This window comes from Anarhichas minor, unplaced genomic scaffold (genome assembly GCF_050575085.1).
Source record: "Anarhichas minor isolate MPS153535 unplaced genomic scaffold, ASM5057508v1 ptg000054l, whole genome shotgun sequence".
Lineage (NCBI taxonomy): Eukaryota > Metazoa > Chordata > Actinopteri > Perciformes > Anarhichadidae > Anarhichas > Anarhichas minor.
The window spans coordinates 1,697,394-1,824,122 of record NW_027466500.1 but is presented as its reverse complement, the minus strand read 5'-3'; the positions used below and the strand labels follow the sequence as shown (position 1 = coordinate 1,824,122).

Sequence of the window (126,729 nt, the reverse complement as noted above, 5' to 3'; positions counted from 1 at the left end):
TGTGTAGGGTCAATACTAATGCTGTCTTTATCCGATTCAAACTGTGACTGTGCTGGTAAAGCAGACAATTAGCTGACAGTTTCTGTTAGGGAATAATACTTTCTCTGAAATGTATCAGAAGTTTAAGCACACACACAGAGGACTGTTCCTACAATTACGCTGATCAGAAAACTATCTGGGTGTTGGTGTTATTGAATTAAATGCCAGATTGAGAATTAAATACCAACATTGAATTCAATTCCAGCATTGCAGCCTTGTAGCGGATAGTAATATGGAGGATGACACTTCTCAGAGATCACCTGATTGGATGATGTGTGGGTAATTAAAACATGCAGCTTGAAATGTCTTTCTGGCCATCCTTCTTTGGGCATGTAATACATTTTTTACCATCTGGGCGACTGAAGTAGGGCACAAGGGGAACTCTAGAGACGCTTCAGTAGCCAGTTGCTCATCGGGATGCCTAAAACTTCATGTCTTACATACAGGGATGATAAGTGTTATAGCAACAATCCCACAGGCTCACCGCATGTCACACTCTGCGAGATGGGTCGAATGGTGTTGATCTGTGTCACACCGTACGATATTGAATGTGAGGCAGCTGGTGCAATTAATGCCTATTGAATCATTTCACTATGTTGTAAATGGAAATGAAATCGGATGCAAGCAGAGCACTTGTAATACATTTGTGTCATCTATGTTCGCCTCTCTTGTGATTTGAAAATGAAGCAGAACATGAATGTCAAATCCGCAAACTGAGCTTGAGGTAAGTATGTTTTTAGCATTACACCGGCTCTCCAGTGTGTTCTGCATCATTTCATGCTGTACTCTGATGGGGCGGTAAATTGTGGGTCATAAGACCAAGAGTCCTCATGGTCAAAAAGTGTGATTTCTTTTTAATTCAGTTATTTCAGAGACAGTGTTGATGGAGCTTTTACCTGCAAACAAAAGGTGATCTTCTTCCAAATCCTAGTGAGCATGCTGCACATGCTTGCCATCTGGCTGACTAAACTGCAGGAAATCACACCAAAACACACCTTTGTTTATCAGCCCAAATACTACATTAGGTATTCTATGCCGAATAATCAACACCGTCTGCAAACAATAATTTGCAAGCACAAAACTGCAACATATATACACTGAATATAATATTGTGGAAAGAAACAGAAGGCTTCATGTTTCTGACATGTCCGAAGTACTAAATATCAATATCTACAGCACATTATGTGTAAATAAAGTGTCTTGAAGTAGGATATTTGGACAAAGATGGCTGGGAAAGACACACCACAGACATTTACACTAGAACAGAAGTAGTATTAGAGGTACTAGAGAGATTTGTGTCTACGCTAATGCACTTTGTCTTTGGCTTGAAAAACTCTACACAGAAGAATGACAACATTAGATTGTTGATCTCTGGTCCCTGATCAATAGACAATCATACAGTATGTCCTGGGTTTCATGTTTTTGTGAACTATTAGTGACTGATGCATAGAAAAACACATCTCTCAGTAGTTCTTTGTACTATTGTACTTTCTGCCTCTGCTGTTGTTTTACATGCCTCCGTAATAAAGACACATGCAGACACACACACACACGCACACACACACGCAAGCCACGACGAATAGCGTTATCAATCACAGCCACAGTGAAACATAGGTCTTTCCAGAAACGCTCAATCCCTCTCCGTCCTGGCCAGCGAGGAGGATGTCTCCATTGTTTAATGACACTGAGGGAGGAAATGGTTTCTCTTTGTTCCCTTACAACTCCATTACTGTCTCTACGGGTGTGCAGTACTGTACTGAGCTGACAAGACTAGATCATTTAGTAATTTTGACTCAATTTTAGTTTTTGGCACCGAGTTCCTCTTCCCACTCGCTTTTATATAACACCCTCCTCTGCGACTGTTTTGAAGAGGGCAGCGATTTTTAGACGGGCATTTTATGTTGAATGTTAGAGGATTCAGGTGCGTGTACATACATACAGTATTTTGGGTATTCCTTCTTTTCTGTTGTTCATTCAGGTAATATTCAGTACCGGGGATGTCCACATTGTTAAACACCCCCCTGCGTACCTTATAAGTGGTTGACTTCACTTGTGCTGGGTAATTGATGACGGGTGAAGCAATCAGAAAGAGTCCCCAGCTGGTAAATCACGACTTTGCTTATTCTCTGGCGGTAAACTAGGCCATCTGGGATGAGCTATAACTATGAAAGCATACTGGTCCATGCTGGGCTAGACAGCCAGGAGATCTCGGCAGTGATTTATTCATGACACATGTGGGTGAAGACTTAGCCTTCCTCTCTTCTCCCTCAGCTCCCCCTTTCCCCAGCTACCTCCTAGACGCCATCACATCATCCTCACATCCTCGCTGCTCTATCCCACCATACTGCCCACATGACAGCTCCCTGCCTTCATTTTCTACCTACTCATATTAATCACATCAAATCACCCAGGGTAATTCTTTTTCACTCCCCCCTACACGTACTGAATGTGTATGAATAGACATTTTAACTGCATGATGATGCAATATTGTTGGATTTTAAAAGTAGATGTATTTAAATGAATTAATCACAAACGGGTAGTAAAATCTGCCTACAAGCACAGTAAAGCTTTCTCGTTAACAGTCTGTATCTCAATGGTTTAGTCTCTACAAAATCAAAATACTAAAACGATAAGTAAAGTAAAGGCGTTTTTTTCCTGCAGTTTCCGCTGTTGGTAGATATTTTTACCTTTGGGCAGACTAGTCGGTTCCCCTTCCTTCTTTATGATAAATTACGCTAGCAAAAATATTTAGGGGACATAAAAACGAACAGGCCTATTTCCCAAAAGATTTAACTATTCCTTGAACTGACATGCAATAAACTCTGAAATAAAATAGGAAGCAAGGCCCTGTTTAAATGAATTAATAGCACAATAATGATGTTTGGTATGGCAGCTGATGACAGAATGGTCTCTGTATCATCTCTTGTAAAGTGTCCAGGTTGTTCTATTAAAACACACACACACACACACACACACACACACACACACACACACAAATACACCAGAGGGTATCTAATTAGCCGACTCACACCCTCACAGCTGGAGGTTGTCACATTGTGTGTGTACCGCCAGTGACCACAGGGCAGGAGAAACCCTGTGACCGTAAAGAGAAACGAACCGACACACCAGCTTTCTGCAGATACGCCGGAGCGATCCACAACATGCAAAACTCAATGGTGACATGCATAGTATAAAAATATATACACTGCCGCTTAAAAGTTTGAAATCACCTGTTATGTTCATATCTTTTATTACTACTTACTACTATCTTAGGCGAGACGAAACTCAGACACCCAATGCATTATTTACTTTTGAACTAGTTTTGGCCCCAAAAGAAGAAGAATTAAATGATTAAAACGTATGTTTTGTCGATGTCCCCAAAATGTTACATACCAGGAGGGCATACTGTTATAACTGAATTCCCCCCAAATACCATTCAATACTGAATTTGTTTTCAAGAACACAAAAGCACAAGTGAACCTAGATCATTATTGAACCACAGCAGTGCTTGGATTTGGGCTCTAAATATTTTTCTCTAAGCCCTCTGCCATCTACAGTGGTAAGATTGAATAAGTTTAAACTGTGATATATATATATATATATATATATATATATATATATATATATATGCTGAGAACATCACCATGCTGTCCCTGCACAACTCCCACATACCTCATCTAAGCCTATGGCAATGCTACTTTAACACTTCAGTTTACTGCAAGCTCAGTAAACACAGTTCAGACACAGAGTGTGTGTGTGCGTGTGTGTGTGTGTGTGTACAACGATGACAACTGTGGCTAGAAGGCATTATGCACAAGGGCCATGATCAATGATCAATTTAGAAATCCATAATTCCTCTCTGTTTCAGGTAACCACCCCTAATGAACAGGTGCTTTCAATGCAGAAAATACTGCGCATGTAGTTTGGATGGAGAAAGAGCTTTGCAGAAACGCCGATATGATTGTCAACCTTCACAGACAAAGTTGAGCACTCCCACGCAGCAGCTGTGATTTGAAGCCAACTTCCTGTCAAGGTTCTCAACACAGCTGCTCAGGAATTACTGTTTGCCGGTTAGCAGGAAGCATTTATCACCTCCAATCAAATCACGATCTAATGCTCATGCTGACGCCCGACAAAGATACAAAATATAAGAAAGACGACACCTTTATTGCATGTCCGACCTTATTGAGACACAAAGAATCCTCGGGAATCTGAAACACAATAGTGGAAGCTGGCCCAATGGGATGCAGCGTTTTCATTTAATGGACCATTACATCACTGTTGTTTGTACAGTGGACCTTGGTCGTACAGCAATAACATCTTTGGATGGGTGTTGCTGAGCAAAGCAGGTGATGGAGCACATATAACCACTGATCATTAAAGTCAATGATGTGGGGAATGTATGGTGTGTTGGAGAGAGGAGAGGAAGAGGAGCCCCGAAGGTTTTCAACATGGTAACAAAGATTGACCTTTTCTGGCCAATAATAATTAAAGTTTGCTGGTAGTAGCTGGCTCAGTGAAAGTCCAAACTGTCTCCGGCAAAGATAAATAGCAAGCAGACGGGCCTCCATCCCGGAGGAGCATGGCATGCCATCAAATCAAACGCACATTGGTCTGTCTGCAACAGAAATTGAGTTATCAATATCAATATCAAGCAAACCCCATCAGTCTGGCTCCTCTGCTCTGTAGCTGAGAGAGTAAAAGGAGAGATGAAGGCACCGAGTGTTACAGAAGAGATGAGGTGAACGGTTGTGTTCTTACACTGAAACCTGACAAATGGCACAGTTTTCACGACAGCAGCAGGGAGAAGATTTCCTGAGTTTCGTAATAATGTGACAGTGGAAACTGTACCGGTACCTTCGCTGTCACCGAAGCCCCTGGGAATGTGGATCTCATGCCTTCGGGGGATTATTTTAGGAGTGTTCACATGTGAGCATTCACTTGCTTATGTTCTTATACTCAATCCACCTCTCCTTCAAGTCGTCTCCTCCCACTTTTTGCTTCGCTTTACATCTCAAAGTCCCCTGTGGCTTTGCCTGTCGTGAATTTCTACACTTTGCTCTCTAGTAAAGATGTGATTCTCCCGGTCTATCTCTCATCCGTCATCATCCTCAGCCTTGCCTTCTCCTTACCTACTCGTTCCTTTCAACCCCCTTGCCCAATGCTACTGTACCATCTGGCTCAGGTGATGTTGCCTCGGGGCTCGCATTACGCTGCTGTCAAACCTGAACTGAAGTCTAAAAAGGGGCCCATTTAACATGGTCCTCCCAGTCGGCAAACCGCCCTCCACCCCCGCACTCCTTCTGTGTGCCGCTTCAAGAGCCCCCGCTATTGGGGCTGGGCCTTGTAGAAAGCCTCCAGACAGCCTGGGAAAAACCATAAAACCATGAATAAGGGAAGTGAAGCACTGTGGAACACCTGCTGACGGAAATCCCACTGTTCGACTTTGTCAACGTAATGACGAAATGCATAATGTTGATACTGAACGTATCAGTAAAATGGGACATGTCGGCTTGTATAGCTGTGTATTGTATTATTATATTGTTTATATGTTCAGCACTCGCTTAATGTTAGGGAAAGATGGTCTGGGCTTAGTATTGAAAAAGTCAACAGCGACTTGAAGCACGAGGCACATGATCTATCGACCAAAACCATGACCTGTCCTTAGCCTGAACCAAAGTGCTTGTTTTGTCTCCCGTTTTTTATAAAATCCAGGCAGCAACTATGTGTCCGCCAAAATGTAAACGGTAAAGCAAATTAGCAGTGTGTAAAAGTAATTACTAAGAGGCAGCGTCGGTCTGAAACATGCAAATATAGACACTAACACTACGACTGTGAAAACCATCAATGTATTATTACATTGATAAAATATTCCTTCGTGGAGCACGTCTCCAGGATGTCTCCCTCAACCTGGTTTTCCGGCAACAGTTTGACATGAATGGTGCTAAATTTGGCGATCTGCTCTCCATTTCAAAACACAGCCTCAGCTCTGTGGCGATCTATCAGACAATTTCAATTTCGGAGGAAGCCAGGTCCTGCTGTTAAGTGCATCGTCAAGATGAGAGCCAGCAGAAGGGTCTAAACACATGGCCTTTTTTGGGAGAGGCTGCAGCTAAGCTCCTCTGCCTGTGATTACACACTTCATCTTTCATTTAGTTTACCTGTTTTATTCACCAGCAAGCTTTTCATTCCTCATGCAGGCGTGAGCCATCTGGCTTGGCTCCACTGTGGATGTATCCCCGATCTCACAATACATCATCTGATTCATACACACAACACCTGAGGACAAAAGGGACAGTGACGGACGCAGACCCCCCCCCCCCTTCCCCCCTTTTCAATTAATAAACTGTAATTTAAGTTAATTTAATTGAAAACGACATCGGGCTTTCTGTCACTGATAGAGCCACAGCTCTAGACTGTTTCACCCACTACAGCTTGCTGCACGCATTTATTGTGAATAAACACAATCAGCCTGCACATCAAACACGAAAAACTGGAATTTACATCACGTGATAAAATGTCTTTTGCCTGATGCTCTACTGTGGGAACTAGTGTGGGAATAGTGTGATCTTTGTCATTCCTCACACAATAGCTATAGTGTTATAGCCTTATTAGCACCTCACACATCCATTTCTGAGGTACTAATTTTGCGGGGAGAACAATTAACAGCCAGTGCATCTGTGACTCATGTTAATTTAGTATGGCCTAAAAATAAACCAGCGATCTTTAACTGTTTGCATTCGGTGTTTCTGTCGGTTTTCAGACTTGATTTTAAGCCGCAGTAAAAACCCACTGGTGTTGTATAATTGAGAAAATCAGGTGAGACAAATGCTGCGGTCACAACAAGGTCGGCAGACAACACGGCGAGCGTAAACCACAGTTATTGCTTTTGGTACAGAAGAACAAAAGCTTTTGATATCCTGCTCCTGTTGCATTTAACAGTTGCCATGGCGACGCCGAGAGCCAGGAGAGGCATAAGGAGGATCCCAAAACTCGATAACAAGGGTTTTCTAAATCAGACAGTGGAACTCTCCATTTCTCGCTCATTTTCAATTACTGACTCGCACTGCGGAGTCTTTTTGAAGAGAAGGGGAAAAAAAGGAGTCAAAGAAGAGGGATGGAAAGAGCACAACGGAGCGAGATGTAAAGAGCCTTCCAGACGGAGCGGTGGGAAACGGAAGGCTGCCGGGGTTCAGGCTGCCAGCAGGGAAAAACACCACCAGTGTGGATATGAAGGCGCACATTGTTACATCGCACACGTCACAAAGCAACAGCAGTCCGAGTCACCAAGCAGCCCGGGCTGGAAGTCTTGGGCCTTTTTGCATTCAAATTTGAGGGGTGATTCAGCGATTTCATTCATATGGAATGGCTGTTTTTTTTTTTTTTGCTGTATTTTGATTAAAAGCTCACCCAAAATATTATTCAGCAAACCGGAAATTTAGGTAAACTTGGGTTACATTTTTTTTTTTAGAAATAACAAAAATAAAATATGGAGCCAAGGGAGTTATTACAAGAAAAAACTCTGAATTTCTAAGATTAAAGTCACACATTTATTTATTTTCATAATTATAAAGTAAGAAAAACTTTTTTTTCTGTGGTGTGATGAGGTTGATCCAACATGCAAAGTGAAGCGATGTGGATCCTGAACAACAACAAAAACATTACTTTTATGAGTGTTGATCTTGTAAATTTGTGACTTTATAATCTGAAGTATTTTTCTTTTAAATTCAGAGGTTTTTTGTGGGATTATTACTCCCTAGCTCTGTCATTATTATTCTTTTTTGGCCTACAATGGCCCTAATACGATTTTTTCAGACTGAGGCCTGACCTCGCCTTAATTAAAAATAGTTTTTTTATCACATGTGTTTAATAGACAGGAGTCTTGTACCAGATAACAGCCCAACACTGTGGCTGTTTCTTACAGGGAGAGAGAGACTCAACTTAAATTGCGCTGAACTCTCACCGGTATTGATTCATTCTCGACGACAGGACATAAAAAAAACTCCCCATGGCATTTCTTCAAATTGCTTGCTTTTGTTGATGGACGGGGCGAGTGTGGAGGGAGGTTTGTGGCGGGACAGAGCGAAGAGTGGCGAGCCCTTGTTGATTAGGTCTGGTTCAACAGCCTTGTTAGTTGGCCATGGCTTCTCTATTTCCATCTTGCGTGTTTCTGTTTGTATGTACTGTATGATTGTATTCATACTGACGCCTGCTCGGGCATATAAACTCATGTCTTTGTCTTGACAACAAAAGCTGCTTAAGTTTGTTTCCAGAAAGCTGACTTGTAATTAAACCAGCGAGCGATTAGTCAAGTCAGTCAAATCACCGGTCAGTAAACAAGGTAACCAGTCATTCATGCAGGATTTATAAAAGGCCGGATTATGCTTGAGAACTTTGTAGGACGTGTCGCCCGACCGCATCAGAAGGCCAAAACACACACCTGGCCAACCGATGCATAACTTATTGTCAGAATGTCGTTCTTTTTAAGAAAGCCCTCCCGATTGCGACATTGAGAGAGGGGGTTTCTGTAGCAGCACCCCTGATGAAGCATACTGGCCCCGCAATCCTCCCCTACAACCGTTTGGGAGGGAGAGCTCCAGAGTGACGGAGAAAGAAACACTCCTTCACACTTCCTTTTCCATCTACTCCTCTGCCACTCTCCGGCTCACACCTCGCTCGCACTTCGGCCTTTTCGGCCTTCTCTATTTCACCACCTCCTCTCCATATTCCTCTCCCCTGGCTCTTTTTCTTCTTTTTTCACCTCATCCCTTTCTCCCTCCCTCAGTGGAAAGGGAGGAGCAGAGGCAGTTAATCTGAGAGCGATGGAGCTCTGACAGGCCGATTCCCTCTGCCCTCTCCCCAGGGCGTGCAGCTGTGCCCGGGCTCCGCGGACGCCTACCTCCCTCAAACACACATCCACGCAGAAACGGCAGGAATACAGCCACCTACACACACGCATGCGTACATTTATAGAGGTTTCCGAAGGGAGCACGCATGTGCACTTACTCACACCTCCACACTCTGATACAGCACGTGTGCATGTGTGTGCGTGTGTGTGTGTGCGTGTGTGTGGCTTTATATAAGGCATCAAATTTCTATGCTGCAGAAACAGAGAATGTCAAGGAGGTGATGTGATGAGGAATCACAGGTTACAGGATTATTTTGGCCTGATACGGACATCAATATTCAAGTTCAATAGAATTTTCTGGTGTTTTATGTGTGTGTGCGACTGCAAAAAGTTGTGGAACAAGTTTGGCGTGACACCCAAAACAAGTTTAATGTAATTCGACATTTGAAAAGCTTTTTTTATGTGTAATTTCCACATTTTACCACGTTTCAATCTAATGTGTATTCACAAACAGATTAAGCCTTCATTAAGCGCTAGTTCTGCAAATAATCCTTATTTTCATCATTGATTAATATGCCGAATATATTCTCGACTAAGATTGTAAATAATGTCCGTCACAGTTTCCCCGAGTCCAAGGTGTGACACTTCTTAAAAGATCTTATTTTATCCGACCAAAAGTACAAAAAAGATATTCAATTCACAATTATACTAAACACAGAAAAGCTGAAACTGGGGAATTTTTGGGATTTTTGCTTGCAGATGACAAACGATGAATGAGTCATCAAAAAATTTGTGGATTCTATTTTGGTTGACCAACTAATCGATGAAGTTTTTCAGCTCTCTTTAGCAGAATACTGTATTTACTGTATCTCCCCCTTAAGCACACCCATTCTCTCCCCGTACTCTCAGCCCATGAAGTATTACCTATACCCTCTTAAGGATTTGATCTGTGCCAAATCCATTAGCCTAATCTGGAAAAACAAAAGCAGCACTTAGTTTGCTCTCGCTCTCTTAGTCTCTCTCCACACACACACACACACACGCACACACACTTCACATCTTCCATCAGCACATCCACCAGTGCCCTGCTGTTATCTGGGGGATGTGATGTGCCGTTTCTCTTTGAAGGCACTGTCACAGAACGGCTTATTCCACCAGTCCTCCAGACGCGGGGCTCTCTGTTTCTGGCAGGGTTTTTCCATCCGAGACAAAGAGCAGAGCTGCCCGAGTCTGGCTGCCTGGCTGTCTCATTAGGAACAAGACAACACAAAAGAGACATGTTTTACAGTCCTGTGTAAAGTGCAAGGATGAGGAAAATGAGCTGAAGTCATCTGTCCTTTTTTTTTATTTCTTCATTTCATTTTTACTGCAGATCTATCCGTAGTGCCGTAAAAAAAGCATTTACCATTAAAAGGTCAGTTGGTGAGAAGCTGCCGTATAAAAGCTTCTGTGTCACTTATAGCAAATATATAGCAACACGTAGATGAACTCTCCGTATCGCTTTCAGCTGTTTTTTGTCAGTGTGAAATATACTGTGAGGAGTGGCAGCAGAATAAACTGACTGTGGAGGAATATGATCAGCAGCAGTGGCTTGTTTGTGGCAGAATTTCGACGTTTCAGTGATACCACATTTCTCATCTGTCTCCCTCCATCAGTGTGTTTGACAAGAAAAACACGAAAACAGTGTAAAGCTACAGCACATCGTGCAGTTGAGGGAAGCTTATTTTTGGAAGCCAGAAACCTGGGGAAACGATGGTGTTTCTAAAGCACTGGTTGGTGTGTGAGCGTCTCTTATATAACCATACGTTTACTTTGCTGAGATTTATTTTGGAAAAGGCATTGAAGTGGGCGAGCTGTACCGTTATCCTGAGCTCTACTTTCTCTGTCCGTCATCGAAGTTTTAATTTCAATTCACAAACTCACACCAGATGCATCATGATGAACAACCTTCTTCTTCTCAGTTTACTCATTGGATATAGGCTAATGTACATACACGGTTATGCAGGTCTGTGATAATATGAGCATTTTGTCTCTTCTTTTAGTCATGCAGAGGAATTCTGTTGAGCTCAGTTATAGTTATCAGGGTTGTGGAAGTGAGATCCTTCTATATGAAGTCCCCTGGGGTCATTCATCTCGCGGGCACATTGCTCTCTCTTATTTCTTTCTGCTTTTGTGCAGAGAAAACTGTTCCATGTCCAATTTAACTACACTGAAACCCAACAGGGCACAGCTAACCAGATGTCCAGAGACAAGAGTGTACTTCATGCACGGACAAACCCACACACACGCGTACGAATATTCAATAAAAGGGTTTCGCTTGACCCGAACGGAAGCTTGTGTGTGGTGGGACTATATGCAACCAAATTCCTGTTAATACTGTGTGTGTGTGTGTGTCTGTGTGTGTGTGTGTGTGTGTGTGTGTGTGTGAGTGTGTGTGTGTGTGTGTGTGTGTTATGCAATCCTCATTATCTCTATCACTACAAATTCTTATCATTAAGCCTCTCTGAGATCATAGAGCATTTGGAGAAACATCAAAAGTGCTAAGCAAACTCACAATCAAACACTTACAAACGTACACACACACGCTAGACCTAAACACACACACACACACACACACACACACACACACACACACTGATGAGCACAAACACCCACTAACAGGCAGACACAGTATGGTGTTTAGTGATGATTTACGAGCCGCGTCATAATCGCGATAAGTCTGGGACCTTCAGAAAAAAGATGTTTGATTGTATCCTTGAGCTTTCCCCATCACAGCAGCTGCCTCATGAAAAATATATTTCTGTTCTGGCCACCAAGTTCACCAGTCCACCCCCTCCTCTCTCTCTCTCTGTCTCCCTCTCTCTCTCTCTCTCTCTCTCTCTCTCTCGCTCACCCTCGACATCCTTCGCTCAGAGCAGGAACTAGTTGCCATGGCTACAATCATTAACACATCTGGCGTGCACATGCGCATCAGATGTGCACATCTGGCGTGAAGCGCAGACACACACATTGTACACGCGACAAACAAACGACATACATTATGCGTAGACGCATTCATATGCACGGTTTGGCTGGCTGCAGTCTGGAGCTCGTGTGGGAGAGATAACGAGACGTGTCGGGGAAAATATATGAACGGAGAACTTTTGGTCTGTGTGATAATCCCATTAGTGAGTTCAACCCAACCTCCTTCATCTTAATCTGTTGGGGGACGGAGTTGATGTTGAGAAGAAGGTTTTTTTAACATGTAAATACTAAATCACTGTCAAATATAAATATGAGCACGCTGCATATACTGTTTGTACTGTCACATCCAGCTACTTCGTGTATATAAAGCAATCTGTTACATAAATCATCCCGTATTTATTCAAGCACCCTTCCCACTCTGCACCATTGCACTATCGTCTAACTGTCTACAAATGTTTTTGCACTTTTTTTGATATATATTTATATCTGCGCATAGTTAAATGTTAATATTTCACCTTTGCCCAGCTTTGTTGATCTTGTTTTAGCAGTTTGACTATGTCTGTGTATGCACATTGAGAGCAACAAAATAAAAGTAAATAAAATGCTTGTATTGACATATATTAGTGTAGAAATCAACTTGTGAGTTCTCTCTGGTGAACAAAGTATGGAGACACAGTTTCTGTATTATATATATTCAAACTAATAGATCATTTTTCTGTAGTGCTTTTTTGTTGTTAATAATCTGCAGACGTTTAGATGGATTGATAGAAGATACTTCATTCACCCCCTTGGGGTAACTGTCACACAATCTGTTTCTAGGACAGTCATATATATAATAAATGAAAAGGTGCCAGTAAAAAGTACCACGTTTATGCTGATATCGGAAATTATAATATATATATATTTAAAAGGCTTTTACATATTTTGGTTCCGTAAGGTCAAAGAAACGACCATCATGAATATATCATATCCCCTAAAGATACATTTCCACGAACATAATCTTCTATATTTGCATTTCTTTCTGGACAATTTGCATTTCATTCATACGGTTCAACTATTATTTTGTATCAGTTTGTCTTGAGGTAAAAGAAAAGGTTCACTTTGCTCACATGCAGCCCTTACACCACCAACTGTGTGACAGTCCTTTGAGTCAACATTTCATAAAGGAAGTCAACACTTCATCTCTCAGCCCGTCACTGAGGAACCGAGCTGACAGCTTCACCACTGAGGGTGGCACATAACACAGCAGCTATAAATTATTTAATGGGAAACAGTGAATATTTTTTTTCTCCTCAATAACAGAGTCACTGAGCCTTGTTAAACGTCCAGTGGCCATCTGCTGTAGCTGGGCTTTCTCTGCTCTGCTTTGGTTTTTCCCTGTCCAGCAAATCCCTCGTCTCAAGGGCCGCCTCCGATGTAGCTTTAACCCTGTCCAAGCTCAAATGGTCTGGAAAATACTCGGTGTGTGTGTGTGTGTGCAAACGGGTGTATTTTGTGACACTGTGCATGATCAGTGGCTTTCGGCACACAAACACATTTATCTTTAGCCACACTGACACAACAGCATGGGAGGCACAGGAGCAGACGTGCTCATTCCACGAATTCACATTCTGAAAGTGTGAACCACCGACCTATAAGTACACACGTGTGAGCACATGCACACGCACGCACATTCCACTCCATAAGTCAAAACATGTTTCTGTGGTTTCAAACACCTTCAATTAAAAGCCATAATAACAACTGCTGAGGAAAACAAGAAGACAGCTATGCATACGTTACATAGAGTGCGTGTGTCTCAGATGTACACACACACACGCACACACACACACACACACAGGTGTGGAGGAGTTTGACAGCACAACAGATACCTGTGCGATGCGTGCGTTCAGCTGCCCCCACCCTAACCCCGAGGACACCCCTCTGCCTCCGATAATAAACATATCACTGCTCCCCCTGCACATCACCCACAGCAAGACAACCGGACCGACCAGTCGCTGTGGCAGTAATAACTGGTGGGTGACACACGACGGCTTTTCAATTGGCGGTGGAAGAATTCCAGGTGAGGCTAAACAAACATTTCTTTCTCGTGTCAGAGCCACAAAGAGGCGTAAACACACTTGACAGTAAAAATTCACAGAAATACAACCGGGGTGTACAGGCCGTACTTTAAATAAATCGTCTCTCAAATAATACAAACCCCCCCCCCCCCCCCCACCCCCCCTCGACCATACACATCTGAAATGTGCGGAGAAATCAAGACTTGATCATAATGAATGATCAAACCCCCAAAAAATCTGTGAAAAACCAGTAACAACATGGTCAAACATGCCTTCCGTCACTTTATAAACCTCAACCTCACCCATTTATCGCACCTCACCCAACAACCTCTTACTTTCCATACAAACGCACGAAACACACATTTTGCTGATATTAAGCAACAACTGAGCAAAAGGAAGCACACCAAGACAAAGACAGCTCTTTGCTCTCTCATACCTTTTTGCCTTTCTTCTTGCGATGTGCTGCTTTCCCGCCGCCTGCTTTCTCCTTAGCTTCCTCACTCATGTTCAGAGATCTCCCCCTGTTCCTCTCCTCTCCTCACTTTTTTTTTGTTTTTAATCCAGCATGTAGGAGCTTGTGGAGTGGAGCGGCAAGCAGCTGCTGTCTTCACGGGCGAAATGTTGCCACAGAAATGTCCATCTAGAAGCAGTGAGGGAAGGATTGTTCCATGCAGAGTGGGAGTGCGCGTGAAGAGAGAGGAGAGACTGGGAGGACTGTGCTGATGCTCTCTGCCTCCTCTTCCTCCTCCTCCTCCTCTCCTCTTCCTCTCCACGTTCACAGACACACACACACACTCGCAAACACACTTGCAAGCACGCTCGCCGAGGTCCACTCCCACTCGCTGCCTTCACCGTGCGCAATTGGCGACTCTCTCCAGCGCACTCGGAGGCAGGGTGTGGAGGCAGGAGGAGAGTAGAGAGATAGAGGCGTCGGAGAAGGATGAGGAGGTGGTTGATGTGTGTGATGAAGGAAGGAAGGAAGAAAAAAAAACAGAGAGAGGTAGACTGAAGGAGTGTGTTCCTGGATGTTGTGCTGCCTACCTGAGCTTGGAGACTGGAGACACTCTTCCAAAAGAGATGAAAGACACACACAAAAAATGGGAGGAGAGACACAAACAAAGAGAGACAGAGTGAGAAAAAGACAGGAAGAAAGAAAATGAGGGGAAAAAGAGTGTGAAATGGTGTTACTGGTGTTAGTGAAAAGAGAGAACAGCGTTAGGCTGAGACAGAAGAGGGGGGCGTGATCAACACAGTCTCTTCACTGTGCCGGCTGGAGGATTTCTGCTGTTGCTCCCTGCTCAGACGTTGTGATGTGATATGAAATGAAACTCTCCAGTAGAGAGACGTAGAGAGAGAGAGAGAGAGAGAGAGAGAGAGAGAGAGAGAGAGAGAGAGAGAGAGAGAGAGAGAGAGAGAGAGAGGATCATTAACACGATGCATCAGGTCCTTCCAGAAAAGGAAGTCTCCCCACTAGCCTCTGCCAGCAAGATCAGCTTACTGGAAACTGGAACAGAACTGCACCCGGCACTGGCTGACTGGTGTGTGTGTGTGTGTGTGTGTGTGTGTGTGTGTGTGTGCGTGTGCGTGTGCGTGTGTGTGTGACAGGCAGACGTACGGGTGAAGAAGAAAAGGAGAAGTGCACGCAAAGGTTGATAATATCCAAACAATATCCAACCAACAGCCAGAGAGAGAGAGTCCAAAAAGGCAGAAAAAGACCACGCCTTCCCAGATTCAACAAGCTGTAGCTCTACACCGATGAAACATCTCGCTAATGAGGCAGGACGACAGCGATCAGCGATCAGGGAGAAGGGGAGGAAATGGGAACAAAAAGCCCTGGGTCACACAGAGGGAGAGATCGGAAGGAGGGGTGAGAGACCGACAGGAGAGAGAAAATGACAGTGGGAGATGGGGAGGAGTGAGGTAGGGAGGGCGAGAAAACAATGTGATATCAGTGAAACAGACAAACCAGGGAGGCATGGAGAGGATGAAAGAACAAATGAGGAGCAGACAGAGGCAGAGAGTGGCAGGGTTTGTTGTGATTTCCCTCTAAACAACAGGTTCTTTATTCTGGGGGTTTATTGCCATTAACCATCCCTCCCTCCCTCCCTCCCTCTCTCCCTCTCTCCATCCCTCCCTCCCTCCCTCTCTCCATCCCTCCCTCCCTCCCTCCTGCTCCTGACAAGCTGTATGCCATCCCCAGCATGCCGTTTGGTGTCAATTAGGCCTTGGCCTCAAAACAGAGAGACGGAGGCCAGTATCTTTAGAAAAACATGTCTCCAATGGAAAGGAACAAGTGGACAAAAACAGATGCAAAGATGCATCAACTTGAAAATGCTCCAACTAAAAAGGTGCAAAATCCGAAATCCAGAGCATATCTATTGCTCTCTTTAATAACAATACTGAAGAGCTGGCAGAGCAGTTTCAGAATGAAATCAAATTAGATACAGTATGTTACCAAACCCCCTTCATAATGCCACGATTTACTTGATGAAATATTTATCAATCCATTCCCTACTTTAATAAGTTAGATCCACTGAGAGATTCAACAGAAACACTGGCCAAGAGACACGACCAGAAACAACAACTGTGATAATGGGACTACTGATGACGGGTAAATGTTTGTCATCTCATCTCATTAGAGAAGGAAGATGGAGGGAGTTATGAATTTACTTTCCCATCACCACCGGCTTTTCTGCTGTTTGCGTAGTACAGAAACACTGCTCTGCTTCAGTCTCTGCAGTCTTTCTGGCACATGCATCACTGAACGAAAACAGACTGAGCGATTACATAATAAATAAATCAAACTAATGCATCAATCAATGTAGTTTAACTGGTGTTATTGAGGTTTTGTTTATGATAATTAGCGGCTTAATGCAGTTCAGACAATCAGGCATTTACATGGAAATTACCATATTGGGGTGTTGCCAAAATTGTATTATAATAGAACTATTAGAGTATATGTGACTGCACCAGGCAGCAGCCTCCGGGTCGGAAAAGTGAAGCCAGTGCGGAAGTCTCTTAAACTTGAATTCTTTCCTCTGATTGCAAAAAGCAGATTGTATGGAAGTCTATGAGAAGTTGACCCTGATTTTCACTTGATTTATTACCTTAATAAACATTGCAAACATGAGTTTATGGCCTCAATCGCTAGTTTCAAGTCCTCTTCAATACAGCATGATGTTAATTTTGTTAATCATGTTCATGTTAGAGTGAAATAGATGATAAAGGAGGGTATGCTTTAGGGCAAGGCAATGTTATAGGAAAGAAACTTAGATTTGGGAGATTCACAAAGTCCTTTAGGTGATATATTAGCACAGATTAAATTAAAAAAATATTATACCGAAATTGTCAAAGCTTTCAATCTACTTGACTCCAGGATTTACCTTCAATAACGGTTTCCTAACCCCAACGCTGTGCTCTACCTAAGTGAAAGCTCACGACAGATTACCAGCTGTACCACCAGTGACATGATGTCCTCCAGTCGAGACCATCATCCTCCACTCTGTCATCTTCTCTTCCCTCCACCTTCCTCCATCTACAACACTCAGAGTGAGAGGAGAGGAGGATTACACACTGCTTCACACATTAATCTGCAGCTTCACTCCATTTTGTGTGAAAGTAAATGTGCATGCACGGTATAACTGATGTATACTGTGCACATTTGTGTGTGTGTGTGTGTGTGCGTGTGTGTTTCAGGGTGTGGTTTCTCTGGCTTGGTGCCAGCAGCGGTTAGCATTGATTGTGCCAGGAGGCAGCCATCAGCCAGTCGCTTACTGTGATATATAAGCCTCACACCTCACATAAAGAAACACCACGAAGTCATACAGAAAGGGACAGTTCCCCCCCAAAATCCCAAATACTTGTTTTTCCTCTCTCCTGTAGTGTTATTTATCAATCTGGATTGTTTTGGTGTGAGTTACTTCATTTTGGAGATATCGGCCGTAGAGATGTCCGCCGTCCCTTGAATATAATGGGACTAAATGGCACTCGGCTTGTGGTGCTCAAAGCCCAAAAAAATACATTTGAAAAACTCAACAGCAATGAAACAGAAATAATGACCCGGTTACTCAAGATAATCCACAGACCGGGTTGTGAGCAGCTTCATGTAGGAACTATTTTCTTTCTACTGAACTCTACTAACCGTATCACAGCGCAGAAGGAAGAATCGACTCATGGACGAGTAGATGTATGTGATGCCACCGTCAATAAATCTGCTTAATTTCTCATTATAAGACGATACTAAAAAAATATTATTGCTATTGTGCTATGATGAGACACGTTAGTCATCATAACATGAAAAGATGATGTGTTATGACTAGACAGCACCTTAGGCTATATGAAGAAAAAGATCTTATTTCACACAATTTTGAGAAAATGTTCACATTCATACAAAGAATGGCTGCAAGACCGTCAACCATCTAAATATCTAAAGCTGTTACAATGGATGCATAATAACAATAATAATGTAGGTTCAGCATTTACATTTTTTGCTTATTCAATCCATTGCTTTTTTGTGTGCAAAATGTCAGCGATTACATTACTATTGTTAAGAGTCTGCATGCTGCTTTAGCCACTAAATAATATCACTTTGGACACACTTGGCCCGGATAACATGGTGAATACAGCTGCTGACCTAACGTATAAACATGTGCACACACTATTCCTGCTATATTCTTTAGAGGGGGAGTCATATTTGGTGGGGATGTTGGATTTCCATATCAAAAGGCGTATTTCTCTAGTTGCAGTAATCCGCTAAAGAAGCAGAGCGTAGCTTCCCCCAAATCAGCTGTTACGTCCCGGATAATATAGCGTGAGGACAGAGAGGCAGAGATACGGATAGTAATCTGACTGACTGAACAGAATGAAAGAGACGAAGACATACAGTCCAATGTGGTGTCATCTTTTCTGCACTATTTCTGCTCTGGTTTAGATAATCACCAAACACTCTACTGAACCATTTTTGAATTTAGCCCACACTGTTATCGGTTTACAGTTACCATGTCATTTGTAATTACTTGGAGAAGCCCTAGTAAACTGAATATACAGATAATAGTACAGATAGTACGGATAAGCATACCAATATTATTACGATATACTGTAGTGAAGAATATACAGACTGATTATAAGAGGAAGAATTTGACAAAATGTGGTATAACTTATGAGATATTCATGCAGGATGTGGCCATTTAATGACTATGGTTCTAACAATAATGACGGAGGTAGACATTAAGCAACTGTACAGTCTCCGGATCATTAATATAGGAGTCTTGTCCTTGTGGCAAGGACCAGACAATGCCATGGGATCAGGCTGTGATCTTTTGGCTGCAGTTCGCCATTTGCCATTAGTGTGTCCATGCAAACTCATCGCATCGCCTTCAGATCTCCAAGACCGGAGATGGAAGCTGTCGGCACAGCGTTGAAGGTATTCACATTTTATAGGCAATGAAAAGAGAAGTAGACGTACAAAAAAGTAAAGATATAGTAGTAAACTCTGTCTTTGGGGAAACAATGTGGTCGGCCATACGGAAATGTGATGTAATAAAATCTGATCCGGCCTCCATTTCTGAAATTATTTTCCTCAATTTCTACTGGCCACTAATTTTTTACATCCACGTTTAGAATTGTGAACACTGAGTTAGACTGACTATTTTTAGCTTAACAATTGTTTTTTAAAGTAATATGTCTACATCTGCCATGGGGGCAGGTGACCTGAAATCTTTACCTTTATCTTTGCCTTCATCCTGCGTTTGGCAGGTGCTAATTGCATTCCCTGCAGTAGAGGTAAAGTCAGGAGATCCCTAACGTCACTAAGACCCATCCCATCATCTTGGGATGATGGATGTCAGCTCAAAATTCCACAGCAATCTATCCAATAGTTGTCGAGATATTTCAGTGATGTATTCAGTTTCTGCCGTTCATAGATCCGGGCCGTCAGCATGACAACACATTTTGAAAGGTACATTGATTTTGCAGATTGCATGTGTCCTTTCAGGATGACAGTGCAGATGTCCCTGGTCTACATTAATCCAAAAAGCTACACTAATAGAAAACCTCGACTGAAATGCGGGAAGGATTCTCTGCCACAACTGTTACTCAGACATGTCAGCTACCCTAGACTGCGACTAAAGCCACCCTGCAACCCTCCACAGTGAAGTGTCTTCTCACATCCATCATGCTCGGGATCGAACGTCTCTGATCAATGTGCTGTATGCAGAGGCCAGATAGGGCCTGACAGACGGCTCTACAGGGGGTTCCCATGCCAGGCTCGCGATGAGAAGTGCTCCATACAAATCAAGCGCCCCCTTTCACTAGAAATCAATCATCACATAAGATGAATGCCGCTCCCGCCATGAAAACAACCCTCCGGTGAATCACGCAAAGCTAAGCACCTATTCCGTGACGGCCTCAGTGCACAGAATAACAGCGGAGGCGACTTCTCTCCTTTCGATTCACATTTTGAAATCGACTCAACTGTAATCCACGACTGCTAGCGAGGTCGTTATTACCCCAATCAGTTTGTCTACGACGGCAGCTCTTGTTTTATTGCAATAATCTATAGATGCCTTTGCTCTCAAGTCCAAGCCCTGCAAGCAAATGTGTAAAACTGTAAAATGGTCAATTAAAGATCAATACGTTTGGTCATAGCGGCATGGATGCATAGATGATTCAACAAAGATCGACTACAGTACTTGGGGGAAAAGCTTAGACACACCTAAAAGTACATTTGCCTTGTACTTCTATCCTTATGAGGACCCGACAATAACTCCAGCCAAGTCCTGAGCCACAAATGGCCCAGGAGAGAACTGAGCACGGATCAAAATGGCCAATTAAATTCTCAAAACTGCACACATGCCAAATCTCTGAAAGAGAGGAAGTACAGGACCACAGACATACACATGCCCATCCTTTTTTAAAGTGCACCCAGCCTAAAGAGTGAGTGGCTCATTTTCAGCTGTGTCCTTTCATGTGTGACAACAATGAAGGTTCAAATTCAGACCTACTTTCCTCCGTAATCAGGTCAGGTCCGGACAGGTGCTCTCTGACTGATAAAGAGCTGTGAGGAAGGAGGGCTCCATTTTTTATTCTCAGGGTTTTATTCTAACGTTCGGGGAGTCATTTGTATTACTGACCAATATTAGCACACAAATGAGCATAACAAGCGACCTGATTCTCTTCAGCAGCGCTACAAAACACTGAACCTGTTATTAAGCTTTGATCTATTAGGATGTATTTAGATTTGGGGAGAGGAGAGGAGAGGAGAGGAAACCCTAATGTTAGTCGTGTTTCTTTTTAAAAGAGATGATATTAATTGAAACTATCTTTTCTAAAAGAGTGAGCAAACCAGAAACTGGAAACTTCTTCTTTGTCTTCTTTAGATGTGCAAACCTTGTACAAATATAAATTATAAAATACTTTATGCTGCACAACGAATGAAAGCCAACAAGTGCATTTTTGGACTTCTTCATTTAAGGTCAGGAAACAGCCATGGTCATAGTTAAAGAAACCGATGTTGGTTAGAATCGTAAACAAACACGAGTCTCGAGTGTCAAAGTATCACATTGAGCCATCTATCCACCTCGACCTCCTCCCTACATGGACTTTGTGGCTCTAAAATAACGCCAACCAACTTCCTCCTTTGCTTCCAATGGACAAGAATCATTATTCCCACAGCTGTTTGTGATATATGTCCCCTCAACGTAAAAAAATAAATAAATAAATGTTTTCCGGGATTAGCTGAAACGACAAAATCAAGAAACCCACTGAAGTGCACAAAAATGCATCTCTATCTATCAACATATTAATATTCAGCTTGTAAAATCTGTATCCCCTCACAAAATGATTTTTGCTAGTTTCCCCATCTCAGTGAATGTATCACATTGAATCGCTCCATCACGGTAGGTTAATCCGCTCTGCAAATATCGTAACGCCCGTTCAAACACATCATCCTCGAGCAAATAAACATGACGTTTTTTAATTGGCATCGGCGCAACCTGCTTTCAAGCGTGCAGTGCTCTAAAAATCAATACTGTTGTATTGTATTATTCAGTGTTCTGTTCCTGGTACCATGCACTCCCATCGCTGCTGGCTGCTTGTTGTGAAAATGGATGCAGCCTTCTATGCAAACATGACAAAGAGCCGACTATTGATTTTTGTATTTTGATTTTCCTCCTGAGGCGTCTTATGGTTGGGCTTCTAGTGCAGAGCCTTTACTCACGTCTTCTGCATGCATGTAGAGTGCATGCACTTATATGCAAATATATGTACTCACCTTTCTGTGTGTGTGTGCGTGTGTGTGTGTGTGTGAGTGGGAGACAGATGTGTGTTTTTCTTAATATTGGCCTGTAGCTATAGTGAGCACAGCGTGAATGGTAGATGTGCTGAAGAGTCTTGCACTTGCCTTGCTGTTGCTGACACTGCAATGTCCAGAGGCCGCCTGATCTCTCCAGACAATCCAGTCTCACTGTGCTGGAGCTGCCAGGGGAAGCAGAGGAAGGGAGTTAACTTTAAGCACAAGACCAGGCAGACAGCACACTTCCTCGGCCGGGATTGGTGCACCAGAAACTGTCCTTTCTAATTACCTTTATTCCGTGAAATAACTACTTTTACGATAAAGTGGCCACTCCCAAAGCAAGGTGATAACAGCACGGTGATGATATTCATCCTCAAATTTACAGTAAACAGAAAGTGTAAGCAGGTGAGGTGCCGTGCCTTTAAATTCAAATGGAGAGAAAGGTTTTTGTGTGATGACAAATGTCTGAAAAAAGAAAGACAAAATCTACCAGAAAATATTGTTCGGACATAAACAAATTCCTGTGATTTCAGCTTCCTCACACAGGTTTTGTCAGGTTTCAAACCTTTGCTCCACGTCAGGATTCACCTCAAAACCACCAAAGATCATTGCAATATTAAGTGCAGCTGGAGGGCTTTGACAAGAAACAAGTTGTGATCAGTCTGTGCTGCCTCATGATTGATGGCTTCAGTCAGAAATCTACTGAGGCTTCAGGTTCATTTCAGTCTAAAAATGTTGACTTACATGACTGCGTGTTAATGTAACTGCTCACTTTTTAACCTCCCTGTGAAGGGAAGGTTGTTGCAGCTGCAGGTTTTTTAAATCTAGCTAAAATTCAAACTGGATGTGATCTCTCCTCTTCTTCAGACTGAAATCATCTTTGTCTCGTCTTACAGCTCCAGTAGGTAAGCCAAAGATACATACAATAATGGCAGAAATAATAGGTTTAAGTGCAGACTGATATTAATGATATTAAAAAAATTAATCATTGGGTGTATTATTGTTAACCTAAAGTGCTCCATGGTCCGCTGTGTAACAGCTCTCGTGTCATACGAATACTCAACATGCTGGTTGTAAACAAAGCTGACAATCAGTGCTGTTTTGTTTGTTCTTGTTGAGTCACGGAATGACTGAACGCGATAGCATCTGGACGTCAGTCTATCCTGGGAATTAGATGATAAGTTAATTATAGTGACTCAGCACACAGCACCATTACCTGCCATTACAGCGTGACATAACTTAGTTTGGAACAGCATTACATTACATTTACCTACCTAAATGGGCCATTAATGTCGAGATGGCATTCCCAGAAGATGGAGAGCTGGCATGAGAGAGCTCTTTTATATTCTTCTAAGGAGGGCAGAGAGAGTGAAACCAAAGGCAGCACTAATGAGTGAGGTGTTGAGAGGAACAACGAGAGGTGGGCCTGGTCATGTGGGACCAAAATTGGCAGAATACAGAGTGATTAAACAAAACTAAGATTCAATAGGTAGATTTTTTTTTTATTGCAAAGGATAACCAGCATGTTGCTTTTAATGCAAATACAATTATTAACCCATATCCCTCTGATTGACTCCTGTTTTGATAGTCTAAATATTAGACTTATTACACTCATTAAAGTGTCATTTGTTTTCCCCCCAGAGGCAACTACAACGCTGTGTCCTCACGTTGAAGTGACGTGTTGAGAAATCTGATTACGCTAGTAGTCTGTATCCCCTCCAGCTCTAAACCTCACTCGTTGTTGTCTTGGTTAATATCATCATAATGTATTCTGCTATGTTATCTCCCGAGCAGCCCTTTGGCACAGGAGTTGTTTTGCTGTGCTAAGCCCTCTACACATGCTCACTGTGGCAAACAGGGAGTTGAGTGCACGACAGAATCAAAGTCACTGCTTTTGTAAGAAAAATAATCACTTCAGGTACATTTTCGAAGATGATGTTCAAACATGACTTTAGTTTTAAAAGTAAAATCAATGCATAGTTCACAGTCTATTGATGCACTCTGAATTGCAAAGGCAACAGACACATTAATGATACATTGTGTTTCCTGGAGCTGCCTCGCCATCATCCCTTCATTGTTTTAATGTTTTACAGCTTTCAATCGCTCCTCTCATTTTTTTTGCTTTTGTAATATTAGACATTTCTTCACATTTTGAATTGTCAAAGCATGAAAAGCACATGTGTGAAAAATGACATTAATGAGAGCTGTAATCACACCTGGGGTTTCAGGCTTTACTTTTTTAAATGTAAACAGGGCATTTGTTATTGTCTGTATTAACTTTTGCAGTGTGAACACACTAACTACAAACTTGTTAAGAATTAGCGCTACTAGAATACTATAGATTTGGGACACAGCTGAACACGTGTAGCAATGAACATTTATCTTGACAGCAGAGTCACAGAAGCAAAAAAAAACTGGAACCAAAAAATGAGCATTCTCACAGTGGGACCAGGACTTGCATATGGATCACAGGAGACACCTTAGGCGGATTGAAACTGATACCTGGCTCGCTGCTTTTGTTGTCTGGTTGTTGTCCATCAACAACACGTGTCCCTTGGTGGCAGCAAACATGAAACATTGGTCCAAAGTTGTCCGTGCACCTCCACCTGAGCCCTCTTCCTTTGGATAACAGACACACTGGAGTGAGGCTAGCACTGTCAGCTAATAGGTTAGCGAGCCTAGCCTGTCTGTTCTCTTTTTGTTGTCAGTAGCTCTGTCAGGTACAGTCTTCAGCTGGGGACCTTTGCTGCATCTATATTGCCCTCTCCTTTACTCCTGTCTGATATCAATATCAAATGCAGGCAAAAAATGCTGTAAAAATATAAAAAATAAACCTAAAACTGTGTTAATCTAGTTGTTGAGTTGTTATTTGATTTGCATCCACACCTTGGGGTCACATTGGGAATGCAACTAGTTAACTTGTTCTGTTTTTTGTTTGTTTTTCTGTTTTCACAAATATGAAACAGAGTTTTAAGGAGCCTGGAGTTAAGTAGTAGGTTTGACAAGTCTTTCTTTTCTTTATTTTTAAACTAACCTGGCCTAATGTTGTCTGGAAAGAGACGACAGTGAAATCACTCTTTCTTTCAAATAGAATAAAGGATAATTAAGGCTTTGATCATGATGAATAACAATGATTTTCCACAAATATAAATTCCCCTTAACTTTCCCTTAACCTCTGAATGTTAAGCTGCAATTTGGAGTCCAACCTGAGTGTCTTTCATTAGTCTACGAAGGAAATTGCATCACCTTCGGGCTGAAGTAGACGTGATGCAAAAAAACAATGTACTCTGTATTGGAAACCAGTATTTTGCCACAACATCTTGCCAACAACCCATCACTCATATCTCATAAACACACACACACACACACACACACACCTCGTGCTAAACAATGACTAACCGATCCTCCCCCCCATTTCCACCTCCACCGCCTCTAAAATTGCTATTAACACCTCTCCATCACCATGGCATCCACAGCTTTGAGTTTAATTTTAGTGAGGTGGGTCACAGACGGTCAACAAAACAAAGTGGCAGATACAAAAGCTGTCCTTTTCGACTCAACAGCTGCATTGAATCACATCATCATCATCATCATCATCATCATCATCATCATCATCATCACCGTCGACTCGGCACTGCAACTGCAAATTCGTGGCATTTTGATATTCACAGTAATTAGTGGTTTAGAGGTTTGTTATGAAAATGACTGTGACCAGGGGCCATACTGTCAAATACAAATACAAACTACAAATACAAAACTACTGTCAGGTTTCCACTTGAGTTGTGAATCAAATCCAATGCATCTTCATCGTAACTGTTTCCTGATATTCCAGTTCTGTAGATGTGTAGTCTGTCTGGGTAAGGTATTTAAGTTGCTCATACCAACATAGCTATTAACTGTCAAAGCAGATTACTCCTAATGACATGTTGCCAAATGGTTTAGTTGTTACGTTCCTCTAAAGTCAGGCCCTGTGAAGAATTCATCAGTGGAACCCGTCAGACTCCACCAATACACCCCATTTAAACTGAACGTTCAAAGGAGATGACGAATGGGGCCAAGCCTCTGTATTGACATTTCAGCTTGAGTTGTCATATGTTGCCTTGTTGTTCTGTGTTGCTATCTACAATCTAAATATGGGAGAATGTGCGTGTCACAAGAATTTGCTTGCACTTTCTGTTTGACGAAACCTGTACCATCAATCAATGCTGAGCATGGCGTAACTCGTCAATACAAGCTGGTTTGTTTTTCCTCCTCAGATCTGACAAGTCACGTAGTCACCCTCTGACAGGATAAAAGCTACGTTGCGTGCAATGCTAGACAACCAAATTGCCCCTCTTTTTTAGATGGAGAATATCATCTCCCTCTCGCTCTCTCTCTCTCTGTTTGTCTTCTGTATACCCACACATCCACACACACACACACACACACACACACACACACACACACACACACACGCACACACACTGAAACACATGGTTGATTCAGGACTGCTGTTCTGCCAGCAACATCATCACTCTCCTTCCCACCCTTGTCTCCATGGAGACAAGCTTCCAGAGCTGGCTGGATCCAGACCGTTGTGAATCAGCACAGACTAAAAAAGGGGAAGGGGAGGGGGAAGAGGGGGTCTCTTTGTGTTTAAACATGACTAAAAGAACACTGTGAGCTCTGTGTTGCCTTCGTCCCAACGCTGAGGTGACCAAACTGTCCGACCGTTCATGCGTGCAGGTGTGAAAAGGAACCGGGAATATTCTGATAAAGATGTCTGTGTTAGAGGTTTGTGTTGTCGTCCGTGTGTTTCACAATAGTTCGACCTCTTCTTCGGCTAACACGACGCCATTCATTCACCCATTACTAAAGGACGTCATTTTGATCTGGTGGTTGTTCATTTTTTTAGGCACATTAAATATAATTTCCCCTTCATCTCATTCGCTTAAACAGACGAGACAACATCATGAAACGCAAAGAGGGAACGTTGTTTTATTGGCATGGTTGGCCTCTAGTACAGCATATTGCATGTCTTTACTCACAGGATCTCTGCCTTTTACCTATTTTACAACCAAATAAACTTATTTTTGTTTTTTTGTTTATTTTTGTTTGTAATATTTGATTGTAGTACAAATGTTTTGTTGTCTGGTTGAATGTTTTGTTATGTTTTGTTTTCATGCATGTGACAATGTAGCTGTCACTGTTCATATAGCATTTCATAATGCTCACCTCAACTCCAGCATCCACCTGGAGGGGGTGAGTCTATGTTTTCCATTATTATCATTATTGGCGATAATATATTGTTATCATCACTCCCACGTCCCTGTCCACGGTGAGCTTAGTCCTTGTGGGGAGTGACGAGGTCTGAGCCTATACGACAAATATCTACAATCAAATACTAATCTTTTCCATGTGAGTTAGCTGATTGAAATTAGTTTCACCAACTGATTTTAGACCCTAGTCTTTTACCTGTGGCATTCTTACACCTGTACTCCCCATAACATAATACAACAACCATTTCAATAGTATTCTAAGAAGAACAAAAGGCATTATGACTCCATGCGTAGACCTGCTGACTGCTGAAGGAGCTGATGGGCTCAGAGGCTGCAATGACTGGAAACAGGATGCCCAATGAGCACTACTTAGAAAGACTGATTGAGCACAAAAACAGGTTGGGTAAGGTCTAGAGTGTAGAAAGAAGATGGGTCTGCCTCTCTCCCAGTCAAGAAAACATCCTCCTGCTGTGTGTCAGCGGAGTAGACAGACAACCAGAATCAGCCCCATGCCTCTATGATAAATGCACTAACAGCTGGACGCTTCCACAGTCAGGACGATGTCGGAAGCGTTTAGTGAAGTCGGTTTTAGACCGGATGTAATGGATCTGCTGGAGCGTGTGCATGTATGAGTAAAGTTTACCTAGCGGAGCAACGGAAGAGAAAGCTTTCATCAGCTTAACACCTTCACCTTATCTACAAGTCTGAATGGGTACTCTGCGTCCATCACATTTATAGACACGCATACATAAGCATGCATAAAAATAAACAGCCGCGCTCGAAGCGTGCGTTCATGCCATACCGTGTGTGTGTACAGTTACAGAGGAAGTCATTCCCCTATTAAAGGTCAGAGGACACAGAGGTTATTGGGAGTGTACTGAGTGCTATACAGGGGAGCAGAAAGAGCAACGTAGAGTTTATGGAGGAGGGAGAGAGCAAATAAGGCTGTTTCCACTCCTGGCAACATTCTGCACATTTTCCTGCGAGTGTCTGTGGAGTATCAGAGCAGGAAATGGAGTGAAAAGGAGGGATGGCGAGAGAGCGTAAAGGCCACATTAGCTCATCATTTTTAAGTGTTCAAATCTCACATAATGGTGGTCCCTGTCTTTATCTAGGTGGTAATCAGATCTTTGCCACAACAGCCAAATGCTGTTTGTGTGATCCCGATGAAGGACAACTGTGTCCAAAGCACATCATTTGTAGGCACAAAGACGGGCATATGCTCGGGGTCAGTGCTGGGTGATGGTCAAGAGCGATGGCTGCTTACCTCACAGTAATGCTGATTAAAGAGTTGGAGCAGAGAGTGCCGGGGTTGCTAATAACTTGCTTGCGCATGTCTTGTGGGATTGTGGGTTTCTTATAATTGGCCTCGAGCAGGTCCATTCGCAGATCTAGCAAGGGACGTCAAACAAACAAACAAAAGGAAAGAGGGGAAAAAAGGAGAAACAAGTTGTCCATTCGCAAGCTTTCATCATTGTTGGAGGATGAAAAACAAGTTGAACAAACCCACAAATCCTAAAGTGAGCCCAGCCAAGCCCTGATGATTAAAGATGATTGCTCTCCTTTTGACGTAACCGAAGCAAGCACAGACTAAACAGACCGCAAGTGGCATACAGGAGCCGGCACACAATGGAAGTGAAATGCCAAACTCCTGAACGACCTAAGGTCAGGTACATTGTTGTGCCCCATTAACTATGAAGTTCCTTTGAAAATAACTCAGTGGAGGAAAACATCAGTGGCCTTTGCCGCTCGCTCTCTGCCCTGAGAAACATCCACACATGTGCTGCATAGTGCACTCACGCACATACAAGTGGACACATGTGGGCAGACACACACACACACACACACACACAGTCTAAAACAAAGACGCATGGACAGGCTGTAACTGTTAGGAAGGAATCAAGCAAACAAATGATGTCATTATCTCAAAGCACACTAGCTTGAATAGCATTACCATATCAGTGGGAGGCATTAGGCATTCTCGCCTTTCACGGTTTCGGGCTCACAAGTGAGAGAGAAAATAGAGACGGCGTTGTTCTGATTTACACTCATACATGCGACATTTTCCCATGTCAAACATGCTATGTCACGGTGAGAAAGTCATGCAGCTGTTTTGGTATTTCTGTCATCTCTCAGAAGGCAATCCCTGAGGGCGCTCCCCTGCTGCTGCTGCTGCTGCTGCTGTTTTCTTTTCTTTTTTTTTAGGTATTAGCATACAGGAGGCATACAAATGTTCATGAAACATGATGAGAGCACGATGAAGGCTGTAATACGCAGGTCCCCATGGCAACAACACAAAAACGGCATGCACTCTCCATGGCAACAGGGCTGGCGAGGGAATATAGCGGAGACGGGGTTGGAGCTGGTTCTGGCCTCTGGCTGTTTGAAGTGATACACGGACGCCAGCAGCACAGCATCAGCAAGTAGTTCACTCACACTGAAATGTCTGACATGTTACTTCTGTGAGTAGATAGTGGTACTGACATGATAGAAGCGTTTTATAGTTCATCATTTTTATGTTAATAATGGATTCCCATGACTCAAAACCACAAAAGACTAACACCCACCTTTGCAGGTCACCTTTAAGTTCTCAGGGGTAGGTGGGACAGAGCTAAAGGGGGAGTGAATATTGGACTTGCATTTGCCAGTGTGTCAGAAACTCAAATGAATGATAATGTTGCTCCATGACACTTTTTAGTGACATGTTACATCTGCGCCACTGTTGCTTTAAGCTCTTTTTTACCCCCACACCAAGCCAATTAATTGTGGAATAGTTTTATATTTTGCGACAGGAGGCCTCATGCCTTTCTGGCGGAGACTTCGATGAGAAGATCGATACCATTCTCAGTCTGCAGCTGGTTAGCTTAGCATAAAGACAGGAGGAAACAGTTAGCCTGGCTTTGCCCTTCTAAAGCCTACAAGCAGCATGTCATATCTTGTAAAATCACAGTGAGTTATGTGCTGAACTATTTCTTGGCTGGGAACAGTTTCCAGCTGACTTCAGGAGCCAAAAGCCCCAATAAAATACCAACTGTTGTTTTTGCATATACAGGATTTTTCTGCTGATTAGATATGACGTGTTAGTGAGTTTAGAGGTGCTGGTAGGTGGATTTTGTTACCTTCCAACAGAGCCGGGCTAACTGTTTCCCCCTTAGTCTCTGTGCTAAGCTAAGCTAAGTCTTAAAAAAGGTGAAGCGTCCTTTAGATATTACCTCTACATTCTTCTCCTCTCCTAACCTGAACCTAACACTTAATTTAACCTTTGCCCAGAAGCTTATTATACTTGAATAAAATAAAAGACTCAAACTTTTTCTCTCCATGATAGAAGGGCAGGAGCAGAAACACTCACAGGCATCCCTCTATATACAGTAGAGGTCACGACCGGTACAGTAGGCCTTGGTTAATAGAGCCACAGACGGCTGACTTGAAATGACAAATAGCTCGACACAACTGCTGATGCTTCAAGGCCACAGCCGGCTGTACTGTAAACGATAATGGTTTCCCAGCCAGACAAGGAGAAACCCCCCGAACATACATCATCACCCTGTAGCTGATGCTTAACACAGGGATATGCAACTCGATTTTATAAAGACATGTTTGCTCACACATACAGTCCAAATAAACTCACTTATTGACACCCATCAAGATACATAATTTAATAAAAAAATTACTAATACGACCTCCCAAAGCTCCAAATCAAAATCAAAATCGTCACCCCTAAACGAGACATAATTAATGCCGCACATTAAGTGGGCATTTCACAAAAGAATCTCCCTAATGAGGTTGGTTGTCGGGAAAGTATTTTTTTCTTTCATCAGTGCCTTTAATTAAACACTGAAACACAAAGAGACACACAGATATTAATCACTTTGGTTTAAGCTGCTTTTCATTTCAGCAGCCATTAAAAGTTGCACCGCTCGACTGCGTTCGACGTCAACTGAGGCTGAATGGAACTGTGTCACTGTGAACTCAGGAGACCTTCTAGTAAAAATTAAAAAAAAAAAAAAAAAGATAAAAGACACGTGTTTCCTGCGAGAAGAAAAGCAAGGGGTCGCTCAAAGTATCATTTTGTGCTCAGTGTTTCGGGGAATATTTGGCAAACCATATGCGTTTGAAATTCTTTGACTTGAAGATGTGCATAATTTCCCTACATTGATATTCAGCCACCCTGGAGCGAGACTGTCTGCTGGAGCCGTCTGCTCCGTGGAATAATGGGAGCGGGTGGGTGTGGCAGAGGGCTTCTGGCAACAACAACACCGGAGACCTACCTCCACTCAATGTCTCCATCTAGTGACCATAACATAACATGTGGAATATTCCTTTTTCACAGTAACAGGGCAATCATAGTCGTTTCCAAAATGTTTTATTACACCTTGGACTTTTAAGAAATATATTTTATTGTCTAATTTCAGTAGCTTTCCACTGGGACTATGCAACCCTTTAAAACACACACACACCTCTGGTCAATTTGCTCAATATTCTTATTATTTTTTCTAATATCTACTACATTTTCCTGAAATACACACAGTACTATGCTAAATATCACAGTGTGCACGTTGTCTTTAACCCCGGGAGGGGTTGTATAACATATATTGTTCCATTTTTTACTTCAATAATAATAATAATAATGAGCATCTGAGCATCACAGAGTACATATGAAAAAGAAAAGATCTGGCCCAGAGGAACAACCGCTATTAAATGCATCTGATATAAACCTGACTGGTTTTTAATACTGGGATTTAATATCAAAATGTATCTGATTCTGAGGATGTAGATACAATAAAGCGAAACTTTTTTTTTGTCATAGCATTTACATAGATTGCACTATTAGAAACCCTTTTTTTTATTGTCATATACATATACACATACACGAAATTTGACTTCTGCATTTGACCCATCCCTGTATATAGGGAGCAGTGGGCTGCCAATGAAAGGCGCCCGGGGAGCCGGGGGTTCAGTGTCTTGCTCAGGGACACTTCGACACGTGACACGTCCCAGTCGAGGATCGAACTGTTGACCCTGCGGTTACCAGACAACCCTCTTAAGCCAGTGAGCCACAGTCACCCCACGCCCCCCCCAACTGGCTATTAAAAAAGCCAGTCTAAATGATAATCTCACTGTTCATTTCCCGTACATTGCTCATGTGTGCTGTGATTAAACATTTTAATCTCGATACAGATGAACTCACGTCTTATCTTATCACAACAGTGCCATCATGTGTTGAAAACTAGTACCACAAGGACAGAGGGCTTCCCTGCAAACTGATAATCATATTGAAGCTTTTAGAGAATGTTACTGAAATTCTATATTTGTATTTTCTAAAAGTTAATCAACACATTTGGCTTTGACTGCATGGGAAATGTTGTAGAGAATTCTCTTCCAGCCCAACAGATGTTTGCGTTGCATTCTCAAATTAAAATGAGAAATGGCGGATGGTGGTAGCAGATAAAAGTAATACTCAGCAAACTCAGCAATAGCATGCATTAGAGTGTGATTACTGATACAGAAAACACTGTAGACTGTTATTTACAAACATGTCATTGTCATGATGCAAACCTATTAATGAGCCAAACATAACTCAGTCTGCAGGTTGATTTATTCCACAGATAAAATATGATTCATCAGAAAGTTGGTGCAACAACTCCCTCATCACACCCATATACTATTATACCACTCTAAAAAAAATACACACACACGACTGACTCAGCGGTCATATCTCATCAACATTATTATTATGCACAAAATATAAAACTAGCATCTGTCTTTGACATCAATACATAGTGGCTGCAATGTTGCTTCTGCACGTTTATATACACAAAGTAGTTTCTATGCAGTGCATAGTCTCCACAAATCTCTCCTCGTCTTGATATTGCATAATAAATATCAATATGATTCAGACGTGTGTTGGCAGAGAAAAGACTCAAAATCAGTTAAGACAGAATAAATAAAACCTTTGAGCGAGCATGAAAAGATGACGGTCGAGGCTGTGAAACACGACCTCCTCCTCGAAGGGCTACTGTGCATGTGTGTGTGCGGGCACTCGTGTCTGTAAATGTGATTATGTCATTCACAGAAGGAGTCGCCTCATAGATCCTGAGATAGCCGTCTGTCACCAGCAATGTCCTTGTGGAGTTACGAATGGAAGAAATGTGGCTCACCAGCAGGCTAACCGCCTTTGATAACACATCTCAAGCAGGAGAGGGTGGAGCCCACGAAGCACTGCCGACACAGAGAAATAACAACTGTGCATTCAAATCATGGTAAAGTAGGTTATATTCTTCATGGATTCCTAATTTTGAAGCTTTAAACGTGACCTCTGCACCTCCTTGTGGAGTCAAAACAAACTTCTAGCAGCTGCTGCATTGCCGTTTTCACTAAGAGTGGAAGGCCTGAAATGCTAAACGAAAGGTCTTGTACTTTATCCAAACGTTCTCTGATCTATTGTCTCAAAGACATGGTGCACCTTTATGTTCTCCATGTAATACTGATCTCCTCTAACCAGTCATCAGGGTATAAGATGCTGGTTGCACAGTAGACGGAGGAAGCAGAGTGGCAGTGCATGACAGTGAGTTATGAAAAACTATTACTGGAAGTTGGATCTCAGCTGATTTGCGTGCTTCAGCATCAGTTGATTTAAAGAAATAACGCGCTTTGTATTCCCTCCACTGCACTGAAGACTCCTGCTTCCTTCCTTTGTGTTTTTCATTGGGAACCCCTCACAGTTAGAGGTCTAACTCGCCCGCCTTGAGCAATGGCGCCTGTTTCACACCACGACGGCCGTCAGAAAGCTATGACGCAAATGTCTTTCACTTTGTGCTTCACACCTCTTCAATAAGCGGCGTGCTACCGGGCTTGGTTCAGGTTGACTCAGCCTGACGACTGCTGCAGCGAGCAGGGACACAGGCTTCAGATTATCTGTACAAAATTGTCCATCATTCACGGTATTTCCTTCTCTCCGGTTTGCTTTGTGCTCCTCGTCCTGTTTTCTCTCTCTGTCCACGTTTGATTCTGGGTTTCTGAGCTCTCTCTTTCTCTCAGTGTTGCAAGAGGAAGTTAGTTGCCATGTTGATGTCGTTGTTTGAAGCTCTAAGGGCTTCAAGGGCATCGGTCCGGGAAAAGCCCATTTCCACTAACAGAGCAACCTGAGGGACAAAAAGAAAAAAGCATCAGCGAAGACGGCAGCGGCAGACAAATCATCACATGGGAATAAATAACAAGGGTGCACAAAGTAAAGTGTAGGAGGGCCAGGGAATCAAGTGTTGTTGAACAAGAAGATTTTGAGTCATGCAGGACACAGAATATGTAAATGAATATCCAGACATAACAGCAATACAACCAGTGAAAAAAGCCTTGAAAAGGACCCCTAATAATAAAAGAGATGTACACAGAAACACACAGGCGAACACTCACTTGCTCCTCTACGACAGCAGAGTTGTCCAATAGAGGGGACTGTGTGGATGGATGTGTCTCAGCCTGGGGAGGGGGCTGTACTGGGGGACGATTCTGTCCTCTTTGTCTCAGCGAGGGGAACAACATCCTGGTCCACTGCAACAACCCAGACTACACACACACACACACACACACATATATATATATATATTCTGTGTTTTATCTGTGCATCAGTGCTACAATATGTGTCCGTCTACCTGTGGCTGTGGTCTGTTGTTGCTCGTGGACTCGTTGTATTGAGCCAGCAGCAGCTGCTGGTCGAGCACGTCCATCCTTTGCTGCCTCTGGATGTCCAGAGTGGCCCCCATACCCAGCGGAGTCTCACTGCTCGGCTGGGAGCCTAGATAACCACAGACACAGACATAATAGGCATGAGGCAGACTAAAACACGTAAAAGAGGAGTACATTAATCATCAAAGTGTAACAGGGTGACAAAGACACATTCTGGTTTTACTTTTCATTAAATGAAGGAGAATGAATAGCATCAATTTCACAATTTAGCATGTGTTCAAATTCCTAAACTGTACAAATATTATTATTCCTCAATTAGACAGAGACGGCCAACAACTCCATGTCAAGCCCTGCAACACTGGTCACTGTGTAAAGGCTTTGCACAGGATCTGTGTCTGTGATCACTAACGGTTGGACTCACTTGAGAAGATGGGCTCCAGAATATACCGTCCAATAAAAGAGACCCAGGCAGGAACAAAGAGGAGCTTCTGTAACCAGAGAACGTTGGAGTGGTACAGTCCACCGGAGAGCTAAAAGAAGACAAATATGTTTTTAGTACTGAAGTCACAAGCCAAACCTGTATTAAGAAATATTACAATGAATGAAATTACTTATGAGAAAAGATGCTTTACAGCAGACAGCAAATTAACAGCAAACTGCATCTTTGCGACACATTTTAGCCCCTTTAAGCTCATTGTTTTGATAATCTGGCCCATAAATCACATATTGCAGTTTTAAACAGCACGACACTTCCTAAATACACATTAAATAACAAGAAGAATGTGCTTACTCACCAGTCCACTGAGAGCGAGGAGCCACATGAAGGGACTGGAAGTCAACAGCTGCACCACAGAAGAAGAGAGGAAGACAGAAACAATCAGGATCAGACAAGATGGAAAGTGAGTAGAGCGAGAAAGCAAAATAGATACATACATTCCCACACTAGTAGAACATGGGCTTACCTGCAGGCCGACTATGTAGACCAGAGACTTGTTGGTGATGGGGATGTGGCCCAGGACCTGGGTGACTGGCACCCTGGGGATCAAGCGGTAGAAAGGCACAAACAGAGAGAAGACTGGAGCGAGCCTGTGAGAGGAGAAAGGGAAAAGTCAAGAGGATGCGGACGACAGGAAAAGATAGTGTTTCAGGCAATCTGGGAGAGACAATGTTAGGCTTTTGGAACAATTCACTTAAATATCTTTTTGTTTGTCAAACCAATTGTTTTTGTAGAGTTGGGTTAAATGCTGCTGTCGCAGTCCACCACAATCTAAACTCTGTATACTGAAATATAATGCAGGCAGGGGATGAAGACATTTAAAAATGGATACTGCCCAAAGCTTAGCTATAAGGGGGAAAATTAAGATTTTCTACTTAAGTGACACATGGTTTGAACATCATAAACTAAATGCCAAGCTATTCATATCCTCAGTGTCCATGAAAGTGAAAGGCTGATCTCTTTTCACAAATGCATTACTGAAGTTCAGCATGAACTGTGGCTGCTGAAGTGACCCAGATACTCACAGACCGGCAGGCAGTTCCTCCACCTCGTAGTCAAACAGAAACTGGAACGCCTGAGCCAGCAGGAAGTCCATCAGCGCAGAGAGACACCAAGTGGCCAACAAGAAGGACTAGAATGAAGACGAGCACCACATGTGATGATTAGAACAACACATAACAAAAATAAATCACTGTCAAATGTTGGTGTGAGAACTGCTTTGTGCCAGATGAGGAAGTTGTGTCCTCTTCCCTAAAATATGAAGTTGCTACAAAAGTTCAAATTGATTCTGATTGATGATGATACCCTTCATCGTGTCAGCATCTAGTTCAGCTAAGAATATCAGCAAGTTTATTACATTTTTATATATCTATGTGTTCATCCATCAATGGTTTTTTTGGTACTTACGGCAAACTTCCTGGTGCCGAACCGCCTTTCGAAGATCCGGAAGTTGTAAATGAGCAGGCCACTACAGAAGCAGTCCTTCACGTCGAGACAGACCAGCCTGCCACACAACAAGCTCCACACCTACAGCACAAGGTAGAGCAAAGTCACACACATACACACACACATACACATTGTGATGTTGTTATTGGACAGATACTGGAGACGTACCTGGTGCTGCTGTGCGACAGCCTGCAGGTTGTACACAAACAGTTGTTGGTACTGTGGCAGCAGGGTGAGCATCACAGTCAGCCCACTGAGGACCAGCAGCAGGCCTTTAGACAGAGGAGCCTTGTCTGTGCACAACACACAACACAACACACTTACGAAGGGACAGTGACATTGTGGCTTTCTGCAGCGAGCAGCTTTGCATGTATACGGTATATTAGGCAAACGTTTTGTTAATAGACGAGAGAGAAGTAGCTAGCTAATTTGTATATGGTGGGGCAGGGCAGATATAGTAACGTTAATATGAATTTAGCTGGCTATTTATCGATTCAGAAAGTGCCCTTTTCAACGATGAAACCTGAACTGACAAAACAAACCGTTGGTTGTAAATTAACTAAACGCAGCTGTAGGTTTAACTGGTGTATATACTACCTCCGGTTAATGAATGACAGCGCAATGCTAACGTCGGTTGGCTAGCTAACGTTAGCTGTATAAACGTTGTAACTGACAGGAGATGAGAGAGACCGCCTCAGCCTGTCGCTTACTGGTGGTTCCGGGATACTTACAAAGGCCCCGAGAGCCGGTGGTGGTAAACATGGTGTACAGATGAGTTAACGGAATCCAGGCGAAGACCGTTAATCCCAAGGTAGTGACAAACTAAACACTAAAACGCCGAAATAAAGTTGGAGAAAGGATCCATGGTGTGACTGTGAAGCGAAAGAGACTGGGGAAAGGGGATCTGCTACAGGAGCTCGAGAAGCCCAAAAAGTGTTAATTCGCGGTCCGCTGACTTTAGACTACAACTGTCCCCTAGAGGGCGCTGTTGCTCCGTGTTGAAGATGAGATGATGATCCACAGATATGTTTTACTGATAATAACCATATTCTAATCTAAACAACACATTTCACGAAGGTCTTAAATACTGAGGGAATAACAGAGAATTATGAATAAGCTCTTTAGGTGATCAATTGCTGAAGGAATGCCACTAAATAATAAAACTATTTCCACTTAATTTTTAGAATAGAATAGAATAGAAATATACGTTATTCATCCCCAAGGGGAAATTTGTCTGTGGCAGCAAATTCTAATTGATTATACAAATAAAGTAAAAAAAAGAGAGGAAAAGAAAATGAACTTGGTCTTCAATGATACATTGCTAATACGTACTAGATAAACAAGGTAGAACTTCTACTAATAACAATAATATTAATAATAATAATTGCAATAATAATAGCAATGCATTAAGCAAAGTAGCCAACAACCTAAATATAAATAAAAAAATCTAAATTCACAGTAAAATAATAAAACATAACACATTCCCTATCGCTGCCCTTCTTGGGGAAAAGTTTCTGAATCTGAATCTTATTGTTTCTAAATGCTGCAGTTGATGTACTTGCATGATTCCTACAATTGTTGGTTTGTATCCATATGATTGTATACACTTATTGTAAGTCACTTTGGATAAAAGTGTCATCTAAATTAATATACTTCTACTACTACTACTACTACTACTGATGTCAGTAATAATGATAATGATAGAGAACAAAACAAGCAAGCAAATTAAATTATTTGAAGCAAACAAAATGTAAATTGTTTATCCACATAGCACTGAGAGCAGGGCTATCATCTGTAGACTATGTGACCACTAAGAGGTCCGTACCCAGGTTGAAGACAACGAGATCTGACGACTGCGGCACCCTGTGTCTTGCTCACAGGCATTTCAGCAGGGATGCTGCCGCCGGATGATCCTCTTGTGAAGGGCAGTCTCCTTACCCACAATGCCATCCTGCTGTTATCTGATGCTCCTCAGACGCGGTATTCCCAAGCCCTGCAGCACTGGCCTCGTAATGTTTGTCATCTATGACCATTTGCTCAGTCTGTAATATGTGTGTTTATGGGTTGGATATGCAGAGAAGCAGCAGACGGGGAGTGTTTCACGTCTTGAAGCCATGTGGTCAGCTTCCTGACAGATAGGTAACAGTTATCCTTTGGGCCTTGAGCAGGATGTGGCTGCACAAAGTCCGGATTAATGCCTTTTTCTTATGGTCCTCTTGGCCTTATGCACACAGTGTCGTATCTTGTCAAGGTCCAGACTTCCTTCGACTGCTTTGTCTTACACTACAGCCTGCCAGATTTTCCTCACATCAAACCGCTGTGTATACCTTCGTGGCTAGCCGTGATTGCTCCTGAGCCAATTGATCGAAATGCTTATGCTACGTCCAAGTGCATTTAAAAAGATATGGCGAACAGCTGTCTAATAGTGTTGCATTTCCCCATCATCCACAGATGCAGTATGCGTGTTAGCTCCTATTGGTTAGTTCCCACCCATTAGGTCTATTTGGCTGCTTGTGGTCAGATGTGACTGCAAAGCAGAGCTGAGGAACAGCTTGCTAATTGTGTTTCAGACCTTCTCTGTCACTGATGTAGGAGTGAGGTCTAAAAAGGTTGCTTTGCCCCTGTTCTCAATCAAAGATAATCAGATTAAACAGCGCAGAGATGTGCAAAAGTGTGTATGTGTGTGTGTGCTTACCAATAAAGAGAGTCCAGATTTGGAGACAGCCTCGACTCCTGCTGTTTGCTTTGTTCATTAAGAGGAGATGAGCAGATGGTTTGCTGGTCTGTTGTGCAGTACACACATGCGAGCACACACACACACACACACACGCAGAAGCACACGCACATGCAAATACACATACACACGTGCATGCTTGGCCCTGTCACCTTAGCTTTATCCTCCATTTATCTTTTCCATTACACATCTCTCGGCAGGACAATGCTACTCGGTGAATTGTAAGGGATGCGTGTGTGTGTGTGTGTGCGTGCGTGTGTGTGTATGTGTGTGTGCAGATGTGTGTGAGAGAGATACAAGGCAGCGTGAATGAGTCGAGTGGTGCTGAATGAAGTCACAAACCTTTTTAGGGAAGACAGCCCGCGAGGTGGTCATCTGAAAAGCTGATGACTCATTCACACATTCATTTAGGTGAATCATTGCTATTCACTTGTCAGCCGCTCTGTATTCAGGGAGAATTGCTTGTAACTGAGGTATTGTTTTACTCCCGCATCACAGCTTATCTGCCTGTGTCCAGGAAATGGCACGCTGCACATTTACACAAGGTTGCATGAGCAAAATATGCTCTACTTCAAGGATTTTTTTTTGCCACAACAAATGGCTTCATAACAAAGTGAAACATTTCTATAGAAAGCTTGAGAAAATCCTGAGCATGTACCGTGTGTGCTAAGAGGAATTTGTCTGCTTCAAATTAAAAAAAACAATCAATGTTCAACAGCATTTGTGATCCTCGACCCCTTACATAATTAATCACATATTCATTAGTTCTCCGTCTGCATGAGTGAAGGAACACTTGGTGTAGTTTTGCATGTCTCCAGCCACACACGCTTTGCTTTCAAATATCTCTAATATGTATGCAGAAATACCGTTTTTTTCTTCAAATTTCTAAATTATAAGTTGATATATGTTACCAGACATTTTCAGGGCTGCAATCCAAAATAACTCGGAAAATATTAACTCGATATGGCTCCATCTCCTGCAATGCTAATATTTGGCCTGCAAGGATGATAAAATAGCCACAAATGTTTACACAGCAAAAAGCATGTTCTTCTATTTTCTTTGAAATGTATTTCTTGTCTTATCTTTCTATTCATTTACGTAACAATTTATTGGCCCAATAATAGCTTTTAAAGTTGCTCACCCTTCTTTATCCTGAGAAAGTAAAATGATAAAAAAACGAGTGCAGCCACCGAGAGAGAGAGAGAGAGAGAGAGAGAGAGAGAGAGAGAGAGAGAGAGAGAGAGAGAGAGAGAGAGAGAGAGAGAGAGAGAGAGAGAGCATTGTCATCATGTTTCACTAAAGGGCAGCTCACATGTGACCCTGCTCACCACCTTCCTGTCTGTCTGTCGATATTTACGTGTATGTTTTTGGAGATGGTGCAATAGTCAATGTCATATCACACCCCACTCGCTCACATATGCACAGACATGCAAGCATATGGACCTCCCCCTCCTAACACACACACACACACACACACACACAAAACAAAGTTTGTTTGTCACAAAAACAACTAAACTACAATATAAAAATCATGCATTCAGAAATTGCACTTGTGAAATAAAGAAAGAAGCACTGACACAATTTAATAAAAAGAATTTGTATTGTTTGTATTGTCAAACTGCACTACTGCATAACATACACAATACAAGTCATTTACTGACTGTACAACATGCCAATATGTTTTTGTGATAATAATAACAAAAATGATGACTATATATTGTATATGTACACAACTCTGTTACAAGTTATATCCGCCACTTGTGTCCAGATAAACAGCACTGACAAAAAAAAAACAAATATGGTCGTCTTCATCTAGGATCTAAAAACCTTGATTGAAAGAAACACAGTCAAACACGTCATCAGAATAAAGTACTGTTCCCACTACGGCCGGGATTCGCTGATAAATGCAATAAATTAAACAAGAGAACAATGGAAAAGTTCAAATGTCACCCTTGAAATGTAGGGGAGTCCTCTCGAGGAGGCGGAGATGTGCATCTCGGATGCCACTGCGCGGCTGAGCATGCCTGTCTATTGTATCTCTCATAAATGAGGAATCTTCATCACTCTATTCTTCCATTCATCTATCCATTCATCCGTCGATGCTTCCACCTCGTCTTCAGTACATCCCGGTGGTCTGCAGGAACACTCTGCCCTCTGAAATCCAGAAAGAAATCCAGTCTAATAAAACACAATCACAATTCTATAAGTTATAATGAATGTAGACAGATTATTTAGGTTAGATCACAGTGACTAACAGTAGAAAATGCTACAAAGTCATACAATATTGAACATTGTCCCCTATAACCTTGCCCTAAGAGCATTAATAAAAGATTATTATTAAGTAAGGCTCAGTTGAAAGTCTTTTTCGGCCCCTGATCCCTGTTTTTGGCGATAAAACTTCCTGGCACAAAGGAACCACATCCTGCCCTGCTGTCTGACAGACAATTCCCCTTTAAATGATTTATTACTGGGTGTTAATTATGCAAATGATGTCCAAACAAACTCGTCACGAGGACAATTAAGACAGCCGTTAATTAGTGGCCAGTTCTCTTCTTGCTTCACTGACATTCAATTAAAAATTGGCTTTGAACAAGCACGCTGTCTAGTACGGCGGTCCTGGCACGGCGCGGAGCAGAGGTGGGCTGGAACCATGCACTCTTTTGATGAGGCCGGGCTAGAGATCACGGCCATTTCTTTCTCTGTCTATTTAAGACGTTACATGTGGGATTGTTTCATTAATGTATCCCTGTGAAGACAATAACGTTGGCAAAATAAATATATTAAACGCCCATCTCCATTAAAATGGTGGCCCCAGTGAACTGCCTCACGCCTCATTTAATTTTGTTCAACTTCTCAGGAGCGGTCTCCCTGTGAAATCTTTCAAAAACCCCTTCCAGTAGACTGGTCAGTTAGGCATCAGTGAGTAATAATGAAATCTGCTGCCCCAGCTCAGTTGATTGGAGCTAAATAAATCCCCAGCAGCAGGTATATCACAGTTTACTTCACAATTCTTACACTGAAAAGTCATTTTTAATTATCATTCAGCAACCACAAACTTGGTGCAGTGCCTTAATGTTGATACGCTCACCTTCACAGTTAAATACATTAATTCACACTTTCTTTTAAGAACTCGACTCACACTTAAAAGACCACACAGTCAGCATCACACATTTCATGTACAACAAATTCAAAACTCTGTAATTAGGTTATTTCCTTTAAGTTGTCATTTGGTGACAGCAGTGACAGCAGCTTTTATCCTTCTAATAATTGCACAACTCCAAAGTTTTTAATGAGAATAAGAAGCTGTTTTCACAGCTACACACTGAGGAAGCGGCATTTGTTTTCTGGACACCTGTACCTTGTACTGTTGCCTTGGTGTCCAGCCTGTTGTCATCGTGATTGCTCCCATCCACGTCCTGGGTCACAGGCTCTGTGTGAGGAGGGGCTGCTGATGATTGATGGCCTGCAATTTGGTCATTCATTAATAAAGACACTTAATTGGAGGCAAATGAACAGTCAAGGCTAGGTTGCATAGAAGACTTGGTGACATTTAATATGAAAATGAGAATCACGTCGGTTGCGAGAACTTTAAGCTCACAAAAAAAAAAAGCCCCATAAGGAATTCATGATACCTCCCAAAACAGTGTGTGTGCCTGTGTACCTGTGTGTGTGTTGGCAGTGTGCAGCAGGGTGTGCTCTGCCTGATCGCGCAGTTTGACTTCCTCCTCCAAGGCCTCCTGTAGTCTCCTCTTACTCCTCTTCTCTTTCTTCAGGCGCTTCTGGATCAGAACTAAATAGAGAAGAAGACGAGGAAGAGGAAAAAGAAGGAGAAGAAGAAGAGGAAGAAGAAGAGGAAAAGACAAAGGATGTCAAGTAAATGTGTTTTGCATATGAAGTTATTCAGATATTTTTTTAACTTGACTTCATTTGTATCCATTCATGCAGGAATTTGTTGTTTGTTTGCCCAATATGCTACTGGCTCATGGTTTACTTATACTGAAAGTACAGTATACTGTGCATGAAATCAAACTGGATGCGTTCACAGAGTTTACTCTGCAGAGTTTACTCTGCTGTTTCATGCCTGCGATGCTTGATGTGGTTCGGCCTACCTCTGTTTTTCTGCTCCATGCTCAGCTGCCTCTCCAGGGTCTCTCTCAGCTCCCTCTCTCGGACCAGTTCCATCTTCAGCTCTGTCCTCTCCATCTGGTCCTGCTTCTCCTGCGCCCGGGCGTTCTCTATGGCAACCCTCAGCAGACCCTGCTTGGAGACACAAAGCCACACATCAACAGGTTACACACTGATCAGGAGCTAGGAGACGCGTCTGTCTTCTGCAAGCACTTCACGGAGACAACTTCTTACTCCACCGAAAGTAAATATTTCCCTTTAACAACAAAGGCAAAGTGTGTTTTATAACTTTCAAAATCTAAATGAATTAAAGTGAGCTGCAGTAAATATAAAAATGTATATATAAAATCATGTAAACCACCTCACTGTAAAATTAAAAGATAAAACTAATTTGACTCAGGCAATGTTGTGGTTTTACTCTGATGTATAATTCCTGGATTTCCTCAGGCAGGAAAAGAGAAAAATAAATATATTTGATTTTAACCTCATGACAGTCAACAGTGATCTCTTAACTACACGCTATCAGGTCAGATGAGGTAAAAAAAAAACACTTGTTTTTCCCCTTTTCTTCCTGTGAAAACCCAGCTGGTGAGAGCTTTCATTGTGACTCTTCTATAACAAAGACATGTAAAATATGAGAAGCAGGTCAGCACATGCCCATCCCAATTACTGCACATCTTAAATGTCTGCCTCATCTGCTATTTACCATTTCAGGAAATCCCAAAGAGTGGCTCATCTCCCTTCCTATTCATCTCAGAGTATAATAATAATAAAGCCCCAGCAGAGCCTCACCTGGATGTTCGTGAGCAGGGTCTCTATGGAGGACAAGCCTTCCGGGAAGATGAAGGGAGTGTGGTGGAGACCTGCTGGGAGCTTCTGTCCTGCGGGGTAAGATACCCTCTCACAGCCTGACGGGGGTTTCTGGTAGACTTGTCTATCACAGCTCTCCCTGGTTGTCTGAGCGGCCAATGAGCTGTTATCTGGAGGGCAGAGAGACATTTTGATGTCTAGTTAGTTGAATCAGTTCAACACAAAAAGGCTTACAGTTTATTCTACTTTACTTTTGCAGACACATTATACATTATTCTATGACAAGAGCAAATCCAACAAAGAATTGATCCTACGAACGGGTATTTTTTGTGAAGCCAAACGCTGAGAGTCACATTGTTGCACCGGGTAACATATTCCTTCATTACCTCAAACATGGGCAGGGATATTTTGTTATGAGTCGTTCCTAAGTACACATTTCTGCTGCTGGAAATACTAATCTGCGACTGAAAGTAGTCCCCCACAAATGCACAGTTTACTCCTCTTTGAGTAAGGTGTGCTAAAAACTACAGCGCTCAGCTGTTTTAAAAACCATGGCAGTTTAAGAAAAATGAAAGTATATCTATGAGCTGCTTTTAAAGATGTATGACTTCAGCAGGAACAGAGGGGCTGTGGGATGAGCACCGCGGTAAGGAAGTCAGAAAGTATTGGGAGGTGGACGAACGCATTGTTTGGTTTGGTCTTTCTTGGGTTTTGTTGACAATAATACAAATATAGAATACCCCCAGTCTTTTTCTTACTTTCTTTTCTGAAATGAGGACAACTTCAAAATGAATATTTAGGGTAACGAAAATCATTAAAAATCATTAAAAAAATCATCCTAAAAGTCGCCTGTTTTTACACCTTATTGTATTACTTACTAGTACTAAAACTGAATAGATGTCAAGGCAGCTGGGAATTTTGTAAAGACAATGATGGAAAGTGAAATGACTGTACTGTATGAATGGAATGCAGTAATATATAACATAAGTTCAAACAAAAAAGTCACCTGTTTTCTGTCTTTTTCTTGCACTTACAACTTAATATTTGATGGATTTCACACTGTCTAAATTTGATATTACATTACATTAATTTGACAGTTGTTTTCATCCAAAGCAACATACAATCAGTGCAGTCAACTTCAGCATGAGAGACAGAGATTGATCTTTTTCTTCTTGAAAGTACTATTTTGACGTGTGCTGTGTAAATAAAGTTTACATACGGTCTTTTCCTGTGCCACTGACTCATGTTAAAACCTACAAAATGATCATCGTTCCAGCAACAATATGTAATCAAGGGTGAATGCAAATTTCTATAAATACATAATGTCTTGCAAACATATCAAGGCCAACAGTAAATAGATGTTTACACTAATTACAGAAGTCCTGGTTTGTAGTTTTGAAAACGTGGTTACCCTTTATTAGATGGCACTCTGCCTATTGATAATGCATCACAGCTTGACATCTCCCATAAAAACAGCTAAGAAGCTGCATTATGGATGACCATCTGTTAGTAAACCTGATTCCTGACAGTAGGGGAGATGAAAATTAGCCATCTTTTTTTTTTTTTTCTGCATTTTTTTTTTCCCCCACATCAGGCAGTTTCTCACTTTCTGCGTTCACTGTCATCCGAGCCACTGAGGACGAAGACGTCCTGGGAGTCCGGCGCTTACTGGAGCAGAGACGAGTGTGAACGTGCGATGTGATATCTGGCACTTTTCTCTGTCTGTGACAAATGACAGTGTTTTCTCCACTTAGCTGACCACAGCATCTTCTGCTCCAAATCCACCCACCTCCCCTACACCGCCTCGGCCTCACGTCTTGGCAACTGTCACATTCAAGGTGTTTCACAGATGAGAAGCAATACCACACCCCCTCCCCCCTCCCTCCTCTTTCTCCCCCTTTCTTGCTAAAAGCATTGCTCTGTAGAGAAAGGTAATTAGCAGGTGCTGGCGAGCTCAGCGGAGGGCATCCAACTACACTCCCGTGGCTCACATACAGACACACACACACATTCGTAGCCGCTGAAGTGCGCAGTCAGCAGCGTGGGCTCCCCAGGCTCCTTGGATGTGACTGATCCTTTATTGAGTTACTGTTTTACGCCTACTTTACCTCACACTCACACACACACACACACGTTTGGCATAAATACACACACACACACACACACACACTCACATACACACGGCTGCCAGCTCGTTTGATCATTTACCCATCTCCCTAACCAAGGTCACTGTCTGTTTTTCTCTTAACTTCATCTCTCTTTTTCCCCTCTCTTATTCCTCTCCCACCCGTCCCCAGGGCTAATGAACTTCACCACGTGAAGACTGCCAGTCAGCGGAAGAGAACAGGAGGGAGGAAGAGAAGGAGAGAGACAGACAGAGAATAAAATTCTGCTGATGTTTGGTTAATGGGAGTGAGGTGTCAGGGATGGCCTCTGATCTTTGCTGCATGGATACGTTGTTCAAAGACTACTGAAACAGCACACACAGCCAAAACTGACTCACATACACACACACACACACACACGCACACACACTCTCAGAGATTATCATACAATGGATTGACAGAATGACAGCGCTGAAGTGCTCTTTGAAACTCTGTTCAATCCACGATAAACCTATCCTGTGATGTTGTAGGTCGAACACAAAAGCCTGCAATCCAGCAAATGTACATGTGTTTCATTTGCATGCAGCAAAATCAATTAAAAATCAATTGCATAAATGCGATATGTGATGCATGGCATTCACGTTGTTGGTGCCATCACTGCTTTGTCAATATGTTCACAGATACCTGACAGCATCTGAAACCTTACCTGGGAGGCCTTTGTGATTTTTAGATTCGATTACTGAATAATGTGATTCAGTATTAGAATACATTTACACAGGCGCGTGCACACACATACAAACTCTCAGTTTCTCTCCCTCTCTCTCTCTCTTTCTCTCGCTGTAGATTTCTGCTGACTGTTTGTCCTTCAGCAGTCCTCATTAAGCTAATGCAAACCTCCCTGACAGAGAGAACCAAACAACTGACGTTGCAGCGCCGTGGCAACGCGGGCCCTAACGACAGGGAGGCGGTCGTTATGCAGATGAGGTCCAGCTGAGAGCACGGGAGGCCGCCTGGCTCGTTAGGCCGCGGCCCGGCAAATGGCTCGCTAATGTAACACTGCTTCCTGGTCTAATGGAGCCCTGTTTTGCAGAATTATTTGTCTTTGCTCTCCGCGGGAAGCCAGGGGGGCCACCGACAGCGAGGAGGAGAGGAGAGGAGGAGGAGGAAAGAAGAGGTGAAACAGTGATTCCTTATTGACCCGTTACCTGGGATATTTCTTTCTTGCCAAACTGTTCGAAAACCCGTTCTCTTTTAAAATAAATAGTGTTCAATAAACCATCACAAACTTGTTTAAACAAGTCTGAATGATGACTTGGATGGATAGGATGGAAACCGTATTGACAGACTTTGTTCAAAAGCAATTGATTTGGCAGAGAAATAATCATTACTCATTAATTGTCATTAAATGATTAATGACTTTAACAAGAAATTCTCAGGAAACAGCAAGAACTTGACCTTTGAAGTGTAAGCTGACATTGTTATTCAACAAATTTGAGTAACTATGCAGAGCTCGTTCAAAACAGGCAGATAGCTTGGCCTTCCGTTATTGCTGCTTGTAGCTTTCCAGTGAACCGCTCATCCAGACTACTTCACACCCGACGCGGCTAGAGTATACGCGTCACGTGGGTGCGCAAGCTCACACGAACATCAACCTTGGATGTATGATAAGAAGTGGATGCTGGACCCCAAGATGTCGCCTATTTAGTCCTCTGGTAATTGCCCGCTGGCCCCGCCCATGAGTTCCCGCTCAGCTCATATTGACTTTACATTGTGAACCTAGATATAAAAACCTCCATGGATCATAAATAACAGAAAGAGTCATGATTGGTCTTGTTTACAGTTCGAAGTGTTTTGTCAACAGTTTACAGACGTCTCTTTTACAGCGGTGGCCAATGGGGGAAATGCTTTTAGGCCAGATTTTTTGCTGCAATACCGCAAGTGTGGAGGGGCTCCATATCTAGTCCTTATCATACATCCATAATATTTACGGAGTGCAAGTCGTACCCAGCATGCCTTTTGGCGGTGTCACAGATAATAGGGGTCCCCTCTCAATACACCAAACAGTGTTTAATAACGCAATACTAATAAATATGTCCCGAAGAGCTCACAATCGACACTGCACTTCCTTGAGTCCTCAGCAAAACACCCACCAAGTGTGAAGTCGATCGGATGAAGGGTTGACGAGAACATTGAATGCCAGACGTACAGAAAGAGACTCCTTCCATTTTTTTTTTTAGATGTAAAACAATTCATGTCAGACTACAGACATATAAATACAGTACAAGTTAAAAGTTACATTACATTGTTTTTAAAAGAGCAAAGTTCTGCTGAACCAGATCCGATACGGACTCAAGCTATACAAACATAACAGTGACTCTTACCTCTGTCAGCGTGGCTCCTCTTGTTCTCCTTGCTGTACTCCATTGAGGTCCCATCTGTCTCTCTGGCCACATGCGCCACACCAGGAGAGTGCCCCAACACATTGTGCCTTGATGACAGGCCGTCATCATGTGGGTCTGAAACGAAAATGTAAAAAGTCAAAAAGGTCACAACTCAGAAATACCTCTCGGGTATCATTAAAGCTGGAGCATTCGTCACTTCACCACAGGTTAGTACGCACGTGTGGTTTCTGCAGAACGCTCTGTGTGGGACGGTGAACTGGACACACTGCTGCTGTGATTGGACGACATCTGAGCTTCCTCCAATGAGGGAGAGGGGGACGGGCTGTCGAGCACACGCTCCTACCAAACAACAAGAAATATCGGCTTATAAAGTACAGAACAAACAATAAAAGAAACCACACAAAAAATGTATATATATTTATGCTTCCATTTAATGGCATTTTGAGGATGACTAATTTGCTTAAAAATGAAGATACTGAATTCTGGGTTGGATGATCTTAAGTGAATGCAAGAGAAAAGTTGTTAGATTGTTTAAGACAATACTTTATTTTGGTTACTCACAGTTAAAACTTCATAGGGATTGTGTATCTCTATCTACTGTCTTTTTCTCCATCTACAAGCATAATAGGATTTACCAAATTGGGGGAATTCCAATTTAGAGTCAAAAACAGACATGGGAGTTAGTGCTACTCTGCTAAATTGCTGAAATTGTTTTTTTCCTCCAACGTGAATAGCTACTGTCTCATAAAGTTATGATGGTTAACAAACTGAACTTTACCATCAAAACTGATGTTTTTCAATCACACTAAGTCCATTTAGTTTTAGCTAATGCTAGATTTAACTTGATACAGCTCTCTTGCATTTGCTGACTGCAGTGCAACGCCAGGTTCTCACAGAAATTATACATTTTTATGTCATCATAGTTTTTGTATGTTAAAACAGACGTGTCGAAAAACGTGTCTGGTCCCAATTAGCAGTTTGGGCTTTAGGCAGAATAGAGTTATCCACAAAATCACCTGTAGTCAAAACAAAACTTTATTCTTGTAAAAGCTTTGGAACATATATTGGTATTCTGGTATTCTTTGGTGTTTACAGGAAAATTTGGTGCTCATTTCAATAAGCCTCTCAAATCATCTGTGGGACCTAGCCCAGTGGTTGAACAATGCACCGTTAAAATTACGACCGGAGACGGTACTTCCTGCTGCTGACGAGGACTTGGTGTAATGTCAGACTTTGTGAAGACTGACGCTGACAATCTGAAATGTTTGGCAACATTTGTAATCCTTCCAAACCTCCTTTAAATTATTCTTAAGAGTGAAAACACTCCTTTTAAGCAAAGTAGCCAACTTGGCTGAGAAGGTCAGAGTTTCTGTCTAATATCTCAAATATTGATGAATAGATATGGGATTGGCCTTAAGCCCAAGAACAACTGATTACATTATGGTAGTGATCCAGAACTTGGACCCACCACCAGACAATTGACGTTTTTTTAGCCACAACCATAGAAACGTGATTCTTCACGTATACTGATCAGAAGATCTTGACTTCTAAGGGACAGAAAATACGTCCGTGTATGTTGAAAGCAAGTTATTTAATGTAGTGTTAGGTAGCGTAATCTTGTAACAACTATGTAAATAAAAGTCATGAGATAATAAAAGTCATGTCGTGAGATGCCGAGTGTCACATGGACTCTGGTGGTCAGATCCACCGCGCTGACGGTCCTCTGGGTTTCACCTTAATGACGGAGGTGGGGGTCCTGGCGTGGGGCTTGGCGTGGAGACGCGCCGCGTTGGCCATGCTGGCCAGCGTGTTCAGTCGGTTCATCTGGCCCATTGCCATGGAAACGGAGGCCGGCGCCAGGCTGGCAGGAATCAGAGGATGTGACATCATCATGAAGGGCAACTGATCCAGAACTGGTGTGGGGGGGAGAATAGAATAACATAGAACAGAAAACAGAGTTATTGAAGGAGGAAGTGCACAGGAGATTACAGTAAGAGTCTGTTGGTTCTCATAGAAGGTCAGACCAGCAGCTCTGTTTAAAGGCCATCAAAGCTGCACTTTACATGCACCCAACATGAAACAGGTCTGCTCTCCCTCTTCCTTCATTTTTGCTTCAGTTGTATTTATCCATCACAATTTAAAAGGCTCTGCTCAGCCCTGTGCCGTGCACTGAACTGACATTTTTTCAAACTGGACTCCAAAGTCATTCCTCTGTGAAGTCAATATTACCTGGATGACTGCTCTGCTTCTAAACCACGACGCGAAAATATGTGTGTGAGCGGTCTAGAGACGTGGAGTGTGGAAAAAGATAAGAGCAGGAGGAGAGAAGGAGCAAATGGGAGGGAGGTAGAAGAGGACATGACAGAGAGACACTTCCCCTGCTCATTACAACACAAAAGCACAAACACAGCCTCTCTGGAATTAAAGAAAAAACATCGAACTTTTCTTTCTCGGTGTTCTTGAAGATAGCCCAACACATTTTCAGCGGCTCAAACCAAACTCTTTATTATCTTGGCCAATCTGTTGTTCGCACTCCTCTCGTTAACACAGGCATCCACTATCTTTAAAGAAAATCCTTCCTCTCAACAGCACCCTAGTGGGTTGTTGCAGTCCCTCTATTCATGAAACAAACAATCCTGTTTGGGGGGGAGAAAATGACATAAATATTTATCATTTAATAAAAGGAAAAACAAAAACAAAAGAAACACAGGGAGGAAGTGGAACAAAAGAAGCTGATGGCAGTCCTGGTGCTGGGCCAGCAATGCACGCTGGGTAATTATAAACACAAAGGAAAAAATCTTGGACTCTATTCCACACAATTGTCACAAATAATAGAACGAGTGCATGGAAACAAAAAAAGCCTATCCAAAGAGGGGGGATGAAACAGAACAAATAATAGATGGAAAGGAAAGAAAGAGAGAAAAAAAAGAAGAGAGAAAGAAAAAGAAAAGGGCAAACTAAGAAATAAAGAGCGAGGCGTTGACTTTACGAGTCGGGCTCGCCGGACATATGTGCAGTGCTTTGTGCATTTGGCAGATTAGTCTCTCACTTGCCCAGAGCAGAAACCAATCCAAACAAAAGATCTGTCTGAATGGAGCTAAATAACCAGATGCTCCGACAATAAACTAGCAGCCAACTCCAAATATTAAGCCCTGGTTTAGAACCCGGCGCTCCACTTTTGTAACCCCCCCCCCCCCCTCCCCTCTATAATTTCATTTTCACTCTCCTTCTTCTTAACTCTCTTTTCCCCCCTCTCTTCACTTTCTCTGCCCTCCCATCACTCTCTGTTATGTTTCATTAAAAAACATCAAAAGTCAAAGTGCCTCTCTTATGTTTATCCAAACAAACCATTACTGTAAACAAACAGTTACTGTAAATTTCCCAGAAGATCTTGTTAAATGCAGAAATGGCTGCTCCCCGCTCTTCCCCAGCCCATAAGGTGTCACACTCAGCATTTGTGAGTGTGTGCGTGTGTGTAATCTGAGATTGCCTTTGTAGTGGTTAAAGCCCTGGTAGGGGCCTATCCTTCCCATAAGGCCGTGGGTGGCGGTATGGAAAAAACACATCGTTCTTATGTGTGTATGTATGCCTACGCTGTATGTTTGTGTGTGTGTGTGTGTGTGTGTGTTTCCACTTGACTCTATCATTAACAGTGATTAGGCTTTACAGGTTTATAATGGCTGGTGGTAACCATGCCACCTAACTGCGCACAGATGCCGGCAGTTGTAACGGAGTGTACGCAATGGTAAACAATGCTTAAGGCTGGGAGCGTTTCACAGGCACGGGTAGAGAAAAATATTTACTACACACACAGACACACACACACGCAGTCAAAGCCAAAAACATAAAGGTACTAGGCTCAAACATACAGTGATTTTACTTTTGTCTCCTTCGTTTCTCCGTTTCTGTCCTAAAGCCTTCGGTATGCGCCTCATGGTGAGTCTGTGTGTATGCGTCCCAGGTTGATAGCGTATTCCACACAGACCCCCATAAGCCCTGTCATCTGTCTAAACACACTGATGTCGCTTTAACCTGTCGATAACAGTGGGGGCGGTGCGGCCCGTGTGTGTGTGTGTGTGTGTGCGTGCGTGTGCGTCCGTTCCCCCATCGATTGTCCAGCATTTGTCGTTTGCATTCGGGATAGTGAATTAGAGAGAAGACTATTGATTTGGCTTCAGCCTCTCATCTTATTCATCTCTCTATCATCCGGGTGCGCTTGGTCTCGTCTACTGGCGCTCCACTTTTGCTGGCTGCTTTTCCTTTACTGCAAAGCCAGGAATCGGTGCAAAGGAACAGTTTTTAATATCATATGACTAAATATTATACCGGCACAAGTAGCCAAAGGGATGAGAACACACTGCTTACTTAACTCTGAAATGCAAAGACTTCTCTTCCAGTAAAGCCTGATGTAATGTTACTCGATATGACAGACGAATGCCACACTGAGCATGACTAACGGAGCTGGTGTGGGTCTATGCTCTCTTGATGTGATGACTAATGTGTGCTCATGATTTACCGGCAATATTTTGGGGGCTGCAGAGTGGATGACCAACTGTGTTTTCTCATCTCACTGAATCCCACAAGTATGCAAACAAATCCAAGCTGAAGGAGATATTCACCGTCTAACAATCTACTAAAACTACAAAAACCTGGTGATAAAAAAAATACATCTCCTCATTTATTGATGGTTTGGATTACCTGACCCAGATGTTTATTTTCTAACTTCGTCTGAAGAACTGACTCATTGCTGCTGTTTTTGCGTTCACCGTCTCTCAAAGGAAACCGTACCGGTGAGGAGCGGTGATGTCACATCCTGGTTTTAATCAGCTTGATTCAGCAGCTGCCCATAAACACAGCTGCTCAAGTCGTATTGACTTGGCATCACAGACGTGTACGGACAACAACAGAGCGACATGTTATACGACCATAGCTAAATATGTCGGACCGACGCTTGTGTGTGTGTGTGTGTGTGTGTGTGAGGACGACACTCACTCAGTCCGTGGTTGTGGTCACCGTTCTCTCCGTTTGGCCCGCCATGTTGTTGGTTGCTGTGGTAACTGGCCATGGCCTCCAGCTTGATCTTCTTGGCCAGGGCAGACAGATCTGAGAGGGAGACAGATATATAGAGAGAGAGAGGAAGAAAAAGAAAGAAGAAGAAGAATCAATAAGCGGCAGATCAATGGCCCCGGTGGAGGATTAGAGCAGTGGGTAGGCAGGAGGTTGTCATGGGAAGACAGAGGCCAGCCATTCATTGTGACTGCACCGCTGCACCGGCCATTTAGTCTGCCGGGGAATCAGCAGTGATAGGAACAAGCCAAGACATTCATCTCTCCCACACAGGGACATCACATCCCACAGCACACAGGGCAACACTAACCGGCGGCAGCAGCTCCACCTTTTAGCCAGAGAGCACTTCTTTTGTCAGTGCAAATTAAAAGCATTAGGGGAAAAAAAGTAAAGATACTTATTAATAGGGGTTGTGCACTTTTGGATATTAAGAAATGGAGAGTGACAAAATGTGGCAGGAGGGCTGAGCCGCATTTTAATTTGTGTCTTGAACCCCAGAAGGTAGTTTGACCCTCAGATCAACCTTTAAAAGTCCATCTTATGCCACAGAAAATCAAATATCCCTCGCACTAATACAGACAAACACGGGGAATTACTAAAGTTAGACAAACCCCACAACTGTGCAAACACGACTTGAGGAAACGCAAACAAACCATAAGTCTTAATTTCCTGATCTTGGATACATCTGAATATTTGCAACAAACTGAGCTGCTGAGTGCTATGTCTTTGTTACACACGACGGGTTTTTCTGCTGTGAATAGTCTGTCCGTCTAAGACGTAGACAACCACAACAAATTGCTCCTTTTCTTCTGATCTTCTCTCTTTCTCGTTCCTGCCCTCTTCCCTGCTCTCCTCCCATCCCCTCTCCTTACTTTACCTTTTCAAATGTCAGCATCACAGCGGGACATAAGCCACCGTGTTGCGTGTGTGTGTGTGTGAGTGCATGAGGCGAGAGAAAGAGACTAAGGAGGATGACATCAAAGATTTTCCCTGCCTTTTACGCTCAAATGTCCTCCCGCTCTCTGTCTCTTTCTCCCCTCTCATGTGGCCAGCTCTAATCAGTAGCGCTGACATTGCTGCCGTGCCCTCTCCTTTTGGTGGAAAAAGACTCTTTTCCCACTGAGAAAGATGCTCTTGAACACTCACGCATGCACAACACACACACACGTATACACACACACACACACACTCTCAAGCACCTTTGAACAGTGAGAGGAAGCGGAGCTAACAGAAAATGGCTTCTTTTGAGGCAGGGAATGAAAAGATCAGGTTGCAGTGAAGAGCACAAAGCCAAGGGCAACTTTGAGAGCGGTGAGGTGCCGACAATTACTTTTCTCCCTTTCTCTGTGCTACACACACGCACTCACACACACACACACACACACACACACACACACACACACACACACACACACTCAAACACACTGTTTGTCACAAGAACAAGCAGCACTATGGCCTTAAGCAGGCAGTTGACTAACTGTTCAAATATACAAAACAGACTCTGACATTACAAATAATAGATTTTCCTACATTCAATTATTTATGCTCGTCTTTTCACCTGCTCATACATTAAAAATAGTTTAATTATCCTACAACTTCATAATTCAAGAGACAATTAATGGGCTTGAGTGTCGTTTACGCAAGAATAATTTTTAGTCACAACCAAATTAAACATTTGAACTCCTGTTTTTGTATTCAAACAGGACATTTTAAAGCAGAATAAAGGTGATTTCAAAGGCCTATATATCATGAATCTTGCTCAACTTTGTGTACTTATAATTCAAGAAAAAAAAAAAGGCCAACTTGCAAGTTATGAGTTGTTTCTCGAGTGTCAGCAGTGTGTATGCTAATCTTAGTAATCAACACACAGGTCGCCTCCCAGAACCCCGCCTCCTCACACTATTGATGATGGGTAAAAATGTATAATTTTGGGGATCTGCAGGAAAAGTAGAAAACCGCCAAATCCTGTGTCTGTCCTGCATAAGCAACCTGCTCTTTTCTCTAAACCGATGGCAGTAACTCAGCTGGCTGCCAGGTCGCTGCTTTCACTTTCCGACAGCTGAAAAGAGAACAGAATTTGAACTTTGCCAGCAGCTCCTCTGAGGGCTGGAGCAACAATGTGTCACTAATTCACTGTTTAAAGCAGCTCGTGGAGCCAAAAGAGGGATTCCCACTTTGACTTCTGTACAGTTCTGAAGAATTACAAACCTTGACCTTATGGAAAACGAAAAGGGGGATTTAGAGAGTCAGAGAGGCTTTTCTCCCTTTAATGGATCTTTGATACAGAATACACTGGCAAGTCAATTGACTTGTTTTGAGCCAAGTGACTTTTATCACCAAATAATATATGAACTGTGAAATAGCAAAGATATCAATTATACATTTAATATTTAATAAAAAATGCATTAAACTAAATGCATGTATTTGAGTCAAATGAGCAAAACATTTTTTTTGTTTTTTTATCATTTATTCTTTCATTTATTCTGATCAATTATTTTTGATATTTACACATACATCTTTGCACTGAAGAACTGAACCTAACTACATGTGTCAGTCACTGCAATTTGTGTTCCAAACCAGGAACATTTCTAATAATATATCTACTTCGCGTTACATTGTGATTTGGCGAGAAAAAAAGCTAAATTAAAACACAAATTAAAGATTAAAAAAACAAACATTTGTCCTCACTTTCGTGGAAAATATATTTTGGAACTAGAATATGTCCAACTTGTCAATTTCAGATGCACAGTGGACATCATAAGTACATGGTGTCAGAGATTACTACTCTCAACAGTGGTTGTTTAGTATGCGTGCCTGTGGTATTGTTTCTACTGTACACATTGTGCACACAGGTATATGTGCGTAGTGAGAACTGGGTGGTCACCTGCAGGAGGTATGATCCCAGCATGCATCAGACCGCTGTGGGACAGCATGTGGTGAGTCCCGCCCTCTGTCACACTCTGCAGCCTCTTGGGCGGTCGTCCCGGCCTCGAACTGCAGGCAGAAAACACAGGATAACATTAGTCATTAGGCACTTTAACACTTAATACTCCCTCCCTTTTTTCATGCTGCGACTGAGATGGGGGGGCTTGGTTAGAGAAACTGCCCCTCAGTCTGCAAACCTCTGCTCCTGCTGAAGTGTCAACAAGCAAAACACTGAAACCTGAGCGGTTGCAGGAAGGCTTCTGTACAGCAAATCTGACCTCCCTGTGGATACGAGCAAGCAAAAAAGGAGTTTCCCTATGGCATCAATAAAGCACCTCATTACGGTTCAGCTTACTCATTCATTTGTTTGCTTATTAAATGTGTTTGCTCGCCTCCTTCCCTCAACATCCTTTCCTCATTTGGTCATTCCCTTTTTTTCCCGCCATGTCACAAATTTCCTCGATAAAGGCTGCGACTACAAGCAGATTCACATGGTTTGATTGAGCCGGGCATGCTCAATCAATCCTGGAGGAGGTATGTGAAAAGCTGTCAGACATCACTTTGGCTCTGACTAAACGGTGTGAATGTCCTGACAGGGGAAATGACACGGGCCACATCAGGCTTAATGACAAGCAGCGCAGCTCATCTCCTTTCATAGCAACCTGACATTGGATAACACATGAGTGTGTGGGTGAGTATATGTGTCTGTGAAGTGTGTGTGTCTGATATTAAAAGACAGAGTCAGTGAAAGAGGGGGGAAAGAAGAGGGGAAAGAAAAACGCGTGACAGAGGACAAAAGAATCAACAACAATAAAGATGAAAAGGGAGATGGAGGGAAAGATGAGGAGATGTAAAGTGAGAGGAGAATAAACCTATAGAGGGAGAGTCCGAGAGAGTGAGAAAAGGTGGGGAAGTAGAGTAAAAAAAAAAAGGGGGAGAGATGGACTAGCAGCAGCTTCCTAGCGTGAGGTGTCTTTGAGCAGATTTTAATTAGAATCTAATCCAGCCGTCATTAAGGCCCCATAAACGAAGCTGTCAGTCAGGAGATTAATGGCACCGCATTTGCATATTGCATATAATTCATCAATTACCCGGCAGAAAGGACCAATCCCCTGTTGACACACCCACTGGCTGAGAAGGGGGGGGGGACGGGACAAAAAGACAGAAGGAAAGATTGGGTAGTCACTAACTGTGGGAGAAAAACAGGTAGCTTGAGTGCGTGTGAGCGCACACCGGTGTGTGTGTGTGTGTGTGTGTGTGTGGATGTGTGTGATATGTGTGTGTACGTGTGTGTGTGTGTATGAAGTGTTCAAAGGTTAATTTGATGAGCCGATGAGCTCCACAGTTCCTGCCCTCAGTTTTAATGAGTTGTTATTATTGTCTCTTATTATGGGCCCAGACCGACTGGGATGTGACAGCTGACATCAGATATCTCACACACACACACACACACACACACACACACACACGCACGTGTGTACACACACACACGCACACACACACAGATAGGCACATAGACAGTGAGAGGGACACACTCAGGTAAATGTACACATACACACACCCTGACAGACAGACAGACAGCAGAAATGTGCAAGAAGGATGAAGTTGTGAGTGCATGTGTGTGTATGTGTGTGTCTGTCTGTCTGTCTGTTAGTGTTGTTTTTTCGGAGGCGGGGGTGCATTCACATCACACACAATATTTTTTGCAGTGCATATAGAGAGGCATACTGTGCTTAACAAAAGCAGGAAATGTATTTTTAGTTCTCAAGTTTAAAGGTAAAGCAACATAGTTCCACTGCAACTGATGTTGGAACACCTTAAATGAACACGCACACACACACGCACACAAACACACACACAAACACATGCACACAAATGCAGAGGCCAACACCGGTCAGGGGAAATAAAACACACAGAGACCACAAAGTCTGTGGTTGGTTTTTACAGCAGCCGCTTCCCTTTCCCTTACTACTGTTTATTTGCACACACTAATTAATGGCCTGTGTGTACTGTGTGCGTGTGTTGTGTTCTTGTTAGTGGGTGTGTGTATATGTTGCATTTTAGCGGGCATAAAGAACTGGAACCTAATTTTGTGTTTAGTCTGCAAGTGCGTTGATACATCAAAGTGACCCGTAGAGGGAGGTCTATGTGTGTGTTGAGCATGCGTGTGTGTGTGTTTTGTGAGTGTGTGTGTGTGTGTGTGTGTGAGGTTGGAGAGCACCGGTTCCCTGAGGTAGGATTAATGAAAAAGCCTTTCATGGAAAAGTCATCAAGCTGTGGGGATGGAATGAGAGAGAGGAGGGGGGAGAGAGAAAACAGTTCATTGTGTGTGTGTATGTGTGTGTGTGTGTGTGTGTGTATAAGGTGTGTGAGTGTGTAGAGGAGGGGGTGTATGGCTTATGACCTCTTTGTCTCAAACTTTAATTAAAATCTCACCCAGACGTCCTCCCTCATGCCAATGCTCCGGCCACACACACAGACACACACACATACACACACACAAACACACATTTAAAAAAAGAAAGGTACTCTGTACATTGAGTTCTGCCCTCCAAGCTTAGCTTTGCCTAGTGTGTGTGTGTGTGTTACCTGAAACATGAAACGCCAAACATGGCAGCTGGAGCTTAGCACAGGTGGAACAGAAACAAAACATAACAAAGATGACAGATCTTTCTCTTCCCCGCTAACACACACACACACACACACACACACACCTCACACACACTGTGTGGAAAAAGAAAATAATAAAAGCAGAGGAAGTGTTGCAGTCAAAACAGTGGAACAGCTACTGACTTGGAGGGACTGAGGTGCTGATAGGTAGCAGCTGTGTGTGTGTGTTTATGCGAGTGTGTGTCGGAGAACTAGCTCAAACAAGATTTTTGTTTGGAATATATTAGCGCCGGTTTACAGCTCCCATGCTCCCATCCTTTCAATCTGTGTTTATCACACGGGGTTTGTATTCGCCGTCACGGTCCGGTTTGATAAATCATATCGTTGTCGCCGTGCGCAGGAAGACTTATGCTGCTGGTCAGAGAACGCAGGGAAAGATTGATGTTGTGATCTTCCTCTCAAAATCGAGGGATGAAAAAAAAAAAGCTTTATGCGGCATTGTTATTAGGAAAGCCTGTGTGATGATGTCATGAAAGAAGCAGGCAGGACAAAACAGACACACACACACACACAGGACGTTTGATCACGGCAAGAATCTGATCTCCTAAACTGATACCGCCTTGCATTCCTCTCCCACATTCCAGGGTCAAGACGATGTCAAGACTGTGTGTGTGTGTGTGTGTGTGTGTGTGTGTGTGTGTGTGTGTGTGTTCAAAAGTCTGTGTGTACCCTATTAAAACCTGTCATAGTGGAAGACATGGAGGCCCGCTCTATCTCACCGTGCTCTTCTCTATAAAACATCAAAAGAGTGCGGAGGTTAAAGTTGAGATAATCACCCCACCCTAACACACACACACACACACACACACACACATCCTCCCCTTCATCCTAACGCTGCTGACTTTGACAGTGAGTTATGGCGTGGCAGTGGGGCTCGGCTTTGAGGAGTCCACCTTCCCACACATACACACAACACGGGGCTCGCCGCTGCCAACTTATTCGGCCGAGGTTTGCCACAGAGAAACACAAAGAGCAAGCTTTTGTTGCACTCCGCAGGCCACTTTGTCTCATTTATCATTAATTGTTTGATTTAACTAAGTCGTTTTTTTTTCTTTGTTTGCCCAAAGTTTATTCTATTCCTGCTTCATACATGTCCGTAGTTGCTGCAAAGAACTGAGTTGTGAACTCGTTTTTTGTAACATATCCCTTAAAGGGTTACTCAACCTAAATTATAATAGAAGATAATTTCCCTTTTACCTCCCGTGGTATCCAGCCACAGACTTTGAGGTGCAGAGTTTTCTGCTTCCACCCCGATACAATAGAGGTGAACGCTATTTTGTTTGTGGTGCTTATGCCATTAGAAAAAAAAAAAAACATCGTTTTTATGGGGACTTTTTCTACAGACGGAGGCCTAAAGAGGAATTAAGTCATCTGAAAACCATTATCTGTAATATAAAGTAACAAGGACATCGTTTCTGGAAAGGCACTTGTTATACCGTCATAAAAAAAATTCCATTCACCTACTAAAATATAGTCAAAGAAAACCAAAACTATCTGCATGGTAGACATCAAGTAGCAAATGATAAAATACATTTGTGTTTTGTTGTAATTTAGGTGAACTTATTCTCGTAGCATTGCTTAGAAAACACATATCTTTTGCTACTTTTCCGGTCTTTGTGTGTAAACGATGTTCACACGCACAGATGCAGAAACCATGTGTTGTTATTAGAACCTGCTTTGTTAAAAAGTCACAAGAGATCTTGTTACCTCGCCACACTATACAACTTTTATGTCGAGGGTTGGCATTTGGGTACTTTACACAAAGTTTACAAACAGTATATATGTACAATATATGCGCACACACACACAGTTTGACCTGAGCGAGCTGTTTGATGCTGTGTTCCTAACAGAGACTGAAACTGTTCCTTTGTGAGGGAGAAAGAAAAGGACGGAGGATCAGGTTGCCTCCTACACGCCATGTTCTCTCTGTGGAACTAATGTCATTTAGCAGCAAAAGCCAGCAAACACACAGGCGTGACTGTGTGAGTTTGTGTGTTAGGAGATGACAGAGTGTGTTTGTGTGCCACCTATGCATGAATTAGAACTCGGCTTTGACTGAGGGTGAAGTCTGCCCTTCTTCATGGTGTGATGAGTCAGTGGTCAGGGTGTGTGTGTGTGTGTGTGTGTGTGTGTGTGTGCACAGCAGGAGTAAAGAGTGAGACAAAGAGACGATGGAAAGACAGTGATAAACAAAGGACATTTTCATAATTTCTGTTTTGCTTAATCTTAAAAGAGCCAATGAATTGAACAAACAGCCAATAAGAATAAACAGGAGGAATCCATGTAAAGCATTCTGTTAGTCATGTTAAACTATCAGACAAGGCTGTTATTTCCCCTCCAGCCTGTCTGACGGTACTGGACTGGAAAATAATAAGTGATGGCTGTCTTAATCAGTAACAAAAACCTCGCTGAGCCCTGACGCTGTCAGAGAGCCGTAACATCATGTTGTTGGAGATGAACTGGCCTTCCCCGCTTTAACGATAACCATCCAGAGTCCCACGTTTTAGTTTTTTTTTTTACCTGCTCCTGTATGTTGCTCCATCCACACCAAGGATTACTTAGAAACTTCTACTTCGGGGGGCCGATACTAATGGCCACCGCAGCACATTTGAAGCCCTCAGACAAAGAATCACGGAAGTCGTTTGAAGATTTCAGTCGAGTGATGTTTTCAGATCTCATTAACTAAAGGCTGTTTGAGTGTTGTGTGGATAATTAGAGACGGCGGAGACCGTGTATTTTCAGCGGTTGTATAACAACGTTCCCATTAACACCTGACATAGAAGAAATCCCAAAGCAGCCTCAAGATGCATCTGGATTGTGTCGTGGTTGGAGGGCCTCAGACGCTTAAGCGCAGGTGCTAATCCGTGCACATGGAGCCGGGAGCTGATTCTCAATAAAGGTTTGTTTATTTTTAATGTGTTTCTGGTTTTTTCTCAACAAGTCAAAGCTTGCATCAAAGCTTAAAGTTAAAAGTAGAGCCATAACAAAGCACCTGAATTATTTGACCTACACCCATGAAACACAACAAAATAAGTAGGCAATACATTGCACAATCAGGGTGGTTTTTGGTGTCTATCTGCACACATCTTGGCACATCCTCTTTCTGTATTTAATGGCAGGTGTAAATTGGATCATCCATGCTCCAAGGAGCAGGGATTAACTATCAAATAATATAAATTCCCCAAACTAAGGCTAATCCACCCTCAACTGGATTCAAACCCATGCTGTTATGAGCATGTGGTCTGCACAACAGCAGACTGAGGCACCAGGAAACCACAAATCCCAGCCAAATTATGGCCCTTTTATCCAAACATCCCATTGGATTGATGACCCATGTAGTTGGTCACCATCGGAGTTCTGCAAAACAGCTAATTTACATAATCGCATCATAAATACCGAGAATTCATTTAATCATCTCCTCTGTTCTGATGCTCAGGGCTAAAGAGTGTAGATATGATAAGACAGCGAGTTATTAAGGAGGGGGAGAGAGGGAGAGGGGGAGAGGGAAGGAGAGAGAGAGCAAAGGGATCAGTGAGTGAGTGAGTGAGCTTGTCCTGATTTAAGCTGCCGCTTGGGGCCAAATGAAAATTAATTAATTTCTGTGAAGAATCAATTTCTCAGAATGACAGTGTCAGATTCAATGTGTGCGTCTATGTGTGTGTGTGTGTATGTGTGTGTCAGAGAGAGACAGTATGTGTGTGTGTGTGTGTCAGAGAGAGCGAGAGATCATAGTGTTTGATAACATGACAAACTTTTAAAGATTAGTTTTATTAGGATTACTAAAATTAATTATCGTCAACAACATCGCAGCTTTTATCATCTGTCAAAATGGTAAATAGTGACAGGCCCAGCAGTGATGAAGTAAATATACAACCGCCGATACAAATTAAAGAAATCATATTTTAAGATAAATGAATTCATGGAATATTCCTCGTCCCTGTGTACTGACGCTTACATGTTTAACTGTGGCTTCTAGAAGACTCTATTAGTTTTTAATTAAGAGGAATCTCATGCAGGTATCAGAGTAAAGTTACAGCCATGTCCTGGAATATTACAGAAATATTAGGATGAAGGCCTACCCCATAAAGTTGTTGCAAACTTATCATTAACTATATTAGACTCACAATTTGCAGTATTTAGATTTTTGTGATGAATCCTGGAAGTTTTTGTCATGACCTGTAGTCTGATGTCAGACAGTATAAAGATGAGTGGAAGTCCCTAAAATGATGTTCCCTCCTTTAAAAGCTACCTGCTTTAGATAACCCCACCTGCTGCACCCATCCTCAAACATCAGTGGGTATCCCTACATCAGCCCCATCACGACGCACTGTCCCCCCTCTCTCCTGTCCCCCACGCGCGCCTCACCTTGCGGTGGTACAGTCGTTGTAGAGCGTCTCGAAGTCCTGCCTGGAGATGAGTTTGCACCGGTTCACCCCGGGCTGGATGGCCCCGAGCCCCCGCAGCACCCGGACCTGCTCCACGTTGCACACCACCGGGGCAATGTCCAGTCGTTTGAGCTTGGTGTAGACGGTGTGGAGCCCGCCGACCAGGTGCTTGAGAAACACGTCGAAAGCCTGGGGCAGGCAGATGAGCTCCGTGTCCTTCACCGTGAACGAGGCCAGATTGGCACCTTTCACCTCCACCAGTTTGCACTCGTTGTTCTGCGGCGTGCTCTCCACGGGCGACGGGGTGGCGTACACCGGCTTAGCGCCGCCGGACACCGGGGCTCCGCCGGTTTTCAACGGGGTCCCGTTCGCCAGCAAGAGGTCCGCCCTGAACTGGTGAAGAAGCGTCGGGTGCGCCACCGGAGGAGCCGGGGAGGCAGCAGCGGAGGTGGCCGCAGGTGGCGGGGAGTTGGTGGCCGGAGAGACGGAACTAGGCGACGGGTGGTGCCCGAGTGTAGCGGCGGGGAGCAGAGCCGGAGCAGCCGGAGTGGCCATGGTAGTCATGTCCGAGGATTTAAACAAAAGTAAACTTCAAACTGTTTTTAAGAAAGTAACTTTCGCCGGACAAATGCGGTTTCCTTTTGCTAAGGAGAGGGAGCTGCGCATTGAGTGCGCCGAGGAGGAGAAGAGGGGGGGATACAAGAAGAGGAGAGGAGTAGAGACAGGGTCCGTGTGTGGGGAAAAAAAAACAGATCACATAGTTGAATGAGAAAGAGAGGAGGCTTGTCTCCGAGCTGGAGATGCTACTGTCACATTATCATAAAGAGGTGGAGCCTGGGTTTGTTCTTAGAGAGTGAGAGACACATTAACAGAGAGGGAGAGAGAGGAGAGGCAGAGCGCAAAGATTAGCCTACATAAACTTTGGATAAGCCTATTTATGAACGCCTAACGCCACTTTAATATTAATGCTTCTGATGGCACTCAATCCGTCTTCTTTAAAGCATGTTTAAACCTTCATGGCATCAGCTTCCCACAACATCGTTTGTGACTAATAGTTGTATAATTGTAGCCTATTATCTCTGAAAAAAACACATGTCTTGATTACTGTAGTTATTTGTCTTGAGAGCAAATCTTCTCCATGTTTAACTGCTATATGAGAGACTTGTTAAATCTGATTATAGCAGAGGAATAAAATACAAACAGAAACTTGAGAAGAGTCTTGAATAAAGACTTATAAAAACTACATTTTAAATCATATCAGTTATACAGAAGTGGTATATAAACTCTGAGGTGTTTACGGTGTGATCTTCATGTTCAATTTAAAGAGTTTGAATTTAAATAAGAGTTGAAATTGAACATAAATTGATATTAAGACTTGAGTAGGAACAATAAGGTATCTGTCCTTTAATGACAGTTTTTTTTTTTTGTTTGATGGTAAGAATGAAAGCATGGTGAAATTAAGGAAAAGGCGCTTGCCAAATTACTTGTTCATCCATGTTTAATTAAATTTTGTCAGTGAAAAACCCAAATATGTAAATCAGGTGCCTTATTAGAGCATGTTTTACATTTAACTCATGTTGCACCTCATTGCTGGGTGCCATTGTTTTGTCATTATTGTAATGTTGTTTGTACCATCATGATCTTAAATCAACAAGAATTTTAATCAAAAGGGATCCAAAAAGAGTCTAACCAGAGAGATGAGAGACTGTACAAAGGCTCAGGGGGAAATAACCTTGTCTTGACAAATTGACCCCTTTTACCTGTTAACTGTCCTGTTTTACTCATCTAGTCCACACACACACACACACACACACACACACACACACACACACTCCCATAATTTACATATGGAGCTCGCAGTCCTTTCAAAGTGGCTTTCACGGAACATTGTGCTGATAATGATCTTGGTCGTGAGGGAGAGAGAGACACAGATCTCCAGAGACTCACCATAAGACAAGGGGGGAAGAGGATAAAACTCCGACTGTACTCCAACTCAAAGGACTTTAACACCCTTTTCCTCCCGACCCCCCCTCTCCCTCCAATAAGCCCTCTTGTGTTTTTTAATTGGCAGAAATTAATCTTTAGGATGTAGATGGTAGATTTACATTCATTAAAAGTCAAGAGAGGAAGCCAGGCTTGATGCTAATCAAATCTGCTTAATTATGCTTAACATGAGTATCTCCAGGGGAAGAGAGAGAGAGAGAAGGGGAGAGAGAGAGAGATAGCTAACTCGAACTTTTTACTTTTTGCCTTTGATAACTCCTGCTGAGTATGGCCTTTTCCTTGCCAAAAAGAAATGTCACGACTCTCTTTCTCCATCTGTGGAAAATACACGATAAAGCCATCAGTGTTATACACAGCTGATTCATTCCCACCTTTAAGTGTTTAATATAGTGAGACGTTCAGTTTTAACCTTCCAGGCCGCAGTGCACTGGAACTTTTCAGGCTTGTGGCGTCATCTGATAATAGATTTACCGATATGAACCCAGTTACAAATGGTGACATGAACAAGGGCCTGATGAGTAATAAGTCAGCCTAAAGAACTTACCTGTGATTATAACCTTAGATGGTAGATTTTGTTTCATTTTTCATTTTAGCTCATCCATCCGCGGTCTGCTAAGCAACCATTTATTCAAGAGAACCCTGTTAGCAGTAGGTTGCAGGATGCCCTGGTGGGAAGTGACTTTGTCTCACAACAGGAAGGTCATAGGTTTAATTCCTTCAGCAGCTATTGTCCTTAAACTCACATGAAATGAAACAATGAACCGATACTTGCTGCAAAATCTCTCCAGTAAGTGAAGTATTAAATTACAGCGTGCCATATCCAGGAGAAGAAAGAAACAATACATAAACTGTGTAATATTAAAGGGGACCTCTACCGAGTTTGTTTACAGGTCTTGTGGACTACTTACCTGGCTGGATTCTTGCAATATCACGAGATCACACAAAAATCCATCTTGTTAGGCTTCTAGTAGCATAATGCATTTGTGTCACAACCACAGTGGTCAGATAGCTTTCAGTGAGGAGATACTGGCAGTTACAGGCGTGGTTTAGGTGTGTGTGACGTTCCTTTGTTCAAAGCAATAATGGCGGCTCCTATAACGAGGCGAGCGTAAATGCTGCAATAACATCAGTTATATTAGACGTTCAAGGCTTTTCTCGAAGGAAGAGATGTTTTAGCTCTTCATCTGACTGGCTTCTGCCGGACTTTGATTGACATGTGGTTCATCCAATCACCTGCCAAGGATTTTTTTGTGATGTGAAGTGATGTCACTTGAGTCAGCATCGGCTTGGACTGAAGACTACAAGTTTGAAAATGAAAAGAATCTGCGGGTGTGGAGTAAGAAATTAAATGAACCCTTTGTAGCTCGCTGTGCGTGAGGCTAGCGCAGCGGCTCGGGGCCACATTAGCCGCTACTAGCATAACACACCCAGATCTCAGACTAAACTGTCTGCGATCAAGTTGCATTGTGGGTAGCGTAGGCAGCAGGTTTTTACAAGAAAAAAGGATGCATGGAAGAAAAAAAAAGATGATATTTATGCTTCTGCTGCATCGATTATTATCCTTTATTTTAACTGTCCATCGTGAGTTTGACAATGAGGAGTGCGATGCTAGTTCAAGCTTGTTCAAGTACTTTAAGTTTCCCCTCATCAGACTTTGCAATCCTGACCACCTGGGGGAAATTCTCCCTGCACTGAATATTACAGAGTTGATTAATTTTTTATATCTTTGAGTCATATTATTGCCCCTGTAGTGTGTAGTGTGTAGTAGTGTGTTTTTGCCTTGATTCATGTTATTGTATCATTTAGTCTACATTAGCTTGTTGTTTGAATGTTTTTGGATGAAATAGGTGACCTGTGTTTGCCGTTTTTGTAGGCCTATGTTTTGAGCTCAGGTAGACTTACTGATTAAATGAAACATTCCCTGGACCAATGTGCTTGCCAGAGATTTGAATCTGGTTTCAGACTCCTTTTCCTCAGCATTTTAACTGTCTGAGACAAATACAGCCTCCTTTGAGAAACTAAATCTAGCTACAGTTTTCCTGTTCATATTTATCTTGCCGTAGTGCCATCATGAGCCAAAGAGACAGAGATAATACTCATGTTGTGTTGCTGTTTGAAAGCCAAGCTCTGGTCCTTTCCACATGTCTGTTTTGGCCAGTGAGCAGCAGAAGCATGAGGGAAATGTGTAGGTGGTTAGATCAGCCGATGAAGTGTAAATACCACTCAATCTGTTCTCATTAGAGGAGTAAAAACATACGAATCACTTCGCCTCTATTAAAAATGCCCCAGGGTCCTGGTTAAGTGTGCATATGCGAGTGTGTATGTGTGTGTGTGTGTGTGTGTGTGTGTGTGTGTGTGTGTGTGTGTGAGAGAAGGAGGGGATGACAGAATGATGTTTTGGCATTTGTGTCTACAGAGGGGATCTGAAATGCCACCACCATCAACGCTGCTTAATTCTCAGAAACACACTCTTAATCTGAACAGACAATCCGTTCCGACAGCCACTGTTATGGTTCAAATCAACTTGGAGTGAAGGGTGTGTGTGTGTGTGTGTGTGTGTGTGTGTGTATGTGTGCGCGTGGTCTTGTGAGTGAGAGTGTACGTCATTGTGTTTTGGTATGTGATTAGGTGTCTGTGTGTGCGCTCATCTCCGAATGTGTGTGTATGACCAAGATATCACACATCCATTCCACATTCTCCTATGATAATGTGGATTGATTATGGATATGATAATGAGAGGCCGGCGCGGCGTCGCGACCTTCACAAGGTCTAATTGAAACAAGCGTTGGTCCTCCGAAGCACTTATCAAGTCACACAGCACATCATTAATCACGGAGAATACAAGCTGTCACTGCAACACACATGCACACACACATACACACATTCTCTATTTTGCTGTTTTTCTAACATACACGCACACATGCTCTGTCCCGTCTCCTCTCTCTTTCTCTTAAACACACACACACACACACACACACATACACACAATGCAAGCTGTCACTACAATATGCCTGGCATTGTCTGCTTTTAAGGAGAGTGGACAGCTAGTCCACCCTCCATCTCTATTTTCTACAAGAAAAGTTGAAGAACAAACAGGCTGTTGCAGTTAAACCTTTTTTTTTTAAAAAGGAAGAACAAAAAAAACAAGAGAGGGAATGTTAAAACAATTCAACAAACACGGACAGCTGTTCACTTCACCCAAACTCGCCTGAAATTGAATTAACTCGAGTTGTTTTACTACCTGCTTTTATTGGAAGACAATTTAACAACCAAATGTGATTCCAATGTCTGATTAAGGCAGCATATGGTGCCTACCTGTTAAACACAACGTGCTCAACATCAGCTTAACGCCTCAGTGAGCCACTCGAATAAACTAATAAGCTCAATATCATATTAGTCATTACATAGTCCAACACACAAAATTCCAATCTGATAAAAAGGTGGTTTCATTATCATCATAAGGAAAACACAAGGGAGTTTGCACGCGCTACGTCGATGCCATCACCAACTTTGTTAATTGTTATTCAATTAACTGCTTTTGTTAATGAAACCAATTAATACTTTCAAACAAGCAGGGAGATATATGATTATTATGCATCTATGCAGGAGACAGCTAATTACAACTGTAAATCAATCAATTCTACATTAATCAGCTTGGAAAATGTCCAAAAATAACAAAGTCACGAAAAGACTTTGGAAGTTTTCTTTTATTATTTTTAACATATTTTGATTGCCATGCCATTATCCTGTCTAATGATTGTTAACGATCCTTTAAAGAGTTTATGATCCAATTTCCTTGCTGTGAATTTAATTGGGACCTAAATAGTATAATCCTACGGTGTTTAAGTGCGGCCTGTATGTGATCAAGGGTGGTGCATTGGAGGAAGATCTAACAAGGTCACAGAGCTCCTCTTGGGGAAAAAGCAGTCAGTGAAGCCTCACAGTGCTGAAGGATGAGGGTTCGATCAGTTTCAGAAATATTAATAAATCAGTCAATTCAGTGCCAGAATAAAGACCTATATAAAGTATGATCTCTTCAGGATGTACACTGATCTACGGTGTCAATAATTGGATTTCAGAGGATTTAGAAAATACCGCCATCCATTTAGTTAGTTATGTAATTTATTGTCAGAGGTACGAAACAGTATTCTGATTGCTTAAGTAAAAGTAGAAATACCACAATGTAAAACTAGTCCGTTAGAAGTAAAAGTCCAGCCTTCAAAATTGTAATTGTAAGAAATTAAATCGGCATGGTCTGTTGAAGATGTTAAACTTAAGCCGCTGTGGAGCTAATTCCACTCATTCTACACACCGTGGTTAAATCTAGTGTATCACGATGCATCATATTTTATATGCATATTATAGTCTTTTGAACTATTTAAGCAGCGAAATAACTACAGCTGTCGGATAAAAGTAGTGGAGTTAACAATACTATATACCCCAAATTATATTAAAGTACTATATATAATGGAGTAGAAGCATAAAGTGGCATACAATAAAAAATACTTAAGTAAAGGACAAGTACCTGATACATGAATAAATATTCTTTGTGTGTCATACAAATTCCCAGCCCACATGGATTTATTAAACACCAAAAATACCTTGTCAACAATGAAACATCTGACAGCCAAGATTATAACTTCTTAGATATTTTGTCTCAACAATTGAAAAAGTTCCCGTCCTAAAACACCACTCAAGTTATTTCTTTGTACATCCAACCAGACAAACTCATCAGTAATAAAGTCTTAAAACTTAATATTCTAGCCATGAAATTATCATATAATTTGCAATGAAATGGACATAACAAACAAAGCCTTGTCCCTGCAGGGAGACCATTAGACCTACCTGTTTATTGCTAAAGGTAATTAGTAACCTAAATATAACTGTGCACATAGAGATCTTTGACTTTTGGTTAAACTCTCCTTCTACTCTACACTGTAGTTGTTTTCATGAGACACTGTGTTTGTAATTTAGTTTCGTACAAACATCAACAGACCATCTTTCCTTATGCATAAGAAACTTCTAATCAGTCCAGTCTAATTATTTTTGTAATATCCATTGCGCACACCTCAACCGTAATCTTTCACTTTTAAATGAGACTGCCCTCATTTATCAGAAAAATAATCCTCTGCCTGGATAATTATCAGACATACAAACATAAACACCTTTAGAAGTTCAGATGTGAGGACCTGCTTTCGTTGATACAGTCATGTGACCTGACCAGTGGCCTAGTTGAACACCTCTTAGATGTTTATGCATATATGGACGCTAATCTCTCAGGCAGGACTATGGGATTTGAGAATATTTTGTTTTATAGAGATCAAAGTATCTGGCTGGGATCAGGAGAAACCCTTCAAACACATCAAACAGAAAGCAATGAATCCTGAATCCCACGCCCACAGTAGCCAATCAAGCCATGCATAACTCTTTGTAATAGAAAAGGATCCTCGATGTGGGTCTCCCTCCATCAACATCTCCTGCAGCTCGCCCCCCCATGGAGGCCAGAGGTTGTTTAGGCTCAACGAGCGATCAAGGAGAGCCACTGCGCCGTATCTGTATGCCTCTCATACTTGGCTAACACGATGCTGGTATTGAGGAACACAGAGATACTGTGTTAAGAGATCAAAGCAGCGGTACAGAGATTTAGACTCACGGCCTGTCAGTCAAGATGGCGAGACAAAGCAGAGGAAGACAGAACTGCTTACACACACTCGTGCACTCTCCTGCTTTCTCTGTGGTGTGCCTGTGAGGGGTGAGGCGTGACTGTCAGATGGCTTGGGGGCTACTCATTTGTAGACATCTACAGCGCTGCATGAACACCTAAACTCTCACACACACACACACACACACACATTCAAAAGCTACTGATTCGAGCCCTTTCGGATGAGAGGTCACTTCTAGCCTGTATATTGGCCTGTGGAGGAATGTTTTGTGCTCTCAGCATTTTCCCTCGTCTCGAAGATGAATAGAGCTATTTCACAGACGGTGGAGAAACAAAACAATGCTCTGTGTGGTGAGACACATGATGTAGGGGCTTCATTTCTGCTTGATCAAAGACACGTTTTTTTTGTAAAGTTTGTAATAAATCTCAAATTATTTTTTTGTGTGTGTGTTTATAGACATTAAGGGGGTAAGATTTAAGTTCAACAGGACATCCTGCTGTAAAGAATGACCCTTGTTCATGTCTTTTGTACATGTTGATGTGATCACCCCTGCATGCGCCGTGTTTGTATCTTTTTCCCTTTCACCTAGTGTGACAGGAAAGATCATTTCCTTTGCACAATCCTTCAGAAAATTTCAAGTCCCATTTGAAAGCCATTAAGAATTACATCACTGGGGAAAAATGCTTTGTTATGTTCTACAATGGGATCAAGGCTGCATAGGAAAAAAGACATCACGTTAAATAAGGAAACTATGATTTGAAAAGTACCCGATGAAGTCTCAGTATTTCACTGCTCTCAGACATCAGGGAAACTGAGAGTGGAAACACAGAATTAAAACATAACGCCTAATAAACACCTATGTCTCAGATAAGAATAAGAATGACACAACACCACCTTGTGGTCATTGACGGCAGCATTTTAATTTAGACTTTGAGCCATCATTGATGCTTAATTAAGCAGAAAATGGAAATATCAAAAGGTTTAAGTCGAAAAATGCATTATGCATACACAAAATTAAAATACAATTCATAGCAAATGATATTTCACAACATCATTAAAAAAAATTCTCATGAAAAGTGCAACACAAGTTGACTATCAGAAATTGAAAGTATGCTCTTAAATTGAGGCAGGATGTCAATGCTAAAACCATTCTGATCTTCCACTTTATAAATGGCCGGAGGAGAAACTTGCAAGCAAATATGAGGCAGAATGGCCGAGCATGCCCTCATGTCGGGAGAAGATTTGTGTTTAGGAAGAGGACCGAGGTTGATACCTCCACACAACAACTCAAGACACAAGTCAAAGCACAGAGGACACAGTGCCGACACACAGGCATATCTGATTGGCTGGAGAGCCCGTCGTAGGTACAGATCCAGGAATGGGGCTTGATCCCATTAGAGTTCAAACTGAGACGATCGGGCTGCGTCTTCAGTTAGTGCAGTTTTCAGGAGCCTGAAAGAGAAAACAAATACAAAAGTGGCAGTGATGCATCACCATGATAAATTATGAGATCACTGCGAAGCATGTTACTGAGGTTAGTAAACAGGACTGGGACTTAACCCTCCTTTACAGTCCACAACAGTTTCTCTTCAACAGTGTTAGTTAGTTTATGTTATTGTTATTAAACTAAAGTGAGCTCTTTGGGAGCCTGTACCTTGAGGGTTTCAGAAGCTTTACGCAGCTCTTTGATGACTGCAGACAAAGCTTCTGGGTTGATGCCTTGCTCACACAGCCTCACACATATCGACAGAGACTCCATGTCCAAACCTGTGTTCAGCAACCTGGAGATCTCGAGGAGCACTGTTGGAGGAAGAAGGCGTCACGTTGAGTTACCAAAACATTACTGAGGTTCATTTTCTAGTCACAATACAACATTGGACAGCTTCACGTCCTATGCAATTTGTTAGCAATACGATTGCAAGCAAGCTAGGGGTTAGCAAAAACACTATTTTTTACAAATACACAAACCACTGCATGCTCATTAATGTAAAATATATATTTAACGCTACCGTCCATGGTCTCCCGGACTGCGTTTAGGTTTGCGCTTGCTGCACTTGCCATAGTGTACCGTTAGTCTAAATTACGTTAGTCTAAATTACGTTAGCAAACGCTTGCTAGCAGGTGGCTAACTAATACAACTTGAAGTATCTTACGCGATACAATATTATGTTTTTTAAATAGCTAAACCAGACGTTAAACGTGTCGCATTCATTTTAGATACGCGCTCCCAAATAATTGAAAAGCACTGTCATTAAGGGACTGCATTAGCAGCTAGTTAGCTACCGTGCCTGCTAAGCTAACACACGAAACTGTCGGCGGAAGTGACGTAACATGTCTTCGTTGATTGGTTGCCAAGAACTTCCTGCAATGTTTCTATTGGCTAGTGGGCCTCATGGGGGAAATTGAAATAAACGTTGGTTTGAACTCTCTCCCTGACGATTGTTTGCCGACTACTCAATGCATTTAGCTGGGTGTTCAAAGTCCTGGCTCATTTAACAGTTAGTTGTAAGTATCAACGGTGTATATTTATTTATCGTTAGCCAATTTTAATATGTACCTTTCATGTTTCAGTAAAGTGGTGTGTTACGAAAGAGGACAGAGTTAAAGCTAGCTAATTGCTTCCTCTGAAGCTAACAGGGGAAGTAATGTAACTTAAAGAACGTTGACTTACCAAAAGCTGTCGTTTGAGTGGACTGTGCCTTTGTCAATTGTTTGTCTGAAATGTCCTTTTCCTTCATGCAGACCGGGAATATTTGACCTAAGATGGGGGACCGTGTCGAGCTAACGTTACAGATCACTCCGGAGACTCCAGGCAGGCCTTCAATAAGAAACCCGTTTGAAAGTCCCAATGACTACCACCACCTCCGTGAACCCCTGGTGCCAAGCCCCTCTGTCTTTAAGTCCAAGCCTTGTAAAACGGTCAGTTTGAACACCTCACACCCATCTCCTCAAATATTTAGACCTACCACTATGTGGCCTTACTGCAAAAATCTAAATCCTGTCATATGTCCACATATTGTTTTGCTCTACTCACTTCCTCCTCTGTTTCTCCCTCAGACTCCACCCAAGTTTAACTGGTCTATTGATGAGATGTCCAGTCTTATCCCAGTGCACATAGACCCAGAGGACATCCAGCGGCAGTCTTTTTACCTCAGCCAGACGAGGTATGTTGTGAAACACCGTAGTCACAGTAGGTATCAAGGACGCCATTGTGAGTAATAGTCATATCCTGGTGTGTTAAATGCAAATTGTGTCGAATGTGTTCTCCACCCATCTAGGATGGATTCTGACATTGAGGAAAAGCGACAGAATGCTATTGAGCAGGTATGAGATTCTTATCAAAGCGAATCACATTGGATAGATGAGTTAATATATTCACGATTTATTGATTCATTTTGTAAATGATGTAAATTGTCTGTCTCCCAATAAAGTTTTTCACCAAAGGAGCCATTGTGCCCTCGCCCTGGGCAGCACCAGAAGCTCGTAAAGGCCCTCAGATGTACACGAAAAGTAAGTTCATCTGATTGTTATTTTACTTTTAACGACTAAAGTCTTTTCTAGTCCCATTGTCATCCCTTTTGTTTGCCTTTATTTTGGTTTTGTACGTTATTTAAGCATTTCTTGTTCATGTTTCTGTATTGTGCACTTGTAGGTAAGTCTGCAATGATTGCAGAGGAGCCAGAAAGAATCTCAGGTTGGTGTTTTCTTTGAGAGGGTTTTGACATCACTTTCTACAAATAGTGTTCAATCTTCTACACCATCTTCTTACTTGTTTCTGATTCATTTCTATAATGTTTCTTTTACAGTTGCTTGTCAGACAACTCTTTCCTTACCCTTGGCTTTTGATTTGGAGAAAGTACTGGGTAAGCCTTAAATAAACATCCGTACACTAAATTCAGAGTATTTTACTATCAAGTCACCATCTTTTTCTACCCTCTCCTCAGGGGATTATTACCGCTGCGATGAAGCCTGCGATGCTGTGCAGGAGAGTCTTAGTTCCTCCTCCTTGAGACGGAAACTCTTCCTCGATGGCCGGGGCACTTACAGCGGCTCTGACAGCTCCAGCCCACCAAGCCCAGAGAGAAGCCACATCACGGACGAGAGGCTTTCTCTACACCGAGGAGAGGGATCTGTAGGACGGGTCGCAGGGTCTGAGGGAGACACTGTCTTTTTCTCCCCTTTGTCCTGTGGCGTGTCGGCTCTGACTCCCTCTACGGTGAGTGGAGATGTTTAGGGATGGAAATGATGATTATTCCCAGAATCCACGTTCTGTTTATTGCCTAATCTATTCAGCACGTGAGTAACTAACCTTTTAGCTAAAATGTCTTTTTTTTTCCTTTATTTGGATCAAATTGTTTAGTAAATGAACACTTTGCATTGTCTTTACTATAGGGTCAGTTCTCGTCCAGTCCCATCCAGCACGGCTGCCTCCGGGACTGCAGCCTCGGCAGCATCCCCAGTCCTCTGTTCCCTGATAAGTCGTCTCACGCTGGCCTCGCCTCGCCCACAGTTTCGCCTATTGTTGCACATGCAGCACGCACACCCACATGCTCAGGTAGACTATATGTTTTGTCACTCATACGGAATAAGGCAGAATTGTTTCAAGTTTATTGTTTCTCTTCAAACTAAATCTGACTCTCTGTTCTTTCTTTAGCTGAGAGGAAGCTGCCGAGCAATTTTACTCCACTGGGTGTTCCCCTGGACAAAAATGTCACTCCTTGCAACGTGAGTCCATTTGTCGAGGGTTGCTCACCCATCCGTAGCTGCTCCCCGCACCAGCTGCATTGCCACAACGAGTCCCAGCACAACGCCAGACCGAAGCCCCGGCCCAGAGTCCGCTGCTGGGCCTCTCCTCCCCTCATCTCCCCGATCCTCAACCCGCAGCTTCAAGACAATCAGGAGGCTGAGCATCAATTCCCCTTCTTCTCTCCATCTTCCTCCTCCTGTTCCTCCTCTTCTCTCCCCCTTATGGAGCTAGATCCAACTTCGCCGCTGGCCTGCGACGCACACCTCGCTGACGCTGAGAGAGTTAGCTTGGATCCTATGGAACCCGTGAAGATGGAGGAGGGCAGGGAGGCCGAGACGGAAGGGAGGTTGGAGGATGAAGAGGAGGAAGGTGCGGGGCTTTCGGCACAGCTGACCAGCTCTCGTATGGGCAATGTGTCGGCAACAGAAAGCTCTCGTATGTTTGCGTCTCTTCTGGCAGAGGGAAGCAGCATACGCTACGATTCTAGCATGCAGGTTCGTGTGAGCAGAACTCAGAGTTGCTTTGTTCTTTTCTTTGTTTTGCGATTATATTTAAGTTCTTATTTGTCTTTTCATGTTGAGATGTTTGTCTGCTTCTCGGGTGCATTCAGGTGGACAGCGGTTACAACACTACCTCAGCAGGCACTGCCAGCCTTATAGACGGCCTCGGCTCTGACTGTCACGGCAAAGAGTCCTTCAGTTCAAACCTGGCAGAAGAAGCCTTGCAACTGACTCGACACACTAAAATAAAGGTAAGTTAACCCTTTACACACAGACTGATGGACACGTGAGTTTGTGTCTTTAGAGCTAATGCAGTATCAGCACTTATTTAAAACACAATCCTGAAATTGTCATGCAGACTTCACAAACATTTTTTTTTAAATTCATTTTTCATTTTACTTTTCATGTCACTAACAATAAGTTTCTCATTTTCCAGGTATTTTATCCTCACCACTGAGCCATCTGATCGATGCATTTTAAAGGGACGCCTCTTCCACTGGAAGCTTAAGATGATTCATTTGTAACCAAATGCAACAAAGTTTACACTGTTTTGAAGCGTTTATGTTGCATTGATTTGGTTAGGGGGGGATTGGTGTCGGTTTGAAGTGAGGGGTTTCTCAACTGGTTATTAATATTGTTAAGGTTTAAAGTTCACATTGTCATACTATAGTGTGTTTCATCACAGGCTGGAAGGGAGAATACTAACCCATAGCCCCTCTTAGTCCCAGTGTAAGACACTGATAAGCAATTATTATAAGTCAACAGTTCTTATGGACCGAGTACTGATTACTGGTGTGATAAAGGGGAAGAAAAAAAAGTATTTCTGTATTAAATTTGCACAACGGTAATCTCCTTGAATGCTGTATTGACGCTGAAGTCATCATTTCATTTTTATTCGTCGCTGACACGATCAACCTGATAACTTGACTTTCAGATGACATCAGATTTGTACTGTATTTATCTTTTTATAAAACAGTTTATCATGATTTTTTTTTTATGATTTTATTGTTAATACAGATTGCTTGTGGATCTTATTTGGATTGTTATATTTATTCCTGAATAATGCCACTAACCAATGAAAAGCTGATTGAGCCATTTGTCTTTAAAAAAATATATATATACATAAAAGCATTGAGTGGATTGTTATTGCATTAAATGAACTTGAATTCTTTGTCTGGCTCGAGAAGACATTGTTTTTGAGTTGGTAGTTTCTACAATGTATTCTGTGTATCTTGACCTAATGGTTACATCACTGTGGTAAGCAAACAGGACTGTGGACCACGGATACTCTACTTGCATTGCTCGGGGCCAGGAGCCAGATAATAAACAAACTTTGATATTTTGCAGATAAAATTAAACATTACAAATCCATCCCTGGCTCTTTTTTAAATTAGTCTATTTTGATGCTTTTTTTATGGACTCTGGCAACTTGTGTACATTACAGAATGAAATCCATTTATTTACACGTTGAATTAGAAGATCACCTGGCACCCGATCACATGCTGTAAATTGTACCGCTGTGGACAATAACGACTTGTCTCCATTATGAACCAGAAGATTTAATCACACTGGGCTTACATAACACACACAAACTATTAGGTAAAAACAATAACACTTTATTGATTGTAACTACATTGTTGACAAGTTCCACTGCTCTATGTAGCAACAAGTGTCTCACATCATATAAAAAGAGCAGCGCGGTGCAGCTTCACACGGGTTGATTTATTAAAATGGGCACCGTTGCTCAAAATATAGCAGTTTACAGAGTCAACGTATATAGACTTTTGCAACTTCTTGATCTGGTGGTTCGGGTGAATTGCTGCTCTGCTTTCTGCGTCAGCGGTCCAGCTTTGGTTTCTTGGCCGGTGGTTCAACATCTGGGGCTGGAACACTCACACCGGAGATCTGAAATAAAGAAAATTAACTTAAAAGGCTGCTAGTTTTGAGTAAATTCTCAACAAACTGAAAACATGTTGACCTTCCTCAAGAGACAAATCTCTTTGGCTAAAATGAAAGACGTACAGGTAGCCATAACTGTGTACCACTGCTCGTTAGTCAGTCCTTACCACAGGCTCAATCAGAGACATGCGGATCTTCTGGTGCTGAATGTTGGAGGCGTCCAGGCTGATGGTGACCTTCACCCTGTCAAATATGTGGAAGGTGTGCTGCTCTACTTTCAGAGTGGGACCCTAAAAACATTTATAGAAGAGGTCTTTAAAGCACAGCATCCTCTGATAGTTTTAGTTTAACAGTGTTGATCTAACCAGCTATAAAAAAAACAAAAAAACTTTATACCTCTTCATCAAAATGCAGGTTTGGGCCCGCCTTGTCTTTGGCATCAAAGAAGACCGTTCCTTCCAGGCCAAACTTTGGGATGAGTACGATGATTGCATTCTTCCTCACGAACAGAACAAATCCCTCTTCGTTCAGAATGCCTCGGCTCTTGAAGAACAACTGGAAAAAGATCATTTGCATTATAAGCATGACTTTATGGTGAACGATGCAGTATGGTGAGAGGTCTGTTGGATTCCAAAGGCTCATTGGGTCATAAACGAACAGCTAATTCTTTATCACGATGGTTCTGGCATAGATTATAAATAAGAGGCGCACCGATTGGTTTGTGGACTACGGTTTTGAAGTCACGAGTTTGGCACTTTGGCCGTCACCATCTTGGTTTTTTGCAACCAGAAGTGACAGGAGAGGGTGGAGCTGAATACAACCGAATGCTGAAGAAGACATTTTGTTTACCTGTGTGTGGAAGGCCACAGATGCCCTCTGTGCGTACTGTGACATTTTGTGTCTGTAATTGAGGTTGATGGAGAGCGCTGACTGCTTTTGTTTATCCATCAAGTCTGGGTAGGTGCTGTCTGCTGCTATGGCCACTGCCAGCAGGCGGTGAACTATAATATCTGCGTACCTGTGCAAAGGAGCAGATGAAGAGGAGGAGGAGGTAGAGGTTCAGATAGAGAGAAAAAGGAAAAAATATGGAAGACATAAGGAAGTTAGTAAGAACTGTGCTGCTGTAGTGTCTCAGTTGTGCACGTCTTTGTTATACATCTCGTTAAGATGTGAAGAATATCTGTTTTCGTACCTCCGAATAGGGGACGTGAAGTGTGTATAAATGGCTGAAGCAAGGCCATAGTGGTGGAAATCACTGTCCATGCCAGAACAAAAATAGACAGCCTGCATCATGCAGCGAGTGGCCAAGATGCGCAGCAGCGTGTTAAAGTACGGGAAGCCGTCCACTCTGGCCACGTCAAGGGAGTCAGCCAGGGCCTTCGCCGAATCCGTGTGGATCTCCACATCCTGGAGAGAAAAGGTCACACAGGGTTGACAGGAATCAGGTTTAAATTATATTCACATACACATTTTGGATATCTGAATATACTGCCAATTGATGGACAACATCCTCCATTCATAACAAGGCAAACTGATGAAATTAGCTCAAGCTCAGACAAGCATAAAGCTTAAAACGACAAGAAGACATTTTCTGCATGGCCATCCATCTCCGCTCACCTTGGACTTTGCAGCTTTGAGCAGGATGTCGTAGTTCGATGGAGGCGGAGCTGGATGTTTCCTCAGCATAGCACAGTCTGGAAATTCATCGTAAATCTTCCGGGCAACTGAAATATTGGCCAGCAACATGAACTCCTCGACCATAGAGTTCGTCTCCCTAATAAACAAGAGATGGGTTTATAAGTCCAAAACATACAGTGGGACAAACATTGAAATTAAGTTTTGTGGAGAAAAGGGTTATATATATATATATATATATATATATATATATATATATATATATATAAAAAAGGATTCTGCAGAAAGCTCCTTTTTGAAGTCACCTACATGAGTTCTTTGGTCTGGAGGTCAATGGGATCGTGGGTTTCACTGTCGATGTGGAATCGGACCTCTAAGGATGACAGTGTCAGCGCCCTGAAAGAGATCAAATGTGACATAAAACACTCTTCCTGTTGAATACAGCCAGTGCTTTTGATTTCTATTTTAAGTTGTCAATAACATTTCCTGGCCAAAGCCTTAGAATGCATCCTCCTTCATTCTGTAAATCTATTCTTCAGCCTCCATCACTCCTAACTTCCAGTCCTTACCCTTTCTCTATCCTCTTCCTCTTGAGGACTTTGGCGAGTTTGTTGAGACCTCGCAGGCTCTTGGTGATGTCATCATTCTTGGTGGAGTCATCAATCATCATCTGGGCCTCAGCATAGGTCAAAGATGCCTGTAAGACAAGGGAACAGGCATTAACAAAACCCACACTTGAAAACATCTTGGTGGTAGTATCACAGTGCATTTAAATTCTCACATCAACTGCAAAGTGCATTTCATCGTACGTTGGTACTCTACCTTGGATTTAATGACACTTTTTGTGAACCGGGTCTTGATAATTTCAGCCTTGTGGTTCATCTCCCAGATACATGAGAAAGCCAGCCTGGTAAAAAAAAAAAATAAATTGAATCAGAGACAAACATTTTAACAGCGAAACAGTCATCGGTTTATTCACTGAAAGAGCGCTGATGATATTTATTATGATGAGAGTGTTAGTGTATGTTAGTTTCTCCTCACCTTTCCACATTGGAGCGTAGAGAACAAAGATTGGAGCTGAGCAGCTCAGGAACCATATCTATCCTCTGATGGACACACAATATAAATTGTTTTAGTTTTCAAAATATGTTTTTACGAATCAATCAAATTCTAAAATCAACTATCTAGTGGTCACGGTAAGCTTATTGGTTAGCAGGAAATATCCAAATTTTCAATACAACCGCCCTGATTTTATTAAATAAATCGAATAAACTTTCAATACTAAGTGTGTTTGGCATCGTCACAGGGCATATACTGTATTTAGATATAAAAAAAGATGAATGGAATAGTGAAAAGAGACATTTGTGTGATTAAGCTGTAATCGGGCCCGCGATGGTGGAACAAAAATCAAACAGCTGAAAACATGGCAACGGTGTCAAATAGTTTTACTACATTGTAAACAGGTTCACTGCTCCCAGACAAGAAGGCGGATGTTGGTAGTGACCTTCAAATTCTGATATTGTGAAAACACTCGGATGCAAGTGTGTGTGTGTGTGTGTGTTTCCTTACTTTGCCGCACAAGTAGACAGTGGTGCCACGGCTCGCAGCCTCTTTGTCCATAGCGTTGCCAGGTCTGATGAAGTGACTGACATCAGCGATGTGGACGCCCACCTATAAAACAAACCAATAAAATACTTTAGGCCCATATGAAATACAAACATGTTTTTTTCCTACTTCATAATGTATGTGTCCAGTATGTGCACCTCAAGGTTTCCATTATCCAGCTCTCTACAGTGCAGGGCGTCATCTATGTCTGTACATCCAGGAGGATCCACACTGCACACCGTCAGAAGCCTCAGGTCCTCTCTCCTCCCCATGTCCTGTTCCACAAACATCAACATTAATATATACACAGACCGAAACACATGTTCCTTCAAATCATAGGGCGATAAATGATGTGGCCAGAATACTGCGGAGTGCATCTCATTACCTCTGGTGTGATGGCCCACGGCATCTTGGGAAGGAAACTGAGCACAGCCTGAGAGAAGGCCTGGTGGGGGACGTCGTGCTCCAGTAGCAGCACCTCCTGCTCCGTCTCCTTATCCCCTGCATTTCCCAGACTGCGCACAAAGTGGCCCTAACAAAGAAGAAAGGACTGATTTATCTCCATGGACTGACTTGGTGTTTTTGCGCGTATTATTACGTGCCTTGCTAGAGAAGTGGGGCTTCATATAAATATAGAAAACCTAAAAAAAAAAAAAATCTGTTTTCTGTCAAACTTTGGCAAGTGGGGATGTCGTATAACTAAGTTCCACAGATTGGACAGTCTGACAGTTCTAACTCACATTGGGATATCTGGAGTGTTTGGGCCAGCCGTCGATGGCCACCATGATCCTCTGGCCTGCCAGCGTGGATGCCTGGCGCGTTTCAATGCGAATGCGCGGGATACGCCGGTCTGCCGGGGTGAAGAGATGTCGGGTTGACTGTAAGAAAAAAGGAAAGAAAAGAGATGGTTGGCTGAGGATAGGACAGGGAAGTGCTACACAGCTTGTACAGTATTCAGAGATTCATGAACAGCTGCACATTTTCAAAACAAGCAAGAAATAAACTGTGTATGACATACGGTGTTATAGAGAAGTCGAGACTTACCTCTTTGATTTGGGAGAGATTGAGCATGCCACAGAATGGCCTCCAGTTCCTTTTGATGATTCCCACTATTTGGCCGGTGGGCTTCCTGGCTGCTTCAGCTGCTGCTGATATCCTCAACTGCTCGGACACACAGGAACACAAAGGTTATTAAGACACTGTAACTACAGAAGTCACATTGGGGTTGTCATTCAATTAGTCTCTTTTTGTGTAGCACCGCACCCTGATACCAAACTCACTGATTTCTCCTCGTCCTCCTCTTTGTCCTCCTCATTATCGTCCTTTGCTGCGCCTTCGTCCTGCAGCACGATTGACGAGGGCGCCACCCACTGACTGCGCGGCAACAGCTGCACAGCAACCAGATCTTGGTACACTGCTCTGTTGAGGTTCTGAAGACCTTGGATGAGAACCTGGCAGCAAGACGAAGGAACAGTACGGAGCTTTAAACGTTTGCATGCTTTCCCATTTTGTTTTTACAGTCAATTAACTTGTAGTTATTCCGCTAAATGGAAAACCACGACATGACAAATTGTCACTAAAACCCAGTAGATGTCTGAGAGATTCTTACATTTCCAGATTTTGGATAATTGTTCAGACAAACATTGTACATTTACAGACGAATGCGCGCTCACACACACACACACACACACACACCTCTGTGCTGTCTTCCCCCTCTCCCTGAACAAAGACTGTGGCCTCAAGATAGTTGTCCCTGCTGGCCCTAAAGGTGCCCTGGAGGAAAGTGCCGCTCTTGATTCCTGCCTGGATCCTGGACAGGGGGAGGTGCTCTGGGAATAACACCTTACTGCTAGTGATATCATGCTAAGAGAGGAAAGAAAAATAAATGAATGCAAGGAGAAGAGCACAGAGAAAGGGCAGGGGCGTAAACGTGGGGGTACAGATACAAATCACGCATTCCGAAATAGCTTTTAGAGTTTACCTTGTCATCATTGGACAAAGCCAGACGATCCACAAGCTCAGGGTTCCCTAACAGACTCTTGATGTACTCTTCAACTGCAACGTAAGAGAATAAATACTCGTGACGAAGCTGATGCCATTTGAAAGCATACTAGAATACAATAGGAAATAGTGAGGAGGCATGTGTGGTTGTTCAATCAGAGTGACCGTTAACCCCTTTGTAAGTTGTGGTAGAATTTACAACAAGCTGTCTTCTTGATATGCAGCGTGTTTGGAAAACGATGTGAAAGAAATTGCTGCTGTTCCCCGTCATATTTTCTTTCCCCCCGAAGAAAGAGCGCTTACATCTGTATACCAGCAAGCCGCTCTCCTCGGCCTTCTGCTTGTTCCCCTGATCGTTGGTGAGGAGGACCACCTTGAGTCCGTCTGCTTCGGACTCGGCCTTCTTCAGGTGCTGGCTGTACCATTTTGCAGCCACGCGGATTGCGCGGTCGTTACTGTCATTGGCGCTCTCACCGGGTTCACGTTCAATGAATGTCTCTCTGGAAGAATAGAGAGTGTGTAAGGTTGACAAAAAGTCATACTTTTCACAAGCAAATGTATATCACAGGGGAGTTCTAATAAGGAGATCTTAATGTGAGGGGGAATGTACTTTTCCCCTGATTACTTTTACACATCACTATTGTGCAATTAAGATGTCGTGATGCATTAAAAAGGTTCGTGGTGTCTTTGTACCTGTGGTGTTCGTTGGTAAAGGTGTAGAAGTGTTTCTCTTTCTCATGTATGATGTCCTTCAGGCGCTTATAGACTGGTGCACTGCGGTGGCGAACTTCCTGCAGCACAGTCTGAAGGATTATCACATTACGAATCACGGGGTCTTCCAACACGTCAATCTGCAGGACACAGACATTGTAAACACAAGGGGGAAGAGTCTCAGAGCTGTCCAGAATCAGGTGTAAAGTTTGTATGGGTGTCAACAAAACAATTGATATAAAAATGGCCAAAAATCAAGGAATCTCCACTGCAGCTATGTCAACATACTGACAGTATAGTCATGTAAAGACACACACATAATAATATATCGATGTATTAATATATTAGAAGCACAATAACCATAAGATGAGATGATACAGTTTGTATTATCACAACACATGGGAGCCACCAACTCGGGCTACAAGTCCGCGTGGACATTTTTTTTTACCTGGTGCAGCACAACGTTAGTGTCAGGAATCACATAATGTGGATAAGAGCACAGGTTGCTCTCAATGGACGCGTCTGTCTGCAGCACCGCGGACTCCTGTTTGCATTCAGCGCAAATTTCGCTTCCGCACCAAATATCATCTCTCAGGTAGTGCTCGCGCACAATCTTCATCACCCCACCCGCCCGGGTCTTCTTCACGAAGGTTTTAGATTTCAACATGATGACGATTAACTCCTCAAGAGATGAAATTCCGATGTTTTTCTCCTACCATTTGGTGACAAGCAGGGAGTTAGCTGCCCATGTGTAAAATAACTCAGTGGGCCGACGAAACCTTCCCAGAGTTTTGACAAACACGTGAAGTTTGATTTCAGGTGGTGATATCAATCGTAAATGTTACTATATATTAAGAAACCATGTAGGAAAATAATACATAACTTATGCCTCAATACATATACGTATTAACGTTTTTTTTATGTAAAATAATTTAAAAATCGGTGTTCATCGTTAGTTTTGGTTGGCCATCCAATACTTGTTCAATGAAAACAAAGCAGAAGAAGGCAGAAGAGGGACCGGTTGTCCGAGTTCACAGCTCCCCCTATGTTGTAGGAGGAAGTACTGCATGCTCTGTGCATAGAAATGAACTACAGACAAGTGGACGTTCGTTGTAGTGCATGTTCATTACCGCAGGGGGCGCTGTAGTCAACGTCACTTGTCACCATCGTAGTCGAGCTGTTGGCGGTACACAGGCGGCCCAGAGCGGGACCCTTAAAAACAAAAACACCTCACCGTGTGCTCTTGTCAGCTCCGGGGTATCACTTTAACGTTAAATTAGGGGTTTATATCAAATTTTCTTGAGTATGAGGACAATCTTTTGTAATATCACGCAATCTCCGCTCCAGTAACTCGCTAAAAAGAGGACCAAGACAACAGAAAATGCCTCCCAAGAAGCAACAGCTGAGGCCGACAGCAGCCAACGTCTCCAGCTCCCTGGACCTAGAGTCGGAGGACATCAGCCTAGAAACAACGGTGCCCACCACCGAGGATGTCTCCTCGTCCGACGAGCAGCGGGACGGCTCCCAGAAGGTGACCCGCCAGCTGATCGAGAGGAAGGAGCTGCTGCACAACGTCCAGCTGCTCAAAATTGAGCTCTCTCAGAAAACCCTGATCATAGACAACATGAAGGCCGACAACATGTCCAAGGTAGAAGGAAAGGAAAGCTGCACAGTGTTTATGTGGATATGTGGGCGTGACTTATCACAAGTTTGTCCCCAGTAACTGCCATTTCCAAAAGGATCTTTGTTGCAGTAATAGTCTTGTGATTGTGTCCGTGCTTTGTGTTTTATATGTCAGACTGAGGAGCTGGAGGAGAGGCTGAATGATGCTCTACATCAGAAACAAGTTTTGGCCCTGAGACTGGACAGCCAGCTGAAACTTACTCAAGAGGAGAACAGGTGAGGACATGGTTGATGGTGGTGATGGACAGTGAAATCCAGGCAGATATACTCTAATGTGATCTCTCTCTCTCTCTCTTTCTCATTACTATATATCTAGCCGTACAGTAGGGTTGTGTGTCTTGAGACACAATTAACAAACGCATTATTGACTTCCAAGTAAACTCTGATTAAGATCACACACACTGAGGCAGTTAAGATGAAATATGAAAACTTGATCCCATCAATCGGCCGGTAAGCACAAATGTAAACTGTGCTGACAGAGATTGTCATCACCAGGAAGCAGCAGGCTCTGCGTAAGCAAGAGATGGAGGCCATCCTGCTGAGGCAGCAGCAGCTGGAGGAGACCAACCGGCAGCTGTGTGAGAAGGCCGGAGAGCTGCGGAGGTCTCTCAGGGACCTGGACGTCTCTCAGGACCGGTACCAGGAGCTCCGCGACCTCCCTGACGACAAGATCTCCATACAGGAGTACGTAGCTGTAAGTATATGGGGGGGCTCTCCCTAGTCTTTACACCACCTTGTCGGACCAGAGAGACACGTTATGATAGAGGGCATGATGAAGCTGACATGGCGACCCTTTCTCTCTGTGGTTAGATGCGTTTCTACGAGGTGGTGACTCCTCTGCGGTCTCACCTGGCTGAGCTCGGTGTGAAGAGAGACAGTTTGACTGATGACCTGAATACACACAGAACCCAAATGAAGTCGCTGATGGAGGTACAGCACACTTGCACTACACGACACCTCTATGTTACATTTTCACATCTTTCTGTATGAGGTCACTTGTTTTGAAGCTAAGCACATTGCGCATTGTTGTATTCTGTATGTTTTATCACCAGTTTTTGTTTATGTCCATTTCACCTCTGTCAAAATCATAGACTGTGTACACTGTAAAGTTCAACTAAACATAACTTTGAGTTGGTGAGCACAAATATAAGCCCACAATACCAATCAGCTGCATTTTTTGCATTGTGCAAACGCTCCAGAACAAACACACTTTAAACACACAACCACTCCTTCAGGCGTTGAGTCACATATTTAGAAAGCATAGGCATGTAGAATGCAGAAAGGGTCAAGAGGTTCAGTTACCTTTTAACCTAAATGTGAAAACGGTGGAAGACACAAAAGCCACCTGAAATATGTTCTGTTAATGCTAGACGTGTCGGTTACAAAATGTTCATTTTCACAGCCTGCAGTGTTTAAAATGAGAGCGGTGTGATGAACCAAAAAAAAAATGCCATCAAGTCAGCAGGCGCCCTGTAGGCATAAATGACACGTTGATGAGATAATGACCCAACATGCTGAAGGCAGGGTAGGAATCTGGCAAAAAAAATAAACGCATCACATCCAGCAGGTAAAGTACCCATCAGCTCAAGATGACCACAAAAAGGTCGTGATGTTCACAACATGAATGTGCTATTAGAGAATCAGCAGGGACTGTACGACACTGTCACGGCAGCATGGGGCGAGATGCTTGTGGACATTTTCTTGACGGGTATTCTTGCTGAATTCCTACCTGGAAAAAAATGTAGGCCGACCAAAATGTGGAGTGTTCAGGAGGTATAATGACCTATTGTGCTTATTGCATAGTATAACTAATGACGTGAATACTTGTCTTTGTACCCACAGAGCTACGAGGAGGAGCGGCGGCTACGTACTGAGCTGGAATTGAGGAGCCAGAGACTGACGCTAGAACTGGCCGATACCAAACAGCTGATCCAAGAAGGAGATTATCGCCGGGACAATTACCCTGCCATCAAACGGTGTGTGTGTGTGTGTGTGTGTGATGAGGACGAGGGTTCTGCTGTTGCAAGTTCGAATGCATGTTAACCTTTCACACTGTGGTTTATAGTGAGCGTGACAGCTTTGAGGCAGAACTAAAGGACTTAAAGAGAAGATATGAGACACTAGACGTGACTCACACAGCAGTGACCAGAGAAAGGAACACGCTCAGCAAAGAGGTGCTTCACGCACACCTACACCGATCATTTCTCTCCATAACTCTTACTAAAGTCTCTTTGAGTGTACTTTATTCTGTAATAGTTCATTTATTTTCCTCCAGGTGGCAACGTCGCAGCAGTCAGTGACTCTCCTGCAGAAGGACAAGGAGTATCTGCACAGGCAGAACATGGAGCTCAGTGTCCGCTGTGCACATGGAGAAGACCGCCTGGAGAGGCTGCAGGTTCGTACAGTTGATCAGCCCGGAGGCTCGGCTAATACAACAGATGTTCAATAACAAGAAGGAGTCTTCTAACGTGCTCTCACTTCTTGATTCTGTGGTCTAGGTGCAATTAGAAGACACTAAGAAGGCGAGGGAGGACGCCTACGAAAAATATGTGGCATCCAGGTTAGACTCGGCTGTTTTCACACCAGCAGCCAATATTCTAGTGTTTTTTAATGTGGGAGACCTAAGATGTTCCAATCCTTTTTTACAGAGACCGCTATAAGTCAGAGTACGAGACCAAGTTGAGAGAGGAGCTGGAGAACATCCGGCTGAAAACCAGTCACGAGATAGACAATCTGCAGAGAACCTCCAGGGAGATGTACGAGAGGGAGAACAGGTATCTTTTTTTATTATATATAACTCTGAATGTAGTAAAAACATATCAGGGGCGCTATTCAAACTTGAGGAAGTTGCACATTTTGTTAACATTATCTAGCTAATGAAACAAGGCCTGTGTTGTGTATCTAAAAACTAGTAATTTTGTGACAGTCTTTCCTAAAAAAATCAAGTGCAGATGTCTGTTATATTATTGCAGGAAGCTTCATTCTTATTTATTGAATGTGAGCATTGTGTTGGGGAAGAGATGAATTGTGCTCACACCAGCAATAGTGAAGATGATGACTGACTCTTTGTTTTCAACCGCTCATCTAGTATACAGTACAGCGTCAGTCAGCAACTGAAACAGTGAATATGCAAACATTTAATAAGAGGAAGAGCTGTGAGCACAGGTACTTCCCAGTAGTATCAAAATAAAAGGAAATAACAACATGACTTCAAAAGAATAAAAGCTTTTTTAATTATCTACTGTTGTGTTTGTGTTATTGACCAGGAACCTGCGTGAGGCCAGAGACAATGCGGTGCTGGAGAAGGACAGAGAGGTGTCTTCTGAGAGAGACACTCAGTCCAGATATGACCAACTGCTAGAACAGTGAGTTTTTACCCTAAGATTTAATACAGCTGTCCATACAGTTTGTATCGTAGTGTGTTGACGTAAATCGACCGACAGGTACTTTTCATTTTTCGTTTTTAGTCTTTCTTTTTCTGCTTTTCTTTTATGACTACAACTCAAACAGTGAAGTTTGAAGTGTCAGTTAAAAAGTTGGTTCACCAGATTTACAAGAAAAAACACATTTTCTCACTCACTTCTCGTGTTATCTAGCCATGCAGATGAATTGTATTTGTTTATTATAAAGGTTATTCTATTCACCTTCTTTATCTATGGGACAAAGGCAGAAAACAAAAACCTGGTCAAATAAAACCAAACCTATACCTTTTAAACCACGAGAAGGAGAACGGTTGGAGCGTGTAAACAATAAATAATATAGTAGAGTCTGCTTTATGACTAACATACAGTTCACCTCACAAAATACTCCTGTTCTACTTCTCAGTGTTCACCATTTCTCTGATCTTCAGCAGCTACCTGCAGACCCGGCGCCTCTTTTAGACACTCAAGTGAATAAATAATTAAGACGAGATGTCACGAGTTCAACCGCTCCGTTGGCTTTTTAGAAGTCAAACAGTACGACTGCTGCCTTTTAAATGTAGGTCACTGGAAACGCTATACATCAGGGACGGAACTTCACCTGAGGGCAACTGTTACACTGACAGACAGTTTGGTACATTTCTTGTAAACAGTGTGAATTTGAAGTATGGCGTCACATGGTTAAACCACATCATTTCCTCATCCTTGTAGTGTGGCATCTCTAAGCAGGATCTATAAAGCAGGCATCATAGTGACCTGGCTCTAAATGTATCGTTTGCTGTACCATGAGCTTACATTCAGCTTGAGCTTCCTCTGTATTTTCCTGCAAGCCGTGAGCTTGTTGTTGCTCCGATGCTGATGTGTGAGCCAGCGGCAGTCTGTCATTGGCGCGTGTTGTGGGAGCTGCAGGAGTTTTGGTGGCTGTGGTTCACCGTCTCTTACTAAAGATCACATGAACGCTTTGCTGTCTGTGTGTGTGTGTGTGTGTGTGTGTGGGGTCCGAAGTTCACTGAAGGTCAGTTTAGTAGCAACTGGTGTCACTGGTCTGGTCACAACTAACAGGTTTGAATTGTAAGGCCCTCCTCCACAACATGGGAATATCTCGCTTCCTGAAGCGATCCGCCTCCTCAATGCTTCACAGGTTGTGCAAACGAGCACATGCACTTTAAGGGCACGAGCCATCTGGTTGCACGACTGTATTTATAATATGGTTGCTGTAATTGTGACAGTATGTTTTTTGTTCCGCACCGAAACAAATTGAAAATCAACTGCGGTTGGTACGGCAATAAATGACTGAATCTTAAGTGAATGTGAATCTGAAGGCCGGCTGCCATTTGGAAGTGAGATGGCAGGTTTGAATTCAAAGTGAGACAGCATACTGTGTAGTACTGAAGACTATTTAGACTGTGGCTAAGGATTTAAAATAGCTTCTTTTTTAGAGTTGCTTCATTCTTCTTCTTCTTGTGCTTGACAAAGCCGGTGCAACGATTAAGCTAAAGCTCGTTTGTTTTATTCCGATATTTTCACATTTTAATGTACTGCCGCTTTTAAGTGATTTCCCGATTCCCAAACATGCTCCTAGTGATTTGTATCCAAGTTGCTCGTCACTATCTCGGCCTCGGGCAACAATGCCCATCTCGGTCCAGCCTCAGAAGACGCCTCAGGGTCACGGCCTTGTAGGAAGTTTCAAATCTTGCGTGGAAATTGCAACAGATATATTGTGAGCCGTGCTGCGCACACGAATAACAGAATTTATTTCAGTCAGCTTCCTGAACAATGTTTCCTGTTCGTGCTGTATTTCTGCTGCATACACACATGTCTGCCTGTGAATACATTATATGTATTTGCATCTGATTTGTATCGGAACACATTTTGGAAACATGTTCTTAGTATTGAAAGAAAAACATGTTTTCCACAGCACGTCTTGACTTAACTTTCAGTACTACGGAGCATTTTTTATTTACACTTTTGTTTCACAGTATCGTATCTGCAACCAACAGGCAGACAGAGACGCACGTACACAGCAGCAGCAACAGCAGCAGTAGTGTCTCTTTCCTGGGTTACTACTACATACCAGTCATTTCTCTAGATCCAAGCTACCAGCTGTTGGTCTTTCTTTACACACACACACACACACACTTCACTCTCCCTTGCACTCTCTCTCTCTCTGCTGCGATCACATTCCCCCTCTGCGTCACATCACAAGCCAGCAACGACAGATGCGATCCTCAAGCCCTTAACCCCTAACCCCACGCATGCCCCTATTTTTGGGGCAAAGAATGAGGCGGACAAGCTTGAAATGGCGTCAGATGATTTGTAGCATCGAGGAACCAGCTTGAACCTCGGCACTCTGTTACAGAATGCTGGCCAACAGGCTAGTTACGGTGATCAACATGTCCAAAACAAAGACGAAGTATGCGGTTTTTCCATTTTCACCCCTCCAGCAGACCTAAACTTAGCTGTAATGAGATTGCTTTAGAGATACCCCCGAGTCAGGTGCTCTGTAGCTGTACATACTGCCATTAAAATGTAATCTGAAAGCACAGAGAGAAGCGGACTCTGGTGAAGCAAGTTGCTTTTTTTTTTTGGACCATCTAGCCACCATTAATAAAAGAAGGCAATGTTGACCATGTGTAGATGTCTGTCACTGTGAGCACTCAGCTCAGGCCTGCGCTCCGTGGATGATGAAATCCTATCAGGTCAGCTGTAATGGAGAGTTATTAATATTATCCAACCAACCTCCATGGTTTACCAGAGTGTGCGTGTGGAAGAGCACTGGGCTCAAACAAACGTTGCCTGTCTTTGTTTCATGTGTTTGGGGAGGTAGAACTAAAATGTTTGGCTGCCTGATAAACAATGACCAACCATAGATTTGCTTGCGATGTTGTTGTTGAATGACATTAGAAGGGTCGATCGATCTTTTATTTTTCTGAAGGCCAGGTGCTCCCCACCGTCTCTGTGTTTTGTGAAATCTTTCCCACGCGAGGATTTGTGTCAACTGAAAACCGAAACTGTAGAATACGTTAATCTCTCTTTTGTTTTTTTAATTACTGAGCACCTGAGTTGAAACAAGTTTCTCTTGCTGCCAACTACGATCATGACAGATTAAGCAAGAACAAACATCGCTGGGAGGCCCATTAATAATTGCTCTATCGCAGCCAAAGAGATTTAAGACCTGCTTTCCTGCTTGGTGACGTATAGCACCGCTGGATTTGCCAAGGCCAACGTACCACAAACCACTTTGAACATTTAAAAACTGCTAAATAGTCCCTTCCTTGCCAATTTCCAAACAAGTTTGATTGTGCATGTACGTAAATGAAGGAATGCATTGCAACATTTGTTTTGAAACCAACAGGCATGCCTGAGCTCAACCAGCGGCGCAGAGCTGAGGTTACCTTCTGTATCCGTCTGCACCAAAACACATGACCTCACTTTTTTTGAACACACCTACTCACGTTCATGTTCAGTGAGGTGTGTGTGTGTGTGTGTGTGTGTGTGTGTCTCCGCCCATGCAGGTTTCGTCAGCTGCAGCTGGGTACCGACAGCCGCGTAGCAGAGCTGTCCAATCAGGCCAAGCTGCACTCCTTCGAAGCTGAGCGCGCTCAGATGGTCAAGGATGAGACGGCTAAGGCGCTGGCCCAGTGCCAGGTGGAGTGTGAGAAACAGCAGAAGAAGCTGGAGGTACCCCTAAACACGAGGACAGAATGAAGATGTTTTACTTGTTGCATTGCAGCGGTACACCCAGTAATTAGTTTATCTCTTCATTTGTACGTGCCTCTTCCTCTCATGATTTGATTTCAGCCAGTTAACATTTATTGTTGGTTTTAGATAGATATTAAATGATGAACAAGACTATACATCCGTGCATGTGTCGTTAACAGATTCCCCCTTTGTTCATTCATATTCTACATTTTTAATAGTAAGCAATAAAGAATATAACTTTGCCCATATTTACAGATTGACACCATGAGTGTTTCTTGGTGTCAAAGTTGCTTACTTGCTGTAAACATCACGTGAACGAATACAACCGAAAATGCACAACCGGTGCGTAAGTCGTTCTGTTCAGGGAGGAGTCCGTCCGTAGTGCTTAAAGATTAATGCTCCACTCTCCAGCCAGTCTGTATGTCGGTCTGGCGGCTCCATTCTTATCTCTGTCCACTGTAGCACACTCATTTATACAAGAAGTTAATTGAGTGCAGATTGTTCTTGATGTCTGGATGCACTTAGCCGAGGTTCACCTCTTCACCTGTGTTTAACCCCGTCCTGCTCGCCAGAGGGAAGTGCACGGTGAAACCGTGCATTGTACATGATCGTGAGGGTCAAAGATCTTTTCTCTTTTTGATCACACAGTGAATGAAGAGCTAGTTTAGCTTTTGACTTTGTTGTTCAGCTTTGATTTTGTTCCCGTTCTTTATAACAGTGAGGTTTAAAGCTTTCATTTAGATTTTCTTCCCTCCTTTTTTTGCTTTCACTCCTCTCTCTTTGTGAACATCTTTTTGTCTATGCTTGTAAATGTGGGGAAATGAGGTAAAGGTTAACATTACTTTTCACATTTACCATGACGGCAACTCTGCAAGCCTAACAGGAGTTTCAGTATAAGTAACTTATTTCTCTTTAGAAATTGCCATGAAAATTGAGAAGATTGTTAGTTAGTTATAATAGTGCGTCAATATTGTCTCAACAATGTTTCTCTTTTTGTTAAAACAACTTAAAAAAAGACAATGTAACACAACTGGGGGCTTGCTTTGCATGTACAAAAATTGTAAGAAAAGAAAAGACAAAATACAGTAAAAATAGGATTCCATCTTTTTCAACCGGCCACCACAGGCTCATTGGCTCTCTGTCTCCCCCAACCCCTCCCTCTCTCCTCTCCTCCTGTCCCTCAGCTCCTGACCCAGGAGTTTTACAGACTGCAGACGTCATCAGAGAAGCGGGCGGCGGAGCTGCAGGCTCAGAATGCCGAGCTGGCGTCTCGGCTGGAGACGTACGAAAAGCTGGAGCAGGAGTTGGACCAAGTCACCATGCAGGCTGCTGAAAGTAAGAACAGTGTGGTCGGAAAGATGAAAGCACAATCAAACCAAGCACTGCTTCCTTCAAATGCCTTGTTCTGGCATGAGGGAATGTGTCTAATGATATTAACAGATAGCATAGTACTGGATTAAGATGTAAGGATCGCTATTGTCTATCTGTAGTGAAGGGCCTTGTGACAGTGGATGGAACACAACAGGACAATAAAATCACCCACACGTCACCACATCGTTATCATAATGGTCCTGGTCCAGTATTTGTGTTTCTGTTGCCAGTTGAGAATGAAGAGGAGGCCGAGAGAGTGCTGTTCTCGTACGGCTACGGAGCCAATGTTCCCACGACGGCTAAAAGAAGACTAAAACAGAGGTACAGCACACGATGCACTTCACGTTTCAAGAACAGGAGGACACATAATACGAGATGGCACTAAATGAACGCTGGAATTTGCTCAGATCGCACCCGTGTGTGCTTATTCCTAAATATACTGTATTCATTAAGAAATCCGCATGCTAATATAGAATGGTTTGAATTGCTATGTTCGTGTGCTGATATATCCGGCGGAAATTAGATTTGTGCCAACAATCATTTGGTCGTAGTCACCAGCTTGTTGTTGGTATTGTTTTTACCATGTGCTTGTGTGCCATGATGTGTGTGTGTCATCATGGCAAAATGTGTTCCTGGAGACACCTACTGTAAGGGGAACCACCACAGAGGCGGTTGTGGGTACTTTGCCAGCTGTTTATATTTCTATCCGTCTGTCTGTTAACACATTTTGTCACCGTGATAGCGTCACAATTGTGAAAGCTGCAGGATGACTTTGAAGATGGGTGTGTGTTCCAAGCAAGGGCACCGCATTTGTACTCCACACCACTTTAATTTGAAGCATGTATGCGCAGCCCAAAAGCTCAAACTGATCCCAAACTATTGTGGTTACATAAACGGTAGGGTAAACAACATGGAGGTACACGCCAGTGTAAACTTGTTGGTGTTGTCATGTTTTGGAATTTCCACGACTGTGTTTGTGTTTGCGTGTCGTGCAGCGTTCACCTGGCCCGCAGGGTGCTGCAGCTCGAGAAGCAGAACACGTCTCTGAGGAGAGAGCTGGACAGACACAAGTCACAGACCGGACAGATATCTGAAGAGGTAAACACACACACACACACACACACACACACACACAGCGTTCAGGTGTTCGCCTGCCTCGAGACCATTATTAATGGGATGAAGTTTAATTTTAAGAAAATGTAAAACACTCAAAGCCCTGCAACACACACTTGTTTTTCCCACCGTCACAAATCTCCTACAGCAACTCAGATTATGGTTATTCCACAGTCTCTATCAAAGCCGTATGATTTATTTCAGATGTTTGTTTTTTTTTTACCTCTCCCTGATGACACAACATAGTCATTATCACAGAGCCAAGATCGGGGGCTCCTCTCTCATCACCAACCATTTACCTCCTCTCACCGTCGCACGAATCTCTGCTGTGAAAGTCAGCGGTGAGAGCCCATCTAATCGCTCTCTTAAAGACCGACATGGCAAAGCAAAATAAAACAAGCCCGTGAGGTCGGTCACCACACGTATCATCAAACACACTTCAGGATTCCCTAATGAGAGTGGCTTCTGCCCTTCTTTTTTTTCTTTTTTTTAGAAAATGTGTGGAAGTTAAACAATTGTCCAGCCACTTCTCTGAATCGGCTTTTAAAGCTGTGCCAGGAAGATGACAGGTTGTTTTAGAACAGACAGCAGACATCCCAGTCTTTGTATGATGAGAAGAGCGAGAGGTTTGCCTTAGTGCGTGTCACACTTGTTGCCACAGTGGGGAAACAGTGCCAAAGACCGTGACGGCCACGCTCTTCACTCGCCCAGCAAGCCAATCGTTGTTGCCTTTTGTTTGGCATATTTTGTGCTTGTGTGTGCAATGCTGAGACTTTTGCTTTTGGGAGTGTGTATTCTGTCTGTGCGTGACTGTGTCTGTGCCAAATTCGTGAAACCGAAGTCACGTGTCTACTTCTCATGCCTTTGACGCTAAAAAACAAAATCATCCAGTAAGGATTGAAATCATGAGAGCGACAGCTTGGGCAACCAATGTGCTTGATTTGTTCCCACTCTTTATTATAATCTCAATGAGGAGAGAGATTGCGCAACAATGACTAGAGAGGCTGGGCAGGTATTAGACTAAATAAGCCAGCTATTCAACTTTTTATTCACTAGGAAGGGTGTTAACCACTTAACCACCCACACGGATGCCCTACCCTCCCACCCTGTTCTGCTCACTATACTTGCTGGCTGTAAAAGTGGTTTAATGTGTAACACCCTAACTTTATCTATTGTTTTTGCAGATTCTAAGCATGATGCGTAGTGACTAATATCTTAAAACACACAGAACATTCAGCCTCTTAAATGAAGGATCGTCAAAAACACATTAAAAGTGCTTTTCTGGCAGTGAGTTCAAGAAAGAGGTCAAGATTACAAACTTTCACTGTATTTCAACTTCATGACTTCATAATACTACTTTTAATAAAAAGGAAACAACTTGGTTGCGTCTTCATAAAAACTCACATTTATTGGCACTCCGTATGACATCAGAGATAAGGAAATCTTGGCCGTGGTTGTGAGTCATACATACATTTTATAATATTAACCACATGTAAAGTCGGGCTGGCCGATACATCTTCTATCCCGACACAGGTCATTTCATATCTCACTAACTATATTCATCATGATATAGCAGGTTTTCTGGTAATTCAATAAATAGTCTGACGGCCTATTTTTGTATACTCCAGTGTGAATTTAATATTTGCCAAATGGAAAGTTGGAGAGTATTTTCTCATTTAATTAAGAACTTTAATGCAAAGTGAACGCAACAGTTTCAAGCGACGTTATAGATTATAGTAACATTCCTATTATAACTAAGTAATTTCAGTACATTGAACATCATGGTGAGAGGTGTGTATTTCTTTTAGTTGCATCATGCGTGACTCTCCACAGTTTGTGAACTGGTACAACCTGTGGAAACAATGTCCACCTGAGTCTCAGGTGTATCATTAATTGGGGCTGAACAAAAAGGGACATCAGTTAAACCTGACATTGTGAAGGCGAAGTCATTTATTTTTAGTCATTGCTCAATTATGCGCATATTGTGTGTTGTTCCTCAGCTGTTGGCTGCCAACCAGCTGCTACAGCAGACACAGCAGCCCTATAGCTACCTGATTGAGACGGTGAGACAAAAGGACACACAGATCACCGCGCTGAAGGAGCGCCTCACCTCGCTTGAGGACGATGTCAGGTAAATGTACAAAACGTTCCTTCACAAAGAGGACACGCATGGCCTTTTCAAAAAAAATAATTGATGTCAATTAAGTGTTGTGCTTAGTTACATTTTGTATTTTGTCATTTACTCATCATGGCAGCAGGCCATACCTCTCCACCCTTGTGCCCAATAAATTCGTTTTTCACATCAGAACACTATAGCTTCCTGGCCCTGACCTAAATCTTCCCTCCCCCCCTCCATATTTTCACCTGAGAAATATGCAAACTGACAGACTACAGGTTTTCTCTTGCTGCTCACTACCGCTGAGCTCTCACCTGGGGCAAGCATCGGAGTGGAAAAAAGTCTTCAAAATCCCCATAAGCTTCTCAAACCTCCGCATCTGACAGTATTGAAGTGTTCCTGTGGCGATGCAGTGATATGTGTTTAACAGCAGAGACACAGACTCTCACTTTATGTACTTCAGTCTGTCCGTGTTAAGGATTAATTGTATTCGCAGTTTGTTTTGTGAGATCACAGAAATAGACGACAACAACAGAGTCTCAGCAGAGGCAAATCTCGGGCTATAAGAGTCGCGAGTTCCAATCTTTTTGTCTCGATTTCTCAGTGAACATTGGTGAGGTAACCAAGCCGCTGTTTCAAGATTTGCAAGATGATTTGCTTTAAAGCAGCACCATCACAAGCTGCTGCTTGTGTTTTTGTCACAGCCCCAGGAAAAGAAACACTTGGACAGTACTGGAGTATTTCTCACAAGATAGAATCCGAACAAACAATTACTTATTTAGTGTATTTTACAAATGTATGACTTGTGTGTTCAATGTATTGCTCGGCTTTTGATGGTTTTTCTACCAGTGATTTATACTCGCAACACAAACCAAAAAAAATAAACCAAACTGCTGCCATTTAGACGGACTGGTTTATAGTACAAGACCACATTCAGATTTTAATGTATACCACACCTGGTCCTGTGTTGACAGAGCCAAATAACATCTCCTATTAACAAAGGATAGCTACAGTATTCAGTATATTACACTATTTCTTAAATGTGACGATATCATCTCTTTTAAAGAATCTCTTAAACCGTAAATCAGTGATTCAAGTATCACATGACCGCGTAAGTAACTAGGATATTGATTTCATTCCTCACAATATGTTCAGTAATGTTTTTCTATTAACCTAAAATCTGCTCTCTCTCTCTCTCTCTCTCTCTCTCTCTCTCTCTGCATGTTCTTGGGTGCAACCCCAGTTCTCTGAGGAAAGAACGGACTGCGCTGCAACAGGTGAAAAACAACATGGCCGCCGATCTGGAGAGACTCCTCAACCACCGAGAGGTACACATGATGACGATGTCCGCTGCTGTTTTTCATGTTAGCTATGTGACGTTTTCTACTATGATGATATGTAGTAGTGACATCAGCGTTTAAAGTCTCTCGTTCTATTCCAGTGTATTCGGCTGTTTCAAAACGGAAACAGGAAATTCCAGCGAAACCTTCTTTTGAAAATAAATATTTATCAGTGAAACCACCATGTTGCAACGCATGGCTGCGTTTTAAAAGGCCAGAGTACCGCCGTTGATGCTGTAACAAAGTCAACTTCTTCTCCCCTTTTCAAACTGTAGCAAAATATGAAAACCTTTTTTATTACGCCTCCGCGCCGGCGATAGCATCTGGTCCATTCTAGTGAACAGGAATTTCTTGAGATTTGGCAAAAATATCCACCTGGACTCGAGGATGAACTGATTAGATGTTGGTGGTCGGTCACTGTGACCTCACAAAACACGTTTTTGGACACGACTCAAGAATTGATAAGCTAATAATGACAATTCCACATGAATGCCTAACAGGAAAAAATGATGAAGTGATAAAACTTTTGGACAGACGTGGATGTAAATTGCAACTTGACTGAAGATTGACTAAGATTATTTAAATCATTGATTCATCTTTCGAGTTTGTTTATTCTATAAAACATCAATTTTTTATTAATTTGCTTAAAAAATGACAAACAATTAATCGATTATCAAAGTGGTTGCTGATTCATTTTTTACTAATCCAGTGATTCCTAAACTTTTTCACGTCAAGGACCCCCAACTGACACAAATTAGACCACAGACCCCCTTTCGATAAGATTTTGTCCCAGGCTCCCCCTTCTGATAGGGTTATGCTTTTAGATGTTTTATTACAGAAGATGTATGAATGACCAACTAATCGTTCTGCCGTTACTTCACTGTGTTGCAACGCTTCCTTCAAGATTGCGTGTGCTCTTATGTGCGTGCACGTAGGAGTGTGTTCCTCAAGCCAGCCGTTTGCTGTTCACAGTATGTGCCCTGTCACAGACAGCTGTTCCTCAGCTTGGCTGTTTGGGATGCCACCGGTGTGTGTTTGTGGTTATGTGTGTGTGTGTGTGTGTGTGTGTGCTCGTGCATGTGTGTGTGACATGCCAGGGCTCATGTCCTCAGGGGTGATAAATAGAACCGTGAAATGGCCCAGAGTCCTCCCCTCTGCCCCGCTGCCACCCCTGCAGACCCTTGAGCTTGTTGAACTTATTGCAAGTCGTCCCATAGTTGGAGTTCAGCAGACAAACATGTCATCAGAAAGCAGCAATAAACATTCCTGGAAACATACGTTTTAAAGCAAATGTGTCACAAATTGTTGAAATAGTATTGTCAGGTATTTCAATCACACTAGATATTTTGAATACATTTATTATAGGAATGTTTAGTGCACCTGTTTGACAGAATTTCTGTCAAAAATGACCGGGTGATTTATTTGAGATATCTGGCCTTTTGGACGCTACACTTCCAGTTATTTCTCATGGAGATTCTTGTGTATTGTTTTACCCTCGTGTCCCTATTTTCATGAACCATGTTGATTCTTTAGGAGTTAGCGGTGATGAAGCAGGTCCTGATCAGCATGGGGTCCAGACAGGGAGACGCTCTGAACCTGTTGGAAACTGACAAAACTGCTACGAGGACCTCTGGTGCAGGAAAACACCAGTCCAAACAAATCCACAGGACCACAGAAGAAGAGTCACCAAACAAACCCAAACCCACTGTGTTCGTAAGTGTCTTACTTAGCAACTCCCTATATGAGTCACACCACCTTAACCTGCCTGGACAGAAGTTCAGACAAAGGAGCTCTAGGGATCTACAGGCAATGATGAATCATATTTTGTCATTTAGTTTCATATGAGCTTCCCTCTGTTGTCAGCTGAGCAAAGATATGTTGTAGTATAAATCCTTGACTCATGTAAAGGTCACATTGGTGAGAATATCTTAACAATCCAAGCAACAGCTCCTGCTGGCATGCACTTTATACTTTTCTAACCATCATTCTTCCTCTCTTTTTCTTTCATTTGCAGACTAATGAAGAAGTTCCTGATTGGTACAAAAAGACAAAGCAGAAACCCAAATGAACATTACTTTCTGTTACTATTGGTGCTATTAATTGTCATGGCTTTAACAATTGTGTTCTTTTTGTTCTTTTTTTTTTTTAAGGATTTTTAAAAGTCAGCAGCTTTTGAAATACAAAAGCAGAAACTGTTGCTAGTGTCCGAGTGTTTTGTTGTTCTCATCCGTGGTTGCATATTGTTCAGAGAGGATAAATTCCCCGTGTACTGGTCCAAAACCAGAGGTATTACCTTCCACCGGGTACACATTCCTAGCTAACTGACTGCCCAAACATTCCTCTTTCTTGGCAGTGGTTTATTTTATTATGTCTGTCTATCATTATTTTCTCATCTTTTCCAGGTTTGCAGATACTAGTGGCTACAGACAAACAGCATTGCAGGAACATTAGCCTCTAGTTTGCATGAGCGGAGGCTCCTTTGGCTTTAAATATAGACATAGTAGGCATACCTTTATCATTTCAGCCATGTTCTTATCGGTGTCCTATTAAACTCGACCAGAGGACGGCTTTAAAGCTGTTTTATCCCCTTTTTTTGAGCCTACAATGCTTCAAAATACACCACTTTGTTTTCCTGTTATATGAAATAGCTATAAAAATGCAATATATTAGAATTTGCTTAAAAGAAAACAATGTGTATCAGTTGTGTGACTTATCAATTCTTTGTACAAACTGAGTCGCCATGAAAGAAGGAATTTTAGAAGCTTAGAAAATAAATGAGTTTGATAGCCTGCATTACAAACTGGAGGTGTGGGATTTGAAACAAGCGGGCATTTATTAAGAGGCTTTGAGGGGTCTAATGAGAGACTCACTTGCTGAGTCCTTACTGCCACTCCAATTTTGTCTTTATGACATTATGGCCAAAAAATATTTTATTCATATCATATTTAGATGTTTATTTTACTACGCTTTGTCTATTTGTGTGTGTAGATTTCTCCTAAATTCACCAAAAGTTATTAGGTAATGTCTCATTAGCATAAAAAACATATTTCAGAAGATTTATAATTCAAAGAAATAATTGTCTTAGTGTAATTAATCAACTGGGGAATGTTTATATCCGGCTATATCTGTTAGTTACATTTTTTTGACCCCATTTTATATGGCTGAGATCCAAAATATCTGTAAAAAAACTTTGACTCTAATATGTCTACATTTTGAATTTTGAATGGCTTTATACAATGTTCAAATTCCTGTTTTGGAAAATGTATGCAAATCAACACATTTAATGAGATAATGCCACATTTGCATATATTAAACATACAATTTCTAAAAACTTTTAACACAAAACAATTGCCTAAATGTAATGAATCAACTGGAAGTTTCAGTGTGGTATATGTTAGTTATTTTGTTTACCCTTTTCACTTGGAGTGTCTCTCTATATATACATTATACATATTCATTTGAAATATAAATAAGATTAAAACACTAGAATAAAAAACAACAATAATTAAAAAAAAAAAAAAAAAAATGTTTCAGGTGCGTTTAACCGTCACTTTCTTTGCGTATGCGGTCTGGCTGGTACTGTGCACACTCCACAACACTGTTGTCAATGTATTTAGATGGAGCGTAGGGCGGTGGCCAGTGAATGAATGATCAAAGGCATTTTTTTTTTTTTGAAGGTTTGGAGGGCGGTGCATGTGCAGTATTTACACTGGGCCGCTCCGCCCCTACAGCAGAGATAGAAAACTGTCCGTGGGCCGGTGGAGGGATGAAACAAGTGGAAGGAGATGTAACAGACAGACACGCATTAATAACTCCACCACGCGCACTACACCTCGTCGGCTCCACTCCTCTCGCTCCGGCACGCTGTGGCATCCTCTCTTTTGCATAAACAAGGACGAGCGTTCACTTGCGGTGCTGCGTCGGAGCTTCATGGCCGCGACACTCGCGATGAGCGGCTGCGGGCAGGAGGACACCTTCTACCCGCTGCAGAAGGCGACTCTGCCCGCTGCTTTCCACCTGGAGGACTCGGCGTTGTTCGGCCTGGACTGCAAGATCACAGAAACGGACAAGACTGGACATAATGACTACACGCAGGTAAAACCCGAATACACACATTAGTGATGTGTTTCATTGAATGGGCGTGGCAGAAAGGTTGTAGATCCTGTCTTTTTGTTGTTGTTGTTTTTTGTTGTTATTGCTGGCCTCCAAATTTCCACCGGCCTCGCTGCGTGATATTGTAGATGACCACTTAGTTTTGCACTAATAGCGGTAATAAGCGAGCAAGCTGAGACCAGCTGGACGGGAAGCCGAGCGGCTCCGCCCGCAAAACGCATTCACCGCATGTTTTCTATGCCAGCCAGTTGGCCACCAGTTGTTGCCCCCCCCCCCCCCCTGTCCTCTCACCATCATACCACGCTGACAACAACTGACACCAGCTTCGGACAGAAAGCTCCCGGCAACTCTGTCCCCAGTTAGCAGGAAACTTGTGCAGCAGAGGAGAGAGCTGCAATTTAACAGCTGGTAGGATCAGGAGCCTAGAAATAGCAGCCCATCCCCAGACTGCTGCTGCTGCTGCTGCCGCTACTGCAGCGGACTGGGAGGCATGGGTGTTTCCCCATTCCCCTTTTATGTTGCTATTTCATCCTCTGCTCCACGGCTTCTCTTAACTTTTATACCTGCCTGCAGATTCACAGAAATGAGACCGTGAAGCACAGAGCGAGCGAGGATTTGACATGAAGTTGTTCACCTGTGATGCCAGTTTGGTCAACACACAGGCTGCTTCTTTAGCCTGTTATCATAACCGCAGATGTGCAAATTTCCAAATGTGTTCATACGAGAAGTATTGGATGTGATTCCCTTGGCCTTGATCCTCAACTGTTGGCCTCACAGCCTGCAGGTTTTTGAGTTCAGCCTTGCAGCCGGAGAGGGAATGTGGCAACTGCCTATTGATGACTACTTGATAAATGTTTTAGCGGTGACTGTCCTATCAAACCTTTGTCTTCTCGAAATAGCACCTCAGAATAGTTTCATGGTGGCTCACAAGAAGCAAGTCCAACTGAATACATTTCAGTTTACTAGTTTACTTTAAGACCGTAAAATGAGACATTTCTAAACCAGACTTTTTTTGTCTTTTTGTCCACAGGTAAAGTGTGAGATGGACAGATATCTCTCCCCTCAGTCTCTTCCCCATCCACATCTTGCAAACAGCCAGCAGAAGTCGCAGAGAGACTGTGCGTCCGCACTGGATCAATTCTTCACAGGCGATCACACCGGGTCTCCCTATACCCTCAACATGAATCTTTACCTCCCTGACGCTGCCTACCTGAGGGTGGGCTTGTGTCAGCACCCGAACCACACAGGTCTCACCCAAATCAAAACAGAATCTGCCTCCCCGTGTTACTCCCCCAATGTACAGCTGCACTGCCCCGACACGACGTCTGCGAGTAGCTGCAGCACGTCTGGGCATGGCATGGAAACCTCAGCCATAAACATGACGCTAACAGGGTTACCGGACTTCACCAGTGTTTTCAACCAGTCGGGAGGCAGCCGCGGCAACGATTCAGTGCCAGAAGTGTTCATCAAACAGGAGATGTCGTCCGAGTTCGAGCAGCACGCTCTCCACCACCATGACAACAGCGGCTCGCTGTTTCAGCTACTAAACTCCGGCTTGGACCATCACCATGGTATGGAGGCGCAGCATCAGCATCATCATCATCATCATCATCATCATCAGCAGATACAACACACTTCCACAATTCACACGCCTTTCCATAATTTGCCGGTAGCTTCTTCTGCATCTCAACAAGAGCAGACTGCCAAGCCTGCCTACTGCAGCCTGGGCAGCGGGGCATACACACATCCACATGCCCAGGCTCACCCCCATTTCCTCCAGCAGCAGGTGCCCTACCTGCCACCCTCTCCGCCGAGCTCGGAGCCCGGCAGCCCTGACAGGCAGAAGGAGCTGCTCCACACCATGTCCCCTCCTCCCTCATACGCAGCCACCATCGCATCCAAGTTGTCAGGTAGCACCCCTGGGCTCGGACCCGGCCCGGGACCGGGCAGCTTGTCTCTGCCCCACACTACAGGTCCCACGCCGGTCCCAGGCCAAGTCGCACCTGCAGCAACCGCAGCCCCAACCCCAGCTCAGACTACCGTGTCTGCCCGCTACAACAGGAGGAACAACCCGGACTTGGAGAAACGGCGGATCCACCACTGTGATTACCCAGGTGAGAACAACTGTTTATGCACGCTGATTATTGTCCCTGTTGGGTGTTTATTTTTACGCTGCGCTGTGGTCAGGTGAATTATCTGGTCACTCACAAAACCGGCTTTATTTTAAGAGGCCTGTGCATTAAAAAAAAAAAAAAAAAAAGACGTGTATAGACTTTCTCCGGTGCGTGAGTCACACAATGCACTACAGCCATGGCCGAGCTCCTGCTGCACTGGAATTAAGTCACTCAACTTCAATCACCGCCTGTCAACTAACCACCTAGTTTAAAAACTACTTTGCATTTATTGTCTCACCTCAAACGTCTCGTACGCTCTCCGCCGTGCGCTCTCACTCATTGTTGTGGCTTTAAAGCAATCACTGGTATGTTTGTGGAATGAACCTGTGTGTGTGTTCATTAAATGGATGTTCTCCTTAAGTCATTTGATCTCCCCCCCCCCCCCCCCCCCAACACATAATTTGCATACAGTCACACTTTAAATCGTGTGCTCAGATTGCAGTTGTACAATGTGCAGCTACTTGTAGGGCATGTAATGTCAACTAGCCTGTAGCACCGTGTAAAATAGGCTTAAGTGGAGCCTCCTGCAGCATGTTTCCACATGTCTAACTTCTATTCCATCATATCCACACAAGGACGCATCCACACTTTACCCAAGAGTGTATTAGTCACACTGCTGCTGCTGCTGCTCACGGTTTAAATCTTTGCAATACATGAACTTCTATCATTTCCTTATATAAAGTCTGAATAAACCTGAAGAATAACAGTGCATATCATAATGTGCAAAAGGTTTTGTAATCCTGAACTTAACATATCTCAACTTAACTAACAGGTGTAGTGAACAGAAGTATTGTGCGATTAGCGGCATGCAGTTGAATGAATTATTTTGGAAACTGTTTAAATACCAAATAAGACTGAAAGTGAGCTGCAAAAACACAAGTTTACTATATCTCATTTCAAACAACTTCTGTTCCTCATTAGTTCACATTTCTGTCACACCACAGCTCAGTTTATTAAATACATATGTGACACGTGAATGATTTGCATTTGGATTAAGCCTTCTGTTTGTGTTTATCTCCCCGTCTGTCGTCAGGCTGCAAGAAAGTCTACACCAAGTCGTCCCATCTGAAAGCCCACCTCAGGACTCACACGGGTAAGACATTCCTCTAGTTAATGCAGCTTTTTAAAACAGGGACTCGTCAAAAAAAAAAAAAAAAAAAGACACTGCCCACATGACTCTTATTTCGGTATCTGCGCTGGCACCATGTTGCTAGGCAGAGTGTTGTGTTCCTGGCATGTGTGTGTAAATGTATCCTACCCCATTCCCATCCTCTGCCCAATATACTATTCCATCAAAACAGGTGGAAGTGACACACTTCTGCCAGGGGATGACTCTCAGACTATGTGGTCAGCGCTAGACGAATGGAGCCATCTCTCTCTCTCTCTCTTAAGATACCGTTGCTTGTTCGGACATTGATGTTTAAAATCTTTAATATGCTTCTGTGGCTTGTTCGCCACTATAAATATATACAAGATCCGTCTGTGCAGATACAAAAATATCTTAAATCGTCTTGATCCTAATCTCTCCACTTCAGTAATCACTGTGTGCACTCCGGTGTCCTTTTTCCTTTTTTCTTTAGTCCCCTTGTTTCTAGTCTTTCTTTCAATCTGTCTCTTTCTTTCACATTTAGATTTGAACTATTAGTTTAAAATGAACAAAGTCAACAAACAAGCGCTTAGGTGTTGGGGCCCCACCTCACTCCAGCTAACACAATAAAGCTTCTGTTGATATCTACGCATTCCTCACTCATCTTGACACACAAAACTCACTCGTACCACTTTACGATCCAGAGTTGTGTTCCCCAAATGAATCTGAACAGTTGGTACAGAACATCGTTGTGGGTGTGCGTGCCTTGCATTTCAGTTTTGGGAACATGACACGACAATTAGCTCTGGCGTCATTCATGCTGCAGGCTGATTGTGTTTATAGCAGTTATTATCGACAACAAGATGAGGACACGACACGTAAAGAGGGATGTAGCAGCAACTTCCTTATCCTCCTCTGCTTGTCAGTCCCGCTTAGTTATTTTTTCTCCCCTTTTTTTCTATCGCTTTCATTCATCTAATCATCCTCTTCTCTACTTTGTGCTTTTCCTCCCACCTTCAACCCCTCCCCATTTCTATCTTTGTCTGTTACTCATTCTACTTCTCTTATTCAGCTGCTTGAATGCACACTTACACACACACACACACACACACACCTGTCAGTAATCTGTATGAGATGATTCCTAATGCGTTTGGGTCCCTGTGGGAGTTCCCACTCTAATCTCCATCAACATCCATTATCCTGATTGTTTGTGTGTGCGCGTGTGCGTAAGTGTGTGTGTTTATATATATGTGTGTGTGTGTGTGTGGGTACATTGCTAGTGTAAGAACTGAACCCTTCGCTCGGTTCACTTCTCTCTATTTTTCTGTCTTTTCATTGTGTCTCCTCGTTATGTTCAGTTTCAGGTGTGTGTGTGTGTGTGTGTGTGTGTTTCTAACCACAATGTGGTTCATTTCGTAACAGGATTACAGTTGTTGTTTTAGCGAGGCTGCATTGCTTGCTGTGCTTGTTTAAAGGGTTGGTTCACACAAATGACCAAAAAACACGTGTTTTTCCTTCCCTGTAATGGTATCCAGCATGCAGATAGTTTTAATTTGTCCAGGTTTTGAGATCTACATCACTTAGATTATTGCTTCTACCTCATTTTAATGGAGGTGAATGGAATTATGTTTATGGTGCATAGAGCTTTGAAAAACTTTTTTTTACTGTTTTTTTTTGTCTCACACACATTTGTCTACGATTTTTAGAAGTAGTTCCAATGGACACTGTTCATAGTGAGGTCTGTGGACGATCTAGTTATGGGGCATGTTTCTGGAAAGACACACAGTTGTTGAATTCTTATTTGCGATTTGCAGCAGATTTACTATTGGTCTATATATATATATATATATATATATATATATATATATATATATATATATATATATATATCCCACCCTGTTTTTGATCATTATAAATAAATTAATAGATAAAAGGAGGAGAAGAAGAAATAACTTCCAAGCAGACAGCACAGTTTCTATTAGATTCCATTATAATTTGCTTTTAAAGCGCTGTGGCTCTCTGTGGCAAAGGCACTCTTTAATCTTTAAAGTTCTTTTCTTTTTTTTCTTTTTTTTTCTTTAATCAATTACATGGAGAAACAAAGAAATGTGTTAACTTGAATAGGAGGTTATCTCACCTAGTCTTTAAAATGCACATAAAAAAGGGACCAGAAAAAGCAAAGACAGAAGGATAAAAGGGGGCGATTTAGCTCAGCAAGAATCAAGTTCCTTACCAACCGGCCATATTTAATTAACGTCCATTGTTACCATTGACAGCTAAATAAATAGAGCTAGTAGAGATATGCTTCCTGTTAAGACTTGTCTTTATGACATTAGAATTATTTTAATGTCACAATAACATTCCATTCACCTTCGTTGTGTTTGGGCGGTGGCACAAATGTCAGAGGCAGGTATCTCAAAACCTGGACCAATGTCACCGAAATGATCTGCATGGATGGATACCACCGGAGGAACAAATCCTTTAAGCTGGGCTGGGGGTTTGAATCGTGGGCTGAAGGAGAAAGGTCACACAAGTTGTTGTTTTTCACAAAGTGCCAGGTGCTGCAGCTGTACATTAATGGAATGACAGATTTACAGAGAAGCCGACTACTTCCACCAAAGAAAAATACACCGAGGCAAATGCCGACAATGCGGATGAGTCAGCCGTGGGAAGCTTGTGCAGCGTTCGTGCTTGATGAATGTCTGACAGTAGTCTGACTGTATATGTTGTTAGACAACTGGACTTTTCTGTAAAGCCTGTTTTCCCAGTTCCTCCACCCAACTGCATGAATCATGTGTCTCAGGTAACGTCTGTTTTAATAATGATCACTTCTTACAACCACACGTTGACACATCTCGGTTCTTTTATAGAACGCTGGAGATCATGTGATCGGACAAGAAATGCTCAGCTCATGCTGCTGCATGCTCAGTTATTCAGAGAGCAGCTGCACTAAATCACACTTGCTCTTTCCTCCCCGTTCCTGCAGGTGAGAAGCCGTACAGGTGCACGTGGGACGGCTGCGACTGGCGTTTCGCACGTTCGGATGAGCTGACGCGCCATTTCCGGAAGCACACGGGCGCCAAACCCTTCCAGTGTGCCGTCTGCTCGCGCTCCTTCTCCCGATCCGACCACCTCGCCCTGCACATGAAGAGACACCAGAACTAGCGGCGTTTGCACGCGCGCACACACTACAAATACGCAAGCACTATCTTGACACACACAAAGCACTCACTCCATCTCCCACAGCAGCGATGTTACAAGCTGCCCGGCGACACCACAGCTGCTCCTGGTGCTGCTATCCTGTGCTGAAACGGTGCGATAGCCTAACAAGCGTGTTGCTCTTAACTCCAAAGTGGGACAAATCGGAGGTTGTAAAGTAGAAAGATAATGGGCAGATGAAGTCCTGTGTCCCCTAACCTCCAGATATACTTGGTATATATTTCTTTGGACAATTACAAAGAAGAAAAAATAACAAAAAGGAAATGGTAGCTTCAAAATGTGTCTCCAGTGCAATTGGACTTTGTGTGACTGGAATGAAAGCACTCAAAACTTGTACATCTTTTGTCTCGTCTCTCTAACATAAAACTTTTTTTTTTTTTATAAAAGCAAAGCTTTTGTTTGTAAACTAGTCAAGCCAAATCTTTGTTTAGTCAATGGTTTGTTAGTTTGTTCATATAACTGGAATATCCAGTTTTTTTTATTTTTTATTTTTTTAACCAAATCCTTTGGTTTGCACTAGAATTGGTCATGTAAGTCTGAGCCTTTTTTGGCCCATGTGTCTCATTCACTACTGGAACGATCATTATCACTACTGGACTGAATGTCTGTGAACGCCAGACAAATCATTGCTGTTCAGATATTAAAAATTGAAGGCATTTATACTCTGGAGAGAGGGAAGATAGTGCAGGAAAAAACGAGGGAGGGGTGGAGATAAAGAGATTTTAGTTTTTAGCGAGAGGAGATCTGAGGACGACTGAGAAAACAGAGGAAGGTGGACGGTTGCTAAAGAGCAGCAATTAGGTGATGAATTATTCATGTTGTCTTTCGATGGATATCCTACTGGAGAAGTGTAAGCAGAACCGGTAGATGCAGAATTCATTCAGTTTAAACAGAATTGACCGTATTTGATGCACATGCTTGCGTTTTAAGCGTCTTCAAAATACAATTACTGTACATCTCTCTCATCCAGCCTTTTTTATTTTTATTTTTTTTCTCTTTTTTTTTTACTGTGTTAAAAGATGTTTTAACCAAAGTACCATCTTCATCACCAACACCCTATTAAGTGCCTCCTTCTCTGATTCATGTGGTTTTGTTCAGTGGTAGCAGAGCTGTGATCAACGTAGTCCTTTAGAACACACACGTGGTGCTGTTTTTATTTCTTAATCTATTGAAATCTCTCGAAGAAAGTGAATTTCTTTTTTTTTAATTACAAGGTTTACCCATCATTCATTGTGATTCAACAGGCCAGACCACTTCACAGACATCTTGAGATCATGTGGAACTTTTTAGAATTCAAATGACAGTCCTCTCTCTGGGGTCTTTCACTCTCTGACTCTGTACACAACTAACTTAAAATTCGGCTCTATCAGTCAGTCGAACATGGACCTATGTTTTATTAAAGGATACGTTCACATTTTTTCACAGTCTTTCTCAAAACAACATGCCCATGTGAGCATACCAAGAGTTATTTGTTGCTGCAAGTGTTCCTCAAGCGATCCTTGTTTAAAACGTTTTCAGTGTAAGTGATAGGAGAGAAAATCGACGGTCCTCGTAAAAATGCATTATGTTAAGCTGAACATAATGTGAGGTGTGATCATATTTCGATCATTAGTGCAAAATTCCGCCTTTGCCAGACATTGGCTGTGTTTCCATAAACATATTTTTAGGTGTACTTTGAAGTATCTCATTGGAAAATCTGTAGGGAAACAGAAAAATGTGACAAAACTCCCTCAATTGCACAAAAAAGACTTAACACTCGCTCGAGCTGGTTTTTGACTTTGTCGAAAAAACGTTGATGTAAAACGATATTCAAGATACGCATTGTCTAAAAATAGATCCCTATATCTCACTGAAATTGTATTTGATAGGTGATTTTGTCTTATATAGTAATCAGACAAATATACTGGTGAGATTTTGCATTTCAGCCGTACGGTTAAACAGCCAAGGCGACTTGTTTTGTTTCCGGTTTGCAGCCTCTACTTCTTCTACTCTGTAAACTGGTGGATTACAGCCATGCGTAAAGCGAGTATACCGCCAAGTACTGATGTTTATTCCCTCCAAACCAGTTGATGGAAACGCACCTCTGTTTTGCAACATTTCAAAGTACTAAAAATAATTCATTTTGCAAAGTACCCATTTGAGTTTATTTTTAGCGCATAGTAACATTGGTTTAAGTCATTCTACACTAAAACAAAGATTGTGTTCAACATAACTTGCACTGAAAGCATCTCGTCACAAGAGGAACAATTGCATCAATCAAAAACTCTGTTTGTTGCATGAGACGATTGTTTTAAGACTGACTTGAAAAAATGTCAACGCTGTCCTTTAATATACATTTGAATGTCCATTTTGATGGTGTGATTTTGCCTGCACCTATAACTGTATTTGTTCATTCACTGCAGGTAGCATAAAGATAATATATCACTGTAATGTATCATGGTAAATCTGACTATTTATTTGATTGTGTAGAAGTGGGGGTTGTATTAGATCAACCGTCTTTCTCCCCAGCAAAAATGCCTTAATGTAAATATATGCACTGTAAATAACTATTGATTATATTTCCCCTCTTTTGTTATTGTTTTGTAAACAAAAGGGCAAAAAGAGTAAAATGCCCTGCATCCAAAAATATTTGAGCCTTTTTTCTTTGGTTTTGTTTTCTTGTCAAAGATATTTTGATGCCATTGTTTTATATATTGTCCTTCCAACAACTTATTTTGTAGATTTGTTTTTCTTCCTAGTTAAACGTTCCAAAGACAAAAGTTGTTTTTTCTTCAACTGAGTGAAACCGATCCCAATAAAGTCAACTGACACTTTTACAGATGTGCTCTTGTGCTGAAGTTAATGGGGAGATTTTGTCTTTTAACCTCTAACAATGAATTTCAAGGCTTATGTGTGGCAGCAACCACAATATGTGGTACATTTAGTTTTTTGTCCATGAGGTTTGTGTTAAAGCACTTTTTTGAAGAATAAGCCATGCTGTGCAAATAGAGAGTGTGGCGTTAGTGGTGCATTAAAACAAGCCTCGCCAAGGCCTAAATGAAACGAATGAGACATAACCACAATTTAATCTTTTAAAATCCAAACATGCTTTCTGTGGAAGCGCTGATCCTGTTTGGGATTTTCTGCGGAGATCCAACAGACTTAAAAGTTTAGTTTCACCAAAGGAAGATGTGAAGGAGAGGCGAAGTGTTCTTGTCCGAGACCTGCAAGTAACCTGCAGGACCCTTGCTGATCAACAAACAATAGTCCTTTGATGTCCCAGCAAGAGACAATGGACAAGAAAATAAATTTGACCACCACTCAGGGACCGGAGGGGAATCCCACTGCATTGAAATGGACGTACAAACACGTGTACGCACACACACGCACACCATATGTTCCTGATTTAAGTCATAAATGTGACCCAGGGTCTCTGTTTTAATCTACCTCAGATGTCAGAAAAGAGGGAGGTGGAAGGGGACAGAGTGAAAGAAGTGAAATGCAGAACAATCTAAACAAAAGAATCTCTGGGGGGACCCAATCAACCACTTCCGTCCTCCTACATCTCCTCTCGTTCTCCTCCTCCGCTCCTCTGATTTAATTTCATTTTCTCTCCCTCTCCCTCTCTTTGTCTCTCCATGCACCGTATCCCCCTCTTCTCCCCGGTGGAAAGTATTGTATGAAAGTCCAGGGGCGCAGCTCCACGGGTCAGAGTGGAGGCTGTTCACATAACCTGCTCCGCTCCTCTTCTTTTCCCCCCTTTTCTTTTTTCATATACACACCTTGTCTCCCTTTAGTCCTCTCTGCTCCATCTTTTCCTCCACCTAAAGCTCGAGAGGGGGAATTTTATTCTCCTTTCTTTTCTTTTCTTATCTTTATTCCCTCTCTCTCCAAATCTTACAGATTATACAGAAAATGCCGACTTGCAGGTGTATTTCTGAGTGTGAGAATATTAAAAAGTTAGGATGAATGTTTCACACAAACACACACACAGTGGTGATGAGTGAGTGAGTGGGAGCTACCGGTTCATGTTTTGGATCAACTAAATTAATGTCATACATCTGGAAGAAGGCTCCTGCCTGTTCCACCCTTTGCTGTTCTGCGTTGGTGTGATTCCCAGTTTCCCTTTGTGTGTGTGTTTGTGTGTGTGTGTGCGTGTGTATATAGGTATAATGTTTCCAGTGCTCCTCTCTTGGAACAGACCACCCACTCAGAAGACCAATAGAAGGACTACGGGGAGCCCGGATAGACACGCACACACACACATATGCAGCTCCCTCCAAAGTCAACCATTCCGAATATTCTCAGAATAGAACATGTTGTTATCAGAGATTGAAGTGATACCAGAACAGCTGACATACTATCAAAAAGAAATCTAGGAGGGTTTGATTCCAAGACGCTACGTTCATTTTCAAAAATGTAGTCATCGGTTAGAAAACGTTAGACGTTTGAAATCAAATATCAGATCAGAGCCTCATCGTTGCTGCTGATTTGAAGTATAGCGGTTCTCAATAGGGGACTGTACCTTTTAAGTCCTCCATAGAGAGCCGCTATGAGGGAGTTGCTGTGAGGACAAACACTGGAGATTCACCCTGAGCTCCATCTGGGCCAGGGACATTTGGGGGGGCCGGAGGCCCAGCAGTTTTTCCATTAATCGCAAGGTCGGTAGTTCGATCTTTGGCTCCTCCTGCCCACACATCGAAGTGTCCTTCAGCAAAACACTGAACCCCATGATGGTTAAGACCAGCGCCTTGCATGGCGGCTTGCTGCTTCTCTGTGTGTTTGTGAGTAAAGCCCTCGATAGGTAAAAGCACAACATAAATGCAGCATTTCACTCAGCTCAACATTAGCTTCAACTAAAGATAATAGCTTGCATGGTTCATATTTCCTACTATATATGTGACGTAATGACCACAAACTAACCGGCATGCAGCGATCCTCACTGGGTCTGGTTTATTCCAGGAGTACTGCTTGGTTTGCGAGGCTCAAGGCAATCTAAAAGGAAGCTGGCTTGTGTAGTCTGCCATGTGCTCTATACCTGATGAGTACTTACAAGCAACAGGATACATATACACAATGCACAGAGAGTGAGAGATCAGACTTTTTCAGGGATTTCTGGTCCAGTGAATTGTGCTCAGTGACGACTGTTTCAAGTTTCAAGCCCCCCCCCCAGTTGATTCCTCCCTGACATCAACATCATCCCGTGAAGCTCATAATCAATACAGAATCAGCACTGTCTGCTTCACCGATTGCACCGCATATCAAAAGGGGTCAGCCGGCGTGTAGCTACACCTGAAACACACTCTCAGACAAATGGTGATTTCACAATCTCTCATTTTGAAACTGAACACTTGAAATGAAGACCCAAAGAGCCAAACATTCCTAAGTGGTTTCAGCTGCTGCTCGAAAGGGCGAAGTCTTGTTTTATTCACAATCACAAGACGTTTTATTAATTTACTTTGTCAAGTTTGAATTCCTGGCCACTGCTTCACCATGTGAAACATAACAGTGTATAGCAGTTGTCAGGGAGTTTTAACATCACTCTGCAGCGACTAATAAGAAAAAGATGACAAATCCTTCAAACCACAAGCCAACATGATAGCCGCAGTTCCTGATAAAGCAAACGTTATGGTAATAAATGAACTCTTTAGTCCAACTCTTGCAGAAATCTACTTTGATTGTCTCGAGCCACCTTAAGTTAGTTATTCCTTGAGTCAGTTCCTTCTGCATGTAAGATGAGTTCAAAGGACAAACCCATTAGGCTTTCCTCCATATCAGGCAAATATCTTTGCACCTGCTAAACACTCAGGGTGACACCCAGCGTGGGCCTTCAGAGGATACAACAGAACCCTTTTGCTTTCACACTTGAAGTGGGGAAGTGGAGGCCTTTTTTTGTGAGTTCTTATCGTGATTTGTGAAAAGAGTCTGCAGGCCTTATATTGGGTATATTGCCCACATACTCACACTTAATCAAAGCTGTTTGCTCACCGTTAACTCCCTGAGTATCGGACTGAACAGCTGGAAGTTTCCTCTTGTCGTCTCACATGTTTTATGGCTTCGTAAGAGGCGTTGAAGCAAGTGTGGTCGCCGTTCGGTTCGTCATACTGAGCACACAGGTTCAGTCCAACATGACAGTGAACTGTATGAGGCCTTCACTCAAATCATCAATTACAAATCTAGACAAAATGTGAAAATTACGTTTTGTGGGAGAATTCTGATAACGAAAACAAGCAACATTGGACATTTGGACATATACACGGTCCCTTGTTTCTTTATGTAATAATTCAGTAGTTTTTAAAAATGTATTTCATGAACTACAGTCTTTCTGGTTTATAGTTCCATGTTGAACTTCAGTACGCAGGTGCTTTTGGTCATGAAACAGAGATGATATTACATGTTCTCTCCTATTCTTTATTTTGGCCCTATTCCAGCCTAAATTACACCAGCGGGTATTCATAGTTAGAAAAATAATAATTTCACATCCATCTCCAGCTTTGACTGGAAACTGTCCCATCAGGTACAACATTGCAATGAGGCAAGAAATGGAACATCTTTTTTTGCCGATTTATGCACATGCTCGTCCTGATCTATAAGTGTTTCATAGTCCAATTGACCTTTTCAGGAACAGTGTGGCTCTGCTTAATCATGAAAGTGTTCCCACCACAGAATTCCACATTACACCCACTTCAGCTCCTCATTGGATTAATCAGAAACATGTCATCAGATTTTGCAACTTGTAAAGCATTGAATGTTCATAAATGAGTGTGACGATCAAAAATACTTTATGTTAATTATATGCAGTAGAGGGTCAACAACTTGTCCTTCAGTATGATGACTTACACCTGGGTTTTGTGTTATTCTAGGAATCTATTTGTTCAGTTTCAATGTTAATCTTCATGGGAAAACCTTTACTTATTTTCCGAAGAGAACCCATAGTACAGACACTAATAAAATACAATAGTGTCATTGTTAAGTTTTCTCTTTTTTTAATACTGATCGCTCAGTCTTTGGAAGACAAACTCCATAAAATCAAATTCCCAATGAGACAGTACCGTTGAGACTATCTGACCTTCATAATTGATGTGTTTCTATTGAAACATTGTCCTTAGGCAGAACATAAATCAGACGTTATTCACAATTATGCAGTGGAAACAGAGGTAGTTATATTCCAGGAGAGGTGGAGGGTCAGGACTTGAAGAAAAACATGTGATGGTTTAATGCTGGGAGTTTTCAACTCTCACCAGAAATGATCCATTGATTTATATCAGGGAGATATAAATTAATCTAAAAGCAAAAGATGAGCTAAAAGTATCATATGTACACGTACGAGTTCTGCTTTTTGTTCATTACTCATTCAAACTGGTCACTCAGGTTTGTGCTTCGTTGTGAACACTAAAATGACTGACATGAATCATTTTGAACTGTTTTACCACGCTGAAGGAAATTTGGTTCGCAGCCAACAAAGAGAAGAAACGCATGAAAACGATGAAAATGTGACATTAATTCAGTGAAAGAGTCTCTTGTCAGCGGTTGGAATGACGTGTATAATAATTTCACCTCTTACATACAGTATGTGAGGTGACCGACCTCAGCAGGCATGTCTGCTGACAAGGGAGGGTTGTCAGCTTGATTTAGCTCACCTGGAACTTCCGGGATATAAAAGCGTGTCCACATGCTCGTTGTCCGCTCTCCCTGCACGGCCTTCCTTTGGTTTAGCACCTTTAACACCTCCATAGCACACATCCCAAACATACATGCACCATTTCCATTACTGACTTTTCTGATCTGCACACTCCATTGTTTGTTTTGTGTTAAGTATAGTTTAATGAAATATGTGTACAACCTTGCGTGGACTCCCCACTTGTCACATTCCACGAGCCGGTTTGTGACACATAATTGAGGAAAATAATCACTTCGCAACTCATCCACTATCTCAAGTGGGATTAATAGCTCCTTACATCCATATCACATTTTCATATAATGTTCTACACACTGTTGAATTTAATGCTTCATGAAGGCAGTTAAACAAGCTCAAAGTATAATGACTTCATACCTATCTAATTGGCTGCACACACACACACACACACCCACACACACACACACGCTGACAGACATGCAGTCTCTTGTCGCTAAAGGACGAGCAATACTTCTCTATGTGAATAGATGTTACATAATTAAAAGAAGTTCTTACTGCTTGTCCAAACCTGTCTGACCGGACCATGTGTATACAATATTAATGTGTGCATGTGTGCGTGACTACTACACATGTCAGACCGGTTGTAAGGCTTTGTGGGTGGACAACCATGCCAGATCTGCTCCATAAAAATAATCAGCCTTCTCTTCCCCTTCTCATTACACCCACCTCACCCTTCCTCCTTTCTTCCGATGAGATAAAACATTATCCTATTATATGACGAAGGCCTCTGTCATGCCTGAATCCCCCTGCTGCAGCCCAAATATCCCCTAACACCTACACACAGTCAGTGAACACATGGCTAAGAATCACACATCCCCTACCTCTCAGCCCCCTCCTCCCACCCCCTTTCTCTCCCCTTTCTTCTCCGGCAGCTGCGCGTCATTTTAACTGTTCTCTATAAAACCTGGTATTCATAACTGCTGGTCATGATTCCACCCTCGAGTCCTACTAACATCATAATGGTAATAGTTTAATCTGTACGGTCTTGACCCTGTCCTGTTGTTTAGATGTGACCTGAGTGGGAGACAAGAGGCTCCCTCAGCACACACACACACACACAGACACACACACACACACACACACACTACAGCTGGGAGCCATTGTCTCCATGAGAAAGCAATGGTTAGTCTGGCATCTTTTAAGACGTCCATGCAATTATCTATCTATCTATCTATCTATCTATCTATCTCTCATGCACAGAAAAAATGGTGAGTCATGGTGAACAGCCACCAGGAAACATGGCAGAGAGACGTTAGATCCCCTCACACACACACACACACACACACACACACACACACACACACACACACACACACACACACACAAACACACACATGGCACCTGACTGGAAAACGACTACACGCAGTCTGCAGAGTTTCTCGACACCTCTGTGTTAAGAAGAACTCATTATTATAGAGAACTAATTAGCGTTAACCCTGCCTGTGACAAAAGTCCACACACAGCCTTATCTGGACAGGTTTCTATAGGGCTGTGTTCGTGAAATCATATTTCATGTCCAAATGAGTGGCTGTCATTTTCCAAACAATTCCTCTCGAGGCACGTGTGACAGTGTTGCAACAGGGCCACAGCCATAGTGTAAATAGAAACGTACAGACTGTGGTTAATCATTGTACATCATCTAGAATCAGCTCATTTCTTTGACAAATAAATACATAACCACCCAAACACCAAAAAAAAAAAAAAAAAAACGTCATGTTGATAAAAAAGGCTTTTATGTCATTTCACTCTTCCCAAAAACAGAGGATTGTGAACAATGATGCATCTTCCCACAGATGATGACACGGCATTGACCTCCTGAGGCAAGATATCAAAAGAAAACCATAAATATAGTCATTATCCCGGTGTCACTAAGACCATTGATTACAACATAATGATAGCCGTAGAGGTGCGTATGTGTGTGTGTGAGTGTGTGTGTGCAGGGTTAAGAGCTTGATTGAAAGTGTGTGGGCTGCGAATGTCCTAACCTTGCACACATAGGATGGGTGGAGACTCCAGACATTGTGGAGACAGAGGTTATAAACTTGGGAAAGACATTTCTCACAAAACACCATTGTTAGTCTGCTTTTACAGTGTATTTCAGATGACTTTTACAATTCTCTGAAGAACGTCTGAGTGTTGTTTGCACGGAGGTGGATTGTTTATGGGTGATGATGAACTGATATAGCAGTGACTGTAAAATACATATTATATTGCACTCCTTGATTACAGTTGTCTCCTGTCTTTATGTCGGGATGATAGATGAGCTTGATCAAGGCTACAATCTGATTCGTGTTGGTCTCACAAAACAGTACAGCTGTACTTTACACTACAGTCTGAGTTTTGACCCTGTACAGTGAGTATTTCCCAATAAATAGTAAATATTCTTCTGAACAAAATACTTTTCTTCACTTGTATTTGGAGAAGTTTCTTTAGTTTCAGGATTTATTTGAGAAAAAAGAGGACATTGAAACAAGAGAATATAAAGACATATCTGATATCTGTTTATTCAAGCACTGACTGTACAAGGTTGAGGTTCTTGTATGTGACCTGATTCATGTATACATTCTGGAGGCAAATACTGTACATTTTACTCCACTGCATTTATCTGTTACTTTGCAGATTTTGATTTTTAATACAAAACACAATAAACTAATAAACGATGAGGTGATAATATTGTTTACAATTAGCTTCACTTCTAGCTGCAACGTTAAAGAAAATACTTACACATGAACGCTTCATGCTGAATGCTACTTTTACTTTTGGTACTTGAGAATTTTGAATGAAGGACTTTTACTTGTAACAAGAGTATTTCTACACAGTGATATTGCTGCTTTTACTTCAGTGTAAGATCTGAGTTCTTCTCCTGCCGCTGTTTATTTGTCTTGTACAGGAGACAGAACCTCACCCTACTGGCTACAGCGTGATATCCTGATAGTGCATTTCATTTGCAGTTCATCTCTCTGTCTGCTTCTTTCTTTGTCCGTCTTCTCCGTTTAGTTCAGCAGCTGCTTTAGCGGCAGGACGCAGTGAATCCATATAGTGCGAGAGGTGTCAAAATCAATTCAACTCACTCCAGACTGTAACAATTAAATGAGATTTAATTAACTATTTACAGTGTCAGCCGGTATTGCTGCCCATTTTCCCCCTCACGCATGACACTCAATCTGTCTGTCTGTCTGTCTGTCTCACCGCCGATCAGGCCCCTCCTGTGTCTGTCCGCCCCTGGGAGCTGTGTGCTGGTTGTGTGAGCATTGAAGACGAGCTGCAGCTCAGCGGCTCTACTGATGTTTTCTATTGTGCAACTTCTCCACAGCTTCTAGTTCCATAGAAATCATTATAACTTTTCCCTTCAGGCCTGCTTCCTTCTCCATCACTTACTTATTCTCCCACACACACACACACGCACACACACACACGCACGCACGCACACACACACACACACACACACGCACACACACACACACACACACACACAAGTTGCTCCACCGAACACAGTCAGAGGCAGAAATAATATTTTCACTCAAAGGTTCTTGAGCTCTGCAGATGGGATAACATGCCACTATTTTTGCCGGACCACCTCTTCCTGGAGGTTTCTGTTTACGTAAGTTGCCCCCTGGTTTTAGGAGGTCTGTCCGTTATGGAGCTTGTCATCAATAAGGTGCAAAAATAATTAAATTATACAGTTTCACTTTGCTGCTTGGACCAATTATAATCCATTTACCCTCAGTGGTATGATCGATGAGCTGTTGGGATTTTACATAATGTGTCTCAGACAATTATGATTTGCTGCCCTCTACTGCTTTTTTCTCACATTACTTTTTTGCTGTTATGTTACACGACACTCAGTACGGAAAAGCCAATCTCGGTGTAGTATAAATCCATCAATTACAACATTATTGCTTTCACTAATGGCTTTCACTACACTAACATTTCCCTAACTGATCATATCATCTTCACTCCAGCAGTTATAAGCAAGCCTTTTCAGTGAGCTCCTGCAACACAGTCAAAAAACCAGAAGAGAAAATTAGTATTGCAACTAATTTTAACTTGTTTTTTGTGTTTTTCTTTTTTATGATTGGTGGCTTTACGCCATGTGTGTTCTTATTGCTGTTGTTGATGTTTATTTATTGCTAAACTGCATTGAAAATCAAATAAAGTGTATTTTGATTTTGATGGTCAAGTTACTGTATGATTTCACTTCATAACACAATATGTTTTTTGTAAGCTGAGTCACAAACCTGTTCATGAAACTGCTGATTCCAAATTATTTAGTGTCCCTTTAAAAATCACATTAAATATCATATTGAAAACTCGTGTGGCTGCTTTGTGACTGTCGGACATGTCTGGGGTTGGCTACTGATTATATTTCTCATCTGCAAACCACGCCAGCCTTAGTTTGGACTGATCCAGGTCTTGCATGATCTTTGATAATTCACATTACTTTAGAACTGCATCTTCAAATTGTTATATTCTCTTTCAGCATTGTTCTTTTTCATTTGTCACATTGCACTTTATTGTATTCTTATTTATTAATTAAGATATTGTTACACTTGTTTTTTCTTTATGTTTTTTATTTTTTGGACAGCACTTTGTAACTTTTCTGTCTCTTCACTTTGTCCTGTCTGTCCAATCAGTACTTAACACATGAAATGTTGTTTTTGAAGAGAAACAGACATTTCTAATTTGGTGAGTATGTTGTATCTCATTTCCACTGCTCTTCCTTTACTATTTCATTAACATGTTTCTCCATGCAACGCAAGTCCAACACATGATATACTTTTCACAATCACAATACATCACTGGGCAGGACAGGTGTACCAAACCAGGAACATTTATTAGATACTGTGTATGCAAAATGGTGGCAAATATACAGAGCTTTAAGTAGAAGTGAGACAGAACATATTAAGTGTTAACGCTGTCAAGGTTTACATATAACTTTAAAAAATGTCAGCCACATGTAACCCAACTCATCCAAACCAAAAGAAAAATACTCACAGAGAAGCAGAAAGTGTATTCACACACTTGACTACAACATCAGTCGTTGGCAGGAGGAGGAGGAGCTGAGCGGGACAGCAGGTGACAGAGGGAGCCAGTCCTTTATAATGTAGTTCATAGGTCAAATAAGGTGAGAAATGGCATTAGGACCAAACCCCATTTAGTAACAAATACTCAGATTACCAGGTTGGCCTTGTAAGTTAAATTACAGGTTTGGTTCCTTGAAGTGCTGAAGGCAAAAATCTCAGCACAATCAGAGGTTTGGGAAACATTAGATGGGCTTCATACCAGGCATACAGTAGAGCTGCTCTCCAGGTTTAGAGAACAGAGGCCTCCAGCACATAACAAAACAAACACACCCACATTTGAAACATTTAAACCTGTCAATTGTTTTGTTTCTGTGACTTTTTAGTAGCAGCTGAGCACAGAATACTAATTTCACACAGAGGTTTTGCATCTTGCGTGTCTACAAGTGGATAATTTTGTCAAAGAAAGGAAATTGTGAAAAATGATCAGTCAAAAAAAGGGGGATTCATTTTATTTTTGCTAAAGGGAGGGTAGTAGTAACTTCTTTTGAGGGAACATCTGTTGTGTTCTTCCTATTCCCATATTTATACGTTATTTCAGCCTTTCATGTGAGATTTAATATATACTAAATAAACGTATTAGTGGATCATAAATTATAAGCTTCTCCAAATCTCCCACATGTAGAGAGTTTTAATGAAGACACATGTACACGACAACCTTGTTCAACTCATCACCACACACATTTTTAGGAAAGTTTGGTCCAGCGTACACCATTTATTTGACACATATTATTCCAACCAACGTTACATGCACATACACACATCCTTCTGGCGCTTCTGTGAAACTAGATAACACTTTAGCCCACAGTACTCAACACCCTGCATCCACCGTCACAAACCAGAATCATATGATGTGAAATAGTTCTACCACTTGGACAGTTAAAGTTTGCTTTGGGTGCCTGGTAACATTAATATTTCTGACTTTTAAACCGGAAATACGTGATACGGCCTTGGTGTTCATCGTTTGGTTGCTGAGCTTCCAACAACAACAACAAATCTAACTCTACTATTACTTGAACAGTGGGTTTGATAGCACCTGATAAGGTTATAGAAGTCCATTTAGAGTATGTTATTTCAATAAGTGAATATATTGTACAGCAGTTAGTTATGAAGCCCTGAGGTCAGCCATTTAAATTCTTTATCACATCCACAGATAATGACTTAGATTATTAAATATCTTTACTGACAACTGTCTCACTCTCCGGATACAAACACAGACAGACTGTACAGAGATGGCAAACTGGCACACACAGCACACCACAAACATCTGCATTGCGTTACCACAAAACAAACAGTGAGGGTGATTTATTTCATGGCATCTTTTTGATTTCGGGATAATCTTTTGACTGACAAAACTGGATGAAAGACAAATATTTCTATCATGGCGGCTGAGCAGCACCTTGCTCCTTCCCATCCGTCTTTGTTTACTCCCGTTTGCACATCTGACATAAACAAAAGATATTAGATGACTCTGCTATCTGTAAAAGGAGACATGGTGGAAAATGGAGCGAAAAAACTCCATGCTGCTCTAGCAAGACCCATCAAAATGACATTTCTCCTCGGCTTGATATTGGTGGTTAGAATTTGTTTTACGGCTATATTTGGAGACGGGATGCTCCGACTCTAGGGGGGCTCAGCTCTTTCCTCCAAGATACAAACTAGGTTCCTACATAGTAGTTTACCCATGTAAACAAATAAAATCCATCACTAGGATAATTTCTTCCACCATTATCATGTTTTATGGATAATTAATAAAATTACCTAATTTAAAAAGACATTTTATTTGGACATTTATGTTTTTGAGATGTGATAAAATATCATATTAAAGGATGTAGAGTTGACTCCAGTGGCACCACTTTTGTGAAATATTACTTGAGGTGAAACATTACAGCAACAAGGGCATAGGGCTGCATAAAACATTACTCTACTGCGGAGGTGATCGATTTATTTCTATAGTTTCTATTATTCACACCATGCAGGACAGGAATTTTACCGTATTCATTTTTAAAAATCTAAACTGTTCACTGTTCACTAATCATTCACATCAACTATATTTCAGGACATCAACACTGAACCTCTGCAATGAGAGGAAAAAATGACGGAAAAGGCACTATAGAAATATCTGATTCATGGCTGATCAATAGAGCCGGCTGGACAGAATAATCGCTTCAGGTATCAACCTGAGAGTTTAAAATGAAGCCATGTTTATTTATTTGCTCTAAAACTCAACCCTCTTCTGAACTAAAAGAAAAACAACATTATAAGGGAGGATCCTCGGCCCTTCTCTTCTGATAGATGGTAAAAAGGAGACGGCATGAAGCCGCTCAGTTCTCAGTCAGCATGTTGGGGTGATAGCAATTTTATAATATGGGCAGAAAATCTTCAAATATTACCGTTTGTTTCTACCTCTCACACTCATATATAATTTGTTTCCAAGTAACCATGGCCTTGCACAGTCCCTGGTGCATAATTTCTTCTCATTTTTGCTCTGAGCCGAGCGATATAAGCACTACAGAAAACCTCTGCAGATTGTGACAAATATGTGCTTCACCATTTTGTGACGCATGCCTGGGGGTCATTTTGCTTTGAAGAGCTGGATTTTATCATTCTCAGCCTGCCTCGTCTATTGCTGCTTCAGTGATGATTGCATCCAGGCCCCTTCAGACCACAACGTGCCTTACAGGTACACATATTGCATCAGGGCCTTCTGAGGTGGAGAAGTAGTATTCTGACCTCCAGTGGGTTACCATCTCACCTTGCTGCTACACTCCAGGGTGTGTCAGTACACTATGAGATCAGCAATGTTTGTTTTTTTACAAGGGTGTTTCGCCTGGTCGGTGTTGTGTTTGGCCAGTACTCAGTTGCCTCGACTGTTTGGTTCATTTTGCTCACAGGAGAAGTTTGCCTTCAGGGCTGTCTGCCAGAAAGGGTTTAGTTGAACCCAAATCATGATCCTTTCCTAAACCTAAACAACTAGGTTTGTTGCCTAAGCCTAAAGAGATTTCTGGAGGAAAACATCTCCCATGTGTGCTCAATTTATGCAACCAGTGTAGCATGAAAGCATGGTGGAATTACCAAGCTAGCTAGCTAACTAGCAAGCCACCAAATGAGTAGGATTTAACAATTCAATGATTCTTCCACACGCTCTGTTTGGGGCGTAGGAAAGCACATCGTTATCACCGGATGAGTGACAACTTTGTTCGGCTCATTTTCTGTAACCACTCTAGCACGAACGCTCGGTGGAATTAGCAAGCTGAGTAGCCAGCTGCTAAATAAGTAAAATTGAACAACGTCATCCATCTTTACATGCAGTCTACGGCACAGCACAGCACAGTAGGGCATGACGAGACAAAACACTCTTGGGAAAATAAATAACGTGTATATCTAAAATGGCTCCAGTTTGATTTCACATCAAATGTGTGTGTAATTAGTCAATATTCAACGTTAAAATCACAAGTTGACAACTACATGACATGACAGGGTGTTAACATTGCTACTTTGAGGTGAACATTAATTAAACACATTTCGACAAGTGCCACAATGACAACAACAATGCTTCGGATTAGTGAA

At 42.4% G+C, this 126,729-nt stretch overlaps 7 protein-coding genes and 1 long non-coding RNA gene across 9 annotated transcripts; 4 read left to right on the top strand and 4 right to left on the bottom strand.

Annotated features, from left to right (window-relative positions):
* Window positions 1–33,034: 33,034 nt before the first annotated feature.
* ubac2 (UBA domain containing 2) lies at window positions 33,035–38,002 on the bottom strand. Its single transcript, XM_076075797.1, has 10 exons — window positions 37,810–38,002; window positions 37,247–37,371; window positions 37,040–37,159; window positions 36,658–36,764; window positions 36,099–36,222; window positions 35,931–35,978; window positions 35,558–35,666; window positions 35,103–35,245; window positions 34,867–35,016; window positions 33,035–34,598 (listed from the first exon to the last, which is right to left on the bottom strand). Exons 1-10 carry the CDS (start codon window positions 37,838–37,840, stop codon window positions 34,491–34,493), a joined length of 1,065 nt encoding a protein of 354 aa, XP_075931912.1. The 5' UTR covers window positions 37,841–38,002; the 3' UTR covers window positions 33,035–34,490.
* On the top strand, window positions 37,098–46,791 carry LOC142931727 (uncharacterized). 2 transcript variants are annotated; one of them, XR_012947404.1, is made up of 4 exons: window positions 37,098–37,171; window positions 43,586–43,685; window positions 43,947–44,181; window positions 44,652–46,791. It is a non-coding gene; the product is annotated as an uncharacterized LOC142931727 (long non-coding RNA). The 2 variants fall into 2 exon arrangements; XR_012947403.1 differs by having other exon boundaries at window positions 43,586–44,181.
* Window positions 41,341–64,865, bottom strand: dachc (dachshund c). The gene is made up of 11 exons (XM_076075796.1): window positions 64,282–64,865; window positions 57,206–57,315; window positions 54,247–54,357; window positions 50,989–51,167; window positions 49,473–49,593; window positions 49,234–49,368; window positions 44,730–44,917; window positions 43,922–44,072; window positions 43,474–43,602; window positions 43,171–43,275; window positions 41,341–41,966 (listed from the first exon to the last, which is right to left on the bottom strand). The coding sequence occupies exons 1-11, from the start codon at window positions 64,863–64,865 to the stop codon at window positions 41,929–41,931; spliced, it is 1,851 nt and encodes a 616-aa protein (XP_075931911.1). The 3' UTR covers window positions 41,341–41,928.
* Window positions 64,866–72,863: 7,998 nt separating this feature from the next.
* mzt1 (mitotic spindle organizing protein 1) lies at window positions 72,864–74,293 on the bottom strand. Its single transcript, XM_076075751.1, has 3 exons — window positions 73,978–74,293; window positions 73,623–73,768; window positions 72,864–73,420 (listed from the first exon to the last, which is right to left on the bottom strand). The coding sequence occupies exons 1-3, from the start codon at window positions 74,027–74,029 to the stop codon at window positions 73,397–73,399; spliced, it is 222 nt and encodes a 73-aa protein (XP_075931866.1). The 5' UTR covers window positions 74,030–74,293; the 3' UTR covers window positions 72,864–73,396.
* A 99-nt stretch (window positions 74,294–74,392) lies between these two features.
* On the top strand, window positions 74,393–78,580 carry bora (bora aurora kinase A activator). The gene is made up of 12 exons (XM_076075852.1): window positions 74,393–74,473; window positions 74,711–74,887; window positions 75,026–75,132; window positions 75,247–75,292; window positions 75,400–75,478; window positions 75,621–75,662; window positions 75,775–75,831; window positions 75,913–76,184; window positions 76,361–76,523; window positions 76,623–77,209; window positions 77,326–77,466; window positions 77,652–78,580. Exons 2-12 carry the CDS (start codon window positions 74,732–74,734, stop codon window positions 77,670–77,672), a joined length of 1,671 nt encoding a protein of 556 aa, XP_075931967.1. The 5' UTR covers window positions 74,393–74,473; window positions 74,711–74,731; the 3' UTR covers window positions 77,673–78,580.
* Window positions 78,581–78,815: 235 nt separating this feature from the next.
* On the bottom strand, window positions 78,816–85,838 carry dis3 (DIS3 exosome endoribonuclease and 3'-5' exoribonuclease). Its single transcript, XM_076075930.1, has 21 exons — window positions 85,515–85,838; window positions 85,049–85,206; window positions 84,659–84,855; window positions 84,336–84,409; window positions 84,050–84,217; window positions 83,635–83,805; window positions 83,399–83,515; window positions 83,095–83,232; window positions 82,740–82,886; window positions 82,513–82,629; window positions 82,319–82,420; window positions 81,791–81,855; window positions 81,572–81,656; window positions 81,319–81,446; window positions 81,059–81,145; window positions 80,732–80,888; window positions 80,307–80,521; window positions 79,964–80,132; window positions 79,511–79,669; window positions 79,282–79,404; window positions 78,816–79,120 (listed from the first exon to the last, which is right to left on the bottom strand). Exons 1-21 carry the CDS (start codon window positions 85,731–85,733, stop codon window positions 79,052–79,054), a joined length of 2,865 nt encoding a protein of 954 aa, XP_075932045.1. The 5' UTR covers window positions 85,734–85,838; the 3' UTR covers window positions 78,816–79,051.
* Window positions 85,839–86,238: 400 nt separating this feature from the next.
* On the top strand, window positions 86,239–102,007 carry pibf1 (progesterone immunomodulatory binding factor 1). Its single transcript, XM_076075818.1, has 18 exons — window positions 86,239–86,714; window positions 86,865–86,965; window positions 87,245–87,443; window positions 87,560–87,679; window positions 88,592–88,725; window positions 88,815–88,923; window positions 89,025–89,144; window positions 89,248–89,309; window positions 89,398–89,523; window positions 90,016–90,114; window positions 93,684–93,849; window positions 95,055–95,205; window positions 95,472–95,562; window positions 96,237–96,339; window positions 98,355–98,485; window positions 99,714–99,798; window positions 101,344–101,523; window positions 101,825–102,007. Exons 1-18 carry the CDS (start codon window positions 86,448–86,450, stop codon window positions 101,876–101,878), a joined length of 2,298 nt encoding a protein of 765 aa, XP_075931933.1. The 5' UTR covers window positions 86,239–86,447; the 3' UTR covers window positions 101,879–102,007.
* Window positions 102,008–104,953: 2,946 nt separating this feature from the next.
* On the top strand, window positions 104,954–113,217 carry LOC142931746 (Krueppel-like factor 5). The gene is made up of 3 exons (XM_076075819.1): window positions 104,954–106,037; window positions 107,131–107,190; window positions 110,171–113,217. The coding sequence occupies exons 1-3, from the start codon at window positions 104,966–104,968 to the stop codon at window positions 110,347–110,349; spliced, it is 1,311 nt and encodes a 436-aa protein (XP_075931934.1). The 5' UTR covers window positions 104,954–104,965; the 3' UTR covers window positions 110,350–113,217.
* Window positions 113,218–126,729: the final 13,512 nt, after the last annotated feature.

Bases quoted from the DNA above. Each gene is read 5' to 3' on its own strand.
- ubac2 (XM_076075797.1), bottom strand. From the start codon at position 37,840: ATGTTTACCACCACCGGCTCTCGGGGCCTTT. The intron at 35,979-36,098 runs GTAAGCCCATGT...TCTGTGGTGCAG, and splicing joins TCTACATAGTCGGCCTGCAG to CTGTTGACTTCCAGTCCCTT. The intron at 35,017-35,102 runs GTAGACGGACAC...GTGTGTGTGTAG, and splicing joins ACAACAGACCACAGCCACAG to TCTGGGTTGTTGCAGTGGAC.
- dachc (XM_076075796.1), bottom strand. From the start codon at position 64,865: ATGACTACCATGGCCACTCCGGCTGCTCCGGCTCTGCTCCCCGCCGCT. The intron at 54,358-57,205 runs GTGACCACCCAG...TCTCCCTCTCAG, and splicing joins TGGGATCATACCTCCTGCAG to ATCTGTCTGCCCTGGCCAAG. The intron at 49,594-50,988 runs GTGAAACCCAGA...GTTGTTTGGTAG, and splicing joins CCCCCACCTCCGTCATTAAG to GAGCGTGTGCTCGACAGCCC.
- mzt1 (XM_076075751.1), bottom strand. From the start codon at position 74,029: ATGGCAAGTGCAGCAAGCGCAAACCTAAACGCAGTCCGGGAGACCATG. The intron at 73,769-73,977 runs GTAGCGTTAAAT...TTCCTCCAACAG, and splicing joins AGTCCGGGAGACCATGGACG to TGCTCCTCGAGATCTCCAGG. The intron at 73,421-73,622 runs GTACAGGCTCCC...TTTCTCTTTCAG, and splicing joins AAGCTTCTGAAACCCTCAAG to GCTCCTGAAAACTGCACTAA.
- bora (XM_076075852.1), top strand. From the start codon at position 74,732: ATGGGGGACCGTGTCGAGCTAACGTTACAGATCACTCCGGAGACTCCA. The intron at 75,663-75,774 runs GTTGGTGTTTTC...TTTCTTTTACAG, and splicing joins GGAGCCAGAAAGAATCTCAG to TTGCTTGTCAGACAACTCTT. The intron at 76,185-76,360 runs GTGAGTGGAGAT...TCTTTACTATAG, and splicing joins CGGCTCTGACTCCCTCTACG to GGTCAGTTCTCGTCCAGTCC.
- dis3 (XM_076075930.1), bottom strand. From the start codon at position 85,733: ATGTTGAAATCTAAAACCTTCGTGAAGAAGACCCGGGCGGGTGGGGTG. The intron at 83,516-83,634 runs GTGAGTTTGGTA...GTGTCCGAGCAG, and splicing joins AGGAGGACGAGGAGAAATCA to TTGAGGATATCAGCAGCAGC. The intron at 82,887-83,094 runs GTGAGTTAGAAC...CTTCTTTGTTAG, and splicing joins AACACTCCAGATATCCCAAT to GGCCACTTTGTGCGCAGTCT.
- pibf1 (XM_076075818.1), top strand. From the start codon at position 86,448: ATGCCTCCCAAGAAGCAACAGCTGAGGCCGACAGCAGCCAACGTCTCC. The intron at 89,310-89,397 runs GTTAGACTCGGC...CCTTTTTTACAG, and splicing joins GAAAAATATGTGGCATCCAG to AGACCGCTATAAGTCAGAGT. The intron at 96,340-98,354 runs GTAAACACACAC...GTTGTTCCTCAG, and splicing joins CCGGACAGATATCTGAAGAG to CTGTTGGCTGCCAACCAGCT.
- LOC142931746 (XM_076075819.1), top strand. From the start codon at position 104,966: ATGGACAGATATCTCTCCCCTCAGTCTCTTCCCCATCCACATCTTGCA. The intron at 106,038-107,130 runs GTGAGAACAACT...GTCTGTCGTCAG, and splicing joins CCACCACTGTGATTACCCAG to GCTGCAAGAAAGTCTACACC. The intron at 107,191-110,170 runs GTAAGACATTCC...CCGTTCCTGCAG, and splicing joins CCACCTCAGGACTCACACGG to GTGAGAAGCCGTACAGGTGC.